The 115,132-nt window shown below is 37.1% G+C and overlaps 19 protein-coding genes across 25 annotated transcripts; 6 read left to right on the forward strand and 13 right to left on the reverse strand.

The window, feature by feature from the left end:
• Positions 1 to 2,375: 2,375 nt before the first annotated feature.
• GLY3 (glyoxalase II 3) lies at positions 2,376 to 5,938 on the reverse strand. The gene is made up of 9 exons (XM_021969150.2): positions 5,490 to 5,938; positions 5,274 to 5,402; positions 4,983 to 5,090; positions 4,016 to 4,150; positions 3,773 to 3,814; positions 3,606 to 3,665; positions 3,463 to 3,516; positions 2,952 to 2,976; positions 2,376 to 2,822 (listed from the first exon to the last, which is right to left on the reverse strand). Exons 1-9 carry the CDS (start codon positions 5,733 to 5,735, stop codon positions 2,716 to 2,718), a joined length of 906 nt encoding a protein of 301 aa, XP_021824842.1. The 5' UTR covers positions 5,736 to 5,938; the 3' UTR covers positions 2,376 to 2,715.
• Positions 5,939 to 7,571: 1,633 nt separating this feature from the next.
• Positions 7,572 to 12,600, forward strand: LOC110765951 (NOL1/NOP2/sun family protein). Its single transcript, XM_021969200.2, has 12 exons — positions 7,572 to 7,862; positions 7,981 to 8,239; positions 8,335 to 8,482; positions 8,784 to 8,921; positions 9,379 to 9,441; positions 9,753 to 9,874; positions 10,167 to 10,407; positions 11,002 to 11,213; positions 11,409 to 11,509; positions 11,608 to 11,689; positions 11,817 to 11,878; positions 12,153 to 12,600. Exons 1-12 carry the CDS (start codon positions 7,675 to 7,677, stop codon positions 12,286 to 12,288), a joined length of 1,752 nt encoding a protein of 583 aa, XP_021824892.1. The 5' UTR covers positions 7,572 to 7,674; the 3' UTR covers positions 12,289 to 12,600.
• A 380-nt stretch (positions 12,601 to 12,980) lies between these two features.
• Positions 12,981 to 13,686, reverse strand: LOC110765943 (uncharacterized). The gene has a single exon (XM_021969190.2). The coding sequence runs from the start codon at positions 13,585 to 13,587 to the stop codon at positions 13,162 to 13,164; it is 426 nt and encodes a 141-aa protein (XP_021824882.1). The 5' UTR covers positions 13,588 to 13,686; the 3' UTR covers positions 12,981 to 13,161.
• A 6,308-nt stretch (positions 13,687 to 19,994) lies between these two features.
• On the forward strand, positions 19,995 to 22,031 carry LOC110765935 (GDSL esterase/lipase At2g42990). Its single transcript, XM_021969181.2, has 3 exons — positions 19,995 to 20,688; positions 20,818 to 21,307; positions 21,734 to 22,031. The coding sequence occupies exons 1-3, from the start codon at positions 20,323 to 20,325 to the stop codon at positions 21,925 to 21,927; spliced, it is 1,050 nt and encodes a 349-aa protein (XP_021824873.1). The 5' UTR covers positions 19,995 to 20,322; the 3' UTR covers positions 21,928 to 22,031.
• Positions 22,032 to 22,511: 480 nt separating this feature from the next.
• PDS1 (4-hydroxyphenylpyruvate dioxygenase) lies at positions 22,512 to 24,370 on the reverse strand. Its single transcript, XM_021969180.2, has 2 exons — positions 23,158 to 24,370; positions 22,512 to 22,978 (listed from the first exon to the last, which is right to left on the reverse strand). Exons 1-2 carry the CDS (start codon positions 24,291 to 24,293, stop codon positions 22,792 to 22,794), a joined length of 1,323 nt encoding a protein of 440 aa, XP_021824872.2. The 5' UTR covers positions 24,294 to 24,370; the 3' UTR covers positions 22,512 to 22,791.
• Positions 24,371 to 24,788: 418 nt separating this feature from the next.
• LOC110765933 (anaphase-promoting complex subunit) lies at positions 24,789 to 34,022 on the reverse strand. Its single transcript, XM_021969178.2, has 20 exons — positions 33,615 to 34,022; positions 33,368 to 33,527; positions 33,152 to 33,273; positions 32,732 to 32,981; positions 31,989 to 32,166; positions 31,816 to 31,894; positions 31,632 to 31,717; positions 31,103 to 31,232; positions 30,955 to 30,987; positions 30,507 to 30,755; positions 30,212 to 30,289; positions 29,841 to 30,100; positions 27,849 to 27,908; positions 27,664 to 27,731; positions 26,689 to 26,794; positions 26,461 to 26,602; positions 26,257 to 26,355; positions 25,540 to 25,804; positions 25,285 to 25,352; positions 24,789 to 25,148 (listed from the first exon to the last, which is right to left on the reverse strand). The coding sequence occupies exons 1-20, from the start codon at positions 33,783 to 33,785 to the stop codon at positions 24,987 to 24,989; spliced, it is 2,766 nt and encodes a 921-aa protein (XP_021824870.1). The 5' UTR covers positions 33,786 to 34,022; the 3' UTR covers positions 24,789 to 24,986.
• Positions 34,023 to 36,101: 2,079 nt separating this feature from the next.
• On the forward strand, positions 36,102 to 40,312 carry SWAP70 (Pleckstrin homology (PH) domain-containing protein). Its single transcript, XM_021969170.2, has 9 exons — positions 36,102 to 36,447; positions 36,813 to 36,874; positions 36,954 to 37,037; positions 37,144 to 37,175; positions 37,315 to 37,396; positions 38,136 to 38,364; positions 38,706 to 38,933; positions 39,108 to 39,400; positions 39,524 to 40,312. The coding sequence occupies exons 1-9, from the start codon at positions 36,322 to 36,324 to the stop codon at positions 39,870 to 39,872; spliced, it is 1,485 nt and encodes a 494-aa protein (XP_021824862.1). The 5' UTR covers positions 36,102 to 36,321; the 3' UTR covers positions 39,873 to 40,312.
• A 4,727-nt stretch (positions 40,313 to 45,039) lies between these two features.
• On the reverse strand, positions 45,040 to 47,839 carry LOC110765948 (transcription factor JUNGBRUNNEN 1-like). The gene is made up of 3 exons (XM_021969194.2): positions 47,567 to 47,839; positions 46,551 to 46,858; positions 45,040 to 45,822 (listed from the first exon to the last, which is right to left on the reverse strand). Exons 1-3 carry the CDS (start codon positions 47,772 to 47,774, stop codon positions 45,421 to 45,423), a joined length of 918 nt encoding a protein of 305 aa, XP_021824886.2. The 5' UTR covers positions 47,775 to 47,839; the 3' UTR covers positions 45,040 to 45,420.
• A 3,402-nt stretch (positions 47,840 to 51,241) lies between these two features.
• On the reverse strand, positions 51,242 to 54,855 carry LOC110765923 (glutathione S-transferase F9-like). Of its 2 annotated transcripts, none has more exons than XM_088250294.1 (4): positions 54,645 to 54,855; positions 52,223 to 52,389; positions 52,056 to 52,104; positions 51,242 to 51,873 (listed from the first exon to the last, which is right to left on the reverse strand). In XM_088250294.1, exons 2-4 carry the CDS (start codon positions 52,364 to 52,366, stop codon positions 51,413 to 51,415), a joined length of 654 nt encoding a protein of 217 aa, XP_088106420.1. In that variant the 5' UTR covers positions 52,367 to 52,389; positions 54,645 to 54,855; the 3' UTR covers positions 51,242 to 51,412. The 2 variants fall into 2 exon arrangements, with proteins under 2 accessions (XP_088106420.1, XP_088106421.1); XM_088250295.1 differs by lacking the exon at positions 54,645 to 54,855 and adding an exon at positions 52,961 to 53,493.
• A 139-nt stretch (positions 54,856 to 54,994) lies between these two features.
• On the reverse strand, positions 54,995 to 56,556 carry LOC110765924 (glutathione S-transferase F9). 2 transcript variants are annotated; one of them, XM_088250296.1, is made up of 4 exons: positions 56,406 to 56,556; positions 56,156 to 56,304; positions 55,980 to 56,028; positions 54,995 to 55,722 (listed from the first exon to the last, which is right to left on the reverse strand). In XM_088250296.1, exons 2-4 carry the CDS (start codon positions 56,297 to 56,299, stop codon positions 55,271 to 55,273), a joined length of 645 nt encoding a protein of 214 aa, XP_088106422.1. In that variant the 5' UTR covers positions 56,300 to 56,304; positions 56,406 to 56,556; the 3' UTR covers positions 54,995 to 55,270. The 2 variants fall into 2 exon arrangements, with proteins under 2 accessions (XP_088106422.1, XP_021824860.2); XM_021969168.2 differs by lacking the exon at positions 56,406 to 56,556 and having other exon boundaries at positions 56,156 to 56,375.
• Positions 56,557 to 59,363: 2,807 nt separating this feature from the next.
• On the reverse strand, positions 59,364 to 62,053 carry LOC110765940 (glutathione S-transferase F9-like). The gene is made up of 3 exons (XM_021969187.2): positions 60,910 to 62,053; positions 60,748 to 60,796; positions 59,364 to 60,076 (listed from the first exon to the last, which is right to left on the reverse strand). The coding sequence occupies exons 1-3, from the start codon at positions 61,051 to 61,053 to the stop codon at positions 59,622 to 59,624; spliced, it is 648 nt and encodes a 215-aa protein (XP_021824879.2). The 5' UTR covers positions 61,054 to 62,053; the 3' UTR covers positions 59,364 to 59,621.
• A 449-nt stretch (positions 62,054 to 62,502) lies between these two features.
• Positions 62,503 to 65,977, reverse strand: LOC110765911 (protein JASON). 2 transcript variants are annotated; one of them, XM_021969153.2, is made up of 8 exons: positions 65,637 to 65,977; positions 65,208 to 65,256; positions 65,019 to 65,098; positions 64,262 to 64,509; positions 63,715 to 63,916; positions 63,160 to 63,633; positions 62,990 to 63,072; positions 62,503 to 62,900 (listed from the first exon to the last, which is right to left on the reverse strand). In XM_021969153.2, the coding sequence occupies exons 1-8, from the start codon at positions 65,814 to 65,816 to the stop codon at positions 62,792 to 62,794; spliced, it is 1,425 nt and encodes a 474-aa protein (XP_021824845.1). In that variant the 5' UTR covers positions 65,817 to 65,977; the 3' UTR covers positions 62,503 to 62,791. The 2 variants fall into 2 exon arrangements, with proteins under 2 accessions (XP_021824845.1, XP_021824844.1); XM_021969152.2 differs by having other exon boundaries at positions 63,160 to 63,916; positions 65,637 to 65,976.
• Positions 65,978 to 73,097: 7,120 nt separating this feature from the next.
• On the forward strand, positions 73,098 to 75,831 carry LOC110765927 (phytoene synthase 2, chloroplastic). The gene is made up of 5 exons (XM_021969171.2): positions 73,098 to 73,687; positions 74,297 to 74,347; positions 74,652 to 74,824; positions 74,922 to 75,157; positions 75,263 to 75,831. Exons 1-5 carry the CDS (start codon positions 73,327 to 73,329, stop codon positions 75,633 to 75,635), a joined length of 1,194 nt encoding a protein of 397 aa, XP_021824863.1. The 5' UTR covers positions 73,098 to 73,326; the 3' UTR covers positions 75,636 to 75,831.
• A 3,691-nt stretch (positions 75,832 to 79,522) lies between these two features.
• Positions 79,523 to 82,097, forward strand: LOC110765922 (uncharacterized). Of its 2 annotated transcripts, none has more exons than XM_021969166.2 (5): positions 79,523 to 79,796; positions 79,946 to 80,022; positions 80,909 to 80,997; positions 81,407 to 81,521; positions 81,742 to 82,097. In XM_021969166.2, exons 1-5 carry the CDS (start codon positions 79,661 to 79,663, stop codon positions 81,991 to 81,993), a joined length of 669 nt encoding a protein of 222 aa, XP_021824858.1. In that variant the 5' UTR covers positions 79,523 to 79,660; the 3' UTR covers positions 81,994 to 82,097. The 2 variants fall into 2 exon arrangements, with proteins under 2 accessions (XP_021824858.1, XP_021824856.1); XM_021969164.2 differs by having other exon boundaries at positions 79,530 to 79,796; positions 81,407 to 81,569.
• An 86-nt stretch (positions 82,098 to 82,183) lies between these two features.
• On the reverse strand, positions 82,184 to 85,236 carry LOC110765921 (uncharacterized). Of its 2 annotated transcripts, XR_015834340.1 has the most exons (9): positions 84,655 to 85,236; positions 84,423 to 84,511; positions 84,183 to 84,321; positions 83,735 to 83,809; positions 83,472 to 83,593; positions 83,317 to 83,392; positions 83,111 to 83,170; positions 82,733 to 82,933; positions 82,184 to 82,440 (listed from the first exon to the last, which is right to left on the reverse strand). XR_015834340.1 is itself a non-coding variant. In XM_021969163.2 (8 exons), exons 1-8 carry the CDS (start codon positions 84,763 to 84,765, stop codon positions 82,805 to 82,807), a joined length of 801 nt encoding a protein of 266 aa, XP_021824855.1. In that variant the 5' UTR covers positions 84,766 to 85,236; the 3' UTR covers positions 82,523 to 82,804. The 2 variants fall into 2 exon arrangements, 1 of the variants encoding a protein (XP_021824855.1); XM_021969163.2 differs by lacking the exon at positions 82,184 to 82,440 and having other exon boundaries at positions 82,523 to 82,933.
• Positions 85,237 to 89,343: 4,107 nt separating this feature from the next.
• On the reverse strand, positions 89,344 to 94,381 carry LOC110765920 (BTB/POZ domain and ankyrin repeat-containing protein NPR1). Its single transcript, XM_021969162.2, has 4 exons — positions 93,045 to 94,381; positions 91,086 to 91,839; positions 90,392 to 90,586; positions 89,344 to 89,939 (listed from the first exon to the last, which is right to left on the reverse strand). Exons 1-4 carry the CDS (start codon positions 93,594 to 93,596, stop codon positions 89,671 to 89,673), a joined length of 1,770 nt encoding a protein of 589 aa, XP_021824854.1. The 5' UTR covers positions 93,597 to 94,381; the 3' UTR covers positions 89,344 to 89,670.
• Positions 94,382 to 95,266: 885 nt separating this feature from the next.
• On the reverse strand, positions 95,267 to 104,584 carry LOC110765916 (DExH-box ATP-dependent RNA helicase DExH6). The gene is made up of 14 exons (XM_021969158.2): positions 104,176 to 104,584; positions 103,859 to 103,949; positions 103,373 to 103,682; positions 103,183 to 103,257; positions 102,882 to 102,926; positions 102,143 to 102,233; positions 101,971 to 102,029; positions 101,265 to 101,426; positions 100,986 to 101,038; positions 100,633 to 100,666; positions 100,426 to 100,515; positions 99,308 to 100,309; positions 97,492 to 98,592; positions 95,267 to 97,361 (listed from the first exon to the last, which is right to left on the reverse strand). Exons 1-14 carry the CDS (start codon positions 104,282 to 104,284, stop codon positions 96,774 to 96,776), a joined length of 3,810 nt encoding a protein of 1,269 aa, XP_021824850.1. The 5' UTR covers positions 104,285 to 104,584; the 3' UTR covers positions 95,267 to 96,773.
• Positions 104,585 to 105,330: 746 nt separating this feature from the next.
• On the forward strand, positions 105,331 to 111,482 carry LOC110765917 (WD repeat-containing protein 26 homolog). Of its 2 annotated transcripts, none has more exons than XM_021969160.2 (5): positions 105,331 to 105,480; positions 106,860 to 107,751; positions 108,915 to 109,016; positions 109,894 to 110,523; positions 111,118 to 111,482. In XM_021969160.2, exons 2-5 carry the CDS (start codon positions 106,963 to 106,965, stop codon positions 111,331 to 111,333), a joined length of 1,737 nt encoding a protein of 578 aa, XP_021824852.1. In that variant the 5' UTR covers positions 105,331 to 105,480; positions 106,860 to 106,962; the 3' UTR covers positions 111,334 to 111,482. The 2 variants fall into 2 exon arrangements, with proteins under 2 accessions (XP_021824852.1, XP_021824851.1); XM_021969159.2 differs by having other exon boundaries at positions 105,377 to 105,899.
• Positions 111,483 to 112,316: 834 nt separating this feature from the next.
• Positions 112,317 to 113,911, reverse strand: PSBP-1 (photosystem II subunit P-1). The gene is made up of 4 exons (XM_021969161.2): positions 113,513 to 113,911; positions 113,102 to 113,334; positions 112,928 to 112,978; positions 112,317 to 112,731 (listed from the first exon to the last, which is right to left on the reverse strand). The coding sequence occupies exons 1-4, from the start codon at positions 113,760 to 113,762 to the stop codon at positions 112,471 to 112,473; spliced, it is 795 nt and encodes a 264-aa protein (XP_021824853.1). The 5' UTR covers positions 113,763 to 113,911; the 3' UTR covers positions 112,317 to 112,470.
• Between the last annotated feature and the right edge of the window lie 1,221 nt (positions 113,912 to 115,132).

Here is a 115,132-nt window from a genome sequence, read left to right on the forward strand (position 1 = left end):
CCAAAAAATAACATTATTAAATTCAGGGGCTTCCAAAGTGGAAAAATTGGTGTGCAATATCGTGTTCTTGTATAATTTGTCTGTGCTCCCATGTGGTGCTGACTTTGAAATATGAAATTTATATGTAAAACATAACTAGAGCACATTTTAATTCCTTTATCTAGCAAAACATATTACCTTTTCGTTACAATATTAATTATATTCTCTCTTTATTGTTGGTCTTGACTCTTGATTGATCATTCAGTCTGCTTGGTGTTGGTAGGCAAGAAAAGCACGCCCGAGTCAAGTATTCTTCCGTTCATTATTTTGGTGCTAATCGATTTCATCTCATTTTGATCAAACATATGAATAAGAGTGTAAGTATAACTGTTTCGTAACGTTTACTACATCGATTTTGTGCGAATGTAAATGCGGATTTTTAAAACACCTAGAATGGAGACCAGAAAGATGAAATTTAAGTAAATATTGAATTCACATATATATTTTCAAGTAAGTAGTCATTAACCATGCACTAATGGCTTTCCACAAAGCGGGAGAGAGTCTTTATCAGAAAATTATGGCGTTATATTCTTCTTCTTGTCTCGTGGAAACTAGATTTTCTAAGTCCGCTATATATATGGAATTAGTTAGGTGAAGTGAAGGCAGGTCAAACTCAAGCTTGCAATATTAATGGAGGAATGTCATTGTTTCAACAATCAACAATCACTGCCATACTCGAATCAAAGCTCATCGTCTAAAATGTATTCAACACATGAAAAACGTTTACTGATTGGACAATATAGTTGTGCATATATACCGCAGAGCCATGCTCATGATGCCATGTTACTAATTAAATATATAGTCCCATTTTCCATGTGTTCATCTTCATGACAATACAACAATACAAAAGTACAAACTGCGCAATTATTGAAAATTGGCAACATCATGTCTAAATGTGAAGATGACCTTGAATGTCATCGGGATAACACTGTTTTGCTATATGCAATCAATTATATTAGTGAATCAGTTATTATATGTGACCGAACGTTGTTGAATGGAGATACCAAAACAACTAAGTGATATACAAATTTGTTTTTCGCAAAGGGTAATGCTAGGCTTACCACATTTTTCATACCACATTCATACCACCTCTCTGATAGAGGTGGAGCCCACCAATACAATGGGGCACACTTCTATTAGAGAGGTGGTATGAATGTAGTATGAAAAATATGGTAAGCCTAGCATTTTCCTTTCGCAAAATGTAAAATTTAGTTAAATCCCGCGACAACCTAACATATCAGTCTCCCTGAATTTTCATTCCCCTAGAAATAGTGGTCATGAGTGGAATGTGGAGAAGAGTTTTGGTTTGACACACAAAAGTAGGTGGTGTGCAGCAGTCCCAACACGCAATCACGATTTAGGTTTTCCTCAAGATCGTGAGAGTTTATCAACAAAAAATAACCAAAGTTGAGAAGGCAAGCCAGTAACAAGTGCTTGTTTCTTGGAGGAAGCATAAGATTCTTGAAGGTTGGGAAATTTAATGAGAATTTCCACTACAAAATCTGTCCTCTAGCATTTGGATGTGAATAAAAAATAAAAAAAAGCCACCAAATTCTTTTTATAATTCTATTATTCAATTCTCCGCATGTGAAACTCTACTCTATGCATGGACTTTCGAATTTGGTTTACTTGGACTTTTTTAATTGCTTTTTTACCTCCTCTTTTCCTCGGAGGTTTTTCTTAGACTCATTCTTATTTTGAACTATTTTATCTCTATCTGAAAATGTAAGTTACGTAATTGAGTAAGTCTTTTGATCCCTCAAGAATCCGTCCTCTTTAGGGTCCAAGTCGAAAACTTTGAAGAGACTTGCATGTCACTAATTAAACCCTATCTTCAACTATAGTCTTCTAACTTAATTCACATGTTTAGAATGCTACGTTTACCTGAAAGCATCCCGCAGTTTATATGATCAGCTATCTCCTTTTTTCATTTTTTTCATTTTATTTTTTATTTTTTATTTTAAATAATAAATAGATTAGGTCAAAGCGATCATTTTGATGATATAAGCGTAATTAGTTTTTCCATTGGGGGGTTAATTGGATTGGCCGAGGATTCAAGCTGCCCGTGTGTCTTAGTTTACCCCCTCTCCGTTTCTAACTTCAGCCCAAAAAAGAAGTGGTCATTTTGGTAAAATATTTGGAGGGATGGAAATGGGCTGTGCGATCAAAAGCCCAAATGAGGCCCAAATTAGAGAAAATGGAAGGAGTTTCTTTCTCAAATTCTAAGAGATCAAATGTTCCGTTTCTGTTGAGCAAAAAAATGTTATGTTTCTAAAGAAAGAACGTGGCAAGGAAATCTATAAAGCCAGAACTTATACAAGAATTTTACACAAGTGTGGACAATGCAGAAGATGGTGCACGATGCTTTCAATCTGGAAAATAGTGAATAGGAGGTTTAATGTAGTCATTCTAATACATTAGCCACAGCCAGCTCGCTCTTTCAGTCATCCAGAGATTTTTATTTATTTATTTACTGTACAACAAAAGAGCTAATACAAGTCATCTCTTGAAATGAAGAGAAGAGAGATGTCATAGGATGTAGAGCTGCTTTCTTGGCATTATCAGTATACTTTCAAGGTCTTAGTACAGTCAAATCGTAGCCAATTGATTCATGTGGTTAAGCCGGCTCCCTTTCGATGTTTTCGTCTGAAATGCAAATCGTGGCAGCAACTATATCTAGTTTGACACAGACTCAACAGGCCTTTCAGACAAATCTTGCAATCCACAAACCATATTCGCAGGGACAGCTATGTCAATCATTTTCGGATATGAGAGTTTTAGATCTGTCAAGAAACATAATTTTTCTTAACTCAAACCTAAAATGGTTGAATATATCATATAATAAATGAAATGACAGTTAAAACTGGACATGGTTACTTCTAAAAAATTGGATGCTAGATAGTTTTACTTACTTTCCATGATATTTTGAAATGCTTCCTGTAAAAAAGAGTTCAAAATCAAAATAGTTAGATACATATCTGGAAGAAGTGTTAAAATACCCATATGATAAATGAAAAATAAAAGTGCATCTATGCAGCACATATGGTCGACTCTTTACAGTGACTGCTAATTTATTCAGCTAGTATCTCACACCAGTATTAACTAGTTTCTCACTACTTTCCCTTAAAATTCAGCATTCTTTTACAACATCTGTGCAACACCAGTATTAACTATTCTTGGTAAATTAGGTGATTGCTTTCAGGCAGAGACTCCCTCACATTAATATCGCCCCAGGTCAAAATCATGCTAAGACATCTTAGTCAAACATTTGTTGATCCAAGATATGTAGATATACAAAATCTTGACAAGAAAAGGAAAATCATCATCCACTCGTCAACCAGATACTATCAGTGTCATCTTTCTGAAGAACATTAAATTTAGCAACAACAAGGGTTAACACTTTTGGAACAACGAAATATATACCTCATCTTTTGTGAGTCGAGGATTATAAAGCATCTCCTCCCCAACGGTGCTAACCTGCATCTCAAGCAAATATGTGGCATAAGAAGCTGCCTAGGTTTAGGTATACAGGGTACAGAAGAAATAGACAATAGTGAGTTCCATACACTGAATCCCTTGTAATCATGAGCAGGATAGATCAACGTATTCTTTGGCAATGTGAAAATCTGGATTTGTAAGCACAAAAGAATAAGTGGTCTTTTAACATAAAGTCATGTTTGAACTCATTTCTTTCCTATGGTATCAAAGGCATGCTAGCTCAGCATGTTCTTACCTGTGAATGAACTGACTTGTACAGTTGATGTGAACTGCCACCCTGCAAACAGATTAGAGAAATCAAACTCAGGAACTTGATAAATCCCCTTAACAATCATGTTTTAAGCACAAGCCAACTCTTCTAATGGCAAACTGTTGCTAGTTTTTCAATTTTTGCTTTCCTTGTATTTTGATTGAAAGCAGCAGAATTTGTCACAAAAAGATAAATTATAAAGAGTTTCAAAAGTTGAAGGTACTATACCTGAAAATCAGTTCTCCCACAACCCCGTATGAGTAAAGCATCTCCAGTGAAAGCCATCCTTGGTTGGGGCTGATTAGGCGCATCTCCTGTAACATAGGTAACACAACCTAATGTATGCCCAGGAGTAGCTCGAACCTGCAACACAAATGCACACATGAGATGCATATATACAAAGGCACATACATGCACATACATACACACACACCCGACACAGAGAACCACAGCTCTAACTAGTCCAAAACCAGTAAGATACATGCATAACTTCTTTCAGCAGGTTGTTTCTTTAGGCCAATTTGTCACAACATATACACATAAGATACATGTATAAAACGTACATGAACACATACAAACACATATGAAAACATACACACACGCACAAGCACACCCCTTTGTGTACACACATAAAACTACCTAGTTGAACATCAGTAAGGACGAGACAAATTTTGTTACAGTAAATTATTTCTTTTGGTCACTTTTATATATTTCACAGGAAGAGGAACTCGGTAGACCACAGCCTATACCAGTTAAGTTTTGTATTCATTCTACTTTATCGGCCCAAAAGCAATTAATTCAATAAAAGCCGACTCTTTAGTATTTAAAACCTCATTGTGAGCTTTAACACTACTGGCAGATTTGGGCTAAACACTCCAGTTTAATCAACCCAGTAAGTTTTATACCTTCACCTAGGAGAAAAAACTACCACAGAGTCTGGTATATGAAATATCTGTGATGATCACTGGGAAGCACATAACACATTTCCAAGGCTGGCCTAACAAGCATTACAATGATTCTCCCACTTACACCTCAAATCATACTCGATTTCTTCAATAATTTTAAAAGAGGGAATATAAAGGTAAGCTTGTGTACGCATTTACTCCTCTAGAAGCCATTAAAACCTTCCAATTTCCATGTAACACAGTGCAACAAACTTAAACATATAAAACAAAAACCCCCGTGCTAACCAAACCTCCAAAAACAGATCGCCGAAATGTATTTTTTCACCGGCTTCAATCAGGCGGTCTGCTTTTGAGTTGCTCGCCTTCGAAATGATAGATTTGACACCAGGAAGCTTAGTCTGCCACAAAAGAAAAAAAAACGTATACTCATCAAATAACTCAGTTGTTGTTACAAAGCACACAACTTTTTTCCCAAATAGCAAGAATGCAGAGGCATTGATCACTCATGAATAATCCAAATGCACCAACATTAACAAAAGAAGTCAAAAAAAGATGAGAGGAAGAAGGTGGAAAGCCCAAACCTTGATGAGGCCAGTGCCAGTGACATGATCAGCATGAACATGAGTGTTCATGGCATAAATTAGCTTCAAACCCAACTCTTTGACAAGGGAGATATCCCTATCCACCATCTTGTCCACCGGGTCAATCAACTGCAAATTAAAATTCATCAAAATCAAAATCCTAATTATAATTATAAAGTTTTAATTTTTATTCAAAATATTTAAAGGATAGCTAACCAGAGCGGGTTTGTCGGGGTGACAGACATCGGCGAGCAAGTAAGTGTACGTGGAGGACTCCTTCTCGAAGAGCTGGCGGAAGAGGAGCTTCGCAGAGGAGGCGGAGTCAGACGACGTCGTGTAAGCAGAGGTGGCCATGATTTGGGAATGGGAATGGGGAGAAATGGGATTGAAGAAAAGGGAAGAAGAAGAAGAGGAGGAGCGAGAAGGAAGAGAGAGAAATCTGAGGAGACTGATTCGAAGCATTTGTCCTGTGATGTTGTTGGTGGACACAGCGATGAAATCGATCAGCCGAGTCTCTATGATTTTTATTATTTTTCATTTTTTAAGGTGGTGGTGTTGCTGTCCATTATTATTGTTGTTGTGCTTTTCGAGTTGTGTTGTGTAGTGTGAGATCGGCAACAGCAAGGATTGCGATTGGTTTGCGCGCGCCAAATCCGATGTGGGAATGAAGAGAGCGACAGCCAACGAGTCTCGGCCGAGTTATGTTGTGTCCTAATCGGATTAAGAATAAAGGGTCATATTATTTGAGAATCACACTCATTCAATTCAATGACACAGAATATGATGATAACATTCACCACTAATCAAGGATGGTGAGTAGCCTTGTTCTCATTCTTATTCTGCTCGTATTCAATTTAGCTATTGAGTTTATAGTAGTAATTAACTTTAATCCGGTGCAAGGGAGTGCTAGTTGAGTTATGTTGTTATTTAGTTAGAGTTTTTCTATTTAAACATCGCATCTCTCTTTGTTCACTTTGTATTCTAAGTTCACCCCAATTTCTAATTCAAAATTTCTAAGAAAATCTCACTATCTTCCCAAACTACCCCCTAAATACACATCCAGCAAAAAAAAATAAAAATAAATAAAAAATTCATCAACCTCACACCCCACACCCCCACTATCAAATGAACCAACAAGCTCTTTCCAATTTTCATTGCGATCTCGCTATGGACTATACCAATCAAATGCTTGGAGGTTGGAATGCTTATGTCTAATCAAATATTTACAGATTTGGACCCCTACACAGACCAACATTCATCATTCTTGGCGCACAGAACATGGTATAGACTTTGAATTTCTACTGACAACATGTTTACTATGAATTTTCAGGTCAGTTAGAGGAAACAAACATGTAATTTTTACATGATCATTCGATTGCTGGTAGGATAGCTAGGCACAACACAAGCACGAGATGGACTGTGCTAAGAAAGAAGAGCTGCGGCTATTATTTTTTAAGGGAATAACAGAGCGGTGGGCTCTGTTTTTTGTAACAAAGAGATGTTGGCTATCCTTATATGACTCTTTATTTAAACGCAACAGAAATTACTTGCTTAATTTGAAGAAAAGTGGTGGGGTGTGTATATAGATGTACTAGGGTTAAGTATTAAGTTGGATGAATTTTTTTTGTCTTTTTACACAATAATAAAACTTAAGAGCTTAATGATTTAAGTATTGAGGTGAACAAAGAAAAGTGTGAGGTTTAAATGGAAAAACTCCTTAGTTATCGTCATTTCGAATCTAGGCTTAGAGGTAATTAACTTTGATTTTATTAAATGAATGTTAAATGAGTTACTTGTGATTTCAAATATAATATCTTATTATTTAATAAAGTAGAATGTTAATGACAATTATACACGTGTGCAAGTCACTAAACCAATGACTGAAACCGTTAACCGTACCAGGTTTAGAATGAACTGTTTGTAGTAAAATATCTTCAATTAATTGTATCAAAAGATTGCAACTTCCTCACCAAAACAAAAGAAACAAAAAATTTGTAACTTTGTACTCTATGCGTCTACAAATGCAAAAATAATAATTGTGTAATGGAGATAGCAATGTTTTTTTATCCTCGACTAATAACACAATGATACATGGAAAAATTAATTTACATATCGTAATATTATTGATCGGAAATAACAAAAAGCACTATTGTATGAGAGTGTTTCTCCTACAAATGGTGTCTTTGCGTCTACAAATTGTGTCATCCTCACAAACCTTCCTTTTGGCGCCAAACAGGCCCTCCAAACAACTCGAAGCCCAAAACTCGCGCTTTGGAAAAGGTTTTAGTCTCGGCCCAGGTTGCCACCAAAAACCCCAAGCCCGATTGCCCGAGTCTCTGGAGCTGCTGCAAGCAAGCAAGCAAGCAAAATGGTGTCTGCTGCTTCCCTTCCGCTTCTTTGAATGAAGAAGAAAGCTTGGGGCTTGTCCAAAACCATCGGCAGCTTCTTCACCAAGCAGCACAAACTCATGGAAGATTTCCCAGAGCGTTACTCTTACAACCCAACTCAGCGTTGGAACGCTGAGCTCGAAAGCTACTTCTCCAATGCCTATGGACCCCAAAATTTCTCTCGCATCTCCAAAGCCCTGACGTACTTCTCTCTCTCTCTCTCTCTCTCTCTACCTATTAACCCATTCAGCGGTGCATTTCATTTTTTCTCATGAGCTTTGTTTGATTATTTTTTTCTGTTTTGTTTTTGGGTTGCTTAGGCGCCCGTCTTGCTACTCCTGTATACGCGTGAACACACTCAAGACCACGCCCGATGCCGTCATTGACAAGTTGACGGCGGTTCTGAAAGAAAACAGAGCTTACATTTCCAAGTGTGACGTCGCAGGGCTGGACAACGTTGTGTTTGTGAGGGGTTCAGGCCCTCACACCATTAATTATGGTTATGCTGCAGATGGGAAGCCTCCAAAGGAGGTTCTTGTGAGCCGGAAATGTGCCGAGGCAGTTCTTCGAGGTGCCCAGGTAAGCCTTTTTTGTGTTCTTTTGATTTGCCTCTGCTTTGCTTTGCTCACTCAGTGGTAGCTGGGATGAATTTGATTTTTTATTTTGACATGTAGGTGTACGTTCCTGGTGTATTGGCTTGCAGTGCTCATGTTGAGAAAGGGGAATTGGTTGCGGTTTCAGTCTCGGTTGAGCAGCCTGGTGTTGATGGTGGATGGGGCGTTGGGATCACTCGAGGGACTGTGCTGCAAGGTTCACAGACAGGTAACACTAGTGTATTTAATCATGTACCACTATCGGAGTAAAGGAGGGTGGTAGGATTTAAGAATGGCAAATGGGTGGTAATGTGGGATAAAAGAATATGGTAAGGAGCACATCATGTAAATTTTATGGATGCTTGAAATGTTATTATTTGGTTTTGTACTTTTGTAATGTGTTGATTATATTAATCTTAAGCACATTTATTTATTTTTCTCATATTCTTTTTTGTGTTGTAAATACAAAGATTGTGACTTTGCTTTAGTGACCATGGGTTTTATACATGTTCCTTTAAATGTTGTTTTAGATCCTTATCATCTTGAACGAAGTGGGCTGTATATCGGCCAAGGAAGAGCAATGATGTCAAGGTCCGGGATGTTCCGTGTTACAGAAGGGCTTGCTGTGGACATGAGTGACAGAGTATTTCATCTGCCTTCCTTTCGTGGTATGATTCATTACTTGTCCACAAATTATAGTGAAGACTTTATTGGAAATAGATAGTACAAAAGCACATACTCCTATTTCTCTTTTAATGAATTTCATGTCGTCTGAAGATGTTGCTTGGCTCCTCCTCTAGCTTATCAAGTGTTTTACATGGTTTTTAGTTCATTCTTTGTTGCATATAAATATTACATGGATTGTTTAATGCAGATTTTTATTCCATACTGTGAAAGATAATCTCTTTAGTAACTGACATGGGTCTTAAATTAGGGAACTTTGATTTTCTTTATTTATGGTATATCTTTTGTTTGTTGCTAATTGATGAGTAGGTGCTTGCACTTTCGTGGTTTGCTTTCTGTTTTGATCGTTGCGTTTTTTTTTTCTGGGATGGTTTGTGTTTATGGTTTTGCATTATATAAAAAGTTTCTATAACTCCAATGTTCTTTTGTCTTGGCTTCCAGACGTGCTTGAGGGGCAAATATTTCTTCAAAATCTGCCAAGCATTGTCGCTGCTCGTGCACTAGGTAACTATTACAGTGTTATGGTTAACTAAAGGAATTTACGTGTGTTGTTGTTTCCTAATAATCATTGACTCTGAATGCTTCTGTTTCACAAAAACTACATCATTTTATAGGTGTTCTGCAAAGTAGTGATCTGTATCATGGTTTTTCTTTAATGGTGTCATTAATATTTCTATGATCGATCATAGTTGTGAAGGATGGTTCCTTCCATAGGAATTAGCTAGCTGTTGCTTACTTCGCTCATCTCAGAATATTTGATGATAATTTTTTTTATATATTTAGTTATTGTTATTGTTTTTCTTTTTATGTCTTAGATCCTCAAAAAGGTGAGCGCATACTAGACATGTGTGCTGCACCGGGAGGGAAAACAACTGCAATAGCAATTCTTATGAAGGATGAAGGAGAAATCGTTGCTGTTGATAGATCTCACAATAAGGTAAACTTCCTAACTAGAGACGTGATTAAAAAAAGTCTCCTCTATGATTCCAGAATCCTATTTAAGTCATATTGTGCATTACAGTTCCTTATGTAAGGTGTCTCCATCTGGTCTCCTGCAGTTCTTATAGGTGGTTAGAGTCTATGTTCCTTATTTACATCATATCGTGGCAAGATAAAATTAAGTCCATTGATCTAGGATTTTCAATGTCCCATGATGAACATTCCCCCTTCTTGGTTTGTTTGCAGGCTTCGGGTTTCATGTGTTATTTTTGCCCCACTATATTTTGCAGGTGCAAGGTATTCACAAATTGGCTGCTGAAATGGGCCTGAGTTGTATAACCCCATATAAACTTGATGCTCTAAAAGCTGTTTGTGTAAGGAACGAATCTGAAGATTTGTCTGATCCATCTTGTGCTAAGGATAATCATGGTGGACACATTCAAGATTCCAACTTCATGAAGTCAGAAGTAGAGAAAATTGAATCAATTACTTTTGAAAGGTTGAATGCTGAGAAGGATTTTAAGAAAGCTGGTAGGTAAATTCTCCTTGTATAGGTACATGAGACCAATTTTCATAGTTGTGCACTGTATTCTGGTTCTGATAGTTGGGAACTGGAACTTGTTGGAATCAGTGTAGCAGTTTATAATGATAGTAATTTGTGAACAAGGTCATTAAATGAAATTTCAGTATTTTGTGACTTTATGCATTCTAAAAACTTAACGTGGTGTTTTCGATGATCAAATATATTAAAAGTTGAAATATATTCTATATCCCTGAACCCTTACTTGAGGTTGAGTTATAGTTTTCGTTTTATCGGAATACAGGAGGTTAATTGGCCTCTCACTTTGTGGATTGAAATGATTCAATCCTGCATAGCCTCCTCCCCCACCTTTCATTGGGCTTAAGGGTATGCTTAGTTTTTAATTCTTCAGGAGTTTCACTGTAGCTGATAACCTCCTTAAACTAGTGGCATGGTATAAAAATCTTTATTAGAATATGTCTTCCATATGTAATTTTCTTTTCCATATCAATGCTACAGTAGTCAACCTTTTGGTTTTGTTATAAGCATGACAAATGCTTCTTTCTGAAATTAGAAATTCAGTTCTAATAAACTCAATGTTTTAGTTAGCAATGAAAAAGCGAATGAGAGTTCTTACATTAGCAAAGCTGACATCAGGAAGGAAATGCGAAGAAAACGGAATGGTCCAGGAAGAAATCAGTGCTTGGGTGGCAAGGTTGAGAAGTCAAAAGGCTTTGCTCCCCACAGCTTTGATCGAGTTCTTCTTGATGCACCTTGTTCTGCCCTTGGTTTAAGACCTCGACTATTTACTGGAGAGGTACTATAACCCAATCAATACATATTTACAGTAGTTTTTTTTTGTTTGTTCATTTCTTTGGTTGTTCTTTTTACTTTTAATGCCTCGTTGTCTTGTTAATATCTTATGTTTGTATGCATATACAAGGTATTTTAGTTACAAGTAAGATTACTTAACATTCTGTAAGTGTTTGATAAAGTTAGTTGCTTATTCCAGGAAACAATCGAATCCTTGAGAAAGCATGCGATATATCAAAGGAGAATGTTTGATCAGGCTGTTCAGTTAGTTCGCCCGGGTGGAGTGATTGTGTACTCAACGTTAGTAGATATGCCTAACATGGAAGTTATTGAACTTTATTCTTGTATGTGTATTTTCTACTATTGAACTGAACTTTCTGTATCTTTTTTGTCTCTAGATGTACAATAAATCCTGGAGAGAATGAAGCTTTGGTTCGATATGCTTTGGATACATATAAATTCCTCTCCTTGGCACCACAGGTTCGATTAGTTTAGGGGAGGTCTATATAATTTAGTTTCTTGAATTTGTCAATTTTTTTTCCTAACAATGAGGAAGTATCAGTATCTCGTTTCTGATTTTGCATTTGCTATTGACTTTGATTTTCAGCACCCAAGAATCGGAGGACCTGGTCTTGTTGGGCGCTTTGAATTTCCTGATGGATATGCTGAGTAAGTTCATTCATTTCCATGTCATATGCAGTTGTTTACATTCATTCTTAGTACGCTTCTCTTTATTGTAGATTGAAGTTGGAAAACACGCAATTAGAATAATTTTCTTACGTTTGAAAGAAAAAATCATTATTGAACTAATAATGTTTGTCGCTTTAAATCATCATCTGCTCTTCATTATGATTGACTTCAGCGTCCAATAGCAAGTCTTTATTGTTGACCAAAGAAAAGAAAAATCAAATCAAATAACCAGTTTACATGCTTGACGTCACAGGGAGTGGCTAAGACCTGGTGAGGAAGAACTTGTTCAGAGGTTTGATCCGTCGTCCCCGCTTGACACAATCGGGTTTTTCATAGCCAAGTTTGTGGTTGGATCAAATGAGGCAGACTTACAAAACTCTTCATCTTGACAAGATCAGAACTTCTCCCCTTGAATACGACATGTAGTCTAACTCAAATTCAGAACTTCTCCATCTGGAATATCATTCAAGGCGGTCTTTCCTTTTAGGTTCAATATTTCATACACTTGAGAATACCAATGGATTAAGAATACATCTTCTATAAGTTTCTGTATTAAAGAAAAGTTCTTGACAAGTTTAAATGACAGTTTCCTACAATTATTGAATTCTTGATTCAGTGACCACTACATAACTTTTATGAATGAATGAGTTGTATCGAATACTACAAGGAAGCTGCGTGCGTTAGTTATCTTTTAAATTGAAGTTGGTGTGCGTTATCTACTTTGCTGATATGATGAATAATATTTTGAAGTGGGGTTTCTAGCGCCGTATGGTGCAAGGCACCGCCTTTGTAAATTGGCTTAATGCGCACCTTAGCTATCATGAGAGTAATGTTACCCACAATATTGGAGAAATTCCAAGGTCTAATCATGACATCCTGATGTGGTGATACCAATTCATATGTTATCCTTGGCTTAATGCGCACCTTAGCTATCATTAGAGTAATGTTACCCACAAGATTGGATAAGGTCTAATCGTGACATCATTATGCAGTGATACCAATTCTAATGTTATAACATGGGTGGACGACATGATTGATATGTCATGAACTTAGGGTATAATTTTGACTATCACACAAAGACTGAAGTGAAATTCTGTCATTACTTATTTAATTAAGATGACAGTAAATTAAATATTCTAGTAACTGGTGACATGCATATATTATATTACATGCGCAGGTAAAGGTGGTCCATGGATCATGCTTCTTTAACATTTCTAATTATTCTTCCCTACACATCCATAAGCACACACTTTTCCTTATAATCAACTATCTCCCCACAAGCAATTGTAAGTTATTTCATTGCAGGAGGCTCCAATGTGAAGACCATTACGCAACTGTGGAAAATCTCCAACGCCACAACCAAAATCCACCATTCCCACCATGTCATCTGCAAACCAAGCTTCCATTTCATATGATGATGGGTTTGTCTCCGCCATGTCTGCATCTCCCCACTTTAAGTCAGGGGTGCAAATCTCATCATGCTGCTCCACTGAAACCTGCCCATCTGTCATGCTATTAGCATCATCAACATCCCCTATTTTCTCATCCTTCTTCTCCTCCTCCTCATTCTCCAACTCTTCAAGCAAGTCCCAAAGAAGGGCTCCATCAACTTCTGTGACCTCAAAGTCTTCAAACTCATCTTTACCAAGAACAAGCTGCATGCTTTCTGATACATCATCAGAGGCCATGTATGACAGAAAATAAATCGTTAAAAAAGTGCACAAAATGAAGAAACAATTTTCAAAGGAAAAGAAGAAGAGTTTTTTAAGAGAACTTGGATAAAAACCTTAGAATACAATATTGATTTATATAGTGATAAGGTAGGGCCCAAGCAGGCATATCGATTGCCATGTCAAGGGCGCAGATTACTGGCATCACGGGTCATCTTGAAAATAACATTTACCTAATATTGCTATTGCTAGAATTGGGTCGAACACATATGGGGGACCAAGAAAGATTGAAAAAAGCCAAATAATGAACAAGGATTTGGAAAACTCTACCATATAGGACATCACATATGGCTCCTAACAAGACACATATATTGCACAAAAACCATATCTTTGATGAAAACCCAATCTTCTAAGCCTAAAAGGAAAAAGGCTACAATTTTATTGGTAATTTGGTGTGTACCTCTCATGCACTTTTACCAAATTCAGATGAACCATTGAGTGTGCTTTTTTGGTCTCATTCAATTCTTTTGCTCATTGGCGGATGGAGAAAAAGGGCATTAGGAGAAGGAGATGAGCAGCATGTGCAATGGTTGCTGGTCATTGTCATTGTGTTTAGTGCATGTGAATTCTACACATGTTTTCATCTTGTTTTTAGGTCTCTTTTTGGTGTCATTTTAGGCTTTTAGCTATCACGAGAGTACATGTACTTGTTGATCCTGCACTATATAAAGTTTCATTTCAATTCTTTTTCTTTTTCTTTGGTTTGGTTTTAACTGGCTAGCACAATAATTGTGAGTGGAATTCAGTACTATTACCCCTTATTCTAAAATGTTTATTTCGATTTGATTATTAAATGAATTTTTGTGCCAATATTGGAAAGATTGATCAATATTCAAGAACTAGTCATGGCACTTTGATGGTATGTATAATTTATATAGTTTAGACTATCGCTTGTATTATTTATATACATTGAGCTTCATTTTAGGGATCTCTCATATTTGAGGGACACCCTTGTAGGGCCCACCACACATTGTATTTCAATTATCCGAGTAGTCTAGTTTTTAGATATTACATCAAAGATCATCTCTGTAAAAAATCACTTGAATCCGAAATCATTTGACCACTCAATTAAATGGTTGTTATTAGTCTTTTTTAGAAGCCTTAATGATTTTCAATTTGCTTCATTTTTTGTAAGGATGATCTATGATTGAAAACTTGATAAGTAGACGGTTTGGACCGTTGAAAAAAATAATTATAAGGGAACCTAAAGAGTTTCCTTGAAATAAAATTATTTGAAGGATCCCTCAATAGAAGAGGACTATATATATTCAAGAACTAATGGTTGGTAAAAAAACCCGCTAAACCAAGAAAAAAAGAAAAAGGGCTCGATTTAGTTCAGACTTTGACCAAAAATAAAATTAAAAGTTCAAAACCGAAGTATGAACATAAGAACAAGGCCAGGAGGAAGCAATAACATAAGAAATATGATCTAATAAGCATTTACATTTTCCCAACAAATGCTAAAATAAATTATTTTCTACAACGACGTAGTTTTTTAGTCATTGGTATTCTGTCTAATGAATGTTTTAATACACACAAATCTTTATTTATATAAACAATACTACCAAAAAAAAGAAGAATGGATTTTTTTTTTGTCTGAACCATGAGGTGGTTCTGGATGGGCCCCAACTATGGGTGGCACCTTTAAGCCTTAACCACAACCCAGACTAATCCCCACTAACACCGGGTGGGCCCATAAGGGGTAAAGTGTTGGCCAAAGTGGTGACTCCGTACGAGAGCAGGGATCGAACCCCTGACCTCTCTTAAGGAATGAGAGTGCCGAACCACTCACACCAACCACCTTGGTTAAGAAGAATGGATTTTTTTATCAATTATTTGCCATAAGAAGAATGGATTTTTGTTATCTATATATATAAAGCAAAAGGCAGAGAATGGTGAAACATTCAAAATACCAGAAAATGCCCTTGTTTAATACAAACATTAAGAATTGAAATTATTAATTAAATGAGGTTAATATGGTAAATTCACACTTTTCATATTTAAAAAATTAAAATTAAAAGAAAATTCAGATAATGGATCCTATTTTTATGGAACACAACTACCCATTCTCTTTTTTAATTCTAAAATAAATTTAAATTTTTTTAAAAAAAGCCTCTCGCAAGCGCGGAAGCGCATGCAGAGAGGCTAGTGGCAAATAATTGATAAAAAAAAACATGCCTCGTTCAGTATTCTGCCAGAAATATAGTTATGACTTTTGATTGGTTGCCAAACTAATGAGATCTGGAGCCAACCTGTAGAATGTGAAACACATTTTATTTCCTTTTATAGAAATATCACATTTTATGAAACATTGGGGCAGAGGATACCAGAATTTCCTTTTATAGAAAGATCACATTTTATAAAAGATTGGGGCAGAGGATATATCAGATAGGGATATTGTTGTGACACGGCCTTCTATATATACATTTGTCACTGTCCATCCTCCTTGCTAAAACATTTTATAAATCTAGAAATCAGGACGGAATATGTTTTGCTATTGACATGACATGTATATCTTTAGGGACGGACCCAGGATTTGAAAATTGGGTGGGTTAAATTTACCTTACGTACAAACCTACTAAATTTTGATAATTTCATATTGGTGGTCCAAAAACTAGAAAATACCGACAAATTATTGATATAGGTACAAATTTGATAAAAAAAAATATGGAAATTGTTAGTGAAACTTTAGGAAATGTTACACAAAAGAATTGAAAGAATTTTTTATTATAAAAAAAACAAAACAAAAAAGGAATTGAAAGAAATCTGTTGCATAGTGAGTTTGAGTGATTTAAGTGAGTATATTGCGAGTTGACAAAGACTGTAATTTATATAATGTTAATGTATATTAATTAATGACATAGTATTAAAACGATATATAGAAGCAATAGATATGGGAGTGTATTAAATATTTAAGGGAGATTCACTATTATATCCAATATAGAAGCTCAAATTATAAAAAAAAAACCCTATATGAAATGAACTTTAGAAACACACCTAAATCCCATTTACAACATAACAAAAATGCTTTTAACTTCTTTTAAATTACAAAACTGTCATTGATTTCTTAATACAAACCTAACCTCAAAACCTCATAAAAAAGCCCAAAACACTCAATTGGACATCAAAGTAATTTAATAATCAAAATTAAATTCAATAGGGCCAGCTGTCAATTTTTGGGGTTTGTTTATAAAAATTAAATGGTATAGGGTTTATTTATAGTTTTAGTGCTAAGAATGAGTATATTACTAAATATCTCAATATTTAAACAAAAGTTGTAGTAGTCTGTTGATTGAGTCTAGTGGGGATTGCCAGGATAGACACATTGGTTACAAAAGTTACTTTGTGGGTTGGTGAAAAGAAAGTAACCTGGGCTACAGCTCAGGTTAGTCCAAGGGCAGGTCCGTCCCTGGATACCTTATCAATATCATATCGACAATCTGTACTTAAATAAAGAACATACGTTGAGAGGAACTCTAGCGCTTATTGTAGGGCATTACCGAATTTGAGGCTTTCAGTTTTAGCTCAAGTGCTAGTACTAATCCTGTGCTGGACCATTTCAACGATTTGAAATTTGAATATCAATAAACCAATGCTCCTTATTGTATTGTACCAAACAATTTGTATGGCATGTTTCTGACCAAATCTGAACTGATTTTGATTAGCGGGATAAAGCCAGACCTCCAGTTATTTTAGCTTTCATAGTAATGATTTTTAATTTTATTTTTCTCAGGAGATTTATATTTATTTATTTTTGAAGAAATATACTTCTTTAAACCAAGTCATGCTGCCTGCATGCAGATCTAGATGAGCTCATTTCATAGATCATAGATTACAAAACTGTGAAAATTCAAACGTTGTCGTTTGGAGGAAGTTGATGTTTATTTCGCGGAGTACTGCAACTATTCTTTTCCGCATCAGTCAATCCGAGAGAAGTGTTATTAGCACTCTAAAAAAAGTAATTTTGAACTATTGAAGTGCAATTTCTTCAGCTTTCTTTTCACAAATGTTAATTAAATGTCCTTGAAATTCTCAACAATAAAAGGAGCCTGGAGATAAATTCTACAAGATGGAGTTAGAATAGTGATCATTAATTACACAGGAATGTTCATTTTACTTACATATATTTGTTTTGATTTCCATAATATGCTCTTCATCATACCTTTAAAAAGATGAACATCATGCTTAATCTTAAGCAAGCCTTGTTGTTGAAACCCAAATTCATGGGCTGACCTTCTGAGAAGTGCAACAATTCTTGGATGGCTGAGGAGCTTGATGGGTATCCATAGCTTCTGCATGTCTCCCATTTCTTTCCCCACCAGAATTGGGACATAACCTTTTCTAACCCTCTCTCTCTCCACTGTCTCACTGGAGCTTAAGCTCACATAGGCTGATGAGCAGCAGCAGCTTCCCATTTTAATTAATTTCCAACCCTTGTTTGAGTCTTGAGCTGTTTGTGTTGCACTTAATACATGGTTTTTATAGCATGAAAAATATTAAAATAAAAGTAGAATAATAATCCGAATTTCGACGAATTTTGATTGGTCAAATTTTTATAATGCATGATTCTTTGAAAAATTTAGTTTCAATTATATATATATATATAGTTATTTGGTCAGTCCAACTAAATTTTTATAAAAATTTCATATTGTGAAGGCATGGATAGTCCTTTCTTTGATGGGGATGTTTGGATTAATCTTTTGCGGTTTCCTGTTGATGTTTCATGCTTGCCTGGAAATTCAACCAACTGTACTAATTAATTGATGATTAGTTGAAGTATTTAGAGCACAGCTCACGCAAGAAACATCTTTGTGAATATTTTTCTAAATTAAACCTAGTTGTTTATTACTAAACAAAGGAAGTTCTACAAAAGGATTACTTGCTTATCAAAATGTAGTGACTCATGAAATGGATGTATTTGTTTTATGTTGACCCCTCCCATCAATTCACAACTAGCCATGAATTTAAGTTCACACATTTGAGGGCCAGAGAGCTGTAAACGGGGCTGGGTTCGGTCCGAATCTTTACGGCCAGGCTCTGTTCAACTCAAGCCCAAGTCTCTTTTCGAGATAGCATATTCCACTTGAGAGTCTACCTCACGGCGGATATATACAACTATATAACTATCGCTCTCATCATGAGATAGACTAGTCGAATGATGATTGCACACTCATTGGTACTAGTGTGTGCTAAGTGTGGCAATACAAACATTTTTTATGGTCCCCCTCAAAAATGTCTTCTGTTAGAACGTCTCTTGTCATCCCTTGGTCATTTTAAAACACTGTTGGGCCCATGTTTTATACAATATGGTAGATCAAGGAGCTGGTGTTTGATAGAAGGGCATGAGGGTTGAAGCTCCTCTATCAGTTATCAAGTTTCTGCAATTTCGTGACACTCATGAATAATTTGATGAGCAACAAAGATAGCTATATGGTTCCTTAATCTTTTCCTTTTTTGTTGTTGGAATTTTTAGCTACAAACACAGATCATCAACTTCAGCATCATCTCTGATGAAAGAAAGGCGAAAGTGCTGCAACAATGTTGAATCTAACCACCACATGTGACTCATATAAATCATAATTTTGAGACCCCAGCTACTAAACCTAATCTTTCAGGGCATTAGAGCAACTGTGTGCTTCAAGGAGCAAGATCAGCATTCCTCATAAATAAGCACCAACCAGAGCAGTTTCTCTGTTAGGAAGCTTTTAATGTGTTTTTAATTCCTCTTAATTATGGGTCACATCCAGTGCTCAATGTTCATTCTCCCAATAATATGCAAGATAAACTTCTCAAAGAAACAATATGCAAGATAAAAGTTTTGTTCATAGATCTCTTTGCTTTGCAGACATAGGTTAGGCCAATTGGCTAGAGCAGTGACCTCGCCCTCCTTGCACTCAACTTCGAATTCCCCTTTCTGTAGATTAGATTAATTGTATTCAAAAGATAGAGCACTGTTTCTTCTCAAATCCATAACTACGTTTCCCAGATCAGAAGTTGTAATCCATAACTATGTCTTCTCAAACATCATTTGTGTCCCTAAATTTTGGAAGTTTTGAGTTTTCATTATGTTTGACAGAAAAGGTTGTAAGTATTTGTACCTTGGTGCACTGCTAGATCATGTTGTCTTCACTTTATCAGGCTTGCAGGATTATTTTTTTTTCACCTTTTGACTTTTTGGTAACAAGGACTGCAGGAAGACTTTTCTCAGGAAATGGAATGGAGAATTGAATGCAAATAGCAGTATTGCAGATAATCTGACATACTCCATCTACTACATTTATGGCATTATCAATACTAACAATCACACAAGCAACTCAACTGATTGACAAACTTTTCAACCATTTTTGGTGCCAATAAAGACTTGCATTTTTAATGGTTTTGATTCACTATTTACTCATTCCTTTTCATCAAAGTTCTATGATTGCAGAAACCCAGGAACTCACTGAATTTACTGCAGCTCTGTGTTTAACCCCATTTTGGTTTAAGCTTCTACCCCATAATGCTGGTACATGCTAAGCTTCTTACTGCCATTAAAAGCAGAAGCCCCCACCAAACTTTCGCAATTATATACCCACATTTTCCATTATTCCATTAAATAAATCTGAAACTAATATTTAGATTCCTTCTCCCACCAATCTATCATTTCCATTCAGTTGTGAGCTTGCTAAAACCCTATACCAGACGCAAAACAATATGGCAAACTTGTACATTCCTTGGATTTTCTTAGTTCAAACACTAACACTATTTGCCAAATGCAGAAGTAAAGTTCCAGCAGTCATAGTGTTTGGAGATTCTTCTGTTGACTCAGGTAACAACAACTTCATTCCAACAATTGCCAGGAGCAACTTTCAGCCTTATGGTCGAGATTTTCCGGGAGGCCAACCCACGGGGCGGTTCTGCAACGGCCGAATTCCTTCTGACCTCATCTCTGATGGTCTAGGCCTTAAGCCAACCATACCTGCCTACTTGGATCCAGTGTATAACATATCAGATTTTGCTACTGGTGTTTGCTTTGCTTCTGCAGGAACCGGCTATGATAATAAAACTTCTGATGTTGCTGTAAGTAACCAATCAACTTGTATTTTCTAAAGTCTACATCAATTAAACATGTTGAAGCTATGTATCTCATCAAATTCTTTATGCTAACCACATGCTACAAAAATGTTTACAATTATATCCTTATTTCAGCGTGTGATTCCACTGTGGAAGGAAGTAGAATACTACAAGGAATACCAGAAGAAATTAAAAGCCTATCTTGGAAATAAGAAGGCAAAAAACTTACTAAGTGAGGCTTTATATTTGATTAGCATAGGAACAAATGACTTCCTTGAAAACTACTATACATTACCGGACCGACAATCCCAGTTCACCGTGAAGCAGTACGAGAACTTCCTAATCAATCTTGCAGCAGATTTTGTGAAGAAACTATATGCTCTTGGGGCTCGGAGGATGTCCCTAGCAGGGCTTCCTCCAATGGGGTGTTTGCCATTGGAAAGGACCACAAATATCATGGGACTGCATGCATGTGTGGAGGAACGCAACAATGTGGCTTTGGAGTTTAATCGGAAGTTGAAGGGGATGGTGGCAAAGCTGAACAAACAGCTTCCAGGGCTTGAAGCGGTATATGGAGATGTTTATTACATTTTCTTGCAAATCATAACAAGGCCTTCTGCTTTTGGTAAGTTTTTACTTGCATTTGATGATTGGTTGGTTCTATGACTTTAAAGTTCTAATTCTGAGCTCCCCTCAAAGAGAAGAAAGTTAAATTTCAAAACGTCAAAATTTTTAGTTTTTGTCTTTCAGTACAAGTGATATTGTAAACTATATGGGAGGGGGGTTTCACACGCACACACAACTAAGATGTCACAGGGGTTCAAACCTAAGACTTTTAATCTGCAAGTCAATACCCTTTTCCACTGGCTGGGCTAGACCCTGTTGGCAGTATTGACTTTTCCATTGGCTGGGCTAGACCCTGTTGGCAGAATTTTTTTAGTTCTAGGTTGCTTTAACTGATTTGAATTTGATTCCTCTATGTTTTTCCTTGGTTCTTTAAGCTTGTCCAATTAACATTTTGGGTTTAAAAATGGTTCTCTTTTCGATGCAGGATTGGAGGAAGCAAGAGTGGGATGCTGTGGCACGGGGAGATTTGAGATGAGTTTCCTATGCAATCCACATAATCCCTTTACATGCCAAGACGCAAATAAGTATGTATTTTGGGATGCCTTCCATCCTTCAGAGAAAACCAATCAAATCATCTCAGATAATGCCCTTAAAACTTTTTTAGCAAAGTTTCTTTGATGTTGTTGTAAAGTGTAATGTGTAACATTGAAGCAAATACAATGGGATCTCCCTTGTTAGTGGAATGAAATTTCAAAGACGACCAAACATCAAAGTTTGAAGGTTCTCCTTCATCTCTCTATTTATTAGTCTTTGACTCGTGGAATGAAATTTCCACGAGTCAAAGACTAATCGGTTAAAGTTGCCCCGTTGCAGCTTCGTTACAGCAGCGAAAGCTGTACCTGGAAAATTGAGGCTCATATTTACATCTGAGATATAGAAGGTTCAGAATCTTCCTTACCCCTGACTTCTTGTCTTCTCCTCTGATAATTCTGATGCTCCGACCATTCAACCCCTCCCCCTCCTGATACTTCACATATGATCCAAACCACTCATACATCCAAAGCTACCTCCTGCCGGTTTCACCATAACTTAAGACTTCCACAATGCATTTCGTCACTAAAAACAAACTGCAATCCCCCATTAGTTAACAAGGAAGGATCGACAGTAGCTACCAGCATCTATCTGGATTTAGCTAATTCCTTTTTGCAATTATTTGAAACCAAACTTACCAAGCTTTTACAAGATCCAACAAACAAAGAATATCAAGAACAAAAGACGCTAATATTTCGATCTCTATTCCTCCTTGAAGTTGCTTATTACAAACATGTCCAGAGTGCAACAGGTTGATGATGGATTACACATGACATATATAATTAGAACTAACATTGAAGTCATTGTGCATAGATCAAAAACACCAACAGTGACAACCATACAGCCAGTTATACATAATAAGACACCTGCTTACCAGCCCTAAAATGAGTACAACGAACGAACCCGGCTTCAGCAACTATCTTATTTCACAGTATCATGAACAAAGGTGAATCAAGCAGCTGCTGGCTCTGCAATTTGTCTGGCTTCGAGCGTCTTTTCGTATTCCTCGATGGATTTGAAGAGCTCGGAGAAGTTACCTTTCCCAAACCCACCACATCCACCCTTCTGGTGAACCTTCCCTTCCTCGTCCTTAAGCATGCACCCTACTCTCTGAATGATCTCTACGAATATGGTTGGCCTGCTCATTTTAATACAAGAACCAATTAACCCAATGTCATAAGATCAAGCAGGGAATTCTTTTAAGCATAAAGCTATCATTTTTCAAAATCCCCAATTGCCTCATAATTAAAGACCATATCTTTGACACAAAATTAACAACTTTAACAAAGAAATAGCAGAGCAACCGTGATCAATTACCTATCTCCAACAGGCTTTGTGAAAATCTGAAGCAGAGTGCCCTGGTCGTCCCTGTCCACCAAAATCCCCAACTCCTCACACTCCTTGATCTGATCATCCGTCAACACGTCCCCAGCCCTCTTCTTCACGTTCCTGTAATACGTCGGCGGCGGCGACGGCATGAATTGGAACCCTCCGATGCCGCTCCGGCTCCTCATCTCCCTCAGCGTCTTGAATATGTCTTCGCTGACCAGAGCCAGGTGCTGAACTCCAGCGCCTTCGTTGTGCTCCAAGTAGGTCTGAATCTGACTCTTCCTCTTCGTCCCGTATACCGGCTCGTTCATCGGAAACAGAACCATCTCTTCGTTGTTCGCCAAAACGACGGAGTTTAGTCCGCTCTCACTCGTCCCGACGTCCTCCGCCGTGAACTCGGCGAACTCGTGAAACCCGGTGAAGCCTTTCAAGTACGACACCGCCGATTTGAGATCCTCCACGTTGCCAACGGCGTGGTCCAGACGGCGGAGCCCGAAGTCGAGAGGAAACGACGACGTTACGGCTTCGAACCCGGGGAGGAACCAGAGGTCCGGGTTCGAGTCCGACACGTGGCTAGAGTTCGAGTAGCTCACGTAGCGCAGAACAACATCGCCGTAGAGCTGGACCTCGGCGATGGTGACGCGGTTGTCAAGGAGGATCGGCGGGGCGGAGGGTTTGGCGCCGTGGGCGACGCTGGTGGTGAAGGCAGAAACGGCGTCATCGACTTGGACGGCGACGGCGCGGACGCCGAGGCCGTGGCGGGAGGAGAAGTCCCGGGAGGCGGAGTGGTCCAAGGTGGGGATGGAGGCGGTGGAGTTGTTGGGCCGGGTCGGGTCATCGGTCCCGGTCAGGGTGGGGGAGTACGGGGCGGTGAAGAGGAAGTTGAGGTCGCCGGAGCGGAGGAGGTAGGAGGCGTGGGTTTGATTGCCTGTGGAGAGGTCTGATTTGGCTACCATGGGCATGCCGAGGCCCCACGAGAATCGGAGGGCGGAGTTGGTGGCGTCGGTGCACCAGAACTCGACGTGGTGGAACCGGTGGACCTTGAACCGGTCGGACCGGGGATTGGACCGGACGAACTTGGAGAAGCCCACGAGGTTCAATTGGCTGTCGTTTTCCTGGCCCATGATGCTGCTTGCTGTGGTAGTAACGGTAGCGGTGGTGGTGGGTGGGGGGAGGGGGTGAAGATAGGGGTCATATAGCAGTGACTGACAGTGGACTTGGAGGGGAAGGTGAGCTGACACGCGGCATGGATGGAGTTATCTGATTGTCTTGACACGTGGGTGGATATGGGTGGTTGCATGGGGTGATGGTGGAACAGACGTGTGAGACTGGTCTTTATCCAGACAGTGATCAGTTCTGAGTCCCTGTCACTGAGAGGAAGGTTGTTGAGTGACGCAACTTTGGGACCTGGAAGTTCGTAGACGCGAGTTGTGGCGGAGTCAGAATATCCCCTCTTGCAAAACCTGTAATAACGGTAAGCTCTGGCTGGCAGACTTGACACCTAATTAAAGTGTAAAGCCACGGGATATAACTCATCTATGTGGTCATGTAGTATAACTCGTCTATGTGGCTATGTGACGGATTATACCATGTAGGAATATTTCGGTATTATACAATAATTTCTGAGCTTAAAAAACCCGCTTTTCGCCGGAGTCTGGGTTTTTTTTTCTTCTTCCTGGAGAAAGTTACATGTTCAGTAGGAGGATAAAAGCATATTTGGGTAAATAAATCTATACACAGCTGTGGCCTATACGGAACATAAATCATTTGAAATGGCTTGTTTTACATGTTCAATATACAACAACAATTCATTTCCTTCAAAATATGTTGGTGAGAGGATCTTCCTCATCTTGCGGATTCTCAAGAGCCAGAATGTGTTTCTTAAATGAAGCTGCAGCGTCTTCTCTGTCCTCTACTCTTCCCAGTTTGTCAAAGACCATCGCCGTTAAATAGAACGCTTCCGCTGCCAATTCATGATACTGCACACCAGAAGGATTTTCAACCCGTAAACAATGAGATATCAAAGCATTTCCAAGACGCACAAAGCAGACGCAAGTAGACTTTAGTATTTTATACAGTCCTTGTACCAGGGTTGAAACTCAGAAGTAGATTTACCTCCAGCAATTGTAGCTCATCTGAAGCTTGTCTCAGAGGATCCAGCACAACATCAGAATCTTCAAAAACTGGCGAGTCAAATTCACAACAGCAATGCGAAAAATAATTAGGACTTCAAATGAAATAAAGCCAAATATAATTAGATGATGGCAACACAGAAAAAGATTAATCGACAATGAAACATGTTAAGAGGGAATGGATATATGCATGATAGCTAAAGAAGATGGGGCAAAAATTTTGGGTCTGTTGACTTACTGGAAAAGCTTGGATCAGATAGATAGCATTTTGCTTCTACAATGAAGGCCCGAGCACGGAGCTCCAAACCTCCTTGACCAAGAATCATAGGAAAGGCCCCATGCACAAGGCTCAAGGCCCTTTTTGCATGATTTGATCCAAGCGATAGCCACAACTCGGCTAGTGTGAGTGTGGCCGATGCTTTAAGAAGATCCAAGTTAAATGACTGGCAAAATGAGAGGCTTGCCAATGCGTACGGAAGACCTAAAACAGCATTGCCTGATTTCTGACAAAAAGAAATAAAACAACTTTTACCTTTGCAGAATTTATAGAAGGTTAAATATACAAATAGAGAAACAGACATATGTAGCAAAGAAGACAGGGTGCCAAGAAACTTCAAATTCAAACAACTGAGATAAAGTGGAAAATATGTCATTTCTTCATCATTGGAGATACCCTTATACAGATATACAATCTAAAAGATACTAAAATATGAGAAACAACTTATACCAGCACATCAGATTTCCTGGACATATTAATATGGACCATGGTTGCCTCCCCCAAACCCCTTCTCTCTCTTCCTTTTTCTTTTTCTTTTTGGTATGTGCATGGGGGGCTGGCACGTTCAGCCATAAATAAGAACTTTCTTCCACAATTCATAAAAAGCTGACCATTGGGAAATGAATTTCTAGTATGTCTGAACCTCCAACCACATTGTGCATAAAATGTAAATTGTACCTTGTGGATTTCAGCTAGCAATAGAAGAACACTGGCATTTTCAACTTGCATATTGAATTTGTAACACATGCAAAAGAGTGAGTGTGCTACAGCTGCTGCCTGCAATGAAATATGTCAAAATAGCCAAGGAAAAAGCATGCCACACAATTGGAAGATGGAGTCTAGTCCCAGGGTAGGAAGTTCAAAGTATTGAAAATATCAAACCTCACTGAACTGATTTGCCGCAAGCAAAGTACGAGCATTTCGAAGGCTTGCTTCCGTCTTCAATTCCATATCCACACCAGTGACAGATGATGCCAGGACTCCAAGCTCATCACATACTTGTTGGGCAAGCTTCAAATGTCCTCTAAATAATATTTGGCAATGTCATGACATAAAATGTACTGTATATGAATCAAGATATTCACAAAATATTGTACCTGGTAAACTTACCTATGTAGAGCACGCTCATGGAGGAGCTGAAGTTTTAGTAACAAGATTCGTGATTTTGAGACAGATAAAAACTTCTCTGCAGCTATTTTAAGAGCAGCAAACGCATCTAAACAAAGAGAGGAAAAAGACAAGTCATCAAGGATGAACAGAATTCATGCATGTGTTGATGTGCGTGCGAGAGAGAGAGAGAGAGAGAGAGAGAGAGTACTCATACCATAAAAGAAAATGGCAACCTCTAGAAAAATATCATTCTTTTTGTTTACAAGAGTTCTTTAAATAGTAAACTCAATATAGTGCTTATACCAAAGAAAAAGTAAAGGGAATACAGGTCTTACATATAAATGACACATTTATTAACAATATGACATACAGAAAAAGACTTTGAAGTCCAATAACAAGGACCACAAATTATATAATGGTTCCTTTTCTCCGCACAAACTAAACACCCCTATCTAAACAGATTGTTTCAAAATGTTAACAAGAATACCAAAGAGTTTTATGTGCAGGAGCAAAATGGCTGCTTGGAGAATCAAGAACACCAAGCACTTTCCAGGGTGTTAATCTTTTGCCACATTTTGTCTAAAAGTATAACCCCAACTATGTAAAATACATTTTTCCAGGAGCCAAAAGATTTTATTAAGGAGAAATAAGATGGATAAGAGGTCCATCAGTGGATGCCTTTTTTTTTTTGGCATTATATTTTATATAGTTCCCCGAATGCTTTTGTGTGCAAGCGTGAAACTCTATGTGATGTTATAGATGCATCACTCTTTTTATGATAGTTGAACTTATCTTGATATGGGGCACTATTTGACATATAAATAACACATAAAGCAGGTCAGTCATGTGGATCGGACTACGGAATATATATAACATACAATTTTAAGTAAAGAACATGTGATTAGCTGAACACTATCACAATCACTAAATTTTAAATAAAGACTACTGGAAAGGTACTCAAGTATTTCATCTAACCTTTGTATCCTTTAAAAACTGCTAGATGTTGGATAAGCTTCAAATATGCTAATGCTGTGTCAGATGAACTGAAGACATCCAAGAAGTAGTCAGGTTCAAGTTATATAACATTTAAATGGAAAGATTATAGGAAAGGAATAGAAACATGATATGCAAATCTTGAGATACTTTCAGCTAGAAATTACCTTGAAACATCAGGAAAACAAGTTGCATGAACAAGTGCATTAAATCTAGCAAGAGAGGAACTGATGACATGCAAAAAGAAAAAGGTATTAAAACAAGCAAGGCATCATATTCCTAGAAAGTAGTATGAAATTAAAAGTAAATAAAACTAGTCTTTAGAATGAAATCAAGAATTCTAGATTACTGAAAAGATAAATCTATTCATGTCAAAGCTACTTTTTTCTCAGCAGGGAATCTATACAACACTTATTATTTATGTTAAATGTTGGTGGTTACCACTATTCCCTGAAAGCTTAAGCTACTAGGATGTTGAATAAAAATTATCTTATTCTCTAAGACTCTCCCTCACTTGTGGGCCCCCACCCCAACAGCACAAGAGAGCCCAACATATGAAATTCCATATAAATTGTGAGGCTGTAGATGCAAGGATTTGAATTCAGGGTCTCTTTGGTATCATGTTAAATTTTGTTTGTTTACGACTATTCCTAAAACCTTAAGTTGTTAGGAAGTTTCATAACTGTTATTTAATACTCTTAACAAATTTGCAATTTTCATTTTGATTAGAAAAGAAATAAAAATAAAAGAAGGCTTATTATCACAAAACGTCCCTGACGTTTGCGAAACTATCACATTGCATCCTTAAAGTTTTTTTGTATCACTCATGGTCCCTAACGTTAATATAGGTGCTCTTAAATAGTCTCTCCGTCAAAAAAACTGTTAAATCCAGGGATATAATCGTCAAATCAATCCAAAATTATATAAAAAAATTATTTTTTATTTCCTTCCCTCTCTTTCTTTTCTTCTTCTTCTTTCTCTCTGCCCGTTCTTTTCTTCTCTTCTTCTCTCTCTCTGTTTCTCTTTTTTTCTTCTTTTTCTCGTTTTCTCTATTTCCTCCTCTTTTCTTCTTCTTTTCCTTCGCATGGCTGTTTCTTTTTCTTCCTCTTTCCTTCTTTGTTCCTCATTTCTTCTTCTCTCCAAAAGCAACCAGATTCATCCTCTTAGAAGGAATGCTGGGTTTGATGAAGTGAAGCTGGGCTGCTGGGTTTGTTTGCTGTCAACTTAGCATAGAAACTACCAACTACCAACTCACTCATCTGAATCTGATCACAGGAGTTTGAAGCTGCATGCAACTCAATCGGATTTCAGTTTTGACTAGTGGTGCTGGAAATTAGGTCTACTACTGTTTTCAACGAGAAGCAGAAGCAGGGATTTTTGGGTTGCTTTTCAGTTTCGAAGCGGCTTTTGGAAAAGTGGAGGCTCTCTCCCATGATACCCGTTTACAAAATTTCAACAGGAACAGAGCTTGTGCTAAAAACATAGGAATCCAACTCATCTCAAGGGAGAGTAGTCTCACTGTCAAATTCTCTACGAATCAACGCATTGTTCTAAGAGGATGAATCTGGTTGCTTTTGGAGAGAAGAAGAAACGAGGAACAAAGAAGGAAAGAGGAAGAAAAAGAAACAGCCATGCGAAGGAAAAGAAGAAGAAAAGAGGAGGAAAGAGAGAAAAGGAGAAAAAGAAGAAACAGAGAGAGAGAAGAAGAGAAGAAAAGAACAGGCAGAGAGAAAGAAGAAGAAGAAAAGAAAGAGAGAAGGGAAGGAAATAAAAAATATTTTTTTTAATATAATTTTGGATTGATTTGACGATTATATCCCTGGATTTAACAGTTTTTTTGACGGAGGGACTATTTAAGAGCACCTATATTAACGTTAGGGACCATGACTGATACAAAAAAACTTTAAGGATGCAATGTGATAGTTTCGCAAACGTCAGGGACGTTTTGTGATAATAACCCATAAAAGAATGAAAGGAGCATCACACTCAATCAAGTTCACAATCTCAGATGACAAGGTAACTCGAAATGTAGTCACTATAAGACTTGAAGTACACTATTCCGATAGGATATAGTGATACGGTCAACTGTAGAAGTTAAATCAGCATTAGAAAAGAAAAGAAACAAAAGTAAACTAATACAGGTCTTTACTAAAGATCACCTGCCATATATTTCCCATGCAGTGGCACGAAGTAAGTATGAAGAGCCTACTAATTGCAACACAGATGCAGGGACAGAACTTGGTTGTGCACAGAACTGGAAAGCATTGTTGCTTCCTGATCCACTTTCTTGTGACAAGACTTGTGAATCCATTGGCTTCTGTAAATTCTTAAGCCATGCAGTACTAAAAGCACCATCAGTTGTCATTGAAGAAGTTTCGGACCCAAACTCACTAATTAATTGAGAACTCAATCTAAGTTCCTGCAAGAATTATGTGTAATAGAGGGGGAGAGGGAGCAATGTTAGGAAATTGAACAATTTAACATGTTAGATAATCAAAGACCATTGGAATATCTTCAGAGTCCACATTACCTTGCAAACATTGATTGGACTTGTTCTAAGCTTCATTGAAGCCTTGGGACCAAATGAAACTAGAGGCCTTTGCACATGCTGCAAATGATGATGCAAAATTAAAATTTGCTTCTTTTTTTTTTAATGAAAAGATGAAATTTTATTTCACAAAAGAAACTGTACCGCAACAAGGATAGCAAACCACCATGAATATATAAGAGAAAACAATAATTCATGCTACATCTAGTTTAGCAAACCAAAACATATTCATGACACTACAGGTTTCCATAAAAATACATTGCAATGCCGTGCTCACCGTTAAATCAAATTTAGCCATCGCAAGATGATTGGACGCCGCTAAACGCTTTAACTTCAAATTTTCTGCCCTCTTCAGAGACCCTCTTAAGAGAACAAATAGTTGTTGCTGGACAGACAATGAAATGCCTATTCTGGTCAAAGGTGAATATGACGAGCCCAGTATTCCAGTTGTACTAGATATACCAGTTTCCGACAACAAATTGCAGATAGCCGCTAAGGTGTAAGCAAGACATGTGTCATTACTTTGCTGCACAAGTTGAAAATCATGAGGCCCTAGTACACAACATATCCGCGAAGGAAGAATAATATCACGATGCTTTTTTAACTGAGATGCATGTATATCATCCAAAAGGCTATAGAAAACCCAAAGTCAGACACAATATAACTACTGACATGACATACGAGTGATCTAAGATAAGAATGACTACATAAACTAAGAAAATTACCAGTTGAGAAAAATGTACTGCTTCAGTCAAAACCTGAAGATTGTAACAAGCAGAAAATTATTAAACACAGGGAAATATAATGACAGAATGCTTCATAACTAAAGGAGAGTAGGAAAATGAGTTCTTTAGGCCCCCTCCTTGTGCTCACCTCCAAAGCTTGTTTCGGGTGCCCAAAATGGAAATGCATCATTCCCAAACAAAGCAAGGCAATTTCATATCTTCCAAAGGTATTGCAACCAGATGCAGGAGGAACAAAATCAAATCCTTCAATCCCTGCACTTTTGTGCCAACGTTTATTGGATTAGTTCATTTGTTTTTAATACATTTAAAAGAGACCAAATGGTGGACATAAACAGTGACCAACTAACATAAAGTTGCAGCTTGAAAGCCATCATTTAAAGGCTTAACCTAAGCCAACAAATAATGTCAAACTTAACTTTCATTGAGACAACCAAGACTAGGAGCATGCCATTGGACATGCATGAAAAGCCATGAAGATAAGTGATAGATCCAGTCATAACAATTATCTCCTTTAATAGGAGCATCACCAAGAACAGCAATGGCTCACCATTTCCAATTTACATTCAATGTATTAGGTTACCAAATGAAAGAAACATCTGCAACAGCACTTGATCAAGTAATTATCAAACTAGATACAGAGCTAAGTTCTGACATACCTGTAATCAAAATAGCGGTGAACATTCTCCAAAGCAGCAATACAATCATCATGATACAAACCATTCAAGTAACGCAAGAAGTGAACCTGCATCAAAATTCAGCAAAAATGATAAAAGAAACATACTCTAAGTGCAAGTACAAACAAATTACCAAACAGGAAAAAAATTCATGCGAGTTACTAACGCGATGTAGCTCGGGTGCCAGTTTTTGAAGCTGCCTTAGCATAAGTTCAAAATCATTTAAAGAGAAAGAGCTCCCCTGTCTTCCAAACAAATATTAATTAAGATTCAGTACAACCTAATGAACATAAAACAAATAGGAAAACAAAAATTTTCACAGATACATGCATCACTTACTTCTCAAGTGCATCAGCTTGCTCCTGTAGAAATCCTTGTATCTGCCAGTTAGTTCGTAGGAATATGCCACCACTGGGATCAGGATCTCTTAATGTATTGCTTGTAGGATGTGCATAATGACAAGCTTCTCTAAGTTTGCCGCCATGTTTGAATTCTAGGTCACAGGGGACATCAATATCTGCATGTTTAGTTTATATTATGCATGATTATGATTGACATCGCACTGAAATTTGAACACACAATATTTTAGAGCAAACCCATCAATTAAGAAATACAAAAGTAGTGAGCATAACAAATGAAATTCTTTGTCTTTATCCCTCGCATGCAGGTTTTGTTTCAAAACCACGGATATTTGGACATTTGAATCAGATAGGGTAAAAGAAATAATTGATATAAATATGATGATCATGATGTTGTCTGAATTTAAAGTGCTCCAGATGGCTTTTGAACTTATTTGTTGACTCCAAAATGCCAGTAACAATGAAATCAAGATTGTGTTAGATTTTAGTAAGGAATGTTGACTGATCTAGAGTTTAAGTAATACTATTGACAAACTTCACAAGTTTCAATGAAGATATCAAGCGGCTTCAACTATTCATAACTCTGTCCCATATCAGTAGTGTCCTATTTGATTCAGAAATAACTTTATGCAGTAGGTTTTGAGGACCATTGTTGTCAAGCACAAAGACCTCTATAATGTCATAGCATCTCTACATGCTTCACGAGAATGATGCTTTGTATACCTTCAACCAATCCAACAAGTGCTTGGGGTGCATGAAGATGAAAAGAAACTCTTCCACCCGCTCTTTCCCTTGCTTCGATTTCTTCAGTGACTTTCTCGAAAACAAGATTCTCCAGTTCCATGTTTTCATATTCCGGAGGTGTTTCTAAATCATTACTAGAATCATCTAAGTGAGGTGCCTCATACGGAGGACAACTTGAGATAGCTTCTTTACAGTACGTCCCTATACTTGTCAAAAGATGGCATGCACCCTGCATTAATATTAAAATTATATGAAACACTAGTTCTCTGTAAAAGCTTTCATTACCATAAAAACTAACAAGAACAAACACAACACAACACTCATTTCCCCATGGAATATAGATGGAACTGAAAAACAAATGGAATGGATTTTTAGAAAGAAAAAAAAAACGAACAATACCTCAAAGGATAAAAGATTAAACGCAAGTATGCAACGACGAAGAAACATCCCCAGGTGGCTATTTGGATCCAAAATGACTTGGTCATCTTCCAGAACACCTGCTTCGGGGCCGCCAAGGATTCCTAAAGAAAAATATCGAAACTAAATGAGTATCAGCAAGCAAGTACAACACCACATCAGCAAAAAAAAAAAAAGGGTAATTTAAGATGAACTGACCTCGCATATCACTAAAGAAGTTAAACAAATCATCCGGCGAAGACAGAGCCAACAGCTTACTGGTTAAATGGTCGGTTAACCAATAGTTCAATAAGCCCCCAATCCCCCTCAATTGATGTATAAGCTCATCCAATTTGGGCTCAAAAATATCATCATAAGACTGCCAAAAGCAAATAGCCACTAAATTACATGGGTTGTCCAAAGATTGAAGCTTTAATTAGGGAGAAGAGGGCAAACTTGAAAGTACCTTAGTGAGAGACAACAGGAAGAGGCCGAGGCGGTTGTGCTGATTGACGGTGGAGAAAGGGAAGGGGACTGAGATTTGAGCGGGCGGCGCGTAGACCTGAAGCAGTATGCAGACTGAGACTTTGTGTGGCGTCACTGCGAAAGCCCCCGGCGGTTTCACAATCCCGGCCATTCGAAATGACGCGCCTCTCACAGTTTCACTCTCACTCTGTCTTCTACTCTTCTGGTTGTGGATTGAGGATCGTAGCCAGAGCTCTTAGCTCAGAGTGGAAGTGAGTGTTTCTAGGGATTGAGGTTTTGCAGGGGGTTTTGGAGACGAAAATTGGTATTTTAAAAAAGAACCGGGAAGTTTTGGTTTTCTTTTTCTGCTCTCTTCTCTTGGAGGAAGAGAACCATTTTTATCTGTTTATTGATTTGTGTGATTTGGTCAAATTTTTATATATTTATTTATGTGTCAAAATGGAAAGAAGTTAAAGGAAAATGAGAGCATTTTTTCTCACCATTTTAATGTGTTCATGGACATAATCATAATTTCATAATACAAAGCAAAGAGTTAACTATGGATCTACATCTATGGTTATGTCTATAAACACATGTCAAATGCTGAGAAATGTGTTGAGATATATTGGGTTAAAGTAGTGAGCAAACATATTTCCAACAACAAAATATTTCCTCCTCCCCTATAAGTAGAAACTCCTACATGCCAGAACATGTGAGTAGAAAGTTTTTCTTCTTATATTTTTAATAAATTATTTTTGCACATGTGTCAAACTTAAATTATAATTTTGCACATGTGTACTAGGGCTCGTCAATGGGCCGGGTCAGGCTAGCCCGGCCCAAATTTAATGGGCTTGGGTCAGGCTGGGCCGGGCTTTAAAAAGAAGAGAGAAAATACCGGGCCGAGCCGGGCCGGATTTTTTTAGAAAATTTAAAGCTCAAGCCCGACCCATGGGCCGGGCTTGAGAAAGCCCATTGGGTCGGGCCGGGCCAAAACGGGCCTACTTCAATCGAAAAAAATCATAAACTTAATCATAAGGGCATTTTAGTCCAAATTTGAGATTAAACTCACTTAATTCCAATATTTTCACATCAAACCAAATTCATAAAACACCTAATAAAGTCACACAACTTAATAAGATTTTCTACAAAAATAATAAAACCAAGTATTATTTTTGAGGTTATTACATAGTTAGACCGTAATATGCTTTAAGAAATAATTTAAAAAAATAATAAGTATAAAAAAAATATTTTTTTTAAAGGATGGTATGAATAAATATGCAAATGCTTGGTGATGTGTTCAAGAAAAGCATGATTATATTTGGTAGTACGATTATGTTTTGTGATATGATATGTTGTTCATCTTATATATATATAATTGTTGTATTAATAATTGACACAAATTAAATTAATGTGCTAATCATCCAATTATAAACTAGGAATGAGTAAAGAAAAGTAAATGAAATGAAACAAATTATATATGTGATTTAAGTGATATAATCATAATCCTAAACTCTTATTTATACATAATTATATATGTATGCGGACCTAACGGGCCGGGCCGGGCCGAGCTTTCTTGGGCCTAATTGGGCGGGGCCTATGAATCGGGCCGGGCTTCAAACACTCAAGCCCAAGTCTAGCCCAGCCCAAGATGGGCCGAGCCATCTCAAAGCCCATAACGGGCAGGGTCGGGCTTTTTTTCAATGGGTCGGGCGGGCCCCCATCGGCCCATGAGCCCGCGGGCCAAATGATGAGGAACATAAAAGGTCAAAATAATATAAATATATTTTTATTTGATCAAGGGACGAACTATCAACTTGAATCCCTTCCAATATTGAGAAAAAAATACGTCACTAAATTAAATGCTAGTTTGTTTTTTGTTGTTGTGATAATGTGATCACATTACGTACTTCAAAACTTGCTTATCTATTTTCATTTTAGGCTTTTTATTACAAATGGTCCATGAGATTTGCGAAATTATCACATTTCATCTCTAACTATTTTTTGTGACAATAATGGTCCTTAAGATTACTCTTCACACATCAAAATGATCCCTGTTGTCAGTTTCCGTCAATTTTTTTGTTAAATTGCTAATGTGGCACATATGTGAAGCCCACATATCAAATGGTATAGAGCCACGTGGTTTTAAATATAATATAATATATTTTTAATATTTTTAAAACTTAAAATTCATAAATAAAAAATAAATTAAAAGCAACTTAAATCTTTTTATATATTTTTGATAAAACATTTGAAAGCAATTAAAACACAAATATTTACGGGTGCCTATGAATTTCAAATCTATGACCGTAGATAAAGGTAAAAGAACTCAACCATCTACATTCCATCACCTATATAAGGTTTTTATTTATTTATTTTTGGTAATGAAAAGACAAATCTAAAATCGCACCAAGCTTAGCGGGACCCATCTCGCTTGTAAGCCAGAACAGTATTTCTAAGCCAAAAAAACTCAAGAAACAAGTAGCTAGCTCACAGGAAAAGAGTCAATAAAAGGGAAAAATTCTCACTTTTTCTTCCTTTTTTATTTTTTGTTTAATGCGTGTTAGAAGCTTAGAAAGCAACATGATCTTCACCTGCTAGTCCATGAAATGAAACAAACCTAACAGCCTTCTTCAACCTCACCGATAACCAAAAGGGCCTCTAATTTACCAGAAGTTTCAGGCTTTCGATCCTCTCGATCTACCAATACTATGGCCACCAATGGTGAGCAGAGAGCTGCGAACGCAGAGAATAGCTTGGAGAAGATCAAGCGTCATCTGGCTTCGGGTTCTGGCCGTAACTTGTTGCAGGGCCCACTTCTCAAGCGATCCGAGACGGTACGATCCCATAGCCTCCCATTTGTCTTTCTTTTACCTTCTTTTTTTGTGGTTTCATAGTATATTTTTAGGATTAGATTTTGGTTCTTGCGAAAGTTCTTTATTTTTTTGTTGGGTCAATTCCGAATTCAGATTCTGTTGGCTTTTCATTGGACCGCTTATAATGCGAATTAGAAAAATGATAAGTAACATTTAATAAGCTCCCGTTGATATTATTGAAGTTCAGTCATTTCAAAACTGAAGTCTATATAAATCATGCTTGAAAAAGTTCTAAATGTAAATTGGACACTGGGATGGTTTGGCGAGTTTTTCTTTGTAGTGCTCTTTGTTCTGGAAATTATTGAACTGCTGTTTTCTTTTAACAGCTGAGAAAATGGAACGAGCGGTGGGTGATCTTAGACCCGACAACAGGGAGAATGGAATACAAGTTAGTTGTGCAAGACATCCTTACTTCAATTTATGCCTTATAGATGCATTGACCAACACCATACTTTTTTATGATTTAGGATTAGGAGAAATGAGCCGACTGTCAAGGGAACCATTCTCTTTGATGCAAATAGCACAATCACCCTTTCTCCAGTGAACTTCCAGTAAGATTCATTTTTGCATAATATCCGTTTTATATAACAGTCATCTGTGCAGGTTGTAATTTCCATGATGGGTTACATGATTTCTTTTTCTGTTTTGTGTTTTCAGTGGGATGCAAAAGTATGATGGCTGCTGTTTCTGTATCCTCATTTATTTTCTCTAGTATTTTCGTAATGTAGAAAACAAAATGAGGCATATCTTTTAACTTCTATAGAAAACATTCTTGTAAATCTGGATCGAAATTTCTGAACTTGCATGCTTCTTAACTTCATTCTTTAGATATTGGGACCCCACAGAAAAAAGACTACTTCCTTTGTGCAGAGACTCCTGGTGCAGCTAGAGCATGGGTATCAACACTACAGTAAGTCCTTTCCCTTTACAGTATGCTGTAGTGATTATGTAGATGTTATTATATATCGTACAGTTTCGTCTTTATGTGCATGTTATAAATACTTTATAACCTCTAGGGCAGAGTTATATGCTGCTGATTCAAATGAGAAATTAGTTAACATATGTAATGGAGATTATCGCTGTGGGTTGAGGAAAAAACAAGGGTTTTAGAATTTGTTTTCCTATTCTTAATATTTAATTTGAACTTTCCCAATGTAGTTTGAGTTCTCTTTTAGACCGCCCATTGCGTATAGTTGGGCATTGTGAAGTTCTCTTGTAGTTTACAGGCCTCAAATGTAATGGCTTATCCAAAAATTTCCTCATCTTCAATATATTAGCAAGTTACTTCTCTTAAAATGTGACTTATCAGGGGAAAAAGGACTCTTAGTTTGTTATGTTACTTCAGTCAAAGATATTATTCATGCGTCATATGGTTGATGTAAATTTTTTGTATGATGTCAATAGAAGCCTGTGGTCCATTGGGGATGAATTGGAATAGGGTGCATTTTCAAGACAAAAAGACTTAATTTTCTGTTGTCTTAGTGAAAGAGGCAATGCTTATCTGACAAAAATTCCACCTTTCCTTTATTTCCCATGTGGTATTTGACGAATCATTTCCATAAAGACCAGATTAGCAGTTTCCATTACTACATGTTTCATCTAATCTTGTCTTTTGCTCTTTTTTCGTTTTTTTGTCCTCTGACGATCAGAGCAACACAATTGGTTTTAAAGGCCCATAAAGAAGCTGTGAATTCCTTGAGTGGCAATGGTTCTGCGAAACTGGGAACGGTTGCAGCAGTAGTTGCTGCTGCCAATTCGACTGCTTTGGAGAGTTCTAAGGATATTGAAGCAGCAATGCATATTTCTTTGAGAAATGCTTTGGGAGTGATAACGAATAAGCCAACTGATGGTCCAATGGATGATTTTGCAATTATGAAGGTACTGCTTATGATCTGGTTATTTACACTGCCCTACATTCATTTTGAAATGGCTTTTACAGTATAGTTTGTTAATGAAAGGGCCCTGGTTTCAATTGTACTTTATCAGTTCTGTGTCATGAGAAACAGTTTTAGAAGGTAATTGACACCCTATAGTGTTTAAAACATTCATTTGTGCACAACAGAGATAGAAACATGCTACATCATTGAATTTCTTCCAAACTTGTGAGAAGTAAACATGAGGAATGTTGACTCCTCTGCAGTCCTTCAAATCCAATTGCTCTTTGTGATCATTTAGTTCACTTAGACTTTGTTTTCTGATTGTGTATCTCTGTTCTGTAGGAGACATTACGGGTCAAAGATGACGAACTACAAAATTTGGCTAGGGACCTTCGTGCACGCGATTCAACAATTAAAGAAATAGCAGAAAAATTAACCGAGACTGCTGAAGCTGCTGAGGCTGCAGCCTCTGCAGCTCATACAATTGATGAACAAAGGAGAATTGTTTGTGCAGAAATTGAGCGCTTAAAAAAAGATTCAGAGAAGCAGCTGGAATCTTCCATGTTAAAGGTATTGATAAGCTCTTCTATTTTAATTTTGTAGTGTCTTTGGATAAGTGATCTCCTTCCCCCCTCCACTACCATAAATTATTAATTTGGAAAAAGAAAAAAAAAAAAAATTTTTTTGTTCTGAGAGCACTTTAGATTGTTCAAATTTTTTGGTGGCTTTTGTTTATATTTGTAGCTAAAAGATTCTGAAGAAAAGGCTATGGCCTTAAGCAAAGAAAGAGACCAATTGATCAGGCAGAGAGATTCTGCTCTTCAGGAGGCACACATGTGGCGTTCTGAGCTTGCAAAAGCTAGAGAGCGTGTTGTGATATTAGAAGCAGCTGTCGTGAGAGCAGAGGAGAAGGTTAGGGTTGCAGAGGCGGATGCTGAAGCTAGAATAAAGGAGGCTGTGCAGAAAGAATCAGCTGCGCTGAAGGACAAGCAAGAGCTCCTGGTCTATGTGAATAAGTTGCAAGCACAGCTTCAAAGGTTTAGTACCTTCTGCCTTTTACCCAATATATAAGTGGCTTGGGGATTACTATGCATCGAATCCTTTAGTCCCTTATTGAGTTATCATCAATATTTGATTAATCAACCATTTCATGTTGACAGACATCACATTGATACGAAGCAAGTGTTCGAGGAGAAGTCCGAGTCTGGCAATACACCCCTGACTAAACATGTAGACTTGTCTGAAGAAAATGTTGATAAAGCATGCCTCAGTGTTTCTAGAACAGTCCCAGTACCAGGGGAGAGTGTAGTTCACATGGCTGGGGATCAGGTCAACCACCGGCCAGTTGGAGATGGTGAATGGAGTGACATTCAGGCTCAAGATGCAAGGATAGCTGATGTAAGAGAAATTGCCCCCGAGTCAGAAGCAAGTAGCTTGGATATTCCAGTTGTTAGCCAACCAGTTGGTAACCAACATGAACAAGGAGGGAACTCTTTTCATCAGCCTTGAAAATGAAGTGATACATTTGTAGAGCAGAAAACTTGAAATTGTAGGGCGTGTGGCGGACTATATAGAAGTCAGTTATAGGAGAAATGTGAACTTGGTGTACTTTTTATACCCTTTCATTTAACAAATTGAGGTCATGGCAGCCTGATTCTGCATGGATCAGATATTGGCAGACTAGGCGTCTGTATGCGACGGGCACGTTGTGTCGAATATTCACAGATAAAGAAAACATGTGCCAGGCCCATCTTTGTATAATGCGTTCCATGTGATCCCGCTGGGCACATACAAAAATTTATCCTGATTGTGTTCATGTTGTGCTATTAACAGAGGGTTTATACTTATGTGGAAGAAGTATCTTTGGAGCTTCTCCCTAAACGCATGTTTTTGAAAAGAACCTAAGTGGAATTTTCTGTGCAACAATCTGAACATTTTGTTTTTCCTAACTTGTTCGTTTTATTAATCTATTTATTTACATTTCTGTGAGTTTTTCCTCCTTTATGCGAGCAGTATGAGAAGTTCTATGACATTGAATATTGATGGTGGTTTTTGCTTTTTGGGTATGGTGTGGTCATCTACAACCATAAAACCAAACCCCACAAGAACTGTTTCTCAAAAGAAAAAGAATATCCAAAATTTTGGAATCTAACTTATATGGTTAAATTAAACCTCATTAAGTGGAGAGAATCCGCATTGTAATTGGTTGTATGCACCCATATCTCTATGGTTCCATATTTTTTGCTCACCACTGCCCAAAATGTCACAAGAAGTCCAAGAATGTTTAAAGCCCAATATAACATATAATGTTGGTCATGCGTTAAACCAAGCTGTATTTTAGGAATTTATCAATTAAATAAAGGCCAAAAGTCATTTTTGGTCCCTGTAGTCTGGCACTTCAATTACTTTTGACCCTATAGTTTCAATTCCGTCAATTTTGCCATTATAGTTTCGTATTTATAGCAATTCAAGGACATGTTAGTATTCTTGTCAGTTTCTTTCACGATGCAATGGGCAATTTCGTCAACCCAAAATCCTTGAGCGTAAAAGCTTGTCTGAAATTCTCCCCATTTCATATTAGGGCTCGAAATTAAACCACTAATCCCAATTTTTTGAAGAACCCTAAACCCAAATGACCAATTTCAAGCCTTAATATGAAATGAGGGGAGTTTCAGATGAGCTTTTATGCTCAAAGATTTTGGGTTGACAAAATTGCCTCTTGCACCGTCAAAGAAATTGACAAGAATACTAACTTGTCCTTGAATTACTACAAATACAAAACTACATGGTCAAAATTGACGGAATTGACACTACAGAGTCAAAAGTGGTTGAAGTGACAAACTACAGGGACCAAAAGTGACTTTTAGCCGTAAATAAATATATAAATAATATACATGCCATGCCAAGCAAATAATGCATTTTCCTATGCTAAACCACCCGACAAGCTTAAGTGGGCCCAAGCCACATACAAGCATGAGGCTTGCTAAGAGGGTTGTGGTGTGGATGGTTACAAGGATCGATGAGGCCCATCAAAGGTTTAAGAAATGGAGGTTTTTGGGAAATGGAGGTTTTTGGGCTGCTTGGGAGCACCAAAGCCCAAGCCCAAGCCCATGTCTATTGAGCCTATTGAGTGGATAAGCAGAGAGCATGTCATCTTCCAGCCTTTATTAGCCGATCTCCAATTTTCTACCTTACAGCACCAGAACAACTGCCAATCTTGCTTCAGCGACTACTACCCATCCCCCAACTGCCCCGCACTAAAGCCTCAGTCATACTTACTGTGTCACCAACTTGAGCCGCTCATTCATCACCCGCTTGAGCTTCAGTGGCTATAAAAGGAAGCACCCAAAAGGGAAGAAGGGGAATGAACAAAGAATGACACCAATAGAGCAAGCTATAATCTCATTGTTGGAAACACTCAAGTCTAACCTCAAAAACCATCTTCTTCTTTCTTTTTTTTTTTCTTTTTTTTTTTCCTAGAAACCATCATCTTCTTCTCGCAGTAACCATCCTCTCATTTTTCCAGAAGCCATCCTCTACCTTTTTTCTAGAAACCAGAAGCCATTCCAAGCTCTAAAATAGCCTTTATCCAAAACATTGTTTCAAGTCAGGTAGACGTTGTTGCTAAACTCATGGAAACTTAGCTCCCATGCCACAAGCCACTCAAGCCAAGCCAAGCCAAAATTTCAGTTCACAACAATCATTATCAGCTTGATGAGAAGAAACCAGAGTATTCCCTAAGAATTAGCATTCTTTCGGGGTATTTTGGGGCCTAGTTCTTGAACCCAGGCAAAAGGGCAACGTCACTCTCTCTTTATAGTGGCCCAAGTTCACCTAGAGCTGCTGGAACAAAAAAGATCCCCACAACCACTTTAACCCAATGTTTACCATCACCATCACCATCATTCTCAACACTTGACATGTGTTTATGGGCCTAACCATAGTTAGCTTTTTACTTTGTATTTATGAGGCCATGGTTATGCTCATGGACACATGTCAAATATTGAGAAGGATGGTGAGGGTACACCTTAGGTTAATGTGGTGAGTAAAAATGCTCTCATATCTATATAGCACTCATCACATGACATGTATGTATACACCAAGTAATTATAGTGGTGTTGTAGTACAATAGTATGGTCACGTGGTTTAATTTGTCCATATGTTATAATATAAGTGGCTATTTATTGACACTATTCTATAAAAGGAGGAAATATCAACCATGTCACCCCCCTCATATTATAATGCGTGTACATGCTATACCATGTAATCCTACTACCATACTATTATATAATTTCTCGTATGCACCCATGTCTATTCTAAAAGGAGGAAATATCAACCATGTCGTCTGATCGGTTCATAATTGTATATCATTTTGTACCCTTCTAGCTTATGATTTGGTTATGTTATTGAGTTAAACTTGTGCTTTTAATCCATTTTCTGTTTTGATAAGTCCATAATTTCATACACTTGCATGCCTTCTTTACTTAGTGATTTTGCTTAGTTTCTCTTTATTTTGAGTCACTTACTTCTGTTTGTGTGTTTTGTAGGTTAAGATAGCAAGAGATAACATTTGTTGCAATCCATGCATGTTAAGGGCTGATTGGCATATGAGGAATATGAGCTTAAAGACAAACTAATTTTGGCTACAGCCCATTTCCAGCCCAGTTTCGTAGGTCAACTTCTTGGCCTTGGATCAGCATTCTCTAGGGCTCGGATGAGGAGACATTCTTCATAGAAGTTGTTCAATTGGGTGTCTAGTATAACATATCCAAAATTCAGCCCAATTGAACATATGTGGAGTCCTTAGCCCCTCCAACACTGAACCATGCTCAGGAGGATTTGCAGCTGCCAGCTTTGAGCCTTGTCTCCTCCTTTAAGCCATGTGCCTCACCCATGCTGCAACTGACTTTGGATCCAACATAATGAGTGAAGTGGGGAGGCATTCCAGCTATGAAATTCTAAAGGAGCAAGTTGGTACATGCTGGAGTTATTATAGAGAAAGCATGTGCATGCATGTAAAGCAAAGAAATGAAATGAAGTCAATTCCAGTCTCTGTTCGGCAGCCAACTTGCAAGGCCCAAAACGCACACTTCTACTGCTCCGATGGGAATACTTTCTTCATAGAAGTTGTTCCAATGGGTGTCTAGTATAACATATCCAAATTTGAGCCCCATTGGATAAGTTTTGAAACCTCTGGCCTTCCTACACCAAGTCTGGTTCAGAAGACTCGTTTTTGTTCAACAACCAAAAGAAGACCACATGGGTTGGCAGCAAAAGGCAGCCACAATTGATCATCTTTGATCCCATGTGAATAAAGCTTGAGGTGCAGCAAAAGAAGTATGGGATGAGATTGATTCCAACCACACTAACATAGACAAGATGAAGTGTGAGTTATGGGTTGTATTAAAAGAGGAATTGTGGTGTTGGATTTCATCATGTTGTTCCTCCCTCTTAGCCCTATAAATAGAGAAGCCTTCAAGCTTCATAAATCACACCCTAAGGGGGGGAGCTCTCAAACACTTCTCTAGAGCTCCCTTCCCTTCTCTCCCTCAAATTCTCTTAGTTTCCTTTCTAGTTTTCAATTGTTGTAATGAAATATTTGTGTTGAAATTCTCCTTAAGTTTTTCTTAGTTCCACTTTACTTTTCATTGTTATGTAAATTCTTTTCTTTAGTTTCAAGTTTAATTAGTTTCCAAGTTTCAATTATGGTTTTTGTTCTTATTCATTATGCTTATAAGTTAATATGCTAGTTTGAATGATTGATCACCATTTAGGCTTGCATGTTAGCTATCTTGGTTTGAATTAAGAGTAGACACCATGCTTTAATTCAAATTGAACTATGAATAGGAAGAGTATGTATGGACATTCGACAACAGGGATTAGATACATGCTTGGTTGTTTAAATTGTTCTTCTATGCTTAATGGGTTCCTAATGCTTAGTTTTAGGTTAGACAACAAATGATCAAATTAGGGAATTAGGAACACAAGGTTATGACCAAACACCATGGCTTAATCATACTTTAGCTAGAATCAATCCATTAATCTAAATTGAACTTGGGAACTTATCTACTTGAGTTATTTTCTTTTCTTTCTTTCTTGTTTTATTTATTTTCTTTCTTGTTATTCTGTTTTGTGTAGGAAAACTGAATTGGATTATTCAATCACCAATCCCTGTGGAATCGACCTCGCACTTACATATCTTATACTACCAAACGGCTCGTGCACTTGCGAGTATCACAAGTTGAAGATGCAGCTGAATCCATTTTGGTGCAGCTGAATCGACGCAACATGTCGTCCACCCATATTATAACACATGTACATGCTATACCATATAATCCTACTACCGTACTATTATATAATTTCCCGTATGCACCCATGTCTTTATAGCACCCCTCACGTGACATATACTTTAATACTTATATTTCTACAACACTTATCACATGATATACCCATGTCTTTATTGCGTTCATGTGTACTTGTACAGCTCATACTTAATCCAACTCCTCTATTCAATTCATCCTCATCTCATTACATATTAAAAAAACATGTTTACAACAATCTAGCATTTGACTTTGGCACACTATATATTATAGTATATATTGATATTTTAAAATTATAGTTAAATTAGTAGGTAAATCAAGGTTTGTCACTACACTTATTTATATGGGAGTTTCACTAAAATACCCAAAATGGGGGCTGAAATTATAAAAATACCCAACACCCAAAACACTTTATAAACATACCCAAAACTCATCATTACACACACTCAAAATCCATTTATAAACATACCCAAAACCCATCATTACACACATACCAAAAACCCATTTTGGGTATGTTTCTATGTTTAAATAGTGCTTGGGTATTTTTATAAATACATGTCTAGGATTGGGTATTTTTATAAATATCTATATTTATATATGACAGTCGCTACAATTTTATTACATTATTTACCCACCATGAGACAGAAAAAAAAGGCCCACAGAAAAGGAAAAAAAAACAAAAACAAAGCTTTGAGGTGCACACGACCCTCCAAATATGCCTAAACCAATCTATACAGTCATAAACTCGGGAAAGATGGATCAACAGCCAGCTGTACCACTGGTCTCAGCTCATCCCAGTTTCCATTTATAAAGAAATCGTTGTCGCTTGGAATATCCCTCAAGCTTGAATAAGATGTTGCATGTGGAGTCTCCCCTACAAATTTAAACCACTGATTTGTTTCATCAACTTGTTCGTCCACACGAACCGGTCTTGATGATGATCTTTCAATGCGTTGCATGACAACCGAGTCTTGAGGGCTCAAATGTGGCTTGCCGCAGTAATTCTCAGATTCGAAGCTGCATGTTTTAGAACTTGAATCGGTAGGATTTTGTTTGGTGTTGCCTTCTTTCCAATTATCTGGTGTGTACTTTTTGTAAGATGGGATTCGTTTGAAAATTCTGCAGAGTGTCCAAACTTCCTGCAAACCCAATCACGTGGATTCAAAATTGCGATTAGCTTTCTGACTTGCAAATAATTAGACAATTAACTTAATGAGGAGATATAATCCAGTACTAAGATAACTAACTCCATGCGTATAGGGTTTGTAATGTTCTCTTGCAATAATTAACCTAATTAATGTTTTAGATTCAGGTAAATATAAGTATCTTAATTACATTGCGCAATATTATCTATAATATAATATTTCCGTCAATCTGATAAATATAAGCATCTCATGTTGCATCAATTGTTTTCTTATACCGATCGAGTTTTTTGACATTTCCTACTTGTCAATGAGATCTATATATACATATATTTAAACAAAATTTCACTTTGAGCATACAAATTCACAATCTGACAACACAACTTTATCAAGAAACTTTACACATATAAATTGTGGTCTTATCATACTTCACTTGGGGCATACATATATATATACAAAATTTGAGTCACCTAACTAAGACTATAACAGGCTATCTCCAATGTTAAGACCCCAAATTCTAGATCTGGGTCCAAACCTATGTTAGGACTTCTCCAATGCCCTAGAAACCCAAAATCCAAATTTACTTTCACTCATGTGCATCAATTAGAGCAAAAAAGAATTACAAAGCCTTTAGGCACCACCATTTTTAGACTCATATGAGAATTTTCGTATGAAAATTTGGGTATTACATTAGACATGCCCTAAGAATTAGGGAAGAGACTTACAGCTTCTTGTGTAATGTCCTTAGCATTGAGGATGTTGGTAGTTTTGCCATGGCCATGAGGTGGAAGGCGAAACTCATTCATCATCCAATCAGTTTTGGTGCCTTTGCCAGCACTCCCACGGTAGTAGACTAATGATTTCTTGAGGCCAATGCACTCGAGTGGCTCTTTCACTGAATATATGGGCTTATCAATGCCAGTGGCTTTCCAAAATCCAGAACCCGTCACTCTGTTAGGCCTTATGCTGTTCCTGTATTTTCTCCCTCTTCTGCAAAAGAAGTAGCACTCTTTCTCCCCCACAGTGCTTACTTCTTCATTGTTACCCGAAAACAAGCAACTCATGAGAGCAAATTATAAATTATGATATATATAGGTTAGAATGACACATGCATGCAATGAGGTTGGTCAGTTATCTACGATGAACTCTTCGTGTTTTGTATGTCTCAATGTGTTTTGGTTAACTTAATAGGAGATAAAGACTCACATATGCAAATAGTTTTTGTTACGGCAACTTTAGGACCCCTAATCAGCGGAAAAAGTTACATAATTCAGAGTGATGGGACAATTGTGTCTACAACACTCATCTCAATTGTCCCATCACTCCACCGCATGTAAGTTTTTTTCCTCTTAACCATTGCATGTTGTCCTAGCTATCTAGCTAGCTAATTTTGCTAAACTTTTTCTTTGGAAGAAATTATTTAGTAGCGGACTTAAAATTCAAATTAAAGTGATGATTACACAACTAACAAGAACCCTAATTTTCCTTCGGATGGAGATATTAGTTTCATTTTCCTAGCACACCGTAAAAATGACTACATATGCTTTTGCTATACGACATGCAAAACGCGCAGCCTCCTCGTAGAATTCTCTCTTTCTGCCATACCAGTTGTACTGTATAGATCTATCAACTTTATATCTGAGATATTAATCCAACATATTTTCAAGATTTTTGCATCCATATTTATTCACAGATACACATATATAATCAACTGAAAAACAAAAATTATGAAGGGTCTTACTTGGAAGATCCCAAGGATCATATTTGTAGATATCAATCTGTTTGATGAGGTCCATGCTAATGGGTTTCTTCTCCACCTTCTTCTTTAAATAAAACCCAACAAGCTCCTCATCAGTTGGATGAAATCTAAACCCTGGAAGTATCATTTCCTCATCATCATCCTTAACCTTCTGATCTGATGAATTTCTCATCACCTTTGCCACCTCCATATCTCTCTCTCTCTCTCTCTCTCTCTCTCTAGACTCTACTATTCTTCTCAGCGCTATAGTATCAAAGTCGGGAGAATCTTCTTATATATATACAGAGAGAAAATATCTTAGTTAAGTTTCTCCCCCACGAGAATTTTAATTAATTAATTAATTAAAATATTATATATATCGATGTTTCAAGCAGTGGTGGTTGCCTTAGTCAAGTCATGGCATGATCGAAAAGGTCTTGGAAGAAGTCTATATCTCATATGCTGGTCCCTCTGACTCTGTCCACATGAAGGAGAGTTCGAGTTCCAGCCTTTGACCCATTTTGCCCGTTTTTGGCAATCTCCCATTTTTGTGCAGTGAATTTTCAAATCTAATACATGGATAATATATATTAGGTGATATGGAGCATGTGTGTCTCATTGGGTTTTCATACGTGGGCAAACCTGTTTTCATATTACAAAGAAAATTGAGGTTCCACCCGAAACCCAATTGGTAATGAGAAAATAACACAACTCCTTATAAGCTCTTGTAAGATTTTGAACTTTTCAATATCACATTCATGTTCTCACATTTTCTCTACCTTTTCTTTTTAATTAATTAGTCTTTCAAGTACTGATTATGTGTGACTAATTGCGATTTGTGGAACAATCCTGGGTAGGCTTAGAAAAGGTAAATTATTAATCATGGAAGGTAAAGAACATGTGACATGCGACCTTTTGAAATTTGGGGATATGGATCATGTAAAATAGTTTAAAAGTCTACCTGAGTGGGCAACCCCCTTGACTAATTATATTGGCCACGTCCCTTACTCTTTTATTGGGACAATTAATTTTCAACGCGAAGCTTAGTAAACAATATTAATTATTGCTGAGGGAAGATATATTTGACCCATTTTAATGCATCAAATAGAATTATATTTGCCCCCCTATATAGACCAGGCCATTGTCCACTTTGGAAGGGGGATAATTCTTATTCTCTTATGATGATATAGTTTTTTTTTTCTCCTATGGGATCTAGCTCAGTGAAAAAAACCTTGTATTAAAAAACGTATAATTTTATGTTATATTTTGATACAGTACATGAGGCCCATAACGTTCTATTTGCATAACCCTTTTAACTAATGATATGTTTCTTCTTAATATTAAAAGAGATTTGAAGAAAAATAATAATAATTTATCAATAAACTAGGTAAAAATATTATATGTGTGTGATATAATATTTCTTTATGAATCATATATACATTTTTTTTTATAAATATTGTATGTGTGTGATATTTTTTTCCTTATCATTATGTTCTCTTATATTTATCGATATCAAGAACGTATAAAGATTTTTATGTGTTATTTTTCGTTAGAATAATATATTTTTAAAATATATATATAACTATCGTATAATTATATTTACTGATTGCATTGTTGATATTTCTTCGGTCATACCTTTCTTCCTTACATATACGACTTTCAACAAGCATAGGAATTGTCATCTCGCCAGCATCAAAATTTGGCAGGTGAGTTTCGTACAAAATTAAATGCGGTCCGCACAGCAGAAAGGAAGAAGAATATATATATATATATATATATATATATATGCATTGAATTTGATAGAGACGCAGATAGAGAAACGGTTGAAGTGGAAGCCGATAGGTTTTTAATGGCCAGACTGAGTTTAAATTTTGAAGTCAACCATGCAAGCAACGTCAACAATTTTATTGATACTTAACACCAAATTATTGAAAAGCAAAAAGTCCAAGTCCTATGTATATTTGAGATTGTATGGCAGAGATATAGTCAAGTCTTGCAGAAGCTTCTTCTTCGAGACAAGCCCCAAGTTGCAACTTACACTCCTTAGAATAGTCTTACCTCCGACGTATGCTTACCTCTCATCAATACTACGCCGTTTTTGCTTTAATCTGTATCTCTGTACATGTAAAACAATGTCATGCTAAGAATAATAGTGTATGAAAAAGGGGGCTCCAAATTAAGCATGATTCCAAACAAGGCTCACGAAACCAATATAATTGAAACCCTAAAAATAAACCAAGAGTCTAAATAAACACTACCACCATCATCTGAAAAAATGTCGTTTACAAGAAACGCAAGGAGGTTTTCTAATTCTAGTAATAAAATTCAAATTTACTGCTATATATTCATGTTGAAATGGAAATTTTGACAACCACTTATTAGAGGTGGAGGGGTCATATAGTTGTGACAATTTCTTTGACAAATAAATGTATAATTCTAGAACATTTAGAAAATACTCATGAAGGTACGTAGGTAATTTACAAACTACTAGAAATTTTTGTATGTTGTGGTAGGCAATTTTTAAGTATTTAAACATTAAGCAAAGATACGTAATATGTGGTGAAAAATCTGACCAAAAGGAAGGAAAAAAATGAATAAGTATGACTAAGACTAGTAGAAAATCGCATTGTCAAATTTCAAAGGTTTTTGTGACCTAAACTAAATTTTCTTTTGATTATGGTTTGACTGGAAATCAAATGTACTATTAGGTGTATATTTGTGACTTCCTGTAGAAAATGATGGTGTTTTTTTTTTCTTTTCTTTTTACAAGAACAACGAACATTATAAGAATTCATTGAATATAATTTTAATTAATGGAGAATAACCAAACTATGGAAAGTCTCCTCTTCTCCAAGTCTAGCCAAACGAAGAATTGACAAGGCAATTGGCAAGTCAAGTCTCAAGTGGCCCCTCTCTCTCTCTCTCTCTCTCTCTCTCTCTCTCTTTTCAATCCACGCATGCTGAAAAGCTAAAACGTTCAATTATGTGGAGCTAATGAAATTGCTTAATTTCTTGCCAAAAAAAAAACAAAAAACATCTACGTTATACATTGACTTTTAGCAAAAACATGTTTGTTGGTATCAAAATCTACCCTTCACTTTCTTGCTTTCTTCAATCCAATGGCTCAACTTGTCTCATTTTGGTGATAGATAACATGCATATGCATGCAAATTAAACATGTCACGTTTTGTGATAAACAGGCCAAATGGAAATAATATTTAATCCAATGGATTTTCTCATCTCTATCTTTGAGGATTGAGTGTAGGGTTGGGAGAGAAATAATGTTCTCTATTATAATTATATCTGCAATATTTTATCAAATATCCAGAACTTTCCCAGGGCTCCATTATTTGTGTGAAAACTGATGTTTCTTGTTTCCTCTATGGGGCCAAAACGACAGAAGAATTGTACTGATCCAGCACCCACATCATAAATGATTTCATATGTGTGGACGCTGACCCTATATATAAACTACAAACAAAGCCTTGCAGTTTTCAAACATGCACTTGTAAATGGCAGTCCATTAATTGTCTGATTACAACTCACAAAGTCGTTAACCAAAGTCATGTATACAACTCACAAAGTCGTAACCAAAGTCATGTATATAATGCTTCATTATAAGTAGTTTCATTTCAAACATATGAAGTACATCGGCTCTTGCGAAGCCCAACAGGTGTGTTGTTTTATCACAAAAGGTCTCAGTGCTATTAATAATGGAGAACCACTCATTATTTATGTTTCATGTTATTTTGTCAAGTTCCCGACGTTGGACTTTACATTCATCAACGTCATAAACAACATTTTGTTTGTAGTAGAGAAGGGAAAATTCATATACATATGATAGCATAATCATTTAGGCAATTCAAACACCCCAAGCTGGAGGACTTTCTTCCAAGATGGCCTGTTGCTGATATCATCCCACCAAGCAGAGACATGTTTTCTGTCCCTGATCATATGCTCCTTCCCCAAATCAGCCACCAAGTGCTGGCTAAACGGAAGGTGGCTAAGATCAGCAAGGCTGAAGAAATCACCAGCCAAGTACTTGCTCTTTGAAAGCCTCTCCTCATAAATGTCCAACACCTTCCCCAGCTTTGCTTCACTCTCTTGAATGATCTTGGGATCTGAAGGAAAACCCAATGCTGAGGCAAGCAGAATGTGAACGACTAACTTGTAGACTGGAGGGTGGAATCTTTGCGCTTCAACCTCTAGCCATTGTTCCACAAGCCCTCTTTCCTCAATTGTCTTTCCCAGCAACTCAGTCCCCTGGGACTTGAATTTTTCTGCGTAGTATCTCATGATTGCACGCGATTCTGCAAGTCAGATTAGAAACCAGTGAACAAGTTTGTGTATGTCAAACAAAACTCTGTATTTCTTGCTTCCCAAGCATTCCAATCGAATAATGTTAGGAGATAAATAATGTAACAAAATGCATGTAATGTTAATTACTTTGGTCCCAAATTAAAGACCAGAAAGCAGAAAAGGCAGAGCATACCATACAGAGTATAGTCCCCATCTTGAATGACAGGAACTTGTCCAAAGGGCTACACATTTAAAGACAAAGCAATGCAAAGATCAATACATTTATAGTTTCGAAAGAGATTATTATGAGTAGACCAATCACAATTAACAAGTGACTGAATAATACTAGCTAAAGCTAACCTGTAATTTGAGGAACTCAAGGTCCTTGTGCTCCCCCTTGAAGAGATCAATGGGGATGATCTCAAAGTCAATCTCTTTCTCTACAAGGCAAGCCAGCACACGCTGTGGGGAAGCGTCGATGGAGCCATACACCTTCACCACCATTGTGACTTAGAAGAGCCTGCAGTCTGCACATTCCAGCTTTTGGTTCTAAGTGGTGTTTGGTTGGGGCAATGAAATTGAATGGTAATGTTAATAGGAAAGATAATGACAATGGAATTTTGGGATAGAAATCCTTATTTCTATATTTGTCCATAGTTGATGCATATACTTTGTAGATTACAGATTACACAAATTTGGTTTTTTTAATTCACATCACACCCCAAATGAAATGCAATTACTCATTACTGTTTTTCTTTTTCTTTTCAGTTTTCCCAAAATTAAGATTACAATTTACAAACATTCTTTCACACATCAACTATCCAGAAACTGTTCCTTCATCATGATTCATGACCGTATGAATGATATAAATAGATGATAGAGAAAGGTCAATGAAGGATTGGAGATGATATAGCTTATAAATGTCAGGTCACTCTTCGAAATGATGGATTGTTCCCTAGCTTATACATGACAAAATATGGATTTCATAGAGGTTGGAATTTAGATTTCCTTTTGGGAGTGTGAAAATTCTGATGGGGAAAAGTACAGGAGAGAGAGAGAGAGAGAGAGAGAGAGAGAGAGAGAGAGAGAGAGAGCAACCACAATTGTAATTCTGGGTAGATTATGGTTCACGTTTTAGAAGTAAGATGGGTAAGAAGCACAAAGGTGTTCGGATCGGAATGCATGTGCCCTCATAGGAATCGATTGTAGATTTGCTCAATTTGTTGGAGAAAAAAAGGGGTCATAAATCGGTTGCAAAGTAGTATGATCTTTTTGGAGTTCAATTCTCCTGTGTCCAACTTATCTGTGCCCTCCCTGTCTCCTTCTTCGTTTTCTACCACCTGTCCTCACACATAATTGATAGAAAAGAGAGTTGACGGGCTTATCTATTAGTTATGTTGAGTACAGCAGCAGAAATAGAAAATGGAGACAGGGAGGGCCAATGACACAAGAGAACTGAACTCTATTGGTGCAAAGACGGAAACCAATTTCATTCCACCAATCTTTCTAAAGTGGTGTTATTGGTGGAATGAAATTGAATGCTAATGTTAATGGGAAAGGTAATGAGAATGGAATGTTGGAATGGAAATCCTTGTTTCTATTTCTCCATGGTTGATGCAGACACTATGTAATAGATGTGACTATGAAAGCAAAGCCAACTAAGAGTTAATTATGCTCTGATCATCTAACATTCACGAAAGTCATACAAAAGCAATTAAAGCTAGGAAAGCTACAAAAACAAAACCAGCCCAAAAAGTCCAAAACCCCAGAACAAAATGTGAATTGCTTTCCTAGCTTTGTTTTCAACTAAAGTTCATCTTTAGAAACTCCAAAAAGCACCCCTCCAAACCGAGAAAGACTTTCATGAGATGGGGATAATACTATTTTGTGATCCCCGACCAAAAACGCTATGTCACGTGAAAACTCATCATAACACTTTCACATGGCATAACATTATTGGTCGGGGAGGAAAACAGTGATATCCCCATTGCAACTAAGGTTTTCTCCTCTAAACCATTCATAATGCGACAAATTTCACATCCCAAAATGGGTTTGCCCACTTCCCCTTTCTCATTTGCTCTGATCTGCTTTTCTTTTTTGCTTCTTTTCCCTTTGCTACAATCATTGAAGATTACACAAATTTGGTTTTTCTAATTCACACCACGCTCCAAATGAAATGCAATTACTCAAATTTCTATTACCAACGAAACTCCAAGCCCTACAGAGAAAATGTGACATTTAGGGCCTATTTGATAACCATTTCAACTTTAGTTTTTAATTTTCACTTTTTGTGCTAGAGTATAGAGGAAAAAGAGGGAGAACATAAGTGAGAATGAGAGTGGAGATGGGATTGAGAGGGAAGATGAGAGGGGAGGATGTGAGGGAGGAGTAACAAAAGTGAAAACAAAAACTAAAAATTGAAATCTATTTGAAATTGTTTTCCCTTTCAAGTTTTTGTTTTCACTTTTGGTACTCCTCCCTCCCATCCTCCCTTCTCATCCTCTTCCCAATCTCATTCTCACTCCCATTCTCACTCTCATTTTCCTCTATACTCTATCACAAAAAATGAAAACTAAAGTGGAATGTAATTGATCTTTCCCAACAAATCAATCGTATTTCAGAATAAAAAGCCATTCTTACACATTAATAAAACATAATCCAAGCAAAACCTCAAAGTCCAGAACCATTCATTCAAGCATCGGTTTAATATCAAAACTTGCATCACAGAATCCAATTAAGGAAAAAAAAATTGAAGAAGCAGACCAAGAAATAGCTCAAGTACCTTGTTCTTTCCTTCAATGGTGAAGCTTAACCCAAGACTTGGCAATGGGTCTGGCCGTCAGCGAGAGTGAGAAGATGGAGTGAGAAGAGAGATAAAAGAGAGCGAGAGAGACAAAGCTTTCAACATCGAACTTCGGTTTTTGGGTGAAGTTAAATCAGAACAAAAGCTAGGACAAACTAGCCCACAGGTTGCTTCTAGCTAAGCCACCAAACTCTACTAAAATCCAGCCCAAACCCAAATATGGACTGGCTTTAAAACCCCTCCCGCATCCAGCTTGAGCATTCATAATTCAAAAATGAGGGACTTATTCAACCAAGCAGCTAACCACAAAAAATTGTCAAGACAAAGCAAAAAAGAGAAGGTAAAGAAGTCCATTGATGTTCCTTATGCAGCAATAATACGTTACCATGTGCCAAGAGAAAGAGCAAATGATGATGGACATAGCACATCATTATTCTTACAAGTTAGTTTGATTATTTATTTTTCCCAAGCCCAAGGTACAGAAATTCGTACATATCATAGTGAATATAATGCTCTTCTCACAATAACTTCCCTCGGAACGTTCACATGACATGACTATGCGAAAAACATTGTACGCACCCGCTGTATGCAAAAATACATCTGCCTTAAAATGGGGCACCAAACTCGAGGACCTTCTTCCAAGATGGTCTGTTGCTAATATCATTCCACCAAGCAGAGACATGCTTTCTGTCCTTTATCAGATACTCCTTCCCCAAAACAGTTACCAGATACTGAGTAAATGGAAGGTGGCTAAGATCAGCGAGGCTGAAGAAATCACCAGCCAAGTACTTGCTCTTTGACAGCCGCTCCTCATAAATGTCCAACACCTTCCCTAGCTTTTCTTCACTCTCTTGAATGACCTTGGGATCTGAAGGAAAACCCAATGCTGAGGCAAACAAAATGTGCAGGACTAAGTTGTAGAGTGGTGGGTGGAAGTTGTGTGCTTCAACCTCTAGCCATTGCTCAACAAGCCCTCTTTCCTCAATTGTCTTCCCTAGCAAAGCAGTCCCTTGAGACTTGTATTTTTCGGCATAGTACCTTATGATTGCGCGTGATTCTGCAGATCAAAGACAGTTTTATCAAAGAACTTGTTAGATCATTATGTTGATGATGCTGATAAGAAACCACTGAACACTATTGTCAAAGAAAAAAAATTCAAAACTTTCTTACTTCCCAAACAGTACAATCCCAATTTGGTGCTCTACACAGATTCAAATGATGAATTGAAGCAAACCCACGAAATGGTATGCTAAAAGATCAAGAAAAATGAAATGTAATGCTAACTTTGATCCCAAAATTAAAGATTTAGCATACCATATAAAGTATAATCCCCATCTTGAATGAGAGGAACTGTTCCAAAGGGCTACATTTAAAGACAAAAGCAATACAAATTAAGATCAACCGTCATATATACAGATGATAAATATGATTTCCAAAGAGATGATGAGCAGAAACAATCACAAAAGATTGAATTAATAGCAAAAGCTCACCTGCAATTTGAGAAATTCAGGGTGTTTGTGCTCTCCCTTGAAGAGATCAACGGGGATGGTCTCAAAGTCGACCTCTTTCTCAACAAGGCACACTAGCACACGCTTTGGGGAAGCATAGGCAGTGCCATACACCTTTACCACCATTCTTACTGTTTCAGTGACAAACCAAGAATTTAGATATCAGTCTGCAGAGTACTCTAGATTATGGTCTCTTAGTTCTTATAGCTGTTAAGGTGTGATATGCTCATACCAAGTGGTCCAATAATTGGCCTCCGCACTCCAAAGTAGATAAGCTCATAAGATTTTTTGTGCACTCAGAAAATGAAGTGCAGAAAGAAAAAATTGGGGCGTCATTGAGTTGTTTGTCTTTTTCTTCTTTGAAGACTGCGGAGTAGCTAGTGGGTAGTAGGTAGGTGGATATTGCTTGTATCCGTAAGGAGATATTCCTTCTTGCTAATCACAGTTTAATACATGCAAAAATAATTCATAAAAAACACAAAAAGAAAAAAATTATGCACACATATCATATTGGTCTCGGCAATAATGTAAAAACTCTATTTATATTATAAGGAATGAAGTATTTTCCATTATAATAGTCTTTGACATCATGGTTCTATTTAGGCTGCTGTGGATTGCATGAGCAATTAAAAAGTGCCAAAAGGGTTCAGAGTGCATGCGCCACCATTCATGCACTCAAGTGAGGTTCAGAAATAGCATGAGAACAATGCGTTTTGTATGCTCCAAATCAAATGTAGCATGAAAACAATGCGTTTTGTATTCACCAACCCAAATAGCATGAAAACAATGTGCTACTCAAATATTTTTGGATTCTGATTCAATATCTTGTATGGGTACCTTGGGCACATTCACTAATATGAGATGCCAAAGTTCAAATGAGTGATATGTATGGGCCTCTCAACCGTGTTTAATAGTCTAAATTATGATAAATGACAATCCAACTCGCGAAGGGTGGAAGTACTATTTTGATCAACTAGCCTCACTCACATCTATAATCTACGATTAATTTTTTAAAAGTAATTATGAGGGAATAACTCATAGAAACCTGTTGTAAATTTGTTCAATTTGTTAGGAGGAAAAAAGGGATTATCGCTAATTTTCACAACAACAACAACAACAACAAAAAAACTGTTGATAAATCAGATGCAAAGATCTATGATCTTTTTGTAGGTTATTCAAAGACAGAAGCCGATTTAGGCCCAAACTGGCAGAGGTTCCTTCTCAGTTCTCAGTAGTAAGCCACCAACCTTTCTAAAGTCCAGGCTCAACCCAAAAATATGAATTATACCAAGCCATTAATCATGCACTCAAATTACTCACCACACCCATACCTTAATCTAAGGCAGGTGTATTCAATTGAGTTTTTTTTTAAAGATTTTTATAATTAGGATTTTTTACCTTTGGAATTTAAAAGATTTATATCATAAGAATTTATAAGATTTGAAAGGACCACATTGATATTTTTACTTTTATGATGCTAACTAACCAACTTTTAGTCGGATAATAAGCAATGTCGGTCTAGTTCAATGATGCACGAATTCTCCAGGAACAGCCTCTACAAATTCCCAAGCTTTCCAAATGATGGTGGAATTTTTCCTTCCAAAAGGTTTATTATTATTTTAATTATTTGTTTAGGACATTTCCTATTAAGAGGGGTAATAGCATACTAAACTCACACACACTACACGGATGCTATGACTCAAATCGAGGACCTTTCCTAGAGGGAGCATTTGCTCCAAATCACTACACTAGTGGGTGTTTTGCAACCCCTACTACAAATTAAGTTAGACACTAATTGTAATTTCCATGATGCAATTAAGTGGTTAGGCATTTACTTGACTTAAGTAATTGAATAAATTTGGAGTTTTCAATTATTTTGGATCACACTATATTGATTGACTTGATAGACAAAAACAAGCTGCACACTGAAGAGTACACAAATCAGATAATCACTTTTTCTTTTTTCTTTCTTCTTATTTCAATAATTTCTAATTTTATATTGGAGAAATTTTTTGAGGGTGCAATAAGTGGAACTGAATTTCTTTTTTTTTTTTTTTTTTTTGGGTGTGCATTGGAGCAAATTCTGGCAAGACAATAGTACCTACTTGAATTTTGGCCAAATATTTCCTAATTTTCAGCCCACGCAACTGTTAACCTAGACTAGACTTGAGAATTGAGATGGTGATTTGCCTTCCAACGCACACCAGACACCAGATTCTTTATCACTATTGTCTTGCAGTTGTTGACTCGGCTTGACTTGACTTGAGATGGTTAACAGTGCCTTTCCATGTCCACTCAACCTTTTAAATTTGCCCCCCATTCGAGACGGGACACAAGCTATAATTATCTTCTTGCAAATATGGACCTTGACTTAACTGAAACATATGTCTACCAACCCAATATTATTATTGTACGTATATATTTATTGATACTTATATAGTAAAGCATAAATCTTCCACCAATTACATATTAAAAATAAGATAAATTATATAGTGAAGCCATAGTGCTATCATATATAAACATGGAAAAGGTAACGGCAAACCCACGAAGGGCCATAGAGCTATCATATATAAACATGGAAAAGGTAGCAACAAACCCATGAAGGGCCATAGACACATACCATATACAAATATGGCATTAAACGCAAGAAGACACAACATGAGAAGGAAGCAATACCTTGTTCACGAAGAGCTATTCATCTTCTCTAGCAGACAAAAAAAAATCTTATGTGAAAAGTCTGATGGGTTAGGGTGAGATTTGAGATAGGGTTTGGTATTTATACCTCCCACTAAAGTGTCACATAAATTCCACATTTAAAAAAAAATCCTTTGAAATTAGCAAGTTTTTGAATACCAAAAGACTTTTTGTTACTTATTTAAAGTCTTGATTGAATACCACTAGATTCGGACACTCTTTAAAAAATCCTAATAGTCATGATTGAATACCACAAGACTTGTTTAGATTATTTAAAAGTCTTAATTGAATACCACAAGACTTATTTATCCCAAATTAATCTTTTAAAATCCTAATTGAATACACCCCCTTCCTTAAAAATTAGTTCTAAAACCTCCCGTTGAGTGTTAACCTTCTAATATTTATAGGTTATATATAAATGAATCACTGGGTTTTAATCAATTTTAAAGTCCCTCAATCATCATGTGCGAATTATACAAATACAAGACGAGAAATAAGTACTGCTTTTAACAAAACCTTTCCAACTATATCATATTAATCCACTTATACAGCCTGAATGGATTATTAGTTATTACAGATCCAGCAAGAATTACAAGGGGCAGAGCACATTATTCCCACAAAGTACTATTATTATTTAGTTTGCCCAAAACCCCAAGATACAAAATATCTTGTATACAACCAGGTCGTTCACGTTACGAGTTATTACAAGACACATTGTATGCACTCGTTGCATGCAAAAATTTCTTCCAATACCTTAAAATGGGGCACCAAACTGCTGGAGGACCTTCTTCCAAGAAGGTCTGTTGCTAATATCATCCCACCAAGCAGAGACATGCTTTCTGTCCTTTATCATATACTCCTTCCCCATACTATTTGCCAAGTAGTAGGTGAATGGAAGGTGGCTAAGATCAGCAAGGCTGAAAAAATCACCAGCCAAATACTTGCTCTTCGACAGCCTCTCCTCGTAAACGTCCAACACCTTGCCAAGCTTTTCTTCACTCTCCTGAATGATCTTCAGGTCTGAAGGAAGACCCAATTCTGGGGCAAACAAAATCTGAATAACTAAGTTGTCTAGTGGTGGGTGATAGTTGCTTGCTTCAACCTCTAGCCATTGTTCCACAAGACCTCTTTCCTCAATTGTCTTTCCCAGCAAATCAGTCCCTTGGAACTTGTATTTTTCTGCATAGTACCTTATGATTGCGCGTGATTCTGCATATCAAATTTTGACAATTTTATCAAAGAACTTGTTAGATCATTACATTGATGCAGACAAAAAAAATCCAGATAACAAGTTTGTCATGAAACAATTTGCATAAATTTCTCTCTCCCTAAACATTCCAATGTTTGCTGGATGTTGCACACAATTCTAAATAAAGAACTGAAGTAAAGCCCCAAAATGTAATGCCATATGTAGTTATACTCTAGCCCTGGATATTATATAGTCAAATCTTACCCATAAAAAACATGTCCAAATATTATATATCCTGCTGTAATGACTGCAAAGCTTTGCAGATTTAGGAAATTCATCCCAAAAGTTCAAAGCAAAGTAAATACATACTACATAATTACCAGGGTGTATACTACATACCCTGGCAACTTAGTTATCAGGCTTCTAATCTGAAACACGTTCAACTTCAAATGAAAATCTGCATGATCGATGTGGTTTTCATCAACATTGTTATAAGTTAAGAACATAACATGTTAGACTGTTTAGAAATAGAAAATTTCAACTATACTAACCCTTGTCAGAATTTTCAACATATATCTAACAAAGAAAACACAAGAACATTATTATTGAACGACTTAATATGTATCATGAGAACAAGCAAAAAGGGATTAAAGTCAATGAATGTTAATATAAAATTAAAAAATCAGCATACCATATAAAGTGTAATCCCCATCTTGGATGACAGGAACTTGTCCAAAGGGCTACATGTAAAGACAAAACAATGCAAAGATCATATATATAGATAATTTCCAAAGAGATAAGTATGAGTGGAGCAATCACAATTAACAATTGAAAATTAATAGCTAAAACTAACCTGCAATTTGAGGAATTCAGGGTCTTTGTGCTCTCCCTTGAAGAGATCAATGGGGCTGGTCTCAAATTCAATCTCCTTCTCAACAAGGCACACTAGCACACGCTTAGGTGAAGCATAGAAAGGGCCATACACCTTTACTACCATTCTGATTCTTTTGAAAATTGAAAAAACAAAGAACTTACAAAGTGTCTGTGCAGAACAGCTTTTGGTCCCCAGTTCTTATATAGACTCTCTAGCTCTTCCTCTATCTCTCAGAAGAATGCATTTCTTTAATGAAAAAGAGGTATCCAATTTGCCTTTGGTCACTAGTTCTTTTGCTTCGATAAGCTCTTAGCTCATCATCACAAGGGGCAGTGAAAATTTAATTATCCTTGACTGGGGCAAGCCAATCATGGTGGCCTATCTACAGTCATCTTTGGTTTATGGGGACCCCAAGGACCAAGGTGCCTAAAGTCTCCAGAATACATGCATTCAACTAGGATTATATCATCAAAACCATTGAAAGTTTAAAGTGATCATCACCTTCTAATATTCTTTTTTCTACCTCAACTCTGTATAAATTATATTAAATGACAATGTCAAAAACTTGGTCTTTGAAATTTAAAGCCATTCTAAACCCAATCTGACTAAAATCCAGGCCAGACACAAAATTGGTCTTTGAAATTTAAAGCCATTCTAAACCCAGCTTGCATAGAAAACCAACCCTTACATCACAGGCACTGTCTTGTATGAAAATTCAAAATAAATTGTAAATATTTCATGGTTATTGAAGAAAATAAAAACCAACAAGAACATAAATCATGGAACAAAAAATACGAAAATAAATTAATCAAACCTAAGGAAAAAAACTATTCAAAGCGAAGTGGAGCCTTCAGACATCATCATAAGGCCCCGAGGGTTCGAGGTGGGCAGAGTGGGGAGAGAAAGAGAGACAGAGGAGATGTCATACGAGCAGCAAAGTAACCAAACGCATTCAGATTGAAAACTATAAAATTGTATGGGAAATCACGGTCCCCTCAGTTATTTTCGTGTCTACATGGTGTTTGATTAAATGCCGCTTCGAGCAAAGCATTCCTCTGAACTCCATTTCTCACACACCAGCAGCCGCTCCACCCGCGCCCTTCTACATAACGCCGACCGGAAGCTTCCATTTATATTTCAGTTTTTTTTTTTCTTCTTCTGGGTTTTAGGGCTGCAGTGTTATGTATTTTGGGCCTATTTAGTGGACCTAGGTTCTCTGAGCCCAACCCAATTCATATTTTCTGGGTTTCGATGGGTCCTGAGTTGTGTGACAATCACATCATATTTTTTTTGTCTTCAGAACACCAAATTCCGAGAAATTATTATATGATACTAAAATACGACCAAGTGATACAAGAAGCTTGTAGTTCAAGTGGTTAAAAAGATTTACTCCAATCACGTATTATAATATGAGTGAATGACAGAGTATAATATTAATACTCCCACATAAACAAGTTACACCACTTATATTATAACACATAAACGAATTATATCACATAACCATGCTCCGAACTACACTATAGTTACTCACAAACTGCAATGTTTTCAAATGAACAGAGAATGACAGCAATAGAGATTGAAGAATAAATAAATAGTCCAAAACACTGAGATATGATTTCCGATAATTCTGTACATTCTAAGCAGCTTAGGATGCTGCCAGCATGACTATATTGACACAGTAATAAAATTTCCAGAATCCGCTTTAATCGTTCAGTGGCTTGCTTGATGCAAGCCAATCAACAAGTTGCCCAATACCCCCAAGAGGCAAACTTCAAATTTAAGTTTTAATGAGCTTGACTTCCTCAACAACAAAACTCATGTAACACAAGCAACAAAATGGGATAAAACCACCATCTTTTCATCAGAATGAAACCACTGATTTTGGCTGGGATGAAGATTGCAACTGAGAAAGGGCAGTATCACTCTCCTCAGTCTCATCGAATACAATTGGCTTTCCCTCAATGTGTTTTCTGCATACAAAAACAAATGCTGTTAAGGCAAATCAATGCTTCTTTAGACAAAAATCACACCCTTGCCAGAACACAGAGCAATTCAATACCTCTGAGAGATGAAACTTTCTTCAGACAATGCCTTCTCTAGCCTCTCCTCAAATGGTGTTGCATGCCAACTCACCTTCTGATCCTGAAAGTTAAAATATCACTTCAGAGTTCAGAACACTACTTTAAAGATTCAAGGCTGCAAAAAGAAATAGAAAGCACTTTGGCATACCTCCTTGTATTTATTAGTTGAGTTTGGGATCCCGTTGCCGTCCCACCACTTCGGCGAGATACGAGTAGGCTCATCTTCATTCCAGTGAGTAGCAACAAGCCCAATGATAGGCCTGTCCCCAGGAGTTCTTCCAAAATGGCGAGTTCGGCCAGGAACATAACCAAAGTTTTGGTTGTTGTCATCTCGATTTACTGGTTTCAGCCAGGAGGACAAACTTGATTCCACATTGAACTCTTGTCCAGATGAAGTTTCTTTTGCCCCCACTTCTGATATAGGGGTTGCGTTTCCGGATTGGTTAAGAGATTCTCTTAGCTCACCTGAAAGTCCCTGTGAGTTCGAATCTTCGTCTTTCATTAACTTCCACTGAGAGATGCCCTCTACAGGGTTTTGCACGGCATAGACATACTGGGACCTGATTCGAGCCTTTCCATTCGGAAAATTTCCCAGGTTTGCGGGGAAAACAGTTCCTGGTGTCTGCATCTCATCAGACAGAGTTAGTGGGGTTGGATAAACTGAGGGCTTTGATATACTCTGTTTTCCTGGAGTTTCAGATACCTTCGCACTCCGGCTATAATTTTCGGATGAAGAACCTCTGGAGGAATTTGTATCGATATCGCATTCAAAACGAACAGCCTTGCTCCTGCACTGGACATCTGGAGTTGAAATACTCCCAGTCTTGACTGTCGAATCAGTAACTATTCCACTGCCTTCAGTAGAGCTGATAGAGATTCCTCCAGTATTCTTTTGGTTCGACATACTACCATTTCAAACAAAATAAATTGGACTAGTGTCAGAAGCTATGCTATTCCAAGGAAATAAAATCTAAAATATAAGGACGAAAGTCCCACGAATCAAGTATGTTTACTAAATCTAAAAGGTTCCTGAAAGTCCAGATCATTACACCGGAAAAAGACAAAAAAAAAAAAAACAATTATTTTATGCAGACCATTTCAAATTGGCACCGATTTTTCCCTATGGAAACCGAAAAAAATTTCAATGCTAAACGATGTCAGATTGAAATTATGGTTTAGCAAACGATCTCCCAAGTCATCTATAAATAGCAAATCTATTAATTTTCAAGCATTCAATACAGTTGTAGAACCTGCTAGGTGTATGCTCTGAAGGACGTGATCCCTTTCCCCACTCTTCACCAAGTTTAATAGGCGTAAGGGGCTGATCTGGTTGATCCTCCTGCTGAAGTTGTTTAATGGATGTGTTGGGAAGCCATGAGTTGAACTTTGGAGGCTCTGAACCTCTATCATGATGGGGTGAGCCATTTAACTTTGAAGATGCCTTCCGAATTTCAACTGGGGTCTCTACTAACGTACCACAAGCTTTAAGAAACTTGGCCTGCAGAACAAGGTGCGGTTCATAAGTAAAATAAATATTTTTCAACAGTAAAAGAAATTCAAACAAAAATGTGACCAGCAAATTGTAACAATGAGATTAAATCTACTACAAAAATGGAATTAAAGCTCCATTGAATGTCACACTGTGTAACTTATAAAGCAACATGAATTGGTATTGTTTCTTCACTTAAACACCATGATACTGGAAAAGAACGTCTTTGTTGCAGTATATCACATTACAATAATGGAGCAACATGAATTGATGTTGTTTCTTCACTAAAACACCCAACAAATTAATTGGCAAAAATCTCCCTATCAGATTCGAATTATGTTATTCTTTAGCATTACCATCTAAATAATCTATATCTTAAGTGCTATATTCATTTTCAAGTTCACTGTGCGCAGGACAAAAGGTCTTTAAATTTGTCAATGTTCTAGCTTGTAAGGGACAAGCCATAGTAAAAAGCCGGAATGCACAAGACTATGGTTCCAATACTTCCAAACTCATACCTCATTCCTCAGCTCCTTGTCAATTTGTGGAGACCCATAACATGGACTTTCCCTATCTTTGCTTGGAGAACCTTCTCTCTCTTTCAGAGTTATATGCAAACCAAACAAGAAGTAAATTCAGCAATAAAATTTATGACTCAGATTGAAGAAAAAGGTTGATATGCGATAAAAATATATATATATATATACCTTCGGCTGAAAATAGAGACGACAAACGGTTTTGAGATATCACAACTTCCTGATTAACATAAAGGAAATGGAAAACAAGAAAGCAGTGTTATATTATATAGAACTCATTCATCCACTGTTTGTAAGCTAACTAAAAGAAACACTAATCGACTGTTGGTAGCTAATAAAACGAAATAGAACAAAACAATAGTAAATTGAAATGCTTTTGGTTCCAATTTCTATGATATCCTCAGCAACCAAATTAAAAATTGAAAATTTATATGATCTAAATTTTTTTTTCTTAGGCTAATTCAAGATCAAGCGCAAAATTAGTACTCAATTGACTCTGATTTCCTCAAAATTTCACAAAATTTCGAATAATTCACAGAACAGTAAAAATAGACACTGAGAAGACAAAACATTTTCTCGGGAACCAAACGGAAACCTTACCGTCTGATTATTACGCGAGGATTGGGAGACGAGGTGAGGCCGAGAGCGGAGATGGCGATCGTCCTTGACCCTAAAGCAACCAAAGAAGCAGCCCATAGCTCCCGAAACCGACCTGTCAAGAAACCTCAACACCGATCTGCAGAGAAGCCCTAATTCACGGTCCAACAGCGAGCATAACATCGATTGTGAAAATTAAAAGAAAAAGAAAAAGAAAACCCTAGCTTCTTCTTGGTTTTCTTTTTTAGGTGATTTATGCAATGAGAGAAAGAGAGAAAGAGAGAAGAGAGAGAGAGAGAGAAAGAGAGAGAGAGAGAGGATGAATGGAGTTGTTGGGTCGTTTTTGAATTTTGAACAAACAAAACGAGGGAAACAAATACGCCTCGCCAAATTGGAGGGGCCTGGGGTCTTGTGTACTTGATCGAGTGCATTGAGTTCAATACTCGCTCTGTGGGCGGTGTAACGTGGTGCGAGAGGGGTGATATAGCAATTAGGTAGAAATATTGGGGACCAAATAGAAAAGAAATATATGAGAAACCGCGAGTATTGTGCTGCATATGGAAGGGAAGGGCGTATGGAATATGGATGCTCAAGTAAAGAATGTTTGTAATTGCAGGTTTAATTGTTTGGACACATTAGGGTATTCGTTCATAACGTCTATCTGTGTACAAATTGTCGTCGTCTCTTTTAATAAATAAAATATATTCAGATTATAAAACAAATAAAATGGATTCAGATTACCCATGCCATTGTTGATTTGTTTGAAAAAATAAAATAAAAAGGCAAAGCAAATATTTCCTTAGAATAATTTAGAGTGCTGGTTTTCTCACTCTTTTTTTTATTCATTTACATTTGTTTATACACAAAATGAACTGCCAATGAGGACGAGACACGTGGAAGAAATCGAGCTTGGTCAGGGACGCCCTCGGCACCCTACCTACCGATCGCCCCATTAGGGCAACACCCTCTCGTGGGACACGTGGCATGCTCCCCAGCGATGTCCACAGTCCCACATCGAAATTATCAACGAAATGCACACCTCCCAAGGCCTATAAAAGAGGCCAACTACCCCAAAATAGAGGTAATCAGAACTCACGGCATACAAGCCTATTGATCTGTCAGTTGAACTTTCTATTCCCGAACTTACTTAAGCATCGGAGAGCCTTCGGCCGGTACCACACCGGTGCCCTAGGTCTTACCGTGCGTTTGCTCATATTGCAGATCACGTTGACTACCGAGGCATCAAGGATACCGAAGGCATAAAATTACTAAGTTGACCCTCAAAGTCAGGAAACCACTTTTTGGCGTCAACAACATTTCCTTTTGTTTTTTTAGTACTTTTTACTATAACACACAATTTCCAACAAGGGAGTGTAAGTGGACAAAAGATGGGTGAGAACATACAATTTCCAACAAATATAAGTGGACAAAAGAAGAGTGGGAAAATTAGCTCTCATAAATTATTGTATGGTATATGGTGTATGGTTGGATGAGATGTTGATATTTTCTATGTTTTAGGTATAGTTATTGTATAAGCCCCCTCTTTCCCCAAAAACGTTTTTCACTTTGAGGGAGGAGGAAGCCACTGTTCTTCCTCCCATCTCTCCTTCTCCCTTCCTCCCTTCTCCTCTCTTCCCCTATTTTCAAAGACAAAAGGTTTCCCCTATTTGTCTTTGTTTTGTTATGATTTTCCTCCACTCGTCACAGGCAGATATGTCTTGGTGTCGGATCTCCATATGCATTTCAATGTTGGATCTTTATCACCATCCTTTTTGTTGTTTCTTCATGTTTGGAATAAGTCGCGACTCTTTGGGTATTTTTCTGTAGTTTTTACCTCTCATTTTGTGAGAGTTTTTCACATCTCCTTTGTGAGAGCTTTCCACCCTTCTTATGCGAGAATTTTCTTTGTATTGTTAGGGCTTGATTTTTTCAAGCTTTGTTGGCGCTAAATCTTGAATAGATAGAGATGAGTGCAACTTACAAGTGGGATGGACGATCAAGAGATCGATTGGGTGTTGGATGCCGATTCTTCCTGTCCTTGGATGCTGATCCTGAATAGAAGATAAGCGAAGCTCGTAAAGTCTATGGAACCGGTGTGGAACCAGCCTAAGACCCTCCGATGCTCGAGTAAGATTGTTTTTAAGAGCTCTTGCTGTTGACTATATAGTAGTATAAAAGTCAAGCCGAAAAGTCTTACCCCTGTATTGTAGTGGGAGGGGCATACTTATAGAGGGCATTTAGTATGCTTGTGGTGTTCATTTCCGATGTGGGACTCGTGGGAGGGCCCTGTGAGGTTGACACGAGTCCTTAGATATTTCAGGCGGGTGCTTCGAGGTTGATTCTGCAGAATCGGCAGGGGATACCGATTGTAGGCTGTGTTGGGCCCTGTAATGATCTTTTGCTGCTTTGAGACAATATCATCAGTAGCCTATGCCGATTGTCCGAGGCCTTGGGTGCTTGGGCGAGTTTATGAGATCCACGTGTCGTTGTACGAGTGGAGGGTCAGATATGGTACAAACAAGCTTTATCTCTTTTTGGTTGTTTTGAGTTTGCACTCTTAGTTGGGATGCCTATGCCAAAGTTTCTTTGATCCTGCATGATCGTTAGTGGAGGAGTCCCAAATTGTCTTAATGTTAGATCGCTTTGTTATTGTAATGGGCCTTTATGGCTACTTTGTATTGGCCTTTTGTGGCTAGTGACTTTTTTTTGCTGAATTATGAATGCAACCCCAGAATTTCTCAAATAAAAAGAAGGTATGGTTATTTTATAACATGTGGAGTACAAACTCCACATTGTCATTTCTTTTATTTTTTTTGTTGGAAGTACCAAAATGTAATTACTCACCCCATAAGACCTAATATCTCTAACTACTACCTTCTTTTTTCTTTATAGTTTCTTACTTTAATAAGAGAATGTGAATATACTAACCGTTCATGCATTATGAGACACACTATTCTTCAACAATACTTTCTTTTTTCATTGACCTTTAATGCTATCATTCTTAAAATTAGAATAAGAAGTCAAATGGTCGCCCTCTTATTATGTTTTTCTTTTCTTTTTTTGGTGGGGGTTAAAATTTTGTTTTTTGTGTTGGAGAACGAATTGAGTGTTCCAAAAATAAAAAATAACAAAGAGGTTAGATTTCAAATTTGAAACACATACAAGACTAATGTGAAAATCTTTTTTGATTAATGATCTTTTTTATATATATATATATAACCCATTTATGATGTGTATGGAGTGTGAAATTTGCTGTGTGGGGTGGCATGTCGTGAAAACAAGGACATGAAAAGCAAATGTCACCGAAAACATAAAAGTAATCTTCATGGAAGTCATTGGAAAACTGATCCCGAAGTAGTGAGACGTAATTTTCAAAAGTTCAAAAAGCACCATGAGATGTGGAGCCAATAGCTTGAGCTTAGTGAGGATGAGTCTCAGGGCATGTGGGAAATGGTGCACAATTTAAATCGTAGTCTAGCCCAAGCCCATTTAAATATTAGCATGACCCAAATATCTTATTATGAGCGTTGGGCCTAGCGTAGTCTTGTCTTTGTCCTCTTCGTAGTTCTCTTTCCAATTCAGAAAGAGGTTGCAAGTTCGAATTTTCCCTCGGCCGCTCCTAATTTGTCATTTTCTAATTGTCAAATCTACTCAGCTACGGAAAACCTAGCTATTGTTGCTACAATGGATGGAGTGAATCTCATCGCTCCGTTTTTTTCAACGACATATACCTCTTTTCAAAGAGAAATTATAAAGTGATACGGATGTAGATACAATTACGTAATTGGTTTGACAATATTTGGCAACAGATAATTCCAAAAAGAATAAACCTAAAATGTAGAAATTGTACATGAAAATTTGAAAACTACATGTTGTAGAACAGATTGTATGGGCTTGGCAAGATCAAAATTCATTTTCCATAAGATAATAAATCTTTGCCAAAGGCAAAACAATGAGTGACCAGGAAGTGTACATGACAGAAGGCAAATCAAAATGACGTTTGTGTCCAACTCACACCCAAGTGATAGATAGATAGCAACACCCCTCGATTCACAACCACCAATTTTTGTCTCACACACACACACGCTTGGGTTCTTTCTAGTACAAAATACAATAAAAGTTTGCCAAGCCAAGTGGGTCGTTGTCTTTTACCAAAAGCACCATAAATTGGCTCCCCATCACTTCGCATATATATGGTGGCCATGGTGTGTGGTGAACTTAATTGCAGTGGTCCTGAGGCATTCTCCATGGCAGCAGAAAAGAAACCAAAAAGTGTGTGAAAAGATTGGGGTCGGGAGATTCATGGCCACAACAACAATCCACAATCGACAACCTATGAGTCATTTTATCACTATAATTTTTATTGTCCACACTTTTTCATCATTGTTATTATATTATGGTCCTTGTCTATTACTAGCATGTGTAATTCACGTGCTAATAAATCAACATATGATTTAATTCCGTTGTGCGTTAAGGAATTTTTCGTTACGGGGACAAGAGGTGTGCCCATGCACCACTTGGCACAGTTACCCTCGGCTTCCTACCCTAGCTCGGCTTCTTTGAGGCATTTTGCCGAACACCTTACCGTTTCAAAATAACATTACGAATATGTAACAATAGTGAGAAGTGAGGACAATTGAATTCATTGGTACTTATGTGGGTCGGCCAGTAATTAAATGTGTTGACGTAGCAATTGATTAATTATATATCCATGCACTATGGGAACAAACTTATAACAACGCGTCAATATGACAGCGACTTAATATATTACCATACATAACATAAAATATTTTATAAACGACGCCTCTAAAATTTCAAAGATATTTCTAAGTTGAATTCACACTAGCCCCTCTCTCCCAAAAACCCTCCTAGAATCGTTTTCACTTTGAGGGGAGAGGAAGTCATTGTTCTTCCACTCCTCTCCCCTCTTTCTCTTCCTCCCTCTCTTCTCTCCTTATTGTCAGAGATAAATGGTTTTCCCTCATAGGCGATTGCGATTTGTTATGATTTTCCTCCAACAATCATAGGCGATTGCGTCTCAGTGTTGGATTTCCACCTGCGTTTCGACGTCATATCTCCATCTGCGTGGGATCTCTACCACCATCTTTTTTGCGGTTTCTTTATGTTCGGAATAAGTCACAGAGACTCTGTAGGTTCTCTGTGTAGTTTTCACCTCTCCTTTTGTGATAGCTTTTCACCTCTCCTTTGTGAGAGCTTTTATCTCTCCTTTGTGAGAGTTTTATTTGTATTGTTATGGCTTGGTTTTTTCAAGCTTTATCTATTTTTGTTTATTCTGAGTTTGCAATCTTAGTTGAGATGCCTATACCAGAGTTTATTCGATCCTGCGTGATCGTTAGTGAAGGCGCACTAGATTGTCTTAATTTTGTTGTTCGACCGCTCCGTTATTGTAATCGCCCTTTGTGGCTAGTTTGTTTTGGCCCCTTGTGGCTAATGGCTTTTTTGTCTGAATTTTGAATGCAATCCTATAATTTCTCAAAAAAAAAGTTGAATTCACACATTTTAATGTGTTATATGAAATTTCTACACCACCACCACATGTCTAGATACCCCCCCGGCTACCCAAAACGATGAAGCAAAGGGGACGGTGGCCCTCAACAAATGCACATGGAATCATGGAATCATGGAAGGATCTTCCTCTCAGCTCCTCCAACATACCTACCTACAAGCAGCCAATCAACTTCATTACGTTGCGCTACCATTCACATAATGTTCAATGATATATATTATCAAATGATTTGACAATATTAATATTTTAGTAGAAATAATTAATAATTAATATACATTATTATGTCAGTTTGGTCGATTAATACGATTCTTCTAGCTTTTTTTTTTTGGGTACATTGGGGTCGAACGGGGGTGCCACGGGGTTTGACATTGGCTATTAGCATTATTCTTTAATATGTGGTGGGAACCCATTGGCTATTAGCATTATTCTTTTACCTTCTTTAAGGCCATTCATGAGGCCAAACCCAAATAATCCCAAACCTAAACCTAAATGAAATCCAACTCCAAAACTCACTTCAAACTCTATAAATACCCACCAATTTCTCAAATAAAATTATATTTGTGGAATTTCAATTTTTTAAGGTCAAATTGGTCAAAAAATTAAATTATGAAGTTATTTAAAAAGATTAAATGAAGAAAAGTTATCCATGAAAAAAAAATAGACTTAAACCATTCTTAAACAATTTAATATAGTTGCGGACTTAAAATTTGAGTATGAAGGATTGGGGGAAAAAACTGTTTGAGTCCGATCAAAACCCAAAAAATTAATTTTTGAAAGGAGGAAATTTGGATTTAGGACCAAATTGGTTGGAGAACGCCTAACTCTTGCTTTAGTGGCGAAAGTTATTTGAAGACCAAATCAGATTGAAGTCAATTGGATAATAAGATCGAATTCCTTTCGACCCAAAAAAAGTGAAGAAGATTAAATTTGCTTTAATGGTCAAGGACTGAAGTTAGCTAGACCATCACGTCATGTCTTCTTCCTTCATAGGGTTAGTTCACTCTAATCACACTGAAAGGGGACTAAAATCTAACCAACTCTAGACTATATGGGCATCCAAAACTTAGGTTTCTATTTTTTTTTTTTTATGAAAACCAAAACTTAGGTTTCAATCACCAGGACCAAATGCTTAAATTAGTAGAGAGCTGCGGGGAATGGGGAGTAGTTGACAAGACAAGGTAAATACACACAAATACAATGATACATCACTTCACTCACATACATTTCGTTCATGATTCATTAAGCGCTATACGAAAATTGTTAAGGATCCTTACCCCAGCTAGTAAAAATACTTCACTACCCGATATCGGTGTTGCATGAGGAGAGCGATAAGAAGAGGGGGCAGTAACACTGGAGTAGGGAAGATGTAAAACAATTTCATCCACACCACACCCACTTTTTTTCTCTTGTAAAATTGCAATAACCTTGTTGGTACCTGTCACATTCCAAAGACGAAGACTAGAATATAAAATGCAATCTCAGCTTCATTCAGAATCCCACATGCCTTTCTTGACTGGTTCCTACTTCCTACTCGTGGAGCTATGTATTTTTATCGAAGATGCTCAAGCGAGCAACAAAATCTGTGTAATCCCGAGAAACACTTAAAAATTAAAATTGTCTCTCAATTTTATAATAAGTGAAAAAGAATATTCATGAGTCGAGTACAAAAACAAAAATAAAAAACGGTGTTAGCATTAGTCTCTCATGCGGTTATTCTGAATCATTGATTGATGTATGATTCATACTCATCGATGACTCATGTTCGTCCACGCCGGTGAGTGGGACTAACCCTATTCAGAAGAGGAAAAAAAAAAAATTACACAAGTCTTTTAAACGCTGTCCACATATTTTCATATATCACCAGCTATGCAATAGCAAAGCATATTCCTTGAATTTGGCTTCTCTCTCGGTAACATGCACACATCGTTATTAGCCTTTGGAAGCAATATAAAGAGGGGAGCTTTTTTTATATTGCAATAGACTCAAAAAACTACTGGACACCCATTTGCCAACCACTCTTTCAAAACCTTGCCTTACCCTCCAATCTCTCCATAAGAGCGCCTCAACCTCACAGCTTACAGCCTTACATTAAAAAAGCTGAACCCAAAAAGCAAGATAACAGCAAGAGATCAATTGGGTTTTATCAGTCTTGCTTTTTCTTCTGAGATGTCAGGTGTTCTTCTTTGGGTGGTTAGTCCCAAAGAGAATGCCAACTCTCTGCTGAGTCTCATGCCCAGAATTGGTAGCCCAAGGAGGTCAAAACTGTGCTCTAGGCTGACCTTTTCAACTGGGGTTTTAGCTTACTCAGGTGCAGTTGCGCACCCAGTAAGATCATCAGAAGAAATGGTCTATGAAGTGGTGCTCAAGCAGGCTGCTTTGGTTAGAGAACAGAGCAGGGTCAAGGAGAGAGCTTTGGACTTGGATGAACGGATTGAAACTGATGGTCTGAGCAATTGGGATTTGTTGAATCAGGCTTATGATCGATGTGGTGAGGTCTGTGCTGAATATGCCAAGACGTTTTACTTGGGTAAGAGATGTTTCAGGCTTTCAGCTCATCTCTCTCTCTCTCTCTCTCTCTCTGTGGTTCTGTTTTAGTCTTTGTTTATCTGCTCTTTTTCTTATTTCTTTAATCGGGTCCACTCATTTTCTTGGATATACTGGTGGACTCAGCACTTGATTTTGTTTCCTTTTTTTATTTGCAAATCAGTAGTGAACATTTGGTATCTTTTTTTTATGCTCTAAAACGTTCACACGCACTTGGGATCCAAAAAGTACTTTACATTATCATTGACTAGAGGAAATTTATTTGGTTGCCATGAAAATGGAGAAATGAGAAGAGATTTTGGAAATTTGACAGCAGTTGAACTTGATTCCCAATAGTCATTGAATACAAACTATTCTTTACCTTCTTTTGGATAGGATCTTAATGGTTATTAGTCCCTTATATAGAAATAACTATTATGGTAGTGTAATGAAGATTTAGATTCTAAAACATCAAAACTTTAAAGATAGGATGTGCTTCTTCACATTCCATATTATATTGCAGGCAGGAAAATTTATGCAATTTACAACTTGATGTTGATACTTATTAATTGGCAAGGCAATGTCCTTATCAGTTTCTTTCTGTGATTTTCAGGCACATTACTCATGACACCAGAGCGGCGACGAGCTGTTTGGGCGATTTATGGTTCGTATAATGATTCTTATTCGAAACCCATTCAATTTCTCTTGTAATTTTTGTGATTCATTACACTATTTGTGCTTAGTATTGCTGTATAGTCAATTTAAATCTGACTTATACATGGTCTTTAAGTATCTTTGCTCCTTTACAACTGAGGGAGCAATTGAGACCTCCATGGCCCTTTTGAAGAAAACATCTTTTTTCTGCACATTAACATCAATATACTTGACTTCTTCTTTTTAAAGCTTGCAAACGAGGAAACAATTTTGTGCACAGTTTTTAAATGAAGAATTGCTTTCTTTTTCTGCAGTGTGGTGCAGAAGAACAGATGAGCTGGTGGATGGACCAAATGCTTCATACATCACACCCAAAGCTCTTGACAGATGGGAGAAAAGATTAACGGATCTTTTCGAAGGTCGTCCGTATGATATGTATGATGCTGCTCTATCTGATACAGTCTCCAAGTACCCTGTTGATATACAGGTACTAACTGCCACAAGTCCAAAATCAGAGCTAAAAATTTTCTTTTATCTATTAGAATTACTCAATGATTTACCATACCGATTTTCTCTTTGGACAGCCCTTCAAAGACATGGTAGAAGGAATGAGATTAGACTTGAGAAAATCAAGATACCAGAACTTTGATGAACTTTACCTCTACTGCTACTATGTTGCTGGGACTGTAGGCCTAATGAGTGTTCCCGTAATGGGGATAAGCCCAGAATCAAAGGCTTCAACAGAGACTGTTTACAATGCTGCATTGGCCCTTGGAATAGCTAATCAGCTCACTAATATACTCCGAGATGTTGGAGAAGAGTAAGCTTCTTCTTTATGTGTCATCATTTTGTCACATAGAAAATATTTTGGTCATTCTTTTATGAGCTTGTAAATCTTACTCTTTGAATTGATTGATCATTGTAGTGCCAGGAGAGGAAGAGTGTATCTCCCACAAGATGAGCTTGCCCAAGCCGGCCTATCAGACGATGACATCTTTCGCGGAAAGGTGACTGAAAAGTGGAAAATGTTCATGAAGGGCCAAATAAAGAGAGCTAGGATGTTTTTTGATGAGGCTGAGAAAGGTGTTTCAGAACTCAACTCAGCTAGTAGATGGCCAGTGTGGGCATCTTTGCTGCTGTACAGGCAGATTCTGGATGCTATTGAAGCAAATGGTTATGACAATTTTACAAAAAGGGCTTATGTAGGGAAAGCAAAGAAGTTAGTATCATTGCCTGTGGCATATGGCAGAGCGGTTATAGGACCCTCTAAATTAACTCAGCAGTTGGTGTCAAGATGAATTAGATATATACTTAGATAATATTTTGAGGTCTCAATTTCTAAACTCTTAGCCTACCATATTAGACGAAGCCAAGTTAAAGTTGGGTCTCAAGTTGAAATATGTAAATTTTGAAATCAGTTTTTATTTTGTTAATCTTTCATTACCATGATTTCATCAAAACAATGGATCTTAACCTGACATTGCTCTTTGCTCACCCTTGTTTGATGCTATTCTATAAGATTCTTAAGAGAAGTGTGATATTTTAAAGTAGAGTAGGTTGCTATAAGTGGTTTGTAGCTCAAGTGGTTAAGAGTATTTACCCTTTGAATATGAGGTCCTAAGTTCGATTTTCCCCTTCCCCGTTATTGCTTGTATAAAAAAAAATATATAAAAAAAGTGGGTTGCTGTGGGCTTTATACATACTTGGGAATTTTTGTGTTGTCCAGTCAGCCCTTGTGTAGTTTCATTCAGCGAAGTTCAATATAATACTTTTGAGCTATCACTTGTAAAGTCATGTTCCATAAAAAAAAAAATCTATGAGAAATCTGTTTATTAAATAAAAGTTTGTGATTATTTTTTTCTTTTTTTGGCATAGGGGATTGTCTCTCTTGTGTTTATATTTCAGCTAGTACATATATGAATGTATGTACACAGATGTATGTGCATACATACAAATATGCATATGTGATGCAGCACACATCGCTTATAATTTTCTGTTTCAATTTGACAGACATAAGATGTGTAATTAATGTTCTAGAAATCTATTTTAGGCAAATATTTTTGTTTTCCTATTTCAATTAAAATTTGGAGTTTGGTTTAGGAAGTAAGTTTGTTTTCCTATTTTAGCTAGGGTTTAGGGTTCGATTTGTTTTCCCTAAGTATAAAAGCTATCTCATAGCTAATTGTAAGAGAGTTTTTGACGTTGAATATTAAACTTAGAGAATTCTCTCTATTTTTCTATCAACTTGGTATTCCTTGGGAATCAACAAGGCATAGAACTCTTTTGTTCTTAGTTATTCTTATCTAGATAATCAACAAGGATTAATCAACAAGGATTAAAAGTTTATTGTTTTCTTTTGTAATCTTCATCATTCTTGCTATCACACGCTGCTTCAAGATAAGACTTTGACAAATCAATCTAAAAACATTTTTACTAATGAAAGATGTGAATTAATTAAGGGCTCATTTGGGAGTGATTCTGGATAAGCCCTAATTACTGCAAGAAAGAAGAAATATTGGGGGAATAAGCAAGATGAAATTATGGAAACCAAGATGAATACAAGTTCCGCCTACATTCCAGAAGACAACTCTGGAGACTATTATCCAAGCCCTTCACATGATGGTTATTAGTTTATCTTTATTTGTAATTGTCGTTTATCTTTATTTGTAATTTTCGTTTATCTTTATTTGTAATTGTCGTTTATCTTAATATGATTAGTATTTTTTAAATTCAAGGATAAACCACATTTTAAAGTGAAATTATAAAATGTTTTGGATTTTGGATTTTTTTAGATTAGAATGTTCAGAAGATTAAATCACGAATGTTGAAACAAAAATAATGTCAAGAAAAATTAACGGCAAAAAAGAAAATAAAGGTTAACCATTCTTAACCAATTTAATAAATTTGAGGACTCAAATTATGAGTCTGAATGGTTGAAGGAAAAAACATTTTGAGTCCGGGCAATACATGAATAGTTGTATTTTAGAGGGTAGAAATTTAAATTTAACCCCAATATGATTGGAGATGGCCTAATAAACGAAAGGCTTTTTATCACAAATGGTCCTTGACGTTTATGAAATTATTACGAATGGTCCTTGAGGTTTTTTTGTGACACTAATAGTCCTTAACGTTTGGACTTTTTATCACAAATGGTCCTTGCTGTCAAAAATTCTGTTAAGTATATGATGTGGAAGATAAGTGGAGCCCACATGTACAATCACATCGTGACATGTGGATTAAATAAATAAATAAATATTTTTTTTTTATGAAAATCCATTAAAAAACCATTTAGCCCCTCTCTCTCTCTCTCTCTCTCTCTACTCTCTAAGAGGTTTTTTTAATGGATTTTCATAATATAAAAATATTTATTTATTTATTTAATCCACATGTCACGATGTGATTGTACATGTGGTCTCAACTTATCTTCCACATCATACACATAACAGAATTTTTGACGGCAAGGACTATTTGTGATAAAAAGTCCAAACGTTAAGGACTATTAGTGTCACAAAAAAACCTCAAGGACCATTCGTGATAATTTCGTAAAGGTCAAGGACCATTTGTGATAAAAAACCTAAACGAAAAATGATTCCTACTTTTAAAAAGTAAGCCCCAAAAACCTAATAGGCCCAAGGCGCAAGGCCCAATGATATTACCAAAGATCTTCTATACATCAAAGTATTTTTTATGTTCAACCATACCCAAAAGTCAAGCAAAATTCTCTGCATTGCAGTGGATGTTAATGGGAAGAATTACAAGGAAGAAGTTGAAGAATGGCAATTAAATCATTTGAAAAGGGGACCAAATTGTAGTGTGAAATAGAAACTAGCTAGGTAGACAGGAGAGGACAATAACTTTTGAAGATTCCATTTGGCTGACCAAAAAAGAAGCAGAGCTGGATATGAAAAGCTTTATAGCCAAGATAAAACCTAGTAGTTATGTCTGCATCATCATCGTCATTTAGAATAATACTGAAGATTATCTTCGTCGCTTCCAAAAATGAATTCAAAATCCATAATAAACTGATAGGACCTCATTGGGATTCGAATCATGGCCTCACAATTTACTATGGATATATGTGAACGCAGTGGAATGACTTTAGCTTCAATCAACTACCATGCATGCAAACTTTCAACAAATTGTATTCTAGGGTTTAATTCTTCCATGTATATTTCTTTCACATTGAATTCTTAGGGTTTGTAGTGTGGAACACGGCAGCACGAAGATGCAGTACATATGGGTCCAAAAGTAGGCACCGTCTTTTATTGACATGATAGGTATATAAATTATTGACTGGAGAAAGAAGAGATGGCCTTCGCTTTAAATTCACACCTTGACTTACTTGCCTTTGCTTTGCCATCTTGTGGCTCGTCGTCCAAAAATCATGAACTTTAAACAACCATATGCATGTCCTAGGTTTTTCGCACATGGGTTTGGAGGAGTAAGGTATTTCAATTATATGAGAAAAGTTTGTGTCCTTATCATTGTGCTCAAATATGACTCATTTTAGAAAAAGAGAATTGTTCATATTCCTTTAGGAAGTTAACAACTCCTAGAAACTTTGGCACGTAAGTTTAGTCCTTGAGGTGCAAAATATTGTTTCTAAATAACAATGATGATCGGTAATCATTCACGCGCGTGTAAACGACTATTCTTAACATTATCAGCAAAATTACTTCAATTGATGTTTACAATGCTGAAATTTCACTAGAGAAAATAAAAATTAATTTCGCACTTTGATGATATCATGTGAAGCTTGAAGCTTTACACCTAGCTACCTAAATAATTGTACTATTACATCACTGGTTTTGACTTTCTAGCCGTTTCAATGAGTTCCCTAGATCTGCAGCGCTCTCCCAAGGCATTTAATTTCCATCTTTGACTTGTTTCGTAAACAATTCCATTTTGGCATGATCATCTATTTCACTCAAACATTCATTTTCATATATATATATATATATATGTGAATTTAATTTGCTTAATTTTACAAGGAACAGGTCCAAGGCACTATACCATCCCCAACAGTTTCTAAAAGTGGAGCCTTGTTTTACATATATATAAATTTGCAAGTTAGTAGAATATTTTAATCAGACAAAAACATTCTATCTGATAAAAATAATAAAAAAATGTGACCAAGACAATACATGATGGTAGATGAAAAGTATGTACATATTCTCATCAAAAGTCTACGGTCTTAGACTGATCAACATCATATGGTTGCGGCTGCATTCATACTCTCATTCAAGGTAGCTATGCATATATAAACATATATACCATCATTCATCATCTTGCTTGTGAAGAGCTCCTCAATTATCTTTCGCATATGAACGAAGAAATGAAAAGTTATCAGAAAATTGGAGTGAGGCAGTACCAGAAATCTGATCTCCCACGCCTGCGGTGGACACCTCAACTCCATGAACTCTTTGTTGAAGCTGTTGAAAGTCTTGGTGGAAAACACAGTAAGTCTAATAATTGGTTGCTGCAGTTAGCATATATATATATATATATGTATGAGAATTAGGTCACCATAACTATTTATATACAAACCAAAACGAAGCTGTGTCTTGAAATCATAGTAGTAAAGAAATAGATGTGTTGATTTTTGCAGAAGCAACACCCAAGCGCATTTTGCAGACGATGAGTGTGAAGGGACTGAAAATTTCTCATGTCAAAAGCCATCTGCAGGTATTATATTTCAATATATGTTCTTCATATATAAAATCGAAGGCATACAAAACACTAATTAAGCATCCTTGTTAACTAAACAGATCCAAAAAAACCCAACAGAGAAATGGTTAGGATCGATGCCAAATTACGAAACAGAATCAGATAGAGTACTTATGAGTTTTGACCTAATTTAGTGTAAGTTAGGGTGTGCATTATTAGCATATATATTCAATTTCATCCCTTAATCTTTTATTTTTCATTCTTTAATCATAGCCTTTGATTTCCTTTCTGGTTTTCTTTTTGTTTATACTTCAGAACTTTGTCTTGTTCCCACGAAACAGATAGACATCAATATGATCTAAGAGAGATGAGATATGATCAGATCAAATTGGCTTATAAGGCCGTTGCCATTATTGAAAAGTAACATGTGTACATAATTTTAAAAGAGTAGCTGGTGCTAATTCATTCTAATTATGCATCAGCTGGTGCTAATTAATTAAAGCAGTCCTTTATGAAACAAAAGCCGCAAAAACAGCTTTATGGGACTTTTGGGATAGTTCCACTTTTGTTATAGTAAATTGTTTCCTAAACTGGTGGCTTAGCCCCTAACCTGATCCTCATCAATTTTACCTAATCTTAATTAAGCACGGTGGACAACGCAGCCTATAACCTTGCTAACCTAATCCTCTCTTAATTATTAACCTAATAACAAAGCTGGCTGCCCTTTAAGTTTACACATATATACATTATTTAGGGTTTTGAAGACTAATAGTCCAAGTTATACTCATGATCAAACTGATTTGACTAGTAATTTGACATACCAAAAACATGATGTTTTTAATACGTAGTCAGTCGGTCCTTCTGTGGTTTGAGTACTGAAGTAGATTTCTGGATTGAATGTTAGATGTACAGGGGCGTGAATGATAATGCACATTCTCAAGATCATAGCAGTAATGTCTTCTCCATTTTCTCACCTCAAACTCAAACTCAAAGGTATATATTATGAATTTAAATTTAATTTCCACCCGAATTTATTATGAATTATATTATGTCAATTTTATTAGAGAGGGTCATGAATCTATAGAGCTTTCTCCAGTTGCATTTATACCAGTATTTTCTCTATTTGATGCTTAACTAGTTACTTTTCTCAACGACAGCTGCACCATGAAGTGAAGAGTTGCTATATATATTTCATCAAACGAAAAAAAAAAAAAGAGTTGTTGTATACGATCTCTCTTCTTTATTTATTTATTTGGTCTTTTATATGATCTCTCTTTTCGCAAGAAAGAAATCAAAATTAGAAGCATAACAAAGCACCATGCATTCTCTAGCTTTAATTTTTCAAGGTTAATCAATGAAAACGTTTCTGTTTTGTTTTTCCTCTCTCTCTCGACCTCTGCAGGCCATCAGAAAATTATTTAAGATATGAGGCGCATGCAATGTTTTCTGAAACTGATGAGGAAACAAAAAGACGTATATTAACACAAGAGGAAGCTGCAGGCAAGCAACAAAATCAGGTACTTCAAGCACAGAAGTATCATTTGCACCAAACCAGTTTTGAGAAGGTGATCTGTCGTGGTCTGCAACTGATATGTCCTAATAATTAAACTTTTTCTTTTTGGGGGGGTACAAGGTTATGTTACAAAATTCACCTGTTGCATTCACAAGTTTAAGTTCCGCCGTTATACATGTATTGCTTACAGATCAAGTAATTAATAACTCACATTTTCTTTACAGAATGCTCATACCCCAGAACTCAGCAGATTGTCTATGGATGAAGAAACTTGTCAACTATATGGATTTTGTGAGCTTTCGTTATCATTTAATCCGACTGTTACTACCATGGCGCGGTTCCGAAAAGAAAGCGAGTTGTGGCCTTCTGCTGATGAACACAACACTTCTCAGTCCAGCTCAACTGGAAATTTCAGTAACATTCAGGATTTCCAAGAGGTTGGAAGCAATGATATAAACTTGGACTTAACCATTTGAACATTGTTTCTTCCACTGTAGGATTTTGTTTTCATTATTAAAAATTGCTCCACTGTACAAAACTTAATTAATATCAATCAAATACGAACATTATAGATGTTCAATTTTGGTCTCAATCTTGTCCATTATGATAAAATGACTTTGAGTAAGTGCTTCAAGGACAAATGTATATCATGTTTAGTAAACTTCATTGTTCTGTTGTTATTGGTTTTTATTTATTTATTTAAAGGGATACACAATTGTTATACAATATTTAGTGGGAGCAAGTGTTTCCCTACTTATAAAACTATACATATTTTCTAAGCTGAAACAGGAACTATATACATATATGGCTCCAGAAATAACACCGCCACTTCTTTACCAGCACATTTCATGAAGGCTCCGCTGTACATAACTGGTAAGGCGGTGGGAAGAACACAAGTGCTTGACGCTTCCCGGCTCAAAACGCTGAGATAAAAAAATAAAAAAAATAAAAAGAATAATTTCAGTTCCATCCCAAGCACAGAAGTAAGATCAACAAAGAAATTGATTTGACTCAGGATCAAGAACCCAGTTAATATCACTATTGCTCAGCTTGTTCTAAAATCACAAGAAAGGGTTCCTGAACATCTACTATATCTTTAGATTCGCACTGCATCAGAAACCATGTCGTGTGCTCAGCATACTGATCTATTCTGTATACCATTTACATGCTAAGAGGGGGCGGGGGTGTACAAGAACAAGAGAGGACATATCGTACATCCAGATAACCACAGATAGGTGTAGATCTTCAGTCACTTCTTAAGCCAATGTCACCCATCAATAGAATCTTTCACTGACTCTTTGCTAATGTCTTCTTCAATCCCTTGAAAATCTTGCCAAACCACATCACATTCATGACCGCTAGGATTGGTGGCACTCCGAAAGCTAAAAATTTCCCAATGATGTGCATTTGCTTAACCTGTTAAGCAAGCACATGTAGGCTTAATATACTTGTTTCTTGCTGTTTCTCACAAGCTAATAAAATAATCAATTTGAAAATTAAGGCATGGATATTATAGGTCAGGCTGGTCAGCAGACCAGCTCTACAGCACCTCAGAATTTAATCAAATGAAGTTCTTGCAGGTGTGGAAGTTACCTGTTGATAGTGCAAGTACAGATGGTAGAACAGATACATGAACAGGAGTATTCTGGCAACCTGCACAGAATAATAAAAAGCATGTATAATATCAGTGGTAGAAGAAAGATTTTGTCAAAAGACTCTTCCTACTAACGCAGAAAATAAAATTAGAGAAAAGGAAAAGATTTAAATTTGTGCAAAAATTGGGAATAGATTTGACTCACCAACCAAGCAATGAAAATTACAACCCCATTAATCAAATATGTTCTAGACCCCTTCATTCCAGTCGTGACAAGATACCTTCACAAGACCACTATTCATCAACAATAATGAACAGACTCATAGATTTTAGAAAGGCATTTTAGTAGGAGATGAATACCATCTCAAGTTGATACCAGGAGTGGTTGTTTCAGAGATAAGAACCATGTAGGTATAAAGCTGTCCCTCCCCAGTCATCATAGCATATGCTACTGATGCTAAAGAAAGAAGATGATGAACCACCTAAAAGATTAACATGATCACAGTTAATTTGACGAATATCAAGGTTATTCACTTCATATACTACAACTTCTACCCAGGCTTGTGCAACACGGATAACAAAATTCAGCCAATAACAAACAATTCAAAACAGAATGCACTTACATACTCCAGTCCACCAAGAGCAGGGTAAAACCAAAAGATCATCCCAAGGTCAGTTAAAAAGTACCCAACTGAGACCTGCCAAAATGACACCAGAAAAGGTATCGTATCATCCGTTAGCATTATGCATCACTCCTATTATTGGCTTCTCTAATGTCTACATTACTACTCATATGATTGGCTTCAATTTATTCTATGACTTGAAGAAGAGAATGCATTTACTTACTGATTTGCTAGTCATATCTATTTAGTTGAATATTACTTGGAAATTTACACATGCAAGAAGATCCCATATTTAAAGCATAATCAGGCTTAAACATGAAATATAGAAACCTAGTATCATATCCAAGCTTCAACATGCAAATGTCCAGAATTCAATATCACCTCAAAACAGAGCAGATACAAGAATTTCAAATGAGTCTGAAACAAAGGGAATGGGAAACATCATTACCCCCAAGGCAAATGTAGACAGCGGGGAGCTCTGCAACGTAACAAAAGCTTTGAACTGTTGGTCAGAATAAAGATCTGACCAAAACACCAAGTACAATGACATAGCTGTGATAAAAAGGGCATGGACAGTTGAGATTGCCCTGTATAAACAGGTTAACAGAACACAAAACATATGGGTTTGAGTGAATGAACAAAACGGAACAAGAAATAACAAGTAATTAAGAAGAGGCTGAAAAATCACCGATTATTCCACTCAATGCGTTGCATCTTTGAAAGGTTGGAATAGCTCTTAAAGTAAGCAGCACTTAGCAAGTGGTTGAGATCATAAACCTGAAAAAACCAAAAAACAAAAAAACAAAAAAAGAAATTGAAGAGAAATTGAAGAGAAAGATACTATCTTTATACAACATATGCTTCAATGGCAAATATTAGTAAAAGGGTAAGAAAGAGAGAGAGAGAGAGCCACGCCATACCAATTTGCAGGCGAACATACCCACAAGCATGGATATGTATGGGACAAAAGGGTGCGGGAGTAGGAATTGCTTGAGCAACATGTCGTAGGATTCGTAGGATTGGATTGCCATTCAGAAACACCAAAATCACAGCAACCCAAAAGTTCTAACGCTCTGAAATTGATACGGAGGACGAATTCCGAGCATCAATCAGCTAAAACGTCACCTTTACTATAAAAAGTTGATGAAATTTGATAATTTCTGAGAGAGAATTGAAAAGGGTCAACGAGTTTTGGAGAGAAAGGTGTGTGTGCCAGAAAGTTGAAGGTGAAAACGGAGAGAGATGGGGAGAGAGGGAGGGTGGTTTTAGGCGTTTTGGTTTGTTCGAGGCTTTGGAGCAGAGCCAGAAAGAAAGGGTGACAGAAAATGCGAGAAACCAGTGGCAAGTAAAAGACGAGACGACCCAATTAGGCTTCGGGCCCAAGCAAGCTGATGAATCGTTGCGCAAGGCAACGCAACTTATCATGTGAAACTTCCAGAACCCAAAGAAAAGAACAATGAACAATAAATATTCGACGTTTTTCTTTTCGTTTCTTTAATGAAAAGTTTTTCTTTTCATCCAACCAAAAAGCAAAAACAAAAAGAAAAGTTTTTCTTTTTTATATAAGAAGAAATTATTTGGGGGAAATTGATGGGCCCTTCATTGCAGTTGATGAGTCTATTCTAAAATGGTCTACCACACTTTGCTCACGTGGATCCATCCTTATTATTTGTCCACGTGCACAATATAATGCTGTAAGTTTGCTTCCATCATTGGTTTACATTAATGAATAATTGTCAGCTATTGATTAATGTGAGATCAATTGTTAGACATACATTTATTCTGTTAAAGTCAATGGTTAACGCATGAAGGAGCAATTTCTAAGTGCCCGTTTGTCATTGCTTATTTTGGGTGATAAGATTTTAAAAAAAATTTAGGAAGCCTAGCCTGTTTGGTAAACTATGAGAAAATCACTTATTGTTAAAAATTGTTGTGAGAGAAAGCTATAAGAGAAAGCAACTAATGAGGTGCTTTCAATTTCTGATTATACAGAAATCAATTTCGAAGAGGCGTAAGGTTTAATGATTATAGGGGAATCATTTTTTGATTATGCGGGAATTAGTACCAACAACACTTATAACAAAAAATTTACCAAACGCCAAACTGTTTTATCTCACAGCTGATTTCTCTCACAACAAATCTGACAGTGATTATTTTCACAGCACATCAATGCCAAACTGGCCTTAACTATAGATGTGCGTAAGATGGTTCAATAAGAAGCTACTTTCACATATTTGCCCGCATGAGCGTAGACGAATAGGCTTAGCATTCTCCTTATTCTCATGGCCTAGTTTGTTGATGTGAGCTATCCTAATCATAGTATGAAATATCAATAATATCGACAAAATATCGAGGATATTTCGGTTTTTTTCGAATCACGGATATTTCGGAACATATCCATGTACATATTGTATAAATATCGACAATGTCAACGATAATATCGGAAAATATGGATGTCGATAATTTCGCTCACACTTCAGCAATATTTTGTCAAAATATCGGTGTAATATCGCTACAATATCGAAAATATCGATGTAAAGGAAAAAAAGAAAAAAAAAAAGGGAAAAAAAGGGAGAAAAAAAACACAAAGGGGATTTGAACCCCTCCCATTTTACTCCAACACCTTAACCACCATATCACTTATGTTTTCGTGATAATATGCTAAAATATTTATATTTATATTGTTTTGTTTTGAATTCTTTTTGCAAGAATCAAATTTTCACATGAGAATGAATCTTTGAACATCATAGGAACTCTACGTGGTACTAAATCACTCATGTATCTTACCATTGCAATGTATAAAGTGTAAAATATTGTAGTAAATCATTATATATAAATAATTATGGTGTGTTTAATCTTTTTTCATTAATTACTACATATTTTTTACGATCACAGTGTTTGTCAGCTTGCTGTATAATCAACTTAAATCAGTTAAATCCATCATGCAATGCATTTCCTTCTAATTTTTTGTGATAAACTAATAGATAATTGACTAAATAAACATTCTCCAAATTCTCAATAAAAATTTCCAAGTTTTTCTTACAATTTCCGTGGTTTTTATTATCGATATCGTTAATATCCCGATATTTCCATCGAAATTTTCGTGTTTTTGGACTACCAATATTTCCGACATCATCAATATTTTAGACCTTGATCCTAATTAATCGAGGAGATTTATTTCTTTGATTAATTAGGTGATTTACTTCCCTATTTTATATAGTTGACATATCCTTGTATAATTAGGAGATATTATCCTAATTGATTACTATATCTATTTCCTTGTAAAGCACTCTTGTAAACTCCTATATATACCTTCTTATGGAGAACTATTAACATAAAGTATTCAAACCATATTCATATTTTAGCATGGTATCAGAGCAATCGATCCTAAGTTGTCTCTAAGCCCTCAAATCATATCATCATATTCACACAAACCCTAAATCAAAACCCTCAAATCCAAATTCCTCAAATCAAATCCTCTTATCAAACTCCCTAAACACGTACCTTTATCTTATCCTCACATCATTCCGTTGCAAATGGATGACATCTCGGTTCTATACACTGACGGCTTTTCCACCTCCACTCCTCAAATCGTTACTATTCAGAGTGACAACTCCTCGTTCCCTGCCGACGTCACCCTCACTAAAACCAATTATGCCTTATGGTATCAAGTTATGGAGATGGGCAATGTTGCCCTTGAAAAATTGGGTTACCTAACCGGTGAGACTCTAAAGCCTCATGAGCTCTCGTCCACCTACAACAAATGGTGTATCGAGAACTTTCAGGTCAGGGAGTGGTTAATCGACTCCATGTCCCTCGACTTAATGAGTCGTTTCATCTAGTTAAGTACTGCCAAAGAAATCTGGGATGCCGTTAAGAAAACCTATTATGATGGTGGCGATGAAACTTATCTTTTTGATCTCAACACATGGGCGTTAACTATCAAGCAAAATGGAGCACCCGTTCATAAATACTACAGCCAGCTACAGAGCATTTTTCAAGAAATTTACCATTGGAGTCGCATCCGCATGCACTGCACAGCCAACATGACTGAGCGCCAAACCGAACTGGATCGTCTTCGTGTTCACTTGTTTCTTGCCAGCCTTGACCTTGAGTTTGATCAAGTCCGAGGGGAAATCCTACGCAACGATCCTAAATTAGACCTTGATCAAACCTTTGACTATGTTCGTCTCAAAGCTCAAAATAGACAAACCATGACTAGGGCTCAGGAAGCTTCTGTCATGGTCACTCAATGTCCAAGGGGGCCCCAAACTTCTACTGGAGGCTCCACTCAGCATAAGGCCTCAGGATCTCTTCCAGAGAATAAGTGCACCTACTTTGACAGAGACAAACATACCTGTGCTGGCTGTTACGAACCAATTGGGTACCCTAATTGGTGTGACCACTCCAAAGCTCCCTGCATGAATAGGAGCAAATCACTCAACATATCTTCAAAATCAAACCCTATAAGTCCTGCTGGTTCGGCTACACCGACTCCAGCATCTGCCTCTATAGCCACAAGTACCAAATGTCATTTTTTAAATACTTCATCCAAGAAACACTCATGGATCATTGACTTAAGAGCCACTGACCATATGACATTTGATCTTAGACAAATTACCTCTCATACACCGTCTCCTCAATCAGTGGTGTCTAATGCTAATTGTACACCCTCCCCTGTGATTGGGGACTCTCTCTCTCTCTCTCTCTCTCTCTCTCTCTCTATGACTCCCTCAATTTGGATTCTATGTTGATTATTCCACCCTTGCACCATAATCTATTGTCTATTGCCTAAATTACTAAGGCTTTGGCTTGCACTGTAACCTTTTGACCAACTCATTGTGTTTTTCAAGACATTCTCAGCAACAAGATGATTGGTTGTGGTACTAGGAGGGGGAAACTTTACTCCCTGGACTTGGCATTTGACAGTGAAGCCAAAGTCGGTCAAGCTTTCAAGATTGGGGGAGCTAGTATTGAGAAACAAATTGACGAAGTATGGTTATGGCATAGGCGTCATGGACATGCTTCATTTGGATATTTACAAAAGTTATTTCCATCCTTATTCACTAGTTTAGATATTTCAAGTTTTAAGTGTGACATTTGTGAACTGGCTAAAAGAGCCATCATGTTCCTTTTACTTAAGTTTAAATAAAAATTTGATTCTGTTTTCTTTTGTTCATTCTGATGTTTAGGGACCTGCTAAAATTGTCACTCTGACATGAGCTTGATAATTTGCCACATTTATAGATGATTGCACATATATGACTTGGGTTTCCTTTCTCAAAACTAAAGGGGAAGTCACTTTAAAATTTCAACAGTTTCATAAAATAGTGGAAACACAGTTTCAGGCCTGAATCCAAGTTCTCCGTTTCGACAATGGAGTATTCAAACCATATTCATATTTTAGCATAGTCATAGCTAGGGAAGGAGAAATAGTTTTGTTACTGCTCACGCAAAATTCATAGAATGTTGAACAAGGAAAAACCTTTGAGTTTTAATAGACTGATATGATGGATCTGATGAAGAAGCATATACTTATGTTGGCAATTTGGGCAGTAAACAAAATTTGCTACATCATTGTAGACATTTGAATGGATTGCACCACAGTCCACATTGAACCCAGCGAACTATAATTATGAAAGAAAGAAATTTAGAATTACAGTGTCTCTGTTATTTGGTGAAAAGGCTAACATAATCACACCAACGGAGACACAGGGAAATCCAAAGAGTACAGATTTCATTCTCTCTAAAACTGTAAGCTCTTTTATCAAATATACAAGCCAAATACCTTAAGTTATATATTACAGACTCAATGTACTACCTTAATCTTTGATAAAGTGAATGCCACAAAATAGGCTCCTAAGAATATATGGAAGGAGAAAATACAACTACAAATTCATCAAAATCTCACAGCTTCCTGCAAAATATAATTAGCCTCACCGTTTCCTAATCTTGTGAGTTACCCCCTCCTTTGGAGACGATGAGGATGATGATGAGGATGACAAAACTGACCGCTTATTTTCAGCCATGTCCTTGCAGAATGCCTTCTGTACATCATCTTTAAGTTCCAAGAACCGCGTCTTCTTGTTTCTTTGCTCTTCTGGAGTGCCCTTTTCGAGGATGAAATCAGCCATATCCATCTCATCGTCCAAAAACTTATCAAGCACTTCTGAGCAATGGGGGAAGAAGCGCCGGCCCATTTCCACTGCCATCACCATATGATATAACTTACTGATTGCTCAGAGAATAATGAGGATAAAAGTTATGCTCTTTCCTAAACTAGTTCAAGTTGTATATGGTAGTCCAGCTTTAGACATAATAGGGTTTTACAAAGACTCTTGAGTCTTTGGGACTAACTTCATCCTCACTAGGGAAGTTACATGACATCCCATGTTGAAAGCATTCTGTAACTTTCTCCTGTACAGTTAACCATGGTAATATGCTGCATGTTTCAACCTGGTTCTATCACTAGATAATTTTTTCGGGTTGATTAAAAGGTTGTGGTAAGCATGGCAGGCAAGTTACAGGTTCCACAATGAAGGATTTAAGAAGAGTATGGTCAAAGAGGATACGCATGGAAAATTGCGCGTTAACACGGGTCAAGGAAATATGCAAGTCACAGAGGATTTATACATGTCACAGATAAGACGGCCATACCTGTTTTACGAAGGGCTTGCATTCTTGCTTGGAGTCTTTTGGTCCGTCCAGAGGGTGTTTCATTCAAATCAACCTCTCGTAAGTTCCCACTTGACCCTCTTGATGCTGAAAGGCCACTGTGCATTGATGTTGAATCAGCAGCCATTTCCATAGCAAGCTTGGCTTCAGCAGGAAACAACAACCGTGCAAATGCCACTGCAAAATAAAGGAATCTGTACACTCATTTGAAGGATAAGAATACAAAGCTCAAAGTAAATGTCTTGATTAAGAACGAGGTAGGCTAAGGTGCTGGTAATTTTGACTTTATACATTAACTAATAGGTTGAATTTCTATAAGCAGGGGCACCAGGGACTTCAAGACCCGGATATGTATTTATCCTTCATATCCATGCAATGCCATCCTAAGCATATCTTCTTAAATTTCTTGGGGTTCTACCAACCCAAACACTAAAAGGATCGAAGTGCTGACATGAAATAACATAAACAAAAAAACAATTTCATGAACTTAAGACATTGTAATTTGTACTTAATAAAACTTCCACATACAAACAGATTATAAATATCTTGGAAAAAAATTTAAATCCTTCAATAGCAAGAAAAATTACTAATCTGCATTATCCTGAACTCAAATCATTATCAATAAATTTATAAATGTAATCTAAGTGAATTATTTAATATAATTAAGAATCATCACCTCTATTTTCAAGATAGTCCAGCCTCACATTCAAATCATCAGCTATCACCTCTGATATGATTGACGAGTTCCCAGACATCGAGTTTCTTCGCATCTCTCTCTCTAGAAGATCGATGCACATCCGGTCTTTGTTGGATTCCTGTCCCTGCTTTGTGTTCTCATAAAAATCCTTTGGTCTAGTCAACCTCCGGCAAATTGCAACAGCAGTTTGACCATCTACTGTAATTTCTGAGGCAGAGGCTCCCTTGTTCAGAAGAGGAACCATAACTGCTGGGTGCTTACGTCTGGCTGCCACATGAAGTACAGTATGTCCTCGGGCATTGCAAAGGTTGATACTAGCCAAGCCTAGACCAAGAACCTCCTTAACAACTTTGGGATCACAGTATGCAACTGCGTAGTGGAGAGCGTAAGCATCATCTAACGTAATATCAGATTCCTTCAGGAGAAGCTCAACCAGTTCAACATCATCAGAGTCTAATGCCTTGTGGATTCTCCTGATTCTCTTATCCTCTACTGGTTCCATTTCCATCATACTTGATTCATCCCTTTCCTGTGATTTGAGGCGGAGTGATTTGATATCATTTGCAACTTCAGGAGGAAGCTCCTTCTCTATAGCCACACTGTCAAGATCTGACCTTGCTACCCTCTGGATACAGTGTGAGAGCAGTTGACTCAGTTGGAAGTGGAAGGCAACTACAAGAATTGGGATTACGTCTTCAATAAAAGCTTTCTCGACAAAGTTTGAAAGACGGCGCTGCATAAATTGGTGGAAATTGTCAGCATACAAACACCTAAAAGCTGGCTGGTGTTGACAAACATAAAATAAACAAGACAAACTTGCTGTTTAGTGGGATAAATATACCAATCAACAGGTAACAATGAACAGATAGGCTACTGGATTCCCCACAAAATAAGTGATTGAAATGTAAATTATGCTAGGATATATATTATACTAGCATGTGTCGAAATCTAAAACTTGCTGAGGTTTTGTAAGTTATACCAAAACAGAAGGATTACGAATGCGTTCAAATCTAAGACTTCAAAAACAACTCAAAGAGAACAAGCAAAAACTAGCAAAGAACCAGGATCATTTTGTAAATTATTTATATATCATCATCCTACCAAAACTACATAAGGCAACCAAATAAACCTTGCAAGAAAAATTGCAATTGGTCCAGTTGTAAAAGATATAACACTCAACAAAGCAAGAGAGAAAAAAACACCCTTTCATACTAGAAATTTTGAGACTAAAGGAAAGTGGTACAATTGTGGAAAACCAGATCAAATAGTAATTCTTATGCTTCATAGCTTCTGAGAACAAAAAATAGAGTTTTGATAAAGAAATTGTAGGCCACAGGCATTAGTGTAAAAACAGTTGGTGCACACACTTAGTAATTGCAATGCTTCAGAGCTTTTGCTAACAATTAAAAAAGCAGTGATTAAGAAATTATAGGCCACACAGGCTATTGCTTACTAAAACAGCCTGCCACTGTCAAGCCGGAGCAGGAAATTGGACATTTGTCAGAAAGAAAGTTGCATCAAAGGTTTCAACTTTGATCTGAAATTAATCTGGCATACTCTGGACAGAGTATAATTCTGTAAAACATGGAGAGGGTAATCTTAAAACATATATGTCACTATTTCATCATCATATTAGTGATTTCATCAATTTGAAGGAGCAAAAGGTGAATTCAGAAAATTGAATTTGCAAGTTTTCAGACTGTAAGTATCAAAAGTGTGCAACAAATTGCAAAGGTGAAGTAGATAAAGAGAGAACACATTATCAAAAGATCACATGCATCTCGACTTCCAGAGATAAAGCAATACTGATTGCTGCATGAATTATCATCAGACTATTCTAATTAAGCTATTCAACTTAACAAGCTAAGAACACAAATTATTGAGCGACACATTCATTTGCAGAAGAAAAACTTTTAAGACAAATAAAAGCGTAACAACCTGAACAAGCTGAACAAGCTCCTTCATCTGGAAAGTGGCAGAAGCATACATCAACTCTACAGCATAATTAATAGCAGGGCCACATGCATCATGGGCACAATGATCGTCAACACATGTGGATACTTCTCGAGGTGATGGCTGAAGCTTTCCGGTGTACAAATAGTTCAAGATAACCTTGAAGGCTTCATAGCCAACCCGGCCATGAGGAACCAAGTCAGACATGAGATACTTTGGTTTACCTTCCTTAATCGAATCATCATTTCCAGGCTTAAAAAGATCCTGAAAAAACTGACTACGTGCAGCCAATATGCACCGGTTAACACCTACTGTGTTGCTCTCAACAATAATCTCTGCGTCAGTATAGTCATATTCAGGTTCAAGTAAAAGTCTCTCAAGACTGCCACTGAGTTTGTTTAGACTCAAATAAATTTCAATACTTGGCACAGGTTGAGAACTGGCTGAGGCAGATACATGGTTACTACTGGACCCATTTGATAGATAAGAGGAGGAGGCAAAGCTCAAGGATGAAGACAGTTCATTCACATTATCCATGACTTGAAATCTATAAATGAATCAAGAAGCAGAAATCACCCAATTAAGAAAACCAGGCTAATTCTCCTGCACAAACTGCATCATTCTATGGATAAAGCATATCTAAGCTGACCCAATTTCTCCAAATTCACGGTAAATTGGTCAAAACAAGCAAAATAGTGAAATAATCAGACAACCCAAAAGTCAAAACTTAATTCCAGGCAAATCCCACTTGTTGAAACATTGAGCAAAATCCCAAAAACCAGACACAAAAGACAGAATTTTTGCTATATAAAGCTAGGCACCCAAAGTGAGGTAGTAAATCCTTCATATCCTGGTATAGATACGTCTTGAATCTTCATAAGCCACCATCAGCCCCATCAAATCTAAAGCTCGGAGCAGTCAATAGTGAACAAAATATGAACTAAAACCCTCAAAAGATTGAGAAAAGCTCAAAGAGAAAAGGATCAAGATTGCATACAAAGATACCCTTTTGAAGTAGCTTGAGTATAAATGAAGCAGCAGCTGCAGATGGTGAAGCTTAAACAAGAAGAGAAACTCAAAGACCTGACAGTGGACCAGGAAAAACTCTAGGCTTTGATATTCTCTTGAAAATCAACAAGATTTTGAACAAGACAGGACTTTGAAGCTTCGAAGAAGATTGAGTTGAGGGTCTTGAAAGGAATATGGGAAGGAAAAAGCCGCACTTCTCAAAGGTTAGATGAAGTGGCTTGTCTTGTGAATCTTACTGGTGAGCACAATTGGTTGACTGTCCAAGTAACAAGACAAAGTGCAAACTCAACATGTTATTGTTAATAACAAAAAATATACGTCAGCACCAGTTATACGATGATTAAGATTAATTTATCTTATGAAAAACATTTAAGAATATTTTAATAAATTTGTGTTGTAGGGAAAGAAAGACAGTTGGACAAGGATTGCCTCCCTCCATTGGCCCTTGGGGTACAGGTCAGTTGACTTGACTTCTCGTCACATGAAAACCTATTCCTATTATCAAGCTTTGGTTCTCGCTCGGCGGCTACTCTGCTCTGTTATATTAACAACCATGAATATTATTTGTTTTTATTATTATGAAAAACAAAATTATATGACGTTGGTTTGAAATCAATTAAAGGAAAGGTCTTTTCTAACTAATCAGAAAATGTTTATTCGTAAATCATTTTATATTATTCGGAATGTTACATCAATTACTGAATTATTCGCAACAGAAATGTTACTAACTTACTACTTTTTACCACTTTCGTCCATTTCAAAATGATGTTAGGAAAAAACGCAAAATGATGTTAACCCAAGAAAAGTCAAAATGATGTCTCTGTTAACTGAGAAAGGAAAAGACTTTTTTGTTAGTTAAAATTCAATATGTACTATTTTGATTTTTGAATATTAATAACAAGCTTACTAAAATTTAATTCAACAAATTATTTCTTCAATGTTAGAAGATGTTGGTGGCAGAACTTTGTGAATTTAGGCAATAGGTTTTTGGATCTTACACGCATCTTTCTAAACAAGAACATCAATGAAGTACACCTACCCTCTTTCCTTCAAATAAATTTGTGGATATAAGTAAAATAAATTTGTGGTAATCGTCTAGTCATTTAGACATCTAAACATGATTATTTCTTTTTTCTAAGTTAAACTAAATTTTTTTCGTACTAGAGTTCGAATCTCTCTTTTCTTGAACTAAAAGAGTTTAGAATATTATTTTTTCTAAGCATGGTAACGGGTGACATTAGACAAAAGGAAAATTACTGTACATATTTGGAGATGCAAATTGTTTTTTTTATTTTAATCCATAATATTTAGTCCTTGGTGGACAGATGTCATTTGCCGATCCCTGTGGCTGTGAATTTCGATAAACTCGACCACACTGGAGACAAGCTCCTCGACTTCAAGAGCTGCCGTAGTATCCACCACCATCTTGGGTACATCGCCCACATCATACTCCGTGCACCCACTGTAGCCGTCCAATAGCCTCTCCATATCCCGCCACGTGGACGGCTTGTGCCAGCCCGGCCCTCCACCAGCCTCAGCGCGGCGCTCAAGCCTTCGGCGCCACTCCGCCTCGTCCTTGGGCCTACACTCCACAATCAAGAGGCGAGCCCCACTGGAAGACGCCAACTGGGCCAGGTACTCGAAGTGGGCCCTACGGGAGAGGGGCGAGTCCACGATGACGCTGAGGCCCAGGCGTAGCTGGGTGGCCGCGATCTGCCAGATGACGCGGTACGACGCGTCGTTTAGTACAGAAGACGCGGAGGAGGAGGAGGCTTGGAGACTGTGGAGTTTGTCGCGCACGTCGTCTTTGTCTAGGAGAGGGAGTTTGAGAGTTGAGGCTAAGGAATTGGCTAAGGTGGTTTTGCCTGTGCCTGGATGGCCCTTCATTGCTATCAACATTGGAACTCTACCTTTACCTTCTTCTTCTTCTCTTGCCATCTCTTTCAGTCTCTGAAAAAGGAGTGTAAATTTGAGTACTTGGGGGGTTGTTTTTATTTTGATATGGTGGGGCCTACCTAAGGGGACAAGGCTTAGTAATTAAGATTATCATTTTTTTGGGGCTTCCCTTATCTTTTCCACATGCATAGTGATAAGGTTAATAATGCAGTTGCAGTTTCATTTTGTTGTTTTGTTGCAGTGGATATGATTGTGTTTTGATGATTTTGATAAATGACAAGTGGCTTAATCTAATAGGAAAGTTGAAAGATGAAGATAAGAATAACCAAAATTTGACCATGTCATTTTCAAAACACCGCTTTCAGATACCCAAAGCGCTGCTTGTGTTCAGTCCTTGTACATTGGTGAATTCCATCCGAAAGATTATGCAAAGTTCCATTTTGTATCTTGTCACAATAGTTTCATCAAATATTAAACGAACAACGGAAGCGATTACTAATGAATCAACACATCTGATCTGATACTGATATGAGCTTACCAGAATTGTTTCTGAAACCAAAGATGGTTTCAGCTTTGCTTGGTCTTGTGACAGCAAAATCAAAAGCTAGGATGAATTTCAGATGCAATCCTCTTGTGTCTTCTTCATTCATGCGACTTCGCTGGCATTCATAGGAGGATTACAGTCTGGGAAATTGAAAAGATAATTGTGTTGAAGACATAGATATTCCTTCATCCTAGAAAACTTGACACGACCAGATTTACCCCAATCTTACAGCCTACAACATACAGTTAGATCCCATTCAAAGATGATTGTTCTCTACCCCTATTCCTACGCTTCTTCCTCTGCAGTGGCGACTCTCCCCTTGGACCATCTGATGCATCAGTGCTTGGACCGTTACCAACTAAATTTGGACCTTGTGATGGAGGCTTCTGGTGAGCGGTGATGGGAGCAGAATCAAGCGGTGGTTGAACACTGTGACTTGATGGGTCACGCAACTTTGCTGCCCCATTTCCTATCACATAAAACCTTACTTTTCCATTAGCAGCAAGTATATCCGTGCCTAGTGGCCTATGGTGTGCTGCTGCATTGACGGCAGGAGCACATGATCTGAGGAAGTAACAGTGCATTTCATTTATGTCATTGCTCCCATGTGCATCATCCCTTAATATATCGCACATAATCGATTTGTGTAAGTAGCAATCTTGAAGGGGCTCAACAGAGTCCTCAGTCACAGTTTCATTTTCCACCGAAGTCGGAGACTCCTCGGATTCCTTTGGAATTGAGATCCCAGATAGACCATCATACGATAGAGCACAGGCTATAGCATAAACTGAGGCCCCAAGACCAGGAGGCAAAACTTTCCTTGGATGTGTAACCTGCAAAATGGTAAAACATAAACTCAGATAAAATGGTAATCTACAGGGTTTCAGGATATAAATGAACTATTGCGTTGTACTGCAAATTTCAATGCATAAACAGCTGTAAAAGTACGAACAAAGAAAGTACTTTGAATAAGATTGCTGCAGATAAACGTTCTCTCAAGCAGTAGATCTGAGCAACGTCCAGAGCTTTTGACCCAAATTGAAGCCACCGATCCACTATAACTGTGACTGAATTATCAGGAGATGACATAATTTTATCCTTGTGTTGTCCACCTGACTTGCCATCTATCTCCATTGCATCTTCATCACTTTCATCCTCATTGTCATCCACATCACTCCCCTCATCAACGTAACCATCATCATCGTCATTGTTAGATGGAGCAACAGAAATTTCTGTCGAAAGAAATAATAACGGAAGTGGCCCGATAACAGTACAGTTCCGTATGTTCATCACGCCCGCATCCCCACGGGTTATCTCATCAAACATAATCAATGGACGATCATCACTGTTGACCTTAGCTAACTTATAATTCATAGAGTGATTGTTTAAACAAACTTTAACCCCATTAGGAGTTTCTACAACAGATCGTTTCATCTTCTTGCGAGCAGGAACCAATCTCCCCACCATTGGATACAAACCGGCCACAAGAACAGCACGGAGTATACCTGGGTTATGTGCATTCAAGCTACATCTTGATACATCGTCAGGAATAAAACCATGCCGATTTAGCTCTGCCTGGAGCTGCTTGCGCATACGAGATAGCATATGCATCGTACTTGAAGACACAAAGTATTGAGAACAGAACAGTTCCTCTTGACGTCGTTTTTTAGCAGTCTTCCATATGTCAAATGCTGCTATGACTGCTAGCTGATCACTATGCCCACCATACAATGAAGCAAGTTCATATTTAGCAGCAGCGGCTCTCTTCCTATCATCAGGTAACATAGGCAGGGAAAATGGATCCTTGAAGTCAGTAGCACATGCCAGAGTCAAAGCTGGGTCAAGACAGTTCATCAGTATAGAAAAGAAAAGCATCTTGCTCGTCAATGGATGAACAGGTAGAGAACCTAGCTTCTCCCCAAGTACTGTAAGTTTCTCATCAAGTGACAAAGCCCCAATATCTTGAAGAACAGCAACTGCATTGTGTATGGTCTCGGAACGTGGAGGATCCAATGTCTTAATCAAGAAATCTTCTATATTGCAATCTGGATCAAGTAACTTCACCTGTCAATCAGAAATAAAATCTTGAAAAGCTTTAATAGATCACAAAAACTCATTATACTCCAAAAACACACTAGTAGATCACAAAGTATCCAAAAACACTCATTAGATCACAAAAACTCAACTAACGGAAACAACACCTCTTCTCTTATTGCTTCGAATATGCAGTTCATTTTGGAATAAGAATACACGTCCCTATAGACAACTTATGCGTGTGCATATTTCCAACAACATGATGAATGCAGGATGAAAACAAAACAAAATGACAGTAGCCATAACTAAACAATTGCAAGACGTCCCACCGAACTGTGACACGTCAACATGCCAATGTTATCTTTTATCATTGCTTATTTATCATCACACAACAACGCGTCATTTCGCTAGTTTCTTTAGTTCCCAGAAAATAGTATATGCCCAAATAATGTTACATTTTTTCTGTGGAAGGTGGGTTATTTTCGGGGAAGGGAGAGGAGGAGGAGGAGGAGGAGAAAGGGAGTCACGACTATTGGAAACTTTAACAGATTAGCAGGGCAACAATGCAATAATTTGTTTCTTGGGGCAAATTCTTTGTCTCAAACAAAGTTTCCACTGAGACAGTAACAGATAGATGAACATAAGACCCCAGTAACTGAGAATGGATAAACAATGCGATAGATATACAGCAATGCAATCTCTGTCATGATTCAAAGAGATTTAAGAAATGAGGAGAAAGGTATACCTGCAGGCAAAGCCCTTCAATTGGCATTCTCCTAATCTCAGGCACCTGAAAATCTGGCAATGAAGCTGCTCGAACTTTAGAATAAAGATGATAACAGATTCCAGGCTGACAACGACCAGCACGGCCCCTTCGTTGCTTGGCACTCGCTTTTGACACCCAGGAAGATTGAAGACTTGATACATTATTGTAAGGATCATAATTTTTTTCTTTCATCCGGCCACTATCAATAACATAAACGACATCATCAATGGTGATGGCAGTTTCAGCCATATTAGTTGAAAGAACAATTTTTCGGCAACCAGGAGGGGGGCGTTTGAAGACCATCTTTTGGTCATTAGATGGAACCATCGAATGTAGAGATATTATCAAAACCTTAGAAGTATTTCTGAAATACGGGTTCATGAGTAATCTCTCCTGGGTTTTTTTTATATCATCCCACCCTGGAAGGAACACAAGGATGGCTCCATCGTTTGAATCACTACAAATTTTCCTTAGTAATTGCTCAATAAGAACAAAATCAACATTTTCAGGATTAAAATATTGGAGATATCTATCAATTAACAGTTGTTCTTTCATAGAGTTAGAAAGAGCATTTTCAATATGCACTTTCAATATCTCAGCAGTTTCTCGCTGCTCTTCCCGTTCAGCCAACTCCAACGCAGTTGCTCCATCATTGGCCCGTAATTGGCAGTCCGCACCAAAAGATAGCAGCATGCAAACATCTGTGGTTCTACCCTTTCCAGCAAACACCATTAACGGCGTAAGTCCGGTTAAAGAATGCTGGTAATTAAAGACTTTGCGAGTTCTTTCAGAAGACGCCAATTCTAGAAGGGGATCAAACTCATCATTTGACCAAGCCAGATTAATAGCTTCATCTAGAACAAGCTTAAATTCCTGTGTTAAGTCAGGATCTTCATTCTGTAAACCTACTGCAGTATTAAGGTGATTATTTTCTACGGATTTCAGGATAGAAAGTACATCCTCCAAATAGAAAGTTTTGACCTGATAAAGGATAATACCACGGCATTAAAATGAAAGCAGCATAATATAAACAACTGACAAATCACCATCTTTCTTTAGACAAATTGACAAGGCACTATCTGAGGAAGAGTTTTTACAGGATAAGTGAACCCAGGGACACGGATAATTGGGCATCCACCAAAATAATGTGAAAACCGTTCAGCATCAACAGTTGCACTCATCAGTATCTGTTACAATAAGTATCATAAACAGAAGCAGATCATCAATTAATATAAGCTCCAGAAAAAAGGGTAATGAACTAATATCCTAAGTATGACAGAGATAGAAGACATGTTTGAACTAACCAGATGTAGATGAGGGTGTGAAGAAAGCATGTCTCTGCACATTAATCACACAAAAACAAAATTCCGAGAAACAAACCAAAATCAGACTCGAAAATTCATGATTGATAAACATGCATTCTGACATTTCATTTGCATCACCAATAAACTATAATACACAGCAACAATTCTGCTCAAACTATTATCCACATCAATCCACAGTAACATTTCACTCAAACTAGTATTGATTACTCTTCATACTTGGCAATCCCCAAATTTTAAGTTACTCTACTAATCAAACCAAAATTATATACACATCTAGGTTTATTAACACAAGCAAACAACTTAATGACGATAAATCAATGTGTAGTATATACCTTATAATTGCCAGCATAAGATCTGAGTGGTGATCCCTTTCATGAATTTCATCCTACAGAGGGAAAAGCATTCATTGCAATTGCAATCCATGATAACGAAACATAAACGAGAGCATATGTTTAAACTGGTCTCAAGAAAAAAAAAACTCCAAAACATATGCCTACAAGATAAGGACTTCCACGAATGAATGCACATATAAACAATCCAGCCCTATAATCTAATCCTAATACAGATTCCAGAAAGAAATTGAAGAATCCCAATGAAGAAAGTACAAGTACCACAATAATGTGAGTTATGTCATTGTCATCTTGCTTGGTTTCTTTGTTTGAGTCACCTGCTTTTGATCTACCAGTGCCTCTGGACACTAACAACCTCAACAGAATCCCATTTGTGCAGAGCACAATTGATGAGTGCCTGCCACCTTGACTTTCCAACCGTATCTAGCATCGCCAAAAGAATATATAAGTTAGTTTCTCACAAGTTACAATAATATTGACAAGATACATAGGACTTGGAATCCTATAGAGACTACGCACGCCTTCTGTAAATGTATAATCACAAGCAAATTAACTTTCCTGGTTTGATCTAGCAAACCCTGAGAATATACTTATGGTATAACTGAAAATGATGTAACCAACTTAGCTGTGACCAATATACCATATTTCATATTGAAAATTTGACCAACTAAAAGCATCCAACAAAAATGACCACAACAATTCCTGCACATGAGTTGTAAAATGAACAATATTCTGTCTTTTTTCCGGTTACAAAGATTGATTAGTTCAAATTTCCCAGACTACTAATTATTGAATTGCAAAACAGGAGCTTCTTCGCCCCTAATGACAGTCATGTCTGGTACATAGACCTAAATTAAATACAAAGAAGTTAACTATGACGCTGCTTCTAACAACAGTGTATGACAGAATGGTCATTGATATGATAAAATACAAACTATACATCAAGACAACTCATGAGCAACATTACCTTGTATCCAATATCCTCTCCAACATTTCCTCCTCTTTCCTTAGAGATTCTCTCAGCAACTGGACACAAAAACACCAAGGATTTAATAATTTGAAGTTTACAATCAGTAAAGAAAAAATCAAATAAAAAAAGGGGGCCTAAAAGTTTTGTATGCAGAAAGAAGAGTGTAAACCTGATGCAGCTGAGATACGTCGAGGTTGCGTGCACACTATTTTACATGCCTCCCCCTTACCCCACATATGGTCCAAAATAAACTGTGGGACCTGAATCATATTTTTCAAAAAGAGAACATTATCAAACATAGTTACAGAAAGTAATAATATTAAGTTTAGTTTTAAAAGATTAATGCTATGCTATATTAAGCAGGAAAAACTACTCCACAGTACAAAGAAAACATCAAGAAATGTTAAAAGCATGTCATATACATCCTGAAATGACTGATGAACACAAGCTGACTAATGAAGATTATCATAAAAAACAAATAATCTCATGAGTATCAAAAACTGATCAAGATTCATAACTCCCAATTATAACAATGATAATTGCACTCTTGAACATGCATGTCCACAAATATGCAAGATCAGTTCAAGTCTTGATACTCCATGCTCTCCCCTCTTTTGTCATTTTTAAAAATCCAAAAAGTGACATGTACAGGGCTCCGTATAGAAGTTTGCAAGTAAAGGTACCAAATTTCCTATGCGGGCAGGTTTTAAAAGGTAAAATCAACCAGAATATGTTAACAGTATAGAAAATGATATCCATGCAACTTACGTCACTTTCGAGACCAAGGAAAGGAAAAAAAGATGTTGCAATATAAAGAACAAAATAAATTAAATGGACTTCTTTTGAAACAGAACCAGACAACTTATTATAAATATACCATAAAGAAGACAAAGCAAAGAAATCATAACCTGTGTGGTCTTTCCGCACCCAGTCTCACCAGATATAAGAATTACCTGCTTTCAAATAGGAGATTAACAATAAGTCCCCGAAGTTGAGTAGGAATCCATTCAATTCAAACAACGGTTCAATGAAGTAGCAAAACAGAGTTTCTAGTAACGATAACAGACCCCACCATTTTGAGATAAGGACACATCGCATATCTAACTGATACTAGGAAATTTCAAAAATAATATCACGCATAATGTGATCTGCCGCAAGAACAACTAGCTAATAATTTCAAGAATCAATGATGTGAATGTTCAAATTAACCTGATGAGATTCAACTGCTGATGTAATGACATCCCTGTAGGATGTAATTGGAAGCTTAGACTTCTCTTCGGTGATCTGCATGCATAAATTCACAGAAACCTGTCATGCTGAGACTATTATTATGCAAAAACTATGACTTAAAATAATGTAGATGATAATAGAGGTGCATCATCTGTTAAATCAGAAGAACCTTTCTCAATTTATCGGAATTCTTTATTCTAGAAGCAAGTGATTCCACTTTCTTTGCAATTTCTGCCTTGGTCATCGAAGGCTTGCAAAACATACTGTCTTTCTTCCGCTTGGCTTTCACATTCTCATTACTATTTGTCCCATACATTTCTCTGCCCACTTCATCACCGGGTGGGTAACGCATGAACAAGTCCCTCAATACTTCTTTTGTGACTCCGGAAAATGTCAGATGAGTGAGCTTTGGAATAACATCACTGGCTGCGGCCTTCTTTTTAGGTTTATAAACAGACACAACACGTTTTTTCCCACTCCTACACAGAGTTCAGGTTTATCATCAGTTGAAGAAAAAAAAACTGTGCAGATAAGAAAGCTGAAATTTTCCTCTTTTGTTTTGGTTCCCAAAAATATGGAAGCATGTAAGCTTCTCTTAAATTAAAATATACAACATTTTGGTCACTATCAACAAGACATAACTACCAGCACTCACCCTTTACTCTTGGATTTCATACCCATTTTCCTGCATTGTTGATGCACTTCAGCACGGTCAAGGTTCGAGAGACCGGCCTCAAATGTGTAAACTGCAGGCAGATTCCGATATTGTTCAAAAAACCATTCATACAATTTGAAAAATTAAACAAAATCAAATACTTGGTCCTTATAAATTCGCATCAAATACCAAGCAAGTCCCTGAAACCCTCCTCCCGACAAAATAAAAAGGAAGCAAACATGGATTCAGATCGCATTAAAGTATGAAAATTTCATTAGCACCCAGTTTTAAGCCATGGCTTTATTCAAACACTTCACCTTCGTCATCGGCGGATTTGAAGCGGGTGAGTAATTGAGCTATTCGGTTCCTCATGCTTTCTGTAACTTTACTGTTTTGTTGTTCGCCGCCTCTGTTCTTCTTCGCCATGTCTATTGCTTCTTCCTTTGGCTCTGATCTCTTCCCTTTTGTCTGTTCGTTAAATTCCGAATCTGAGGCAGCTGTTCGCGCCCAGAAGAATGTAAAGCTTTGAAGAAGAAGAAGAAGAAGAAGACGAGATTCAGTGGAGTTGTCGAAGATTTGGGTCTGGCTCTCCTCTGCCCTGAATAGTTGGCGTCTGCTATGAAAATGGAGTTTTCAGTTCTGCTATGTGTTTCGTAAATTACCCTTTGCCCTTTGCCCTTTGCCCTTTGCCCTTCCTCCGCATATGCTTTTTTATGCTTTGCATATGTAGAGCGGTGCCCGCGCCGCTAAGTTAACCCTCCATCATGTTTACACTTTCCAATTTGTTATTTTCTTTAATTTTTTTTTTTTTATAAATAAATAATAATTAGCAAGTATGATTTGAATTTGGCCATATTTTAACAAAATTAAGAGAAATACAATTTCTCAATAAATAAAGTCTACAATATTCTCAGAATAAAAACAAGTAAAACACTATCTCATCAGTTGATGTCTATAGTATTTCAAATGACATTTCATTGGAGATAAAACTCCTTATTAAGCATGTTCCACTTCTATTAAAAATGTGATCTCAATGGAATTCACAAAGATTCAAATAAAAGAAAATAATTAAAAATATATATATGATGAAAATCCTAGTTTATATATTATATATCTACATGCTAACGGGTCTAGTTTAGTAGAAAAATGTCTTGACTTGCAGATAAGTAGTCTCATATTCGAACCTCTATGACAACTTGACGGTTGTTCCATCCCTCCAAAATCAGAACCAAAAAACAAAAAGAAAAAAAAACCCTCCCCCACCACTGTCGCTTATATAAATAAATAAATAAAAGTTACATATCTACATGGGTTAGATATTTGCTCATGAAGAAAAGAAAAAATAGGTGTAGATATTAAACTAAGCCCAGCCCAACTTACAGGAAGTGAGCCAACATTGGCCCAAATGTGAACAGCCAACCAAGCCAGCAAATGTTGTAGTAGGCAAAAGCCTGTGAAGCCCCAGCCCCTAGCCAGTACAAGTAGAGAGAGGAGAACTTACAAGACTCATCTCTCTGACCCTCTCTCTCTCTCTCTTTCTCAATCTCTCTCTCCTCTATATAACCCCCATTGAGTTGGTTTCCTCCACGCAAAAGAGAAACTCAGTGTGTTATACGACAAAGGTACCTGATACTTTATTCATTCCTTGAAAATACATAGCCTCTACCCAATATACAATAACCCATTGGGCATTGATTGTAATTTGCAATCTGCTATTTCTTTTTTTTTTCCTTCCTCTTTTTTGGATTTCACGAAATTTTCTCATATTATCTATCACCTTAATCTGCTGCTTGCTCACCTATATTACTTTTAATGTGCCGACAAATGAGAAAAAAGCAAGTCCTTGTTTTGGATGCTTTGGTCTCTATTCTTCCTCATACCCATCATTGATTGTTGAATTCTCAACCTGTTCCTGTGTTGGGTTCATTTTCTTTTGATCGGAATCGGTTCCCAAAGCGAAATCGGTTTCTGGGTACCCTGGATTTTGCTTGTTAATTACCTCTAAATTTGGGCAAATCTTGTGACGGCTTCTATCCTCTTGGTTGGTTCTCATTTCTTGCTGAACGTTCTTGTTTGGGTATTTGTTTTGGTGTTCAATATGGTTTTTATCTGTTCACATGTTTTCTCATTGTTATTTTTCGAGGTCAGATTTCATGTTTTGGTTTGTTTTGATTGCTTACTATAGTGGGATTCTTCTACTTTTGATTGTTCCTGATTTGGGTTTTGATCTATTATCACCAGGGATTTGTTTTTAGGTGTTGAAATCGTTGTCTTCCCCTCTTGGTAAATGTTAGCATTTCTTGAGCATCTTATGGACTGAAATAAGACTAATTCTGTTTGCTTAAATGGTATATCATCAGTTTAGTGTGTTTCTTTTAAGCTCTTCATGATTCATGGTATAAATAATTTGGTGATGGATGTACATTGTGGATCAGTCAATTATTGACTCCTTTGCCATTTATCTTTAACACTTTTGTTTAATGATGGAGTTTCTCAACCTTGAAGTCATTGAATGGACTTGCAGAAATTGCAATTTTTCGGTCACAAAAAAAAAATTATTATACGGCTTCTGGTTACAATCAATTTTGTAAAGAGATTTTTAATGCTATATGTAGAAGGCATTTTCATCTTATTAACTTCATCTTGTATGAAGTTTCATTCAGGGCCTTTGCTCGAGCAATTTGAAAGATTGGTTCCTTTTGTGAAAATGTTTTGGATAATCATAATCCGTTGTCTAAACTGGAATTATTGCTGATCCTCCTCCTCCAATCTTGATTCAGTTGGGAAATGCTGAAAGTGTAACCTTAAATTACTTTTAGAATTCAGCTTCAGTTTAATTATAATCTTACTTTCCCACCGCATCTTCGTTTCACTAGAATATCTTGGTAGGTTTTGTATGATTGGGTTCTTACTTTTGTGTACTCTATTTAGAGATTTTGATGATGTGATTGATGGAGTCAAGCTTTAAGACATTCATTACCTTTTTTACTGTATTATGCAGGTGTTTGTTTCTTGTGACTAACTGGAGGCTCTTAGAACTTTGAAAATATCTGCTTCTTGTTTTTCTACCGCTGTAATAATATATGGGCTGAGGTGCACATTTCATGGGAGGTGTGGGAGATGAAGAACCAGCCACAAAACGCATGAAATTATCCCCTGGACAATTGAGAGGTCTATCCAACGGTTCATCTATTACAGAGCCTGTAGCTGGCTCTTCAAGAGACTTGATGGCTCGGCCCCTAACATCTGAAGGGGACGAAGAGGTTGTTGGTTCAAAAGGAGTTATTAAGAGGGTGGAATTTGTCCGACTAATAGCAAAGGCACTATATTCTCTTGGCTATAAGAAAAGTGGTGCTCATTTGGAAGAAGAGTCTGGGATACCGTTGCACTCTTCTGTGGTAACTCTTTTTATGCAGCAAATTCTGGATGGAAATTGGGATGGAAGTGTCGACACATTGAAAAAAATTGGTCTATCAGATGAAAACATTACTAAATCAGCCTCCTTTATGATATTGGAGCAGAAGTTCTTTGAACTTCTAGATGACGAAAAAGACATGGATGCACTGAAGACATTGAGGACTGAGATTGTACCTCTCTGCATCAATGGTAGTAGAGTTCATGAGCTTTCTTCCTGCATAGTTTCGCCTTCATTTGGTGGGACTCCTGGTAAAAACATTGCGAGGGCCAAGTCTCGGCCAAAGTTACTGGAAGACTTGCAGAAACTGCTTCCCCCAACAGTTATGATACTTGAAAGACGGTTGGAACATTTGGTTGAACAGGCCCTAGTCCTACAACGTGATGCTTGCATTTTTCACAACTCCTTGAACGAGGAAATGTCTTTGTACACTGATCATCGATGTGGGAGAGATCAGATTCCTTCCCGAACATTACAGGTTGGAAAAAAAAAATTTGATTAATGGTTGTAAGCTCTAATTAGAGCTTTGTATACTTATTGATTTTACTTATTTGGTCATTTTTCATATGATGTATGAAAATCATGTTCATTATTTGTTGTCATATGAGGTATCGCATCTTAAACTGTGAAGTTGAGTAATAACAGTGAATGTGTCACTTTAGGGTAAGCTAAGATTATAGTACTCAATCTTGGTTATCAGGGGTTTTATGGACCCCGTGAGAAGAGACTGGCCTTTCTGTTAGGTAAGTTAAGATGGTTTTTCCCAGTCTTGTTCTTTTAGTCCTTCTAATTAGTTTGACCTGAAAAACAAACCAAGGAGTTTATCAGAAATTAATTAAAGTGAGCAAGTGATTCAAGAAGGCTGCTGTTCATAACCCTCCACATGTCTGTGGAGAGTTTCAAATTCAAAAAATAATACTAGGGTAAGTAGTTGTTCATCTAAGTGTAGGATTTGTATGGGGGAGGCAAAGCAGTACAATTAATTGACCAGATTGGACATGTGGAACTTGATAGCATTCTTTGGAAAAACTAGTGTTAGATAATATGTTCTCATCAGGCAAAGAGTAACCAGTGTGGCTCAGCTTACAATTCATAAGCCTCTAAACTTTGATAGAACATGAAATTCAAGTCTTTGTGGCATTGTATTGTCGTTTCGTTACTGATAACACTTTAAATATCAAGGGTCCTGGTTTCTTTGCTACTTCCTGTCTTTAAATATTTGCTGTTATTATCAGCATTGAGAATGGTATATTGCCATTTCCAAGCATCCTTGTTCAGTGTGCTCTTGTCTGAATTAATGTGTGGAGGGAGATACTGACCAAGGTCTAGCGGAGCTTAATCTATATCTGATTCCATCGTTGTTGACTTCACTTTCTTTTTGCTGTCTACGTTAGTGCCATCTCTCGTAATTTGAATCCACTTGTTATCTTTTCTGTGTTTTGTTAATTTGTTATGTCAATGAAGATTGTCTAATCTCTCTCTCTCTGGTTACTCTTTTATTATGTGTTTGTTGTATGTATGTTATTTACCTTGTCTAGATTACCCATTCTTACATTTATAAAGGGCACTTTGAATCTGGTTTTACATACATATTAGTCAGATCTTGGTTCTAAACCTTTCTTATCACTTTCAATTTTGCAGATATTACAAGCACACAGTGACGAAGTCTGGTTTCTGCAATTTTCACACAATGGGAAGTACTTAGCTTCATCATCAAGTGATCGATCAGCAATCATATGGGAGGTAACATCAATACTATGTGGAACTGTCTCTTAATCTTGCGTATGCTGCCCTCTTCACCACTTTATATTTTGTCATTGTTGATGCAATGGGTCAAATTTGATTTCTACCTATGTATCTGAGTGCATCTATAAATGGGCATCTTCAGTATAAATCTATCAATTATTGCTGCCTCCTCTTCTTCACATCTAATGTTTGTATTGCAGTTCCCATGTTGGCCTTCCATCTCTGTTGGCACTTTTGCTTTCTCTGTTGCTAGTTTTTCACGAGATATCAAATATATGTTCTCATTACGTAGTGCCCTAATGCAAATTATTTTGAAAATGCATGGAATATTTCAGCGCTATAACTGGTTTTCATCTTCCCCATTCTTTTCCAGTCTTCCGGACTTTGTTATTGTTTGTGTGTGTATCTGCAGCCTTAGATGACATTTTTGGGACTAATGGAGGTGAAATAATGATTTGTATACACATTTATAGATATGTTGTGCAAAAGAAGAAGAAAATTACTAGGAATTCATATCAAATATGATCAGTTTCATCATACTTTTGGCTTAACTTGGCTGAGCTTGGCACTCAAATCTAGGCTCAATACCATGTCTGAGCACAGCACAGCCCAGCTCAAGCCACTGGTTCTGAGCCAGCTTGGAATACAATCTCATGTGCATGCATGGTTGACAGGTGGACCAATAGTTACCTGTTGTTCTATTGTTGCAACTTGCAATACAAAATTTTTAAAAGAAAATAACAGTTGGGTTGGAATTAGATTGGAGAGCTCTGCGTGTAATTCTTATTTAATGATATGCAACGCTTTTTGTTTTTTTATTTTGATCCTATTATCCTAGATTTTTATACCCTGATCATTTTCTTGTTGGGTATAGGTTGATGTGAATGGTTGTGTTTCTTTAAAGCATAGACTATCTGGTCACCAGAAACCTGTTTCCATAGTTTCATGGAGTCCTGATGACCATCAGCTCCTCACCTGTGGAGTGGAGGAGGTGGTCAGGCGTTGGGATGTTTCTTCTGGTGAATGCCTCCATGTTTATGAAAAACCTGGTCTTGGTCTGGTGTCCTGTGGATGGTTTCCAGATGGAAAATGGATATTCTCTGGTGTCAGTGACAAGAGTATCTGCATGTGGGAGTTAGATGGGAAGGAGCTGGAGTGCTGGAAAGGCCAACGAACTTTACGAATCTCTGATTTGGAGATAACCAGTGATGGGAAGCAAATTATAAGTACTTGTAGAGATAATGCTATATTACTACTTGACAGGGAAGCCAAAGTTGAGATATTGATTGAAGAGGATCAAACTATTACTTCTTTTTCATTATCAAGAGATAATAGGTTCTTGTTGGTTAATCTTCTGAACCAAGAAATCCATCTCTGGAGCATAGAAGGTGAAATCAAGCTTGTTGCTAAGTACAAAGGTCATAAACGCACCCGATTTGTTATCAGGTCTTGTTTTGGTGGACTTGAACAAGCTTTCATCGCTAGTGGTAGTGAGGATTCACAGGTAAAGAATTTGGTTTCTTCCTTCTGAGGCCTCTTCTTTTTGCTTGTGTTTCTTGTGATTAAGCATAAGGCTTATGTCTGGACAAATCATTTAGGAGGCAGATATTCATTTCATATTTAAATGTGTTATTAGTTCTTGTATGTTTTCTGCTGTGCTTTTTTCTGTGTGAAGGGGGTGGGGTTGCGGGATATAGCTCCAATATATTCCCATTTAGATTCAACGTTGGATAACTGGAATGTAGTTGATGCAGTTTCATTAATGACAGATGAAACTGGCTTCTTGTTTTCTTTTTACTTTGTTACGCATTGTTTTAATTTTAGGGTTGAACTCCTTTAGTTGCTTGGTGCCAGGGTGTGGAGGTCAACCAAAATGGCAGACATAGAACTTTTTAGTTTAATACATTGTCTTGACATTGTTGTGTATCATCCTGGACTGTCGCTGTACAGTGAGGTCAATGTGATCGATGGGATTAAGAGGACATCACACAGAAGAATTGGACTCCGTACATTTATGCTATTTTGCTATTAGTTGTAAAATGAGAATTCGGTTGTCATTTCCTTTTCGCTGTGCTAATTGATGGTTTTCATTGTGCAGGTTTACGTATGGCTTAGAGGCTCAGGGGAGCTCATAGAGGCATTGCCGGGTCATTCTGGAGCTGTTAATTGTGTCAGCTGGAATCCAACAAACACACACATGTTAGCCTCAGCCAGTGATGACCGTACAATTCGGATATGGGGCCTAAACGAGCTAAAAGTGAAACACAGGGATGCACGCAGCAATGGCGTCCATTATTGCAATGGGGGAACTTGAAAAAGACTTGAAAAGCAAATTGCTGGTTATAATTTCTCTGACCATTGCTTTTATGTAAATACCTTATCATCGTCAAAATCAGACATTCATGTCAAACAAGCATGTGGATTGTGCAGCAAGTATCTATAATAAATCTACTATTTCATTTATAGTATGTTCATTCTTTTTCTTTGAATCAAATTTTGAACTTTTGTGCATCAGAAAGTTGACTTGTGCTTCGTAAGCTGGTTAGGACTTGTGCTTTTTCTCAGTTAAGTACTTAAAATACAAGGAAAAATGCTATAGACCCCACCCAAATTGAATGGGATAATCTAGTGATGCAAGTTTCCTCACCAATACAGCTACGTTTGATTTATTTCATTCCGTTCATGTTTAAATAAGCCTGTAAACCATGAAGCTTGGGTCATTAGGGGCATCCCTTATCGATTTGAGCAATAGTTGACTGGTTTATCCAAAACTGTTCCGAAGCTCTTTAGATTCTTTTTTCATTGTAAATGTGGCTTTACATCCTCATTGGAGATGCCCAGAGTACCTTAAAGAACTCTCAAGTTTTTAGTCGGCTTCTGAATATCGCAGTAAAACCGTTCTGCTGGCTTCCTAACTTGTCAATTCTTCCGATCCTTTTGTTTGGTGTTTGCTTTTCCTGTATGATAACAGTGCTTGAAAAACCTCAATGCTTAGATTGTATGGATTTTAAAGATGCACAAAGACAATGTTGAGGAGCAATAATACAAGCATAGCTTAAAGTCTGAAATTGTGCAAATATTATTGTTGGACAAAACATCTAGGATGGTTGAAACTTTAACCATTCATTTGTTCTCTTTGTTGTCTTAGAATTGGGAAACAGTACCAGAAAATTGGACCTCCTCTTCAACTTTGTTGGATACAATGCCCAAAGTCGCGAGAGAGAGAGAGATAAGAAACTCATTTAAAGAGGGTTCTGAATACCATGAAATATTTCAATATGCTCAAGAGTCAAAGGATACTTCAACCAGTTCCTTCAATTATAACCAACTCTGAAACACTTGGAGATAAAAAAGAAAGAAGAGAAAATGAAAAAAAAAAAAAAAAAACTAGAGAGGTCAAGACAATTCACAATCTTAAGATGATTTACATATACAAACCCTCAATAAATTCTTAGGCAACACTGAAAGAAGATGCAGTGCTCTCCACAAACTTCCTTGCTCCCTTGAACCACCTCTTGTCTCCAGCTTGAGCCTTTAAGATGTAAAGCTTGCCATCTTTCACTGTGGCTGTGATGAGCTGGTGCTTGCCACCTTCATCTCCATCGGCTGTCCTTGTCAACACAGACAGGTAGTAATAGGGTTTCCCATCAACCACTTGACTTGAAGATTCCAATATGTTGGCCGTGGCCACAGCGCCAGAGTCGAAACCACCCTATACCAATTCAAAGTCAAATACCATCAGGCAGTCGGCATTTGCTAAAGTAACCATGCTTTTTATGGCTGCAGGTAAAAGCTATCTTCTCTATTGAGTATTATTAGGGTCACCAAATTTTATCCGTCAAATGGTGTTCAGTATTTCATTTATTCAAACCACTTATTAGTGCTCTGTATTATATAGCAAATTATACCTCAGAATCAGTCTTGCCAAAGTAGGCTTGTTTGCCTAGCAAATAGTCCACCTACAAAAAGCAACATATATCAAAACTAAATTGTTAGTAATTGGCAGAAGGAAATGAAAACATATATATATATATATATATATATATTGCATTGTCAATGGAAAGAAGGAGAAGCTATCATACCTTGGTGAGGAATTCCTCAGGGGAGCCATAGTCAGTGATAGATTTCTTATCGGTCGGGGTGATTGTGACAGCCACGTTGGTGGTGGTGTCAAAGTTGTCCTCATATCTCAGAACTTGACCAGGGTATTCAACCTCTTTGCTTGGGTTCCATTTTGCAGGAATCGAAAGCTTGAATCCTGGTCCAGCGTATGGCAAGAAGTCTGTGTTTGTCTTTGGCTTTCCAAAAACGTTGGCTGCATATGCATTTAATCATAATTTAAGTTCAATTTGATCGAGGAAAAGAATAAACATATTATACATGGATCGTCTCATGTTGTTTATGTTGTCGAACTGTCAATTTTGTTGTTGTGAGACTGTCAATACTAAATAATTATTCATGTTGAGACTGTTTGGCAAGAGAACATTTCTTACCGGATTCACCATAAGCTGCATCAGCAGGGGAAACCTTGGAGCCAAGGGCTGCAGCTCCAATGAGGACTGTGAGAGCCAATCGCCGGGAGACATTAACGGCGCCATCTTCTTCCTGGGCAGCCTGCTTCTGAGCCCTGCAGATCACAATCTGGTTCTGCTTGACATTCACCACTTGGCGCTGTGATGAGGAGGACCTGGCAGAAGCTGTAGTGAGTGCATGGTGGTGCAAAAAGCATGCAGTCGAGGCCATTTCCTTTCACTTACTCTCTTTGTGATTCTTGTCTGTGTATAGAGTGAAGTGGGATTGGTTTTGTGGAAGTTGAGTTGTGGTGCTGAGGAAAATTGGCTTTGGATATGTGTTGTTTGTTTGTGTGATATGTGAAGGCAAATGGTTGGTTAATTTTTTGGATATTGGATCAGGGAAATGGATGACGGGAAGATTAGATTTTGGTGTGGGATAAGGCTGTAGAGGCTCTCATTGGTGCCACGTGGCATTGTTCACATGTTGCTTTTTGTACATGTTTTTATTTCAAAGTCGTATGTATTCGGCAGCTGGACCTTTTGTTTGGTCATATTTATAGGCCCATTTGAGAACTAGGCCTACACATTTATGGGCTTCCTTTGAAGTACTTGAATAGTTGAATTGCAGAAAAATATATTGACATTAATTAATGACCTATGAACTTTTGTCCTCAAACTTTATGTGGGTAGGTTATATTTAACATTTGTTTCATAATATTCACGTGAATCGCATTGTCGTGTAGTATTTTTCTAGGATAATGATATATAACCGACGCATACAATAATTTTCTCAACTCATAAGTATCGACACCAAAATTAGAAATTTCTATTTACTCTAAGAGCAACTCCACCAATTTGCCCCTTGCCATGAGAAGGGGGGAGCTAGGGCAGCCACTATTCATGTGAATAGTGGTTGCCCTTGCAAATAATATTGTGTGTTTCCACCCGTTGCCATGGCAAAGGGCAATTACTATTCATTTTTGTTTTTTTCCCAAATTTGTTTACCTAAATAATTAATTTGGATAATATTTTCGGATAAGATTTTTGGGTTCGTATGTGTCAATATTTATTATAACTTTCATATCTCAATCGAATAAAATTTTGGCATTTATAGAAGAAAAAAAAATCAGTAATTTTTTAAAAAAATTTCAATTTTTTTTCATTTTTTTATTGCACAAAAATTGGCTACCGTTGGATTGGAGTAAAAAATCTGATCGGAGAGCCCAGAGCGCGACACGTGGACTTTAGCGGCACTGTAGCGCGAGCACTGTAGCGATGACATCACCCAACACGCGAGTTGGACCTCAGGCTGAACTGGCCTTCGGGCCAACCTGAGTTCGTGGGACCCACTCCTTGCCCGGGCTTGGACTGATCGCTGGAACAAGATTTTTTTGTTTTTCTCCCCCAGCCTTGGGCTGGGGGCTCCGCTGGAATCGCTCTAAAATCACTCATCTCATGTTGCTTGAATTAACGTTCATATAAGATTCAATAAAGTATTTCTAGGAATACAAATTAAGTGAGTGATGATAACAATTCATCATACAATTTACATTTGCAATTCCATTTCAATGGAGTGACTTATACAATGGACATACTATA

This window comes from Prunus avium, chromosome 3 (assembly GCF_965620075.1).
Source record: "Prunus avium chromosome 3, drPruAviu1.hap1.1, whole genome shotgun sequence".
Taxonomy (NCBI): domain Eukaryota; kingdom Viridiplantae; phylum Streptophyta; class Magnoliopsida; order Rosales; family Rosaceae; genus Prunus; species Prunus avium.

Bases quoted from the DNA above. Each gene is read 5' to 3' on its own strand.
- GLY3 (XM_021969150.2), bottom strand. From the start codon at position 5,735: ATGCTTCGAATCAGTCTCCTCAGATTTCTCTCTCTTCCTTCTCGCTCC. The intron at 5,403-5,489 runs GTTAGCTATCCT...TTTAATTTGCAG, and splicing joins ACCCCGACAAACCCGCTCTG to TTGATTGACCCGGTGGACAA. The intron at 2,823-2,951 runs GTAAGTAAAACT...GTTTCTTGACAG, and splicing joins ATTTCAAAATATCATGGAAA to ATCTAAAACTCTCATATCCG.
- LOC110765951 (XM_021969200.2), top strand. From the start codon at position 7,675: ATGAAGAAGAAAGCTTGGGGCTTGTCCAAAACCATCGGCAGCTTCTTC. The intron at 8,483-8,783 runs GTAACACTAGTG...ATGTTGTTTTAG, and splicing joins GCTGCAAGGTTCACAGACAG to ATCCTTATCATCTTGAACGA. The intron at 8,922-9,378 runs GTATGATTCATT...CTTGGCTTCCAG, and splicing joins TCATCTGCCTTCCTTTCGTG to ACGTGCTTGAGGGGCAAATA.
- LOC110765943 (XM_021969190.2), bottom strand. From the start codon at position 13,587: ATGGCCTCTGATGATGTATCAGAAAGCATGCAGCTTGTTCTTGGTAAA.
- LOC110765935 (XM_021969181.2), top strand. From the start codon at position 20,323: ATGGCAAACTTGTACATTCCTTGGATTTTCTTAGTTCAAACACTAACA. The intron at 20,689-20,817 runs GTAAGTAACCAA...TCCTTATTTCAG, and splicing joins ATAAAACTTCTGATGTTGCT to CGTGTGATTCCACTGTGGAA. The intron at 21,308-21,733 runs GTAAGTTTTTAC...TTTTCGATGCAG, and splicing joins AACAAGGCCTTCTGCTTTTG to GATTGGAGGAAGCAAGAGTG.
- PDS1 (XM_021969180.2), bottom strand. From the start codon at position 24,293: ATGGGCCAGGAAAACGACAGCCAATTGAACCTCGTGGGCTTCTCCAAG. The intron at 22,979-23,157 runs GTAATTGATCAC...TAAAATGAGCAG, and splicing joins ACAAAGCCTGTTGGAGATAG to GCCAACCATATTCGTAGAGA.
- LOC110765933 (XM_021969178.2), bottom strand. From the start codon at position 33,785: ATGGCCGGGATTGTGAAACCGCCGGGGGCTTTCGCAGTGACGCCACAC. The intron at 33,274-33,367 runs GTCAGTTCATCT...ATTTTTCTTTAG, and splicing joins CTTCTTTAGTGATATGCGAG to GAATCCTTGGCGGCCCCGAA. The intron at 30,290-30,506 runs GTGAGCACGGCA...CATCATTTGCAG, and splicing joins TGGCTAAATTTGATTTAACG to CATGTGCAAAGGCCTCTAGT.
- SWAP70 (XM_021969170.2), top strand. From the start codon at position 36,322: ATGGCCACCAATGGTGAGCAGAGAGCTGCGAACGCAGAGAATAGCTTG. The intron at 37,397-38,135 runs GTAAGTCCTTTC...TCTGACGATCAG, and splicing joins GCATGGGTATCAACACTACA to AGCAACACAATTGGTTTTAA. The intron at 38,934-39,107 runs GTATTGATAAGC...TTATATTTGTAG, and splicing joins TGGAATCTTCCATGTTAAAG to CTAAAAGATTCTGAAGAAAA.
- LOC110765948 (XM_021969194.2), bottom strand. From the start codon at position 47,774: ATGGAGGTGGCAAAGGTGATGAGAAATTCATCAGATCAGAAGGTTAAG. The intron at 46,859-47,566 runs GTAAGACCCTTC...GTAACAATGAAG, and splicing joins TGATCCTTGGGATCTTCCAA to AAGTAAGCACTGTGGGGGAG. The intron at 45,823-46,550 runs GTAAGTCTCTTC...TTGGGTTTGCAG, and splicing joins AGGACATTACACAAGAAGCT to GAAGTTTGGACACTCTGCAG.
- LOC110765923 (XM_088250294.1), bottom strand. From the start codon at position 52,366: ATGGTGGTGAAGGTGTATGGCTCCATCGACGCTTCCCCACAGCGTGTG. The intron at 52,105-52,222 runs GTTAGCTTTAGC...TTAAATGTGTAG, and splicing joins TTGAGTTCCTCAAATTACAG to CCCTTTGGACAAGTTCCTGT. The intron at 51,874-52,055 runs GTATGCTCTGCC...TCTGACTTGCAG, and splicing joins TGGGGACTATACTCTGTATG to AATCGCGTGCAATCATGAGA.
- LOC110765924 (XM_088250296.1), bottom strand. From the start codon at position 56,299: ATGGTGGTAAAGGTGTATGGCACTGCCTATGCTTCCCCAAAGCGTGTG. The intron at 56,029-56,155 runs GTGAGCTTTTGC...CTTTAAATGTAG, and splicing joins CTGAATTTCTCAAATTGCAG to CCCTTTGGAACAGTTCCTCT. The intron at 55,723-55,979 runs GTATGCTAAATC...TTTGATCTGCAG, and splicing joins TGGGGATTATACTTTATATG to AATCACGCGCAATCATAAGG.
- LOC110765940 (XM_021969187.2), bottom strand. From the start codon at position 61,053: ATGGTAGTAAAGGTGTATGGCCCTTTCTATGCTTCACCTAAGCGTGTG. The intron at 60,797-60,909 runs GTTAGTTTTAGC...CTTTACATGTAG, and splicing joins CTGAATTCCTCAAATTGCAG to CCCTTTGGACAAGTTCCTGT. The intron at 60,077-60,747 runs GTATGCTGATTT...TTTGATATGCAG, and splicing joins TGGGGATTACACTTTATATG to AATCACGCGCAATCATAAGG.
- LOC110765911 (XM_021969152.2), bottom strand. From the start codon at position 65,816: ATGTTATGCTCGCTGTTGGACCGTGAATTAGGGCTTCTCTGCAGATCG. The intron at 65,257-65,636 runs GTAAGGTTTCCG...TATGTTAATCAG, and splicing joins CCTCGCGTAATAATCAGACG to GAAGTTGTGATATCTCAAAA. The intron at 63,073-63,159 runs GTATGCCAAAGT...TTTAACTTTCAG, and splicing joins CAACTAATAAATACAAGGAG to GATCAGAAGGTGAGTTGGCA.
- LOC110765927 (XM_021969171.2), top strand. From the start codon at position 73,327: ATGTCAGGTGTTCTTCTTTGGGTGGTTAGTCCCAAAGAGAATGCCAAC. The intron at 74,348-74,651 runs GTTCGTATAATG...CTTTTTCTGCAG, and splicing joins AGCTGTTTGGGCGATTTATG to TGTGGTGCAGAAGAACAGAT. The intron at 74,825-74,921 runs GTACTAACTGCC...CTCTTTGGACAG, and splicing joins AGTACCCTGTTGATATACAG to CCCTTCAAAGACATGGTAGA.
- LOC110765922 (XM_021969164.2), top strand. From the start codon at position 79,661: ATGAACGAAGAAATGAAAAGTTATCAGAAAATTGGAGTGAGGCAGTAC. The intron at 79,797-79,945 runs GTAAGTCTAATA...TGATTTTTGCAG, and splicing joins AAGTCTTGGTGGAAAACACA to AAGCAACACCCAAGCGCATT. The intron at 80,998-81,406 runs GTATATATTATG...CGACCTCTGCAG, and splicing joins CCTCAAACTCAAACTCAAAG to GCCATCAGAAAATTATTTAA.
- LOC110765921 (XM_021969163.2), bottom strand. From the start codon at position 84,765: ATGGCAATCCAATCCTACGAATCCTACGACATGTTGCTCAAGCAATTC. The intron at 84,322-84,422 runs GTGATTTTTCAG...CTGTTTATACAG, and splicing joins CGCATTGAGTGGAATAATCG to GGCAATCTCAACTGTCCATG. The intron at 83,393-83,471 runs GTATTCATCTCC...GGTCTTGTGAAG, and splicing joins CCTGGTATCAACTTGAGATG to GTATCTTGTCACGACTGGAA.
- LOC110765920 (XM_021969162.2), bottom strand. From the start codon at position 93,596: ATGGATAATGTGAATGAACTGTCTTCATCCTTGAGCTTTGCCTCCTCC. The intron at 91,840-93,044 runs GTTGTTACGCTT...CAATTTATGCAG, and splicing joins AGCTTGTTCAGCTTGTTCAG to CGCCGTCTTTCAAACTTTGT. The intron at 90,587-91,085 runs GTGATGATTCTT...TTTATTTTGCAG, and splicing joins GGACTATCTTGAAAATAGAG to TGGCATTTGCACGGTTGTTG.
- LOC110765916 (XM_021969158.2), bottom strand. From the start codon at position 104,284: ATGGCGAAGAAGAACAGAGGCGGCGAACAACAAAACAGTAAAGTTACA. The intron at 103,683-103,858 runs GTGAGTGCTGGT...AACTCTGTGTAG, and splicing joins ATGAAATCCAAGAGTAAAGG to GAGTGGGAAAAAACGTGTTG. The intron at 97,362-97,491 runs GTACTTTCTTTG...ACCATTTTGCAG, and splicing joins CTGCAGCAATCTTATTCAAA to GTTACACATCCAAGGAAAGT.
- LOC110765917 (XM_021969160.2), top strand. From the start codon at position 106,963: ATGGGAGGTGTGGGAGATGAAGAACCAGCCACAAAACGCATGAAATTA. The intron at 109,017-109,893 runs GTAACATCAATA...TGTTGGGTATAG, and splicing joins GATCAGCAATCATATGGGAG to GTTGATGTGAATGGTTGTGT. The intron at 110,524-111,117 runs GTAAAGAATTTG...TTCATTGTGCAG, and splicing joins GTGGTAGTGAGGATTCACAG to GTTTACGTATGGCTTAGAGG.
- PSBP-1 (XM_021969161.2), bottom strand. From the start codon at position 113,762: ATGGCCTCGACTGCATGCTTTTTGCACCACCATGCACTCACTACAGCT. The intron at 112,979-113,101 runs GTATGATAGCTT...TGCTTTTTGTAG, and splicing joins CTGAGGAATTCCTCACCAAG to GTGGACTATTTGCTAGGCAA. The intron at 112,732-112,927 runs GTATAATTTGCT...GAATTGGTATAG, and splicing joins TTGGCAAGACTGATTCTGAG to GGTGGTTTCGACTCTGGCGC.